This window comes from Leucoraja erinacea, chromosome 28, assembly GCF_028641065.1.
Source record: "Leucoraja erinacea ecotype New England chromosome 28, Leri_hhj_1, whole genome shotgun sequence".
Lineage (NCBI taxonomy): Eukaryota > Metazoa > Chordata > Chondrichthyes > Rajiformes > Rajidae > Leucoraja > Leucoraja erinaceus.
In genome coordinates this window covers 13,935,584-14,079,006 of record NC_073404.1, presented here as the reverse complement: position 1 = coordinate 14,079,006, position 143,423 = coordinate 13,935,584, and the positions used below count along the sequence as shown (strand labels likewise).

At 43.2% G+C, this 143,423-nt stretch overlaps 9 protein-coding genes, 1 long non-coding RNA gene and 2 other non-coding genes across 17 annotated transcripts in view; 3 read left to right on the top strand and 9 right to left on the bottom strand.

Moving 5' to 3' along the window:
* LOC129710652 (palmitoyltransferase ZDHHC8-like) overlaps positions 1 to 622 on the top strand; it is a 28,538-nt gene extending 27,916 nt beyond the window's left edge. For both annotated transcript variants that reach the window (XM_055657804.1, XM_055657807.1), the window contains one exon: positions 558 to 622. The gene's annotated coding sequence lies outside the window, so the exon portion shown is untranslated. The remainder of the gene's footprint in view (positions 1 to 557) is intronic.
* Positions 1 to 32,665, bottom strand: part of LOC129710659 (phosphorylase b kinase gamma catalytic chain, skeletal muscle/heart isoform-like) — a 115,419-nt gene extending 82,754 nt beyond the window's left edge. The window contains 9 exon segments of the mRNA XM_055657813.1: positions 10,842 to 10,932; positions 12,772 to 12,935; positions 15,206 to 15,271; positions 24,323 to 24,377; positions 27,872 to 27,881; positions 27,883 to 28,048; positions 29,847 to 30,001; positions 30,557 to 30,686; positions 32,375 to 32,665. Coding sequence (XP_055513788.1) covers positions 10,842 to 10,932; positions 12,772 to 12,935; positions 15,206 to 15,271; positions 24,323 to 24,377; positions 27,872 to 27,881; positions 27,883 to 28,048; positions 29,847 to 29,929 — 635 coding nt within the window. The 5' untranslated portion in view covers positions 29,930 to 30,001; positions 30,557 to 30,686; positions 32,375 to 32,665.
* On the bottom strand, positions 3,704 to 7,347 carry LOC129710662 (uncharacterized). Its single transcript, XR_008725707.1, has 2 exons — positions 7,295 to 7,347; positions 3,704 to 6,741 (listed from the first exon to the last, which is right to left on the bottom strand). It is a non-coding gene; the product is annotated as an uncharacterized LOC129710662 (long non-coding RNA).
* Positions 32,666 to 42,887: 10,222 nt separating the features above from the next.
* Positions 42,888 to 67,298, bottom strand: cct6a (chaperonin containing TCP1, subunit 6A (zeta 1)). Its single transcript, XM_055657798.1, has 14 exons — positions 67,085 to 67,298; positions 66,768 to 66,831; positions 64,223 to 64,357; positions 61,127 to 61,300; positions 58,979 to 59,082; positions 58,293 to 58,403; positions 57,166 to 57,325; positions 54,726 to 54,808; positions 52,844 to 52,940; positions 50,925 to 51,072; positions 46,876 to 47,009; positions 46,411 to 46,513; positions 46,042 to 46,114; positions 42,888 to 43,267 (listed from the first exon to the last, which is right to left on the bottom strand). Exons 1-14 carry the CDS (start codon positions 67,219 to 67,221, stop codon positions 43,195 to 43,197), a joined length of 1,596 nt encoding a protein of 531 aa, XP_055513773.1. The 5' UTR covers positions 67,222 to 67,298; the 3' UTR covers positions 42,888 to 43,194.
* LOC129710903 (small nucleolar RNA SNORA15) lies at positions 60,653 to 60,780 on the bottom strand. The gene has a single exon (XR_008725757.1). It is a non-coding gene; the product is annotated as a small nucleolar RNA SNORA15 (small nucleolar RNA).
* On the bottom strand, positions 62,223 to 62,351 carry LOC129710902 (small nucleolar RNA SNORA15). Its single transcript, XR_008725756.1, has one exon. It is a non-coding gene; the product is annotated as a small nucleolar RNA SNORA15 (small nucleolar RNA).
* A 3,768-nt stretch (positions 67,299 to 71,066) lies between the features above and the next one.
* Positions 71,067 to 89,388, top strand: LOC129710645 (ATP-dependent RNA helicase DHX33-like). Its single transcript, XM_055657795.1, is given in 13 exon segments — positions 71,067 to 71,195; positions 71,197 to 71,314; positions 71,747 to 71,907; positions 73,430 to 73,657; positions 74,273 to 74,443; positions 77,416 to 77,601; positions 78,526 to 78,637; positions 78,901 to 79,060; positions 79,231 to 79,319; positions 81,048 to 81,175; positions 82,996 to 83,199; positions 84,668 to 84,754; positions 87,109 to 89,388. Coding segments are annotated over 13 exon segments (2,067 nt in total). The 5' UTR covers positions 71,067 to 71,081; the 3' UTR covers positions 87,418 to 89,388.
* nupr1b (nuclear protein 1b) lies at positions 89,112 to 93,845 on the bottom strand. Its single transcript, XM_055657797.1, has 2 exons — positions 93,457 to 93,845; positions 89,112 to 90,534 (listed from the first exon to the last, which is right to left on the bottom strand). Exons 1-2 carry the CDS (start codon positions 93,691 to 93,693, stop codon positions 90,499 to 90,501), a joined length of 273 nt encoding a protein of 90 aa, XP_055513772.1. The 5' UTR covers positions 93,694 to 93,845; the 3' UTR covers positions 89,112 to 90,498.
* A 77-nt stretch (positions 93,846 to 93,922) lies between these two features.
* rcc1l (RCC1 like) lies at positions 93,923 to 107,828 on the bottom strand. The gene is made up of 11 exons (XM_055657796.1): positions 107,329 to 107,828; positions 106,074 to 106,203; positions 105,641 to 105,769; positions 104,842 to 104,908; positions 103,781 to 103,832; positions 100,709 to 100,793; positions 99,429 to 99,610; positions 97,308 to 97,395; positions 96,706 to 96,879; positions 95,985 to 96,070; positions 93,923 to 95,299 (listed from the first exon to the last, which is right to left on the bottom strand). The coding sequence occupies exons 1-11, from the start codon at positions 107,626 to 107,628 to the stop codon at positions 95,222 to 95,224; spliced, it is 1,371 nt and encodes a 456-aa protein (XP_055513771.1). The 5' UTR covers positions 107,629 to 107,828; the 3' UTR covers positions 93,923 to 95,221.
* Positions 107,829 to 113,332: 5,504 nt separating this feature from the next.
* On the bottom strand, positions 113,333 to 131,252 carry derl2 (derlin 2). Of its 2 annotated transcripts, none has more exons than XM_055657787.1 (7): positions 131,129 to 131,252; positions 128,535 to 128,600; positions 127,868 to 127,941; positions 127,546 to 127,642; positions 124,850 to 125,045; positions 116,294 to 116,384; positions 113,333 to 113,934 (listed from the first exon to the last, which is right to left on the bottom strand). In XM_055657787.1, exons 1-7 carry the CDS (start codon positions 131,219 to 131,221, stop codon positions 113,841 to 113,843), a joined length of 711 nt encoding a protein of 236 aa, XP_055513762.1. In that variant the 5' UTR covers positions 131,222 to 131,252; the 3' UTR covers positions 113,333 to 113,840. The 2 variants fall into 2 exon arrangements, with proteins under 2 accessions (XP_055513762.1, XP_055513763.1); XM_055657788.1 differs by having other exon boundaries at positions 127,546 to 127,639.
* mis12 (MIS12 kinetochore complex component) lies at positions 131,208 to 133,145 on the top strand. Of its 3 annotated transcripts, none has more exons than XM_055657794.1 (2): positions 131,208 to 131,324; positions 131,900 to 133,145. In XM_055657794.1, the coding sequence occupies exon 2, from the start codon at positions 131,908 to 131,910 to the stop codon at positions 132,601 to 132,603; it is 696 nt and encodes a 231-aa protein (XP_055513769.1). In that variant the 5' UTR covers positions 131,208 to 131,324; positions 131,900 to 131,907; the 3' UTR covers positions 132,604 to 133,145. The 3 variants fall into 3 exon arrangements, with proteins under 3 accessions (XP_055513769.1, XP_055513766.1, XP_055513767.1); XM_055657791.1 differs by having other exon boundaries at positions 131,261 to 131,393; XM_055657792.1 differs by lacking the exon at positions 131,208 to 131,324 and adding an exon at positions 131,576 to 131,716.
* Positions 133,146 to 134,861: 1,716 nt separating this feature from the next.
* On the bottom strand, positions 134,862 to 141,540 carry ift22 (intraflagellar transport 22 homolog (Chlamydomonas)). 2 transcript variants are annotated; one of them, XM_055657790.1, is made up of 5 exons: positions 141,390 to 141,540; positions 140,729 to 140,811; positions 139,266 to 139,355; positions 137,745 to 137,947; positions 134,862 to 135,672 (listed from the first exon to the last, which is right to left on the bottom strand). In XM_055657790.1, the coding sequence occupies exons 1-5, from the start codon at positions 141,426 to 141,428 to the stop codon at positions 135,524 to 135,526; spliced, it is 564 nt and encodes a 187-aa protein (XP_055513765.1). In that variant the 5' UTR covers positions 141,429 to 141,540; the 3' UTR covers positions 134,862 to 135,523. The 2 variants fall into 2 exon arrangements, with proteins under 2 accessions (XP_055513765.1, XP_055513764.1); XM_055657789.1 differs by lacking the exon at positions 140,729 to 140,811 and having other exon boundaries at positions 141,390 to 141,523.
* Between the last annotated feature and the right edge of the window lie 1,883 nt (positions 141,541 to 143,423).

Below are 143,423 nucleotides of genomic sequence, written 5' to 3'. Positions count from 1 at the left end.
CTGCAGAGTTGAGCTGCGTGAACGTTAGCAGAAATGTTCTTGTTCCTCCAGGTGAGTGGACGGTGTTCCATCACACATTTCTAACTTGTCCTGCAGATGATAGAGTGGCAAAGGGTAATCCAGTGAAGAGTCACTTGTCACAGAATTTCACCTGGAACCTCAACCTGCATTAGATTTTGTAGGTACACAAAAATGCTGGAGAAACTCAGCGGGTGCAGCAGCATCTATGGAGCGAAGGAAATAGGTGACGTTTCGGGTCGAAACCCTTCTTCAGACTGATTCGTATATCCATTGTGGATATGCATTCTCTCTGACTCCAAGGTAAGGGTGCACTGAGTCACAGATGATACTGTCAGTCTCTGCACAGCCTCGAGAGACTCTTACATTAAAATAAGTAGTAGCATGTACTCCTAGTACCACAGCTCTGGTTAGATGGGTAACTATCCTGCACAAATCATTTCAATAAGTTGTAGCTCAGAAAAAGATTACTTCTGTTGACTTAAGTTCTGTCGAACATAAAATGGCAGCAGCAAACTAACTGACATCTTTGTTTATAGAATGGGAAACACCGCAGACTCAGCTTCCGATAACCTGGGATTCCGATGCGCTAAAAGCCTGGCTCCATCTAACCATAAACAAAAAGGAAAGAATAAAACTGAACTCTGAAAGGTGTAATTTTAAAGCAATTGGTGAAATGTCAGCAGGCCAATTTTGGGTGTCACACAGATTGAAATTGAACATGTATCTCTTTCAAGTATATCCTTCAAGTATCTCCTTCATATTTAATAAATAAGTATATCTTTCATATTTGATAAACATTTTGACATATTAAATACATTGAATTTTGTTTGACTACCTGAAGAATCGTCATTGTTTCAGAAACTGTTGTAACAAATTAGTATTCATTCTTGGCTGTAAACTGGATTTCCTTTTCTAGAGACCCAAGAAATGATGCTGTGATTTATCACTTCTGCCAGCTAGTGTAATCCTTCATCTTCTCCACATGCCTTTCTACCTTCCACATGGACTACTCCCTCTGTGGCCCTTTGCTCAGTTCATCCTTACCCACCCATACATTCCTAACTCCTGGCACTTTATCTTGCAATTGGTAGAAATGCAATACTTGTTCTTTCACCCCCTCTCTCACCATCACCCAGAGATCTAAACAGTCCTTTCAGGTGACACCTCTTCCAACCTTGTCTGTTGCATTCAGTGGTCCCGATATGATTAATGTAGATTAGGCGACCAATTTGCTGAGCAACTGCTCTCGGTCTGCAATGACCAATCTGCTCCCAACTGCAAGGCAGTTCATTTACACTTCCCTTTCCCACGTCAACCTGTCTGTCCTCGGCCTTCTCCACTGCCAGGGTGAAGCCCAATGCAAACCAAAGAAACATCATCTCATAATTCCACCTGGGTGGTCTACAACCCAATGGTATGAACATTGAATATTCCAATTTTAATTAACTCCCACCCCAGATGTGCTTTTCCCACTCCTCCTTCCAATCCTCTTCTAGTCTTCCAAGTTTCATCTTCACACCCCCCTGGTTCCATCCATTCTACTTGCATGACTGGGCCAGTTGGTTGATATGGCAGGAGGAGTTTAATTCGGATAAATGTATGGAGTATTTTGGTAGGACAAACTAGAGGAGTACTCACACGGTAAATAGGGCCTTGGTGAATGTTGTAAAACAGAATGTTTTAGAGGCTGATGCATATTTTCATGAAAGTGGAGACTCAGGTAGACAGGATAGTACAGAAGGTGTTTGGCGTGCTTCCCTTATTGAGTGTATTGAGACAGGAATTATAATGTCATGTTATAATTGTACAAGACATTGGTAAGGCCACAATGAGTGTGCTATCTATATGATTGCCCGGCTTTAGGAAGAAAGTCAATAAACTGGAAAATTTGCCAAAAAAATGTACAATTATGTTTCTGTACCTGGACAGTTTGAGTTATAAGGAGAGGTTGGATAGGCTAGGTCTTTTTCTCTGAAGTGGGGGAGGCTGCTGGGTGACCTTATAGAGGTTGATAAAATCATGAGGGGCATTGATAAATTGATTAGCCACAGTCTTTCCCTCATGGTAGGGAAGTCTAAAATTAGTAGGCACGAGTTTAAGATACGAGGGGAAAGATTTAAAATGGACTTGACAGGCAACTTTTTCCACAAAGAAGATAGAAGGAATGAGCTGCCAGAGGGAATGGTAGAAATGTGTACAAATACAGCATTTAAGACACTTGACAATATACATGAGCAGGAAAGGTTAATGGTGATATGGGCCAGGCGCAGGAAAGTGGGAGGAGCTTGGTGAGACAACGTGATTGGGACGGTGCCTGTTTCTGAGTTACAGTGCCCTCCATAATGTTTGAGACAAAGACCCATCATTTATTTCTTTGCCTCTGTACTCCACAATTTGAGATATGTAATAGAAAAAAATCACATGTGGTTAAAGTTAGATTTTAATAAAGGCCATTTTTATACATTTTGGTTTCACCATGTAGAAATTACAGCAGTTTATACTTAGTCCCCCCATTTCAGGGCACCATAATGTTTGCGACGCAGCAATGTAATGTAAATGAAAGTAGTATTTTGTTGCATATCCTTTGCATTCAATGACTGCTTGAAGTCTGCGATTCATGGACATCATCAGTTGCTGACTGTTTTCTCTGGTGATTCTCTGCCAGGCCTGTATTGCAGCCATCTTTAGCTTATGCTCGTTTTGGGGGCTAGTCACCTTCAGTATTCTCTTCAGCATATAAAAGGCATGCTCAATTGGGTTCAGATCCTATGCTTTGGATCTGTCAGACAGGTGTTTGGGGATTTTTCTTTATTAAAGAGAGAATTCATGTGTCATCAGCTGTGGAGATCTTCCTTGGCCTGCCAGTCCCTTTGTGATTAATAAGCTCACCAGTGCTCTCTTTCTTCTTAATGATGTTCCAAACAGTTGATATTGGTAAGTCTAAAGTTTGGTTGATGTCTCCTAACTGTTTTATTTGTGTTTCGGTCACTTAATGGCTCCTTTGACTTTCAATGACACAACTTTGGTCCTCATGTTGATAAACAGCAATAAAAGTTTACAAAGGTGGTGGAAAATGGAGAAAAGACTAGGTACTGAGAGCTCTCTTATTCCTGCATTAAGGTGGCAATTAAACACACCTAGGCAATTACAAACATCTGTGAAGCCATGTGTCCAAAACATTGTTGCCCAGAAATGGGGGGACTATGTATAAACACAGCTGTAATTTCTACACGGTGAAACCAAATTGTATAAAAATGGCCTTTATTAAAATCTGACAATGTGCATTTTAACCACATGTGATTTTTTTTTTCTATTACAAATCTCAAATTGTGGAGTACAGAGGCAAATAAATACAATTATGGGTCCTTGTTCAAACATCATGGAGGGCACTGTACATCATTTATTACATCCTTCAGCATCCTTTGGAGAGTAATCCCAACCGGTACAGTCCATCCTTATAACTCAAACCCTCCAGTCCTTGTAACATCCTTGTGAATCTTATCTGTACCCTCTAGCTACATTTGATCTTTGATTGCAATGTATTATAAATAGAGGGAATTATCCAAAAGGCTGGGATTACCAATTGGGATTCCACACATCAAACTGTTTCAATGAATTTTCTACATACACACACAACTCTCAATCATACAAAGACTTACATGTTATCACACATACAGTCAGCTCATAGTCAAACATATTGCTTTAATGAGTTTAAAAAAAAAGACTTCCACAGCCACAAAAATAATTTAATGTTTTTCTTTTAAGTTAGACTGAACAAGAGCATGCTGCAATTCATACCAAACAGCCAACCACCAGAATCATGCAATGAAAGTGAGAGTCAGTTATTGAAGTGTGAATCGGTCCTTTTAATCCTCTGAAAATCAATGAGTGTTCTTGCTGAATCGTTTTATCCAACTTGAACCTGAGAGATTGAATAGTCTTGGACTGTTTTATCTGGATGCCTGAGATTGAGGGGGAGACCTGATAGAAGTATATAATGTTATGAGAGACATAGATTGAGTAGACAGTCAAAACCTTTTTCTCCCATGGTGAAAATGTCAATGACTAGAGGACATAGCTTAAGGTGAGAGGGGCAAAGTTTAAAGGAGATGTGCGTGGCAAGTTTTTTATATACAGAGTATGGTAGGTGCCTGGAACACACTGCTAAGGCTGCAGGCCAAGGCAGATACGATTGTGGCATTTAAGTGGCTTTTGGATCTTTGCATGAAAATACAGGGAATGGAGAGATATGGATTATGTGCAAGCAGATAAGAGTTTGTCTTCAGCACAAACATTGTGGGGCGTAGGGCCTGTTCCTGTGCTGTACTGTTCTATATCCTATGAACAAGTCATTCAAGCCTATCAATTTTTTTTGTTACAGCACAGAAGGTGGCCGTTTAGTTTAGACCTCATGGAAACAGGCCCTTCGGCCCATCTGCACCGACCAACGATCACCCGTACACTAGTTCTATCCTACACACTAGGGACAATTTACAGAAGCCAATTAACTTACAAACCAGCATGTTGTTGGAATGTGGGAGGAAACCTGGAAAACCCAAAGGGAGAAACGTGCAAACTCCATTCAGACAGCACCCGTAGTCAGAATTTAACCCGGATCTCTGACGGCGTAAGGCAGTCACTCCACCGCTGCACCGTGTCTCTCGGTGTGCAGGGGCCCCATGTAGGAGCACCCAGCTCGTCCCACTCCATTCTCATCCAGCGTCCTGCACCTGCTCCTACATTTGAACCTGTCTCCCCTGCATTCCAGACATAAAACCAACAGCTACATCAAAAAGATCTTGACGTCAATTTCAGTTTTTTTGCCTACCTCCCCTCAACAATGGGAACAGTCTCTCTACATAGTCCATACTTTCAATGATTTCACATTCCCCCCACAACCTCCTCTGTTCAAGATGAACAATCCTAGCTTCACACAACTGAAATTCCTCACTGAATTAGTTTGATAGAAGTTCCTCTTGACTGCCTTGCTCTTGCATTCTGTGCCTCTCTTTATAGAGCCCAGGATTTTGTGTCTTTTTGCGATGGCTCTCTTGACCTACCCGCTCAATGACCTGTGCACATGCAAGCCTCAATCTCTCTCTCCCTGTGCCCCTTAAAATTGTAATTAAACCCCCCCCCCCCTTCTGATTCTTGTGGCTCAGGGTTCTAGAGTAGAATGGCATTGGAGAGCAAGTGCCAATGGATCACACTGTTGATGATACCTTCAGTCACGTTACTGAGAGCAGAATGATTGGGCGATCATTAGTTGGACTGGGTTTGTCCTGTTTTGGTGAAGAGGACATATTGGGCTAGTTTCCCCCAGTGTTAGATAGATGTTGCAACGGTGCTGGAGCAGCTTATCTGCAGACACCATTGTTAGTGGATCACAGGTCTTCATGACAACGATGGGAAAGTTGACTGATCCCGCAGACTTTGCTACATCCAGAGCTCTCAGTTGAATCCCAATCATGTGCAGCGAGTAAAACTGGCAGGAGAATGGGATCCGTGATGGTGAGATCTTAGGGTGACGCCAAGATGGATCACTTATATGGCACTTTTGGCTGAACACGGTGACAAATGCTTCAGTATTTTCTTCAGCACAATGTCTTTGTTCTGCACCAAAGATTCCCACCTCTCCATCGGTATGTGGCCCAGTGCCAAAATGCAGGTAGGGCTGGAGATTGTTGGTTGGGTGCTCAGGGCGAGAGCAGGGATCATGGGCAGTGTGAGGAAAGGGATCCTTGCGATGGAGATTGCGTTATTGGTGGGGTTCCTTGTGATGGTATTCAAGGTGAGAGTGGGGACAGGGACCATGCAATGGGTGTTCAGGGTGAATGTGGGGGTCTGTGGGATGGTGAGGATCTGGATCCGCATGATGGTGGTCAAGGTCAGGGTGGATTTCCTTGTGATGGTGGGGTTTGTGTAATGTGTGTACAGGGTGAGGGTGGGGGTCAGGATCTGGGTCCACATGATGGTGGTCAAGGTGGAGGGCCATGTGACGGGTGCTCAAGATTGGGGTGGGGTCTGAGGGATGGTGCTCATGATGAGACTGGAGGTCCAAGCGATGGTGGTCAGCACGGGGGTTCTTGTGATGGTGTGCATGGTGAAAAAGATCAACAAGGAGGAGGAGAGAGCTGTTGATAGACAAGGTTGACATGTCACAGCCATCAGTGTGAGCCAAGCAGGGGCAGCAGGCAGAGGGAAGGGGGTCGACTATAAACCAGTGTGAAGTTACCAAATCACACCGATGCCAATGTTTCTCAGCACATGCTGCAGAACCGCTTGGGATCTGAACCACCACCCGGCTTCTCTAAGTTTACATTAGCAAGTTGCATTCATAAGGTTACACCCTCATTGCACACCTTAGCAGAAAGACAAATAGAAGCAGCATGCAGGGCAAGGCTCGGTGCCAGACTCGTGCTGCATTTCTACCAACTAACATCATTGACCACAGGGAGGGTGGATTCATGCCAGCTGGGCTGTGGCCTCTCTCAGGGAGAACAGGACGGCTTTTGGAGAATTCTCAAACAAAGCTGCTCGATTCTGTTGCAAACCCTTCTTCACCCAATGTCCGTACACTTTGAAAGCACAGCCATCGATAATTTTACGAACTCCCTTAAAAGCGTAGGGATCGCGGATGAGCACTTGTTTGCTGGGAGGCTTCGCACGTCGGTAATTGTAATAAATGCGAACGGAGGCCAGAACAGTCCAGATGATGGTCTAGAAAATAGAGTAGAGTCTGACAGTGAAACCTCTCCACACTCCATTCATCCTACACACTCCACCCCTCCCTTCATCCTTCCACATTCAAACCTCCTGCGAACTCCCTCTCTCCCTCCATACTTCACACTTAATCCCTCCACATTCTACCTCTTTCCATCCCTCCACACACTTTTCTGTCAAACTGGCCAGGAGTGAAGGGGTTTAATGAATATATGGAACAGGACACCTTGTTGCAACCAAGTGCTGTCTTGCTGCAGAGCATACGTGTTGCGGCTTCACCAGGTTGGCACCTCATCCTTTTTAGAATTGTCTGGCACAGCTCCTGGCATCAACAGTAATGGTGCAGTGAGGGCTCGGCGTGACTGAGCTCAGTGCTGGCTGATTATCCGGTGCCAGTCCATCTGTTTGAAGATGAATTGTACTGGTACATCTATCTGAGCGGCTCACCCGGTAGTTCACAGGACATCTCATAATCAGCCCCATCACCTGAATCTGCCGTCTCCCACCTTCCACACACACACACACACACACACTTTACAGAAGTCCCTACCTTAAACTTCCTGTAGGGGCTGAAGTGACGAACCTCCTCCACCAGGTACTGCTCTGGCAGCTAAACACCGACCCTCAACGCCCTCCGCCAACCGTGCCTGAACCTCCACCGCCACCCCAGTGATCGTCATCTTCCCTCCACCCCTTGGCCCCTTACCGTGCCCTCCCTATCCTTGTCTTTATTTTCTCTTAGTGCCCTGTTGTCTACTCTATTGTTTCGCAGGACATGTCCGTTTTTTGACTCTGACGGTTCCCCAACTGCGCTGCGGCCTCGATCGGTGCGCCGTGTCTCTGGGCGGCTTCTGTTCCTTTTGGCTCCTCTTCTTCCGCGTAAAGCACCTGTGCCCCTCCACCAGGCAGTCGCCCTTTCGGGTTCGCCCAGACGTTTGTTTTGATTTACCCCTCTTTGTGGCATTGGTTCTGCACTGCTATTCTGTGTTTTCCCCCCCCTCGAGTGCTTCTCGTGGTCCCCCGTGTAGGAACGGGGCCTGTGTCAGTAGCTTGTGACCTGGAATCACCGTGATACGTCCTCTCAATCTACGCATCAAACCCAGGCGTCCAGTGACTGAGGTCTAACGGTGGCGTTCGCCGGATATTCTAGATAATCCATACAAGTGTTACAGTGGCGGCTCCGTGTTTGCATCGGGGATTGAAGTGTCTATTCCAATCCTATGATTGGCTTCGCTTGTACGGGCAGCCCGGGTGGGGCCCACTTTCTGTTGTGTTTTTGCTTTGGGAGGGTGAGCACCGGGCTAGGTGACCATGCCTCCCGTCCCCTGCCCCCCGCAACCGTCATCCCAGGGCGAGTCGCCACCCTCTGGTGCCCCTTACCCCTCGCACGCCGTGTGGGACTGGTGCTTTCTGCTCCCTGCGTGTTGGTACTTATTGGCTACGCTGCTTATTGTCCGTGGCTGTGGGCTCCCTCCGCCCAGGTTGCTGTGCATTCCCTTTCGCCTGTCCCCGGTCGGCCGTTGCCTTGTTTTGTCACCCAGCAGGCCTTCCTTCCCCCACACTCTCTTACCCTTGACCGCGTTTCCTTCCGCTCTCCTGGTCTGCGCTCAGGCCGCTCTTTGTGTGTTCCCCTAGCTCGTTGCGGTTCTTTCATTTTTCCTCCACCCCTGTTCTGTTCTCTCACCCCCCCCCGTTTTCACTGGCCACTAAACCACAACCACCTTCGGACCTACCTCTGTTTATCACCCGAACCCTCTCAGTAATTCCTACTCTCCGCAAACACGGTCGAGCGTTCGATGCCAGCTAAACCTGTACCCGATCCGTTTACTCCCCCTCTGCCGCCTTATGGTTCTGGCCCCCGTTTCGCCCACTTTACGCCGGCAGGTGCAGCTTATAGATCGGTTCCTGCGTAGCTCGACACTGAAATTTCTGCTGTGCGACACACCGCCCGTCCCCATACTCCATGGACCTACAGTTGTGTTTCTCACCTCGACCCCGCTTGTCCGCTCTCCCCCAACAACAACCTAGCGAAAATTCCTTCTAACGTTGTCCCAGAGTTATGCGCGTCAGTTTGCTCGGTGGGCTCTGGGCCCAAGTGTTCCGCCCTCGCCTAAGTTTTCCGTTTTTCTTTTCTGGGAGCCTGGCTTTGCTATTCTGGCTGTCCTCTTGACTCGCTACACTCTGCTCTGTTTTCTCGGCTGGTTGGCCCACATGCAGGGTAGCCCCGGCTGGAGCCGCGGGCTGAGGCGTCGAAGGAGGCTCGGTCGCGCTGCCGCCGGGTTGGGCCCGGCTCCCCCGTCGCTGCTGCTCGATACCCTGCGTTTGCTTTGCAGGGGGCCGGGCATTTGTTTTTCGACCGTAGTGCCCTCGCTCTGTTTGTCCCCCTTCTACTCCCTTGGCTCGTCAATCCTTTCCTTCCTAGTGCACATCCCCGCCCGCCCTACCACCGTGTCTTGGGGGGTTCTGTCGGGGTGTGGTGTCACCCGTGTTTGGTTGCCCCTCTCTTGGGCCGGTTTTTTGTGATTCGGCGCTTTTGCTGCAGTGGGTCCGCTTTCTGTGGAGCTTTTCGCGTCCCTGTCCAGTGGCAGCGTGGCGCCCCGTCCGCACTTGAGCCCCTTGCTTTTCCCTCTATGTTCAACCCTCCCGCCAATCTCCGTTGCTTAGCCTTTCCGTTGCAGACTTTATCTTTTAATGCTTTCCGAGTCCACCGCGTGTTGCGTGCCCTCCCTCTCTTCCTTTCTGCAGGCGTCTTTTTCCCGCGCCCCTGGGGGCCCGTCTGTTCTATCTGTAGGACAGTCTTCCAGCATTTTTAGTTGTCACCTAGCCGCTACACGGGTGGTCGACCATCGCCCGTCTCCTGAATGTCTCCCGCCCTTTCTGGTGGGTGCACCAATTCCTCTACTAATCCCTCGGTCTCCCGCTTTCGTCGCTTTGCCTACCGCGGACTCTCTCTTAGCGACTCCCTTTATGTTGTCTGCTCCACTGAGATATCGGCGGGTCGCTCTTCTCTCTTCCCCCTCCTCCTCTCCTTTCCTATTCCCCTTTCCTTCTTCTCCCCTCTCACCTTTTCCTTTTCACCATCTCTTTTTTCCCTTCTCTCTTTAGTTTAAATGGACTGCAACACGGAAATAGGCTGCCATCGTGTAATATGGGCATTGGCCACTAGATGGCGCTTACTCTCCCGATCTCATTTTCTAATTAGTTTAATTAATTAATGTGCAACTTTCGGCAATGACGAGTTATGACTTCCTTCTCAATTATATTTCATCTAAATCTGTGGAAAAGTGCATGTAGTTTGGTGACTTGGGTCACGAAAACTGATTTCTGGACACATTTTTGATGCTCGGCCCACAGCCTATTTGCCTATCTACTGCCCTATGCTAGGCACAAAATGCTGGAGCAACTCAGCGGGTCAGGCAGCATCGCTGGAGAAAAAGGATGGGTGATGTTTTGGGGCGGGACCCTTCTTCACACTGTAAAAGGGACCCGATGCGATACATCACCCATCGTTTTTTTCCAGAGATATTGCTGACCCGCTGAATTACTCCAGCACTTTGTGTCTATCATTGGTATAAACCAGCATCTGCAGTTCTTTGTATCTACTGCCCTACCTTCATCACTTGAATAAAGTGTGCATATACTGAAGTATTGACCTCAGCAAAAGTTTCACCCTAGACCTCTTTGGAAGGGCCAAGTATTTCACATAAATACTTAGATGAAGATTTCTAAATGCACTAGGATCTTTATTGGATCAATTTAATATATATATTCAACATTATATTTGAAATTTCCTGAGCACCAAAAATAGCAAGTGTAATTTTTTTCAGAATGACTTACTGTGCAGTGCTAATGAGTGCCAAGTATACAAATAATGACAGTAACACCCCTGGCCATAAATCTATCCCTCTGACATCCCCCACTGGAATAACCTCCTGAGGGAAAGGGTGGCATTCCCACAGGGTTTCATTTAATGAAGTAAGAAATTAAACGACCTTGACTCTTGAATATGTAACTGGAGCACTTGGCAAAGTAAGCCTGATTGTTAATGAAGGTTACCCTAGTTTTAACAGCTCATTGTACTTTGAATAGTGACTTACAAATCCACTTCTTTGCTATAGCCAGTATGCATTTCATCCATGGAGCACAGGAGGATTTCTGGAGCCAGGTAGCCTGGGGTCCCACACAGTTCTGCATGAAACAAGAACAGAACGTTGCTGGATTAAAGTTTCTGCGGTTAGAGGCAAAGGATGCCACAGTGCAAAGCTTCTCATGTGCTGAATGTGTGCACCTGGACTATTGTTGATCACCACCAACATAAAACATAACAGCAAGGACTATGCCAATGTTATAGGTTATTGTGCCACCCAACTAGTTGCACCATCACTCGAGACTGTGTGATATGGTACATTATTTCTGAGCACATATTCATCTTATGCAACATGAGGTGTTCATGCCACTGCTTATTATTAACCCATACGATACAATCTTTTCCCCTTTACCCTAAATCGATGTCTTCTACTTTTACCTGCTTCCAATAAGATGAAGCTTTCCTGCCGTCTACCCTCAGCTTGAGTAGGATGTGTACTGTTGCTGCACCTCTCTTCCAGATACACACTTGCCTACTCCTGCACCAGTGGCCATCTTCTACAATACACTCTTAAGGGCCTATCCCACTTTCACGCCCTTTTTTACTCGTGGACATTTTTCATCAGGCTAGAATAAACGGCGGGACCTACTTGATGCCACGAGTACCTACGACTAGCATTACGACCTACCTACGACCTCCTACGACCATGCTGCGAGTACGAGTCAAGGGCAAACCCGGCAGAGGTCGTGAATTAGGTTGTGAAAGTGGGACAGGGCCTTTAGCTCCTCCCCGTGCTTTACAGGGTCTCCAGTTGCTCGGAAGAAGCCATTTCAACCGATCACTGCATTTCAATGGATCCTGGAGGAAGAAGTCTCCAGCAGAGCTGTGCAATTGATCATGAGCAGATCCGGGCTTGGGCTTGGTTGGCTAGGCAAACTGATCACTTCGCTCTTCACACCCCCTTCAGCTTTCACACTGGGCTGCCTCGTCATCTCCTGGCCTCTCACTCATATGTTCCTTCACACTCTCCCAACCCTTGCTCTTCTCTCACCCTCACTCACTCCACTTGTCTCTTAATATAGAACAGCACAGCACAGGAACAGTCCTGATAGCCCACAATGTGTGCCACACATGATGGCAAGTTAAACTAATCCCTTCTGCCAGTATGCGATTCATATCTTTCCGTTCTTTGAATGTCCATGTGCCTATCTAAAAGCCATTTAAGTGCTACTATCGTATATGCCTCCACCACTATCTCTGGCAGCATTTTACAGGCATCCACCACTCTGTAAATAAAATTGTCCCACACATCGCCCCTTTCACCTTCAAGCTATTCTCCCGATGACCCTGGAAAAAGATTCTGACTATCTATGCCCCTCATAATTTTAAATACTTCCATCAGGCCTCCCCTTAAAACAATCCAAGTTTGTCCAACCTCTCTTTGTAGCTAATAGCCTCCAATCCAAGCAGCATTTTAGTAAACTTCTCTGTGCCTTTTCCAAAGCCTGCATATCCTTCTTGCAATGAGGTGATCAGAACTGCACGCAATGCTCCAACAAGTTCATACCCCAACAGTCCATGACTCTCTTTTTCTCTGGCTTCCCAAGCCTGACTCTCTGTGTTTCTTCCCTGACAGATGGTAATGGACTGTTTCTTGAAGGTGACTGAAGTAGTTCATCTCTTTTCACCACACAAGTGAGGTCTGATAAGGCCTAAATATCAGGCCAAATCTCTCACTGTGCTGCGTCTCCTCAGTCCGAGACAGAATTCCCTCTCACCTCTGACCCAGACAGGAAGTCCTCTCACCTCTGACCTAGACAGGAAGCCCTCTCACCTCTGACGCAGACAGGAAGCCCCCTCACCTCTGACCCAGACAGGAAGCCCTCTCACCTCCGACCCACACAGTCAGCATTTGCACCTATGTCAGGAAGCCATCTCACCTTGTAACTTTTCTCCAGGGGCCAGTTGTAGGGCAAACCCAAAGTCAGACAGCTTAACCTTCATGTCATCATCGAGAAGTATGTTCTCTGGTTTAAGATCACGGTGCACGATGTTCTTGGAATGGAGGAACTGAACGACCTCCAACAGTGCTCGCATGATGCTTCTGGAAGGAGGAAGAAGCACTGTTTAGTTACATCCGTGCTCCCCACCCCACCATCCCCTCTCCCAAAGCCCCCAGAACTCACTTGCCAGGGAATCTCAGCAGGCCACTCGACAGATTTAGGGAGGATTACCTATCTCTCTACCCTTCCGTTTCATATACAGTGGCTTGCAAAAGTTTTCATACCCCTTGAACTTTTCCACATTTTGTCACGTTACAACCACAAACGTAAATGTATTTTATTGGGATTTTATGTGATAGACCAACACAAAGTGGCGCATAATTGTGAAGTGGAAGGAAAATGATACATGGTTTTCAAATTTTTTACAAATAAAAAACTGAAAAGTGTGGCGTGCAAAAGTATTCAACCCCCTTTACTCTGATACCCCTAAATAAAATCCAGTGCAACCAATTGCCTTCAGAAGTCACCTAATTAGTAAATAGAGGCCACTTGTGTGTAATCTAATCTCAGTATAAATACAGCTTTTCTGTGAAGGCCTCAGAGGTTTGTTAGAGAACATTTGTGAACAGCATCATGAAGCCCAAGGAACACACCAGACAGGTCAGGGATAAAGTTGTGGAGAAGTTTAAAGTAGGGTTAGGTTATAAAAAAATATCCCAAGCTTTGAACATCTCACGGAGCACCGTTCAATCCATCATCCGAAAATGGAAAGAGTATGGCACAACTGCAAACCTACCAAGACATGGCCGTCCACCTAAACTGACAGGCCGGGCAAGGAGAGCATTGATCAGAGAAGCAGCCAATGGTACCTCTGGAGGAGCTGCATAGATCCACAGCTCAGGTGGGAGAATCTGGCCACAGGACAACTATTAGTCGTGCACTCCACAAATCGGGCCTTTATGGAAGAGTGACAAGAAGAAAGCCATTGTTGAAAAAAAGCCATAAAAGTCACGTTTGCAGTTTGCCACAAGCCATGTGGGGGACACAGCAAACATGTGGAGGAAGGTGCTCTGGTCAGATGAGACCAAAATTAAAGTTTTTGGCCTAAATGCAAAACGCTATGTGTGGCGGAAAACTAACACTGCACATCACCCTGAACACACCATCCCCACTGTGAAACATGGTGGTGGCAGCATCATGATGTGGGGATGCTTTTCTTCAGCAGGGACAGGGAAGCTGGTCAGAGTTGATGGGAAGATGGATGGAGCCAAATACAATGCAATCTTGGAAGAAAACATGTTAGAGTCTGCAAAAGACTTGAGACTGGGGCGGAGGTTCACCTTCCAGCAGGACAACGACCCTAAACATACAGCCAGAGCTACAATAGAATGGTTTAGATCAAAGCATATGCATGTGTTAGAATGGCCCAGTCAAAGTCCAGACCTAAATCCAATTGAGAATCTCTGGCAAGACTTGAAAATTGCTGTTCACAGACGCTCTCCATCCAATCTGACTGAGCTTGAGCTATTTTGCAAAGAAGAATGGGCAAAAATGTCAGTCTCTAGATGTGCAAAGCTGGTAGAGACATACCCCAAAAGACTTGCAGCTGTAATTGCAGTGAAAGGTGGTTCTACAAAGTATTGACTCAGGGGGGCTGAATACTTTTGCACGCCAGACTTTTCAGTTTTTTATTTGTAAAAAAATTTGAAAAACATGTATCATTTTCCTTCCACTTCACAATTATGCACCACTTTGTGTTGGTCTATCACATAAAATCCCAATAAAATACATGTAACGTGACAAAATGTGGAAAAGTTCAAGTGGTACGAAAACATTTGCAAGCCACTGTATCTGTCCAAATGTTTTTTGAAAGTTGTAATTGTATCCACTTCTATGGCTTTATCTGGTAAGCTATAGAGTTCCAGATGCAGACTATCCTCTGAGATGCCTCTTCACTGTCCACTCTACCACCAATCTTGTCCCTGTGATCCTCCTTAAATCGCTCATCCCTCACCTTAAATCTAGTTTTAGAATTCTCTACCCTGGGAAAAAGACAGAGCGTTAATTTTATCTATACCCCTCATGATTTTCCATACTTCTATAACGTCACCCCTCAGCCTCTAATGCTCCAAATAAAAAAGTCCCAGCATACCCCCTCCAGGCTACCTACTCACCTCTTCTCCTTTCACTATTTCTCAAACCCACATGCACTGGTGACATCCTAGTGAATCTCTTCTGAATGCTTTTCAACCTATTCACATAATTCCTTTAGACTGTATCATAATGTCCCAACTTTTGTATTCAATACGTTTCCCAATGGGGCAAGCATGCCAAATACTTTCTTTACCACGCTGTCCATAGGTATACATACCTGGTCTCCTTCTCACTCATTGTGACTTTTTCAGTCAGGTAGTCAAAGAGTTCTCCTTTTTTCATCCTGTTTGCACAAGAACATTTTCAAATTGTCAGTTTAGATCTTGGACTTTGCCCTAATATGGTTCCCCCAAATTCGCCCCAATACAGACACTATGCGATTAATTTGCACCGCCCCCTGGAGGTTGCCCTTCTTGTCACACATTGTCGTTGTTCCAACAACATCACTGGGTCAAAGTCCTGGAACCTCTTCCGTCAACACACTGTGAGCATATCCGCACCTCAAGGACTGTCGTGGTTCAGGGATGCATCTCACCACCACTTGCTCAAGGTTAAATTGGGATGGGCAAGTGAATTCTGACTCGGCCTGCAAAGCACACATCCTTGAATGATTAAATAAAAAAGCCTGAAATCATAAAGAACAGGCAAGGAGTTAAGGACGATGATTGAAAAAATGTGGGTCACGGTTAGCTGATGTCCATCGTGGCAGAGCTAGGAATGTTGCCGTGGAGGGTTGGTTAATGGAAGGAGGTAATTTATATGATCTGCAGGTGGTGGTGGACCAGGCTGGTACCACCATATACCAGCTCCAACAGCCTGGCCTCTCCAACAGCCACAGGTGAGACAAAACTGTGGCTGATGAGGAATCAGCTCCACCTTGTTTCCTCTCCCTGAGAAAGAGAGCCACTGGCTGCTGATGCAGGCACCATTCTTGAGGGGGTAAATAAACCCTGCAGTCTTCAGGCACTGAGAAGCTGATTAGAAAGCTTGTGCAGAAATGGTTACATTTTAGAAAACATAGGATTGCTGTTCTAAAGCAATGGCTGAGAACTCGTGGAAATCAAAAGAAAAAACTGGAGACGTTGAAAATCTAACACAAAGACAGAAAGCAATGGAAACACTCAGCAGGGCAGGCAGGCTGCATCTGTGGGAGGAGAAATAGGCAACGCTTTAGGTTGGAGACACTTTGCACTGAGGCAGTTCTGATAAAGGATCCTCAACCTGAAACAAGAACTCTGTTTCCCCTTCCTGAGGACTCGTTGGCCATTCTCAGCAGACGGTACACTCGAGCTGCCTCTTCTGGTCAGTGGCCTGCTGGCAGACAGAACGTAGTCAGCAACAGTGATGGAGAGTCTGAGATGGGCTGAAAGCCATCATTCTGTGGGATGAACTATTTCAACAGCCGCTCTCTCACACTCTGGCCAAGTCCTTGGATGTGATTATTGTGAATGGAATTCTCTCTTGCCTGAACCACGCCATGTTACTCGACCCCAAACACCACCTATTCCTTTTCTCCAGCGATGCTGCCTGACCCACTCAGTTACTCCACCATTTTGTGTCTATCTTCTATTTTACTGATATTTGGTCTTCCCGTTTTATAGTTATGCTTCCATATTATAGTTCAGCACAGTTTGTTCCAGAGGGCAGTTAAAAATTAGCTGTGAGGAAGATTGTCATGTGTACCCTTGAATGGGTAATGTCAAAGCTACCCCATAAAGGATGGTGGGTGTGGCACCTCTGAGTGTTTTGAACCCCGATGTATTTAATCATTGGTATGATTTCTAAAAGTTATGTTTTCACAAGGTTGTTACTATATACTTCCAGAAAGCTTATAAGAAGTATGTAAATATTGCTGTTAAATAAAAGCAATGAAGCATACTAAGCCAGGAACTGGAATGCATCGTGAAATCATTTTCAATTGGACAGGCAGAAAGAAATGTGAAGGATAAAAAAAAAACGTGGAAGGTTTCTGGGAAGTAGGGATAACAAACAGTTCTCTCAATAGCAGCAAAAACATGATCCATGAAGTACAAAAGTTAGCTCATGGTAACGAATGAAAACAACATTCCACTTGGCTGCTACACCCCTCCAAGATGAACGTGTCAGAAAGCCGTCCAATCCATGCAACCCAGCACCGCTCATCATCTAATGATGAGGTTAGTCCCCTTGTCCTGAATTTCCTGACATTTTTTTTTCTCTGTCTAACTGAACACTGACAAACAACCAGATGACCCAGTGTAAATCCTATCCTGAATCCAGGCATCTTCCTGCCCCGTGTCCAATACTGGAGCCTAGAGGGTGGGAGAGTTTCTGTCGTCTCATCACGCACAATCACAAAGCAATGCCTGATCCATCTGCAAATATAAATCCGCCCTGATGAAATTACAGCCCTAATTTGCTTCAGGTTATAAATAGTGCTAGACGTGGGCCTGGCTTTTTATGATTCGTAGTGTTGTTTACCGCCTCAGAAATGACAGGTTTGAGAAATGGAAGGGAAACAAATAGACTGCAAGAGGACACAGTGGCCAATAGCTAGACAAGTGGGAGATGAAACTCAACACGGAAATGGGACATTAGATGTAAGACAGTATGGGGAGAGACAGTATGGTGACCCCAGATATTGGGGGTCGAGTCTCAGCAACGACAATGGCATAGAAATCAGGGGTGTATGGATAGACTCTATTGTTGGAGATGGCCAATGTGATGTTGAGGAGTTGGAGATGTCCTATCACTAGTGTTGATATGGACCACATTACTATTTGTTCCCACCCCCTCCGCAAGTGTCCAGTGACATCCTTGGTCTAGGCACCTGCTGGCAATCACCCACAATTCTGTTGGAGGCCATGGAAACATTTCTATTCCCACCTGCCTGATTATTGGATTCCCCTTAACTACAGATCACATTCTCTCCTCTGTCCCCCCCCTTTCCTCCTCTCCCCTCACAACTACAGAGTCGCCCACTTTTCCAAGGTTGGCTCTGTCTGCACTCCCCTGAGGGTGCTTCACCCACCTATTGCTTTAGGTCTGCCCAGTGCAAACACCTAACCTCCAGATCCTAATTCCGGATCTGGAGCTCTTTCAGTTATTGTCACATCTTGCATATGTTTGCATATTTCATTGCATATGAAATTCAATTAATTAAATCGCTGCTAGTGTCTATTTTGTTTAGTTAGACAGAGTCAGAGCTCTATTTGTTCTTTTTTTAAAATCAAACAGCACCTCCTTCCCTCCTCACTATGATCTGCCACTATCTAGCCTTGCACTGGGTTGACGTACAACCACTCTGTGTATCAGCAACCTCTGCCCAAATACTGACTCAGGCTGTGCTGATCCTCACTACCTCTTGGTGCAGAAACTCATGCTTGAGGAGCATCTAAACTGATGTCTGCCTCGGCAGGTAGTTTACTTTCTGAGTAACACAGCACACCTCAAAAACTGGTCGAGCTGCTGCCTCGCAGCACCAGTGACCCGGGTTCAATCCCGACCTTGGGTGCTGTCTGTGTGGAGTTTACATGTTCTCCCCATGATTACGTGGGTTTAACTCTGGGTGCTCTGGTTTCTTCCTAAATCCCAAAGATGGTTGGTTTGTAGCTTATTTGAGCTCTGTAAATTGTCCCTAGTGTGCAGGGAGTGGATGAGAAAGTGGGATAAAGTAGAACTAGTGTAAACGGGTGATTGATCGTTGGTGTGGATTCATTGGGCTATATCTATAAAAGTAAATTCTAAACTTGTTTTTAGAAAGTGATCAGAACCTCACAAACCATGCTTGCAAAATTAATAAATGTTTGACACGGCTACAACTCTAAATGTTTGAGAAAGATAATGAGCCCCAGCTTCCTATTCAACAGCCTGTTGTAGGTATGTTACAATACTTACCTTCAGCAGCGCTGCAGTTCTGCCACTGGCCGCGTGCGCGTTTGAGGGGGGGGGGGGTTAAAACGTGTTTTTCTCCTACCTTGTCCTGGATTATATTTTGTTGGAGTGCAAGCTTTTGCTGAAGAATTGTTCCGACGGCCGTTCTGTGTCTTTTTAAAAAAAATTCGCCCAACAAGTTCATCGCTGGAGTAATTTTAAAATCAGCTCCTGAAACCGTCAACGCCGACAACGGGGACGGATTTTACGTAGGGGACAGTTAAAAGAAAGTCGTTTATTTTTATGTATAAAAGTGTTTCTTAAGATGCCTTTAATTCACATTTTAAATTGCGAAACGGTGATTTTTCCCCCATACGAACCGGCAGTATTTTTGCTGCCGATACGGGTTTAAATCCACTGCAACTGCAACATTCCAATTGATCGTATTCCAGAAAAACCCACTCGCAAGTTGATTTAAATGGCCATTAATTTACAGGTATTAAACATTAAATTCCTTCCATTTGGCCTATAAACCCATGACAATGAGATTTAAAAATTATGTTATATTGTGAATTCTTGTGTGAATGTTATTTGGACACTTAGGCTATTTAAAAATGTTAATCTATTCTTAAGAAATGGATAGATGTTTAGATCTAGTAATTGAATTTTGTATTTAGCTACAATTAGGTAACTAACTAATGCTTCAATTTCAAGTCATCTAAGTAAGATTGTTTCATATTTGTTTCAGACTGTTTCAATCTATAATAACTGAACATTTCTTTCAGTTCTCTTAATTTTTAAGAAAGTTATGGGCTTTTGACTGTTCTCGATCACAGCTTTGGAAAAGCAATAGGGAACAAGATGCTAATTTCCGAGTATGAAAATGGCCATAACTTTTTTAACACTGAAGATATGAAAGTGAATTAGGTGTCAAATTAAACTTCTTTTTATGCTTTACCTGGTGGGATAAATTACAGACTTGATTTTTAAAATCTCAAAATTTTGTAACATTGCTACCTGCTGTCGTTATCACAGGAACTACACGTTGTGTGCTCAGCCTTTCGACTGCCCTAAGCAGCAGCACTGGCCTGCAGTTATGTTAACGAAACAGAGTGCTGGGTACAGGGTGCAGGGTAAGGTTACGTACGAGTGGTGTGGTTCACTGAATGCCAAGCCTAAGTTCAGCACTATTTATAACCTGAAGCAAAGTGAGGCTGTAATTTCATCGGGACAGACGCACAGTTGCAGATGGATCAGGCAGCACTTTATGATTGTGTGAGATGATCGGGTGAGGGAAACTTTCCAAAAACTCTGGACTCCAGTATAGGGCTTGGGAAGTACACGTATTTGCTGTAGAATTCTGAATCACGTGCCCCCTGTCTCAAAACAACAAAAGGACTGATAGGTCAGGGAGAAAGCTACATTGTGTAATGAAATGATTTCCAAGTACCTCGACTCCATGCTATCCCCCCTGATCCAATCTCTCCCGACCCATGTCCAAGATACCTCACATGCCCTTCATGTCTTTATTGACTTCTGCTTACCGAGCCCCCACTCCCTCACATTTACTGTGGAAGTTCAGTGACTCTACACCTCCATCCCCCACTGTTTCTTCCTCGACATCAGAATCATCTAATTTCCCTCTACTAACACTCTACTCCGCCTAGCGGAGCTGGTCCTCACCCTCAACAACTTCTCCTTTCACTCCTCCAACTTCCTCCAAAACATAGCTATGGGCATCCACATGGGCCCCAGGCTAAGGCTGCATCGTTGTAGGGTACGTTGAACAATCCCTGTCCCAGGCGGACACTGGCCCTATCCCCAAACTTTATCTCCATTACATTGATGACTGCATTGGTGCTACCTCCTGCACCCATGCAGAACTCATGGACTTCATCAACTTCACCACCAATTTTCATCCTGCACTTAAATTTATCCCCTTTCTTGATCTCAGTCTCTGTCACAGGAAACAGACTATTGACTGACGTCTATTACAAACCCACTGACTTCCACAACTATCTCGACTACATTACTTCCCACCCTACTTCCTGCAAAGACTCTATCCCCTCCTCCCAATTCCTCCGTCTACGCTGCATCTGTGGCCAAGATGAGGTGAGAACATCCGAGATGTCTTCATTCTTTAGGGAACAGGGGTTCTCCTCTCCCATCATAGATGAGGCCCTCACGCGTGTCTCCTCGGTACCCCACAGCTCTGCCCTTGCCACCCCTCCCCCTAGTCGCAACAGGGACAGAGTCCCCCTAGTTCTTACCTTCCACCCCATCAGCAGTCGCATAAAACACATAATCCTCCGAAATTTCCTCCACCTCCAACTGGGTCCCGCCACTAGCCACATTTTCCCATCTCCACCCCCTTCAGCCTTCCGCAGAGACTGTTTCCTCCGCAACTATCTGGTTAACTCAACCCTTCTCGCCCAAACCACCCCCTCCCCAGGTACCTTCCCCTGCAACCGCAGTTGATATACCTCCTACCTCGACTCTGTCCAGGGACCCTGGACAGTCCTTTCAAGTTAGGCAGAGGTTCACTTGCACCTCCTGCAACCTCATCTACTATATCCATTGTGCAAGATGTAGACTCTTATACATCGGTGAGACCAAACACAGACTGGGCGATCATTTCGCGGAACACCTTCGCTCAGCCTGCCTGAGCCAACCTGATCTCCCGGTTGCTGGATACTTTAATTCTCTTCCCATTCCTACACAGCCCTTTCTGTCCTTGGTCTCCTCCATTGTCAGTGTAAGGCTAAACACAAATTGGAGGAACAGCATCTCATATTTTGCTTGGGCAGTTTATAGCCCAGTAGTATGAATATTGATTTCACTCACTTCAGGTAGTCCCAGCATTCCGTCTCTCTCTATCCCTCCCCCACCCAAGTTGCACCAGCTTCTCATTATCACCCTACAAACAGCTTACAATGGCCCGTTTCCTTTAACATCGTTACTTTTTTGCATATCTTTCATTCATTGTTCTTTATCTCTCCACATCACCATCTATATCTCTCGTTTCCCTTATCCCTAACCAGTCTGAAGAAGGGTCTTGACCCAAAACATCACCCATTCCTTCTCTCCAGAGATGCTGCCTGTCCCTCTGAGTTATTCCAGCTTTTTGTGTCTATCTTTGGTTTAAACCAGCATCTACAGTTCCTTCTTACACAAGCTAGATTGTGTAGCAGGAATCCAGAGGCTAACTTTTGAAACAGACCGGCTGAGGGGGTTGTTGATAGCACAGGTTGCGACATGTTTGATTGGTGTCGTAATCAAAAGTCATCAGTCTCATTCACTGCCACAAAATTATGCTCGTGTTCGGACCAGTGAAGAGTTCCTCTCAGGAGGCCATCGGAACATCAAAGACCAGGTCAATCTTCCCCATTTACTCTGAAAACTTACAAATATTTATGGTTCGGGTATTCGTTCCTTTTTATTGCAAGTTATTGGGGAATATGATAGACGGGCATCTCGGCGCACCAGATTGGAAAAAACGCACTGGAATAAAGCAGTGAATTGTACTATGGCCCCTTTGCTACTTAATTAACACATTAATAAAGCATTTTTGCATCCACTGTCCATCTTACTTGTGGATAATTGATAGATAGTCATATATTAGGCTATCATTATTTATTGCTGCAATTTATTCTATTATTGTAACTATATACAGCCTATGCTAAAAGGTCTATAACTTCTTATACCTTCCTCAATATTACCTGTACCTTTTGTCCTGAGTGCAGTGATCAAACTTGATCTACGCTGAGCTAGTTTTCCAGGAGTGTCAGCAGCTTCCTATTGTGCTCCATCCAAGATATTTCACTCTACTTCTCATCTCCCTTATGCATAAAGAAAATCCTGTCAGCTTTCAAGCATCAAAAGTTGAACAGCGAGCTATATTGGGATGTGTTGAGAGGGGGGGGGCATATTTTTAATGTTGGCATCATCGGACACAAGACCAGGGATGGCCATGGTCAGTGAGGTCAGCAGTGTCACCAAGGGTTTACCAATATACTGGCATGATGGCCATTCCTCTCTGGGTGGAAACTGGTGAATGTCTGTCAGATTGCATCAGGAGAACAATATTCCCACACTGGAATCGCTGCATATTGTCTGCGGGAGACACACCCACTCCGTCCTCACTCTGCTTTCTGTCCCTTTTGCATTGAAGGAGCAAAAGCCTCAACCACCAAGGCTTCAGTGTTGCTGATGTCTATTTGTGGCCCTTGATCAGCCCTCTCCATTACTTCATCAAATAATCCAATCACTTTAGTCACCCTCATTTTGTCTTTAACCAATCTCATCTTGCTGTATTTGTGGACCTATATTTTAATTTTGGCAAGCTAGAGAATCTTAACATTTTCCGTCTATTGGCCACCCACTGACTAACCTGTAGCAGCCAGGAATTTCCTTCGCTTTGTTTTTGATTGAGTGTAACATTTACAAACGTTCGTTTCCCAGTACCGCTCCCACATCTGAACAGGTCTGGGACATTGGCCAGAATCTGAACAGGACTGGGACATTTCCATTACTAGTTTGCTCAGTAACCCAAACTGTACTGGAGTCAACTTTATGTTGCACAACAACGTTCTTTTCAGTATCTCTTCCCCTTCACTGTATTCATTGCAGCAGCTTCTTTGAATTAGAGTCACACAGCATGGAACCCGTCCTTGCCAACCAAGATGCCCACTCTAAACCAGTCCTATTCGCATGTGTTTTGCCCACATTCCTCTAAACCTTTCCTATCCATGTTTCTGTCCAAATGTCTTTTAAATGCTATTATAGTACCCGCCTCAACTATCTCCTCTGTCAGCTCATCCTTACATCCATCCTCTGAGTGAAAAGGTTACCCCTCAGGTTGCTACTAAATCTTTCCTTTCTCTCTGTTTTTTGATTCCCCTATCATGCGTAAAAGATTCTGTGCATTCGCACTATCTATTTCCCCTCATGATTGCATACACCGCTATAAGATGACCCCTCAGCTTCCTGCACTCCAAGGAGTAAGTTCCTAGACTTTTCCCTATAGCTCAGGCCCTCGAGTCCCGACAACATCCTCATAAATCATCTCTGCAAGCTTTCCAATTTCTTCTGAAGATGGATGGAAAGCCTGACTTTGCACTTCACCCATACCTTCTGCAACTATGCAACAGACCATTTCCTTATGGTTCCCAGCTGTCAAAAGCTAGGACGAGGCCTATTCTTTTACTATATATCTTTGTAAAAGGCTTTTGGGTTCACTTTTATATCAGCTGTCAATCTACTTCTGTATTCCCTGAATCTCTTCTTCTTTATTTTGATGTTATTGGTATTTCTTATATTTAGCTTGGCTTTCTGTTGTCAAACTGTACAATCATCAGAAGCCATTTCCTGACTCATTTTAACCTACCAATCTTAAATGAGCCATTGTATTTCCATTAGTTTCCCTCATTATATCTACCTACTGTCTCCTCACCATTGCCTCTTTGAAAATCCCCATACTTACAGATCAAACACCAAGAAGTAGAAGCTTGAGGATTCATAGCAGTCTTTTAACGAAACTGTAATAAAGAAAACAACAGTAACTAACAGAACAACTCATCGGGAAACAAATCACTATGGAAGCTGGCAGCCTGGAATTTCATGTGCAGATGCTGGTTTAAACCGAAGATAGACACTTTGAGCCAAAATTTCACCCATTCCTTCTCTCTAGAGATGCTGCCTGTCCCACTGAGTTACTCCTGCATTTTGTATCTAGCCCGGAATTTCACATTGCTGTTTGTTAGCAAATTTCCCCCACAACTTCTGTTCTGCTGAGTTTCCAGTACACATTTTACCTTCATTGTTAACTTAGTTATTATCATTAATTTTCCTTTTGATACCTGCCTGGACGATGATCAACCAAAGCTGACAGTCCACAACAAAACCAGGTGCAGTTTTTGTCTCCTCATTACTCTTTCTGAGCTAACAATACAAGGTAAATGGACTGAAACCCACTTCTTGAAGGTAAATGTGTGTCAGAACAGGGAGCCATTAGAAGAGGAGGATGGTGGGATTCAGAGCGAATATTTACCCAATAAGGAAAAGGGTCTGTCTTCTACGTCAGGTTTCATGGAAACAAAGGAACACGCAGACAGTCACCACATAGATTAAAAACAAACATACAGATTGCTCAGTACCTCTGAATGCCATGTGTAAAATTAAACAGGGAAATAGTAAAAAGTGTGCATGACAAAAACAAGCAAAATCAAAACACATGTAGAAACAGGGAACTGCAGATGCTTGTTTACCAAGGAAAGAGACAAAATGCAGGAGTAACTCAGCAAGTCAGGCAGAATTCATGAAGAACATGGGTAGGTAATGTTTTGGTTCGGGCCACTTCTTCTGAAGAAGGGACCCCAACCCGAAATGTCACCCATCCATGTTCTGCAGGGAAGCTGCCTGACCCACTGATTTATTCCAGCATTTTGTGTCTTTCAATTCAAAACACATACTTACCTTTTCCTGTTAATATTGCTAGATTTCCCTTTCTCTAGACCAGCATCTTTCTTTGCTCAGGCAACTGCTGGGAAAAATTATCGGGGCTAGTAACCAGTTGTCTTCTACTGACCCAAAGGGTTAAGGGAGCAGAGAGGATTGAGAGGAAAACGCCATGGGCATTATCAAGCTGACACAGGCCTGCACAGCACATCAGAGCATCTGAATTCTTGCTGTGCCCTTTGCCCCTTTCGTTAAATCAGGGGGGGGGTCGTGGGGGGGGGGGGGGGGGGGGGGGGGGGGGGGTGTCCCATCAGTGGTTGATCCGAGGCTGGACACCTTCCCTATCTGCTCCTCCACTCAACACCAGCCACAGCTACAGTAACCTTATTCATTTGATCGCGGTTGTGGATCTACACTAAGAACTCACATAAATTCACCTTCATCTGTTTGTTTTTTTCCTGTTTTTTTTCCCCCCCACTGCATATTTGTTTTTAATTTGTAGCAGTTTTAAAAATTGCCCCTAATTTAAATAACTCATGGCTCAGTGAGTAGAGAGCTACGCGGTGTTAAATATCAGGTGCCAGGTATCAATATGGGGCCAGAGTGGGGAGTTGTACAGCATGGAAATGGCTCTTCAGCCTATCATGTCCATGCCGACTGCCCAGAGGCTGTGACATCCACAATGATGGATTCTGCTCCTATGAGTTTTGTCTACCTTCCACACTGATGGAAGTGCTTTGAGAGGTTGGTCATGGTGCACATTAACTCCAGCCTCTGATCCTTTGCAGTTTGCCTGATGTCACAACAGTTCCACAGCAGATCTATCTCCCTTGGCCTTATACTCATCTCTGAAAAATCGAGATAACAAGGACACCTATGTTAGGCTCCTATTTATTGACATACCTTCATAACGGAGATGAGGAGGCATTTCTTTAGCCAGAGAGTGGTGAATCTGTGGAATACATTGCCACTGATGGCTATGGAGGCCAAGTCATTGTATATTTTTAAAGTGGAGATAGTCAGATTCTTGATTAGTAAGGGTGACAATGGTTATGGGGAGAAGGTAGGAGAATGAGGTTAAGAGGAAAAGATAGATCAACCATGATTGAATGGCCGAGTAGGCTCGAGGGGCCGAATGGCCTAATTCTGCTCCTATGACTTTTGAAAATAGCAAAAAATAATTCTGTCTGAGACAGCGGCAGCGACAACCTAGGAGCAAGGAGGAGGAACCAGAGTTCAAAGCTCAGAAAAGATTAACCTCTACCAACAGAGTGAATCTGGCTAATTCATTCATATGGAGAGTATCCGAGTCCAAGTCATGAGTCTTGTGATTTAGTTTAAGAAGGGATATGCTGGATTGGTAAAACAAATGATAAGTTATTAGAGGTAATTGGTTTGCTTGCTTGCTTAAGTAACTTGAGTATTAATAAAGATGAAGTTGTTCTAAACCTTGGTTTAAAGTCTTTTGTTTAACACATCAGTCGACACCCTATAGAGATAATAGGGTCAACAATGTAACACTGAATACTTGACCCTGAAGAGCCCTCCACATTACCTCCTCAAAACATTCAACACAAGCCAGATTCCATTAAATCACAACTTGATTAAATTGCCCCTCTCTGCAAGATGATCTATGCCCTGACTCAACATGTTCCAACAATCTGGCCTGTGTTTAATCTATTTTCCATTATTATTAAATGCAAGTACACACCGGTGACCTGCCAATCCTCTGATTCAATTAAATAGAAATCCAGGAGATTACAAAATGCTGGAATCTGGAGCAACAGACAATCTGCTGGAGGAACCCACTGGGTCAGGCAATATCTGTGGATAGAAATGGTTGGTGGAGTCAAGATGAAGGGTCTCGACATGAAACATCAGCAGATACTGCCAGATGCGCAGAGTTCATCCAGCAGATTGTTTATTAAAGTGCTGAAGGATTCTCTCCCAGCTGACACTTTATTTTTGTCTATTCACAAGATGCGTTCCAGGAAGACTGTAAAATTAGTGCCAACTTTAGACGTACTGCAGAAAACAGGGTGAAGAACTTTATGAATTACTGCAGTTATTATGGTAATGCCTGACACAGCAGACACCCACCCCCAGTCCGCCACTGGCCCCAGCCAACCCAAAGTTCAACAACTGGTTCATCACAGAATGCAGCAAGATGTAATGAGCACATTACTCTTCCTCAAGAATGCTCGGACGATACAAGACTTCAAGTGGTCCAGAATCAAAGTTGAGAACCTCCATGGCTAACGTTACCTGATCACGTGCCACTGTGTTGCCACTTGTGTGAGATTTTCTTGACGGGAGTTAGTCAGGGATTAGAAGTATTATGATGCATATGACCCGATAAGTACAATGACCTCAGACTATCAATTCAACAAACAGTTTTACAGTTCCAACTCTGACACGCCCCCAGAACAATTTATCAGTTTTGACAGGTGATCTCATAGATGGCTGTGTCAGCCATTTTCCTGTTGTTACTGAGAAGGCAAATGTTAATCCACGTCCTATGAATTTGTCTGATTTCTTGACCTTTCTTATTTCCAGCCAGGCAAGCTTTACTCACTTATATGTGGGGTGTCCCGAGACTTCTTTGAGGATGCTGATTTCCTGCGTGGTTGACGTACAAATCTCTTCCAGCTCCTCTGGGGTCAGATGCTCCGATGTGATGTCAATAATCTTCACGGCATACTGTATATCTGTCTTCCTCTCTACGCAGCGCCTGACCACGCTACTAACTCCCCTGGAGAACGGGAGAAAAACAATCAGAGAGACACTCCAACAAGTTTTCACAAACTCCACAGATTGGTCTTGGAATAAGTAACTGTCTAAACCTTTAAGTGGAGCCAGTCTAACAGCCGATAATAGGACTCAGTATCTGCGTGAATTATGACAGGCATAGATACGGTAGACAGTCAGAACCTTTTTCCCAGGGTGGAAAAGTCAAAGGTTGGAGGGCATAGTTTTATGGTGAGAGATGCAAAGTTTGAAGGACGTGCAGGGCGTTCTTTTTTTTAAACAGAGGATGGTCGTTGCTTGCAATACACTCCCAAGGGTGGCCATGGAGGCAGATGCAATAAACGTGATCAAGAGGATTTTAGATAGGCACATGGATATTAAGAAAATTCAGGGTTACGGACCATGTGCAGGCAGATATGATTAGTGTATCTTGATATCATGTTCGGCACAGATATTTTGGGCCAACAGCCCGTTCCTATGCTGCACTGTTCTATGTTCTAAATGTTGTAATTGTATCACTTCTACCATTTCCTTTGGTAGCTCCTGTGTGAAAAAGGTGCGCCTCAGGTCCCTTTAAAATATTTTCCCTCTCACCTTAAGCCTGTGCACTCTAATTTTGGACACCCCTCCTCACCCCCACCAAAAAAAATTGCCTACTCATCTTACCCGTACCCTCTCATGATTTCATAAAACGCCATAACGTCACCTCTCAGCCTCCTATGCTCCATGGAGAAAATACTCAGCCTATCCACCCTCATCTTATAACTCAAACCCTACTGTCCCAGTAACATCCTTGTATGTCCTTCAGAGTTTAATGACATCCATCCTATAGCAGGGTGACCAGAACTAAGTTCAGTACTCCAAATGTGGTCAACTGCAAAATTTGTGATTTATATTCAGAACCAAGTCAGCAACAAACATGGAAGGACAGAAGTCCTAATATTACCCAGGAGAAGGTGACAGTTTCAAACAGGAGGGAAGAATACAAATCATGCGCCCATACCTGTTAATTTCTGCCCCTTAGTTTCATTCTATCACCTATAATCCTACAGACTTCAATTTTACAAATATCTTGGAATAAAATGTAGGGTAACATCTTGGAGTCTGACTTGTCATGACATTCATTGTCACTGATATCAAATGCCAGTGTTGGAGAATGAAGCCACCTTACATGGAATGGCTTCACCCAGAGGGAGACGTAACAGAGTAAATAAAACTTTAGACTAGAGATACAGCGCAGGAACAGGCCCTTCGGCCCACTGACTCCATGCCAACCAGCGATCCTACACTAACACTATCCTGCAAACTAGGGACAATTTTACAATTTTTACCAAAGCCAATTAGCCTACAAATCAAGTCAAGCCAAGTCAACCTGCACATCTTTGGAGTGTGGGAGGAAACCGGAGGATCCGGAGAAAACCCACGCGGTCACAGAGAGAATGTACAAACATCACCAGTAATCAAGATCAAAGTCAGGTCTCTGGCGCTGCAAGGCAGCAACTCTACTGCTGCACCAGTGTGAGCCCCTCAAAACGTGACGATTATTCTACATCAAGTGAATCTTAAATTATTCCTCCAGTTATTGACAAAAATATTGATTTTTGACTTCACATCTCCCGCTTTGTGCAGTGTCTGTGAAGCAGTGTACTTTATCACAGCCCACTGGGGTGTGGAAAGGGATACACCATGAAGAACACAAAGAACCACATGATGGTTTACTCTGAGTGCAGTGTGTTTAAAATGTTTCTCCATCATTGCAAGCCAAAAGTTTATTAAACACCTAAATTAAAATAAAGTATTACCGGCCAAGAATATCCTTTGGGTCATATTTGCTGTAAAATTCCTGAGCTCCTTCCCAGTCTGGCATCTCCTCCTCGCGGGTCATGGTGTACTGTGCTTGGGAGCCTTAGGCTCTTGTGATTAGCAGCGGTGATATCCTTATTGTAGCATCGATTGACTATAAAGTATAATTAAAATAGATGGACATTAAACAACATCAAACTGTTTGGGCAAATGTAAATCACAACAACAGTTTAGAAAACCTGACTGAGGGTGCAGAGGGAAGGCAGGTGATCAATGGGCTGGTAGAGGGGTAAGGGGTGGTCGGTATCTGGAACCAGGTTGAAGATGGGGAGTTATGCTCTACCTGCTCATCAATCCTCCCCTCTCCTCTGTATACTGGCTCCCTTCCCTCACTACTTTCAATCCTAGTGCAGGGCCTTCACCCCAAACGTCAATTGCTTACCATCTCCTCACTCCCCCACCTCTATCTGCTGCAGGTAATAGGTGATACAGGTGAGGGGGCTTGTTGACAGGTAGATGGTTGGACAAAGCCAGAGATGAAAGCTACAGCGAAAAGGATTGAAGAGTTATGAATTATGAAGCTAGAATGTAAGTGGAAGGGGAGGTGGAGGGGAAGAATAGGTGAGAGTTCAGGTGGGGACAGGGTATGAGAAGGAGGGGAAGGGGGAATATTGGAGTTATCTAAAATTGGAGAATTCAATGTTCATACCTTTGGGTTGCAAGCTGCCTGGAACATGAGATGCTGCTCCTCCAATTTGCTTCTGCCCTTACTCTGCCAGGCCTGAAAGGTCAGTATGGCAATAAGTGCATTTAGTCTCACTGTAGCAATGGAGGAGGCCCTGCACAGAAAGGTCAATATGAGAATGGGCAGAAGGCCAAACCAAGGCAGGAGGTAATCAGAGATCAGAGGATCTGGGAGGACTGCTGATACATGGAGCAGCCACAGCCCCAAACCCCACAACACCCCAAACCCCACAACACTTGACCCAGTCCACCCAACACAGGCGGTGCCTCTCTGCGTTTCCACCGTGGTTCACTCCACACTGAGCTGACCAGCCATATGAGAGCCCTTGAAATGTTCCAACGACGACCGGAGTCCTCGACCCTCGGTTGAGAAGGTTTACACCATTTATTTACGGCATACTGTACCCTTTCTGCACTGACACCATGTTTCCTCTCTACATAGAACACATCCTGCATACTAAGTGAGGCAATATATATCCCACGTAATACAAATAAACACAGATAGATTATAGTAAAATGAAAATCGCGAAGTCTTGTGATAGTTTTGCTGGAAATGATGAAAGGCAATTCAGGCTAAATAGCACAGTTTCTAAGGAGTGTGCAGGGGGTAAATGTTTTAAAATAACGTAGAGACTGGTGCAAAACATACGGGATTCAAAGAAAGAGGAATGAGGTACAAAGCAGGGAGGGAATGTCGAACTTGTTGTAAACACGGTCAGATACTGGTCAGTGAGCACAGGACAGGCCGCTGCTGGAGCGGGTTGTGTCCTCTAACTTCAGGAAGTTGCAGGTTTCCAGGACAGGCTGCACAAACGATTCCATACAATGTTGTCAGGGATTTCAGTGGCGCGGTGATGGGAGAGACAGCGAATGCCCGCCCGGGAGCTGCAGATCTTGGCTGGTCAGGGCAACGAGCTGCAGAGAGGAGCGGCTGCCCCGGACACCGATTGAAGCGCCAGGAGCACAGAACCAGCACCGTGGACGAAGCTTTCGGGTCGCAAGAGACTTTGGATATCATACACCCACCCCCACGGGCCTGACAGCCCCAAACCCCGGCCCTTTCCTAACCCCAGCGGCCCTATCTCAGTCCAGCCCCCGTCAACCGACCTGTGCCCCCCCCCCCCCCCTCCTCTCCCCCACCTCCCCCCCCCCCCCCCCCCCCCCCCCCCCCCTCCCACCTCCCTCCTCACCTCCCCTCCCCCCCCCCCCTCTCCCCCCCCGACTTCCCCCCCCCCCCCCCCCCGCCACCTCTTCCTCTCCCCCCCCCCCCCTTTCCCTCCCCTTCTCCTTCCTCTGTCCCCCCCGACGCAGACCCGGCAGATCCGTCTCCCCGATCCAGCCACAGGCCAGCCTGGGCCTCCCTTCCCATCGCATGCCGGGCCCTGCCGCCTCCTCCCCTCGGTCCGCGTCGGGGCGGGTTGAGTCCGGCGGGGCCGCAGCTCCCGCAAAGGCCCCAGTGGCCGTGAGGAGTCCCGGTCCTGACCCGGGCCTGCTCCTGCCCCGCACTTACCAGCGGCTAACGGACTGCGACTGAAGACTGCGGGGAGCCGCCGCCGCCAGTGGGTGCCCAGTTTAACTCGCCAGCTCAGCAAACTCGCTCCCGACTCCGCCCGCTCGCCGGCCGGGTATTCCCGCACCCACCCCGGGCTCCAGCCCTGATCAACCGGTCACAAGCCGGCGGTGAGCTCCCGACCACTGCAACACCGAGTGCCTGACACTACCGGGAGCCGAGGGGCTGAATGGCCTGCACTACAATACGGCATCAGTGTATCTTTACACTGACCTGCCATTATTTGTTCATGTTTAAGATTTTGTTCTTCCTGCTTCTGCTTGCGTATGGCGTGAACAGCCTAAAGTTGTAGAACAACTTGTTCTATTTGATTGTGCGCGCCCGGTTGATTGCATTCGTTGAAGGAGGGCGTACCACGTGAAGGTTGCAACCTCCCACCCCTTATTCCTGCTTACTAATTGTCAAAGGAATGTTTATCCTTAGCTGGAAGATGTTGGTCTCAAAATATTGGAAGCTGGAGATGCTGGGAGTGATTGTGGTGAAGTCGATCTGAGTTTCAGCGGGTCGTTTGTGTAGACATCAATGTGTTTTCCAGTTAAGTTTCTAAGGGAGGTGCGAGGGGGGGGGGGGGGGTGAAAGAACCTCGGGATTCACCAGGAGTTACAATTAGATCATTGGGAATCACAGTGGATGTACGGTGGATATATATTGTTGGATATGGCTGAATGATGGGCACAAGCATCACAATATAATTATACAAATGTGGGGAATGCTGAAGGACTTTGAAGAAGAATGAAGTTGGAACTGGAGACGAAGAGTGTGATGACAAAAGATCTAAAGGAGATGGGTACAGGACCTCAGGAGAAAGAACCATAAACACCACCACTTACAGAAGATAGACAGAAAATGCTGGAGTAACTCAGTGGGACAGGCAGCATCTCTGGAGAGAAGGAATGAAAGTTTTGGGTCACAACCGTTCTTTTGGCTGAAAGTCAGGGGAGAGGGAGTCTAGAGATATAGAAGGGTAAGGTGTGAAAACGACAGATCAAAACGGATGCTGATAATGAAATGTAGAATGGTTCATTAATAGCTGAACGGAAGGTGACAACGTGACATCCAAACATAGAAATATTTTTAAAATAGGTGCAGGAGTAGGCTATTTGGCCCTTTGAGCCAGCACCACCATTCAAATGATTATGGCTGATCATCTAAAATCAGTACCCCGTTTCTGCTTTATCCCTATATCCCTTGATTCCTTTAGCCCTAAGAGTTAAATCTAATTCCCTCTTGAAAACATCAGTAATATTTAATCAGGACAATAGAACAAGTCGGAGAACTGGGTTGGGGGAGGGACAGAGTAAGCAAGGGTTACTTGAAGTTAGAGAATTCAATATCCATATTGCTGCATTGTAAGCTGCCCAAGCAAAATATGAGGTGCTGTTCCTCCAATTTACATTGGGCCTCACTCAGACAGTGGAGGAAGCCCAGGACAGAAAGGTCAGTATGAGAATGGAAGGGGGAGTTAAAGTGTTTCGCAACTGGGAGATCACATAGGCCTCGGCGGAGGTGTTCAGCAAATTGATTGCCGAGCTTGGGCTTGGTCTCCCCCATATATAGGAATCTTTAACCTTTTATATCTCTAGACTCCCTCTTCCCTGATCCTCAGTCTGAAAAAGGGGCTCAACCTGAAACGTTATCTATTCTTTCTCTCCAGAGATGCTGGCTGTCCTGCTGAGGTACTCCAGCATTTTGTGTCAATCTTCAGTGTAAACCACCATCTGCAGTTCCTTCCTACCACTTAAAGGAGAGACCAAGTTGAGAAATTGGGTGCCAACATTTTAGTGGGGATATGAAGGGACGTTCAATAGGTCTCATGAAAAATCTGATCTTAGTTATGCAAGAGAAATTATTAAAAAAAAACAATGTTCAGGACTGGGGTAAGGGATTAGGATAGAGATAATTTCAACTGAGGGATGAGGGATGAGGGATGAAGAAGACGCCCAATGTGATTGCCTTCTTGAATCACAGACACATATAGCCTGGAAAAGGCCCTTCAGCCAGAGTCCACACTGACCATTTACACGCAACCTTTCTTCCCCCCACATTGCTAACCGCTGATCGTATTGATTTTGACAGATTAAAGAAATCAGCAGAATATCCAGTAAGTTGTGAAAGCCACATAGATGAGGAAATTGTTGCCCACACCGTGGGAGCATGATGAGAGGGTGGCTTGTCAGGTGAGAACAAATGGTATTAGCTTCTCACCAAGTAAAATATATGACAATTAGAGTAATGGGCTACCTCACCACATCATCTGAAATTAGTCTGGGTCACTGCATGAAGACAGGAGTATCCGTTCATTTTTTGGTATTTAAAAAAAGAAACACACAAACTCCCACTCCAAATATCATGTTTGGACATTTAAAATACTTCATGAGCAATCACACCACAGGACAAAAATTCCTTGAGATAACAGGCAGGAAAATGTTTTTTTCTCCCAGCTGCTTATTATAACTCCTCTTTGCATATCGAACTTGCCACTCAACGATATGAAAATTGAATTCTCCAGTATTAAATAATACATCTCCCTTCACCCTCTTTCCTGTGCACTCCTCATCCATTTCTCAGGCTATCCTACCCTTCCCTGTTCCTTCCACCTAGACCTCCCACCCTCCCTCTCTGGCTTTACATTTCATTCCTGTTCTCTCCTTATCTGATACACATTTGTCTCCTTTTCATCTCTAGCCCTTGTCCACTTATCTGTCAATCAAAACCATCTCACCTGTATCATTGCTGCTTTTATTTTCTCCCTCTGAAACAATCAGACTAAAGAAGGGTCTCGACCAGAAATATCGCTACACAGATGCTGCCCGACCCGTTGAGTTGCTCCAGCACTTTGTTTTAAACAAATTAATCATTAGTAGTACTGGGTCTACTTTGTACTATTCCTTTCCTTCCATTACGAATTCAAACCTTATTAGACAATGATCACCCTCATTGAAGTGTTCCCCAACAGACACTCGGTCACCTGGGACACTCGGTCACTTGGGATCGTGACAGAAGCCTCCTCGTGACGATCCCTGGAAGTGACGATGCGATGCACTCTGTGACGCACCGGGCGACAATTCTGTCAACATGTTGGACGACAACAGAAGCCAACAACGAACTACATCATCTGACACACGAGCGAGTGATCGACAAACCTTGCCCCACTTGATTTTCCAGGACATAATCGAGGCCAGTTCATTGGCTATATTTAAGAGGGAGTTAGATGTGGCCCTTGTGGCTAAGGGGATCAGAGGGTATGGAGAGAAGGCAGGTACGGGATACCGAGTTGGATGATCAGCCATGATCATATTGAATGGCGGTGCAGGCTCGAAGGGCCGAATGGCCTACTCCTGCACCTAATTTCTATGTTTCTATTATCAGATCTAGCAATGCCCTCCTGCTTTGGGGAGAAACATACTGATCGAAAAAAATTCTCATGACTGTTACACATTTCAGAAATGTCTTCTCCCTTCATGCCATATCCCGATCATATATGTCATTAAATAGTCCTAATTTAGGGTTTTAGCTTCATCATTGTAATTTTTAGATTTGTTCCTCTATCTCCTTTTCACTACAGAATCTTCCAGTAGCATTATCATGTCCTTTTTACCCCTCAACGCTGATAAAATGGATTCCTTTCATAATGAATAAAGCATATCTTCATTTTGCAACACTAAATGTCTTCCTTAATTTGCACCTCCAGCCCACCTGCCATTTTTTCTTCATAATCAACTCTGAAAATCTGTAACCTTGATCATGAAATGTCCATTACGCCCGTATTTAAGTCACCTTTCTATTATTTCCAATATTGTACTCTTGTATAACTGTTAGTGCTTGTAGCTCAAACGCCTTACTCACCAAACTTTATACGTATGCTTACATTACAAACCAGGTGTTGTTTCACCTGCTGAATATTTGCAGCATTTTGTTTTTAATTCTAAACCCATCTTTGTTTTCCATGTAAGGTAGACAAAAATGTTGGAGAAACTCAGCGGGTACAGCAGCATCTATGGAGCGAAGGAAATAGGGCCAAAACCTTTCTTCAGACTGATGGGGGGTGGCGGGGAGAAGAAAGGAAAAAGGAGGAGGACCCCGAGGGCTGAAGGATGGGAGGAGACAGCCCGAGGGCTGAGGAAGGGGAGGAGACAGCAAGGGCTAACACAATTGGGAGAATTCAGTGTTCGATTATTACTGTTACCATGGACCTGGAATCAATAATAATAATAATAATAATTTTATTTATAGAGCACTTTAAAAACAAACATAGCTGCAACAAAGTGCTGTACATCACTAATCATTGACAAAAAAGTTAATACACACCAAAAATAACAATCAAAAGAAGTAGTAGGAAAAGACATGTAAAATAAAGAAACATCAAAAACACCACAAACAGAAGCAAAGCCTCAGGCATGGTCAAAAGCCAGGGAGTACAAATGCGTTTTAACACTGGATTTGAAGATGGACAGTGAGGGGGCCTGTCTGATGTGCAGCGGCAGGGTGTTCCAGAGTGCTGGAGCAGCAACAGAGAAGGCTCTATCCCCTCTGAGCCTCCGACTAGACCTCGGTACCTCCAGGAGCAGCTGACCAGCTGACCTGAGGGACCGGGCAGGAGTGTATGGGTGGAGCAGCTCAGAGAGGTAAGGCGGGGCGAGCCCATTCAGAGATTTAAAAACAAATAACAGTAACTTAAAATGAACCCGAAAGTGCACCGGGAGCCAGTGTAGGGAGGCCAGAATTGGCGATATGTGCTCCCTCTTTCGAGTCCCTGTTAAAAGGCGAGCAGCAGCATTCTGAACCAACTGGAGACGAGCCAGTGAAGAACGAAACAACACCAAAATAGAGCGCGTTACAGTAATCCAGCCTAGATGTAATAAAGGCATGGATTACTGTCTCAAAATGCTGCCGCTCGAGAATGGGCTTCACCTTCGCCAGCTTCCTTAGGTGAAAGAAGCTGGACTTAACCACCGCGCATATTTGGCGATCTAATTTAAAGTCACTGTCCATCCTAAAACCCAGGTTCACAACTGTTGGCTTCACGTACCTTGACAATGGACCTAAATCAACAAATGGAGGTTCACGGCAGCCATTGGGATCAAATAAAATCACCTCTGTCTTCTTTTCATTAAATCCAAGAAAGTTTAGGGCCAACCAGGACTTAATGTCATCAAAACAAGACAGAAGCGATTTTACAGAAAAGGCATCTTCCCCCTCAGCGGCAAATAAAGCTGGGTATCATCTGCATAACAGTGGAAGGAGATGCCATGCTTTCTAAGGATGGAACCCAGAGGAAGTATGTACAGCGAGAAAAGCAGGGGCCCCAGAATCGAACCCTGTGGAACCCCATATGACAGGGGAGCGGAAGAGGATTCAAACCCAGCAAGGCTAACACACATGGTTCTGCCCGCCAGATAGGACCTGAACCATCCCAGGGCACTGTCGCAGATGCCCACTAACTGCTGTAGCCGAGATAATAAGATATTATGGTCCACCGTATCAAAGGCGGCAGACAAGTCCAGCAGGACAAGAACCACACAATCCCCAGAATCATTAGCCAGGAGGATATCGTTAAAAACCCTTAGCAATGCTGACTCCGTGCTGTGCATGGTTTTAAATCCAGACTGGAAGATCTCCCGAATATCATGCTCCTCCAGGAATAGTTTTAGCTGAGCATAAACAACTCTCTCCAGTAATTTAGAAATAAAAGGCAATTTCGAGATGGGTCTAAAATTGGCCAGAACAGATTGATCCAGGCCAGGTTTCTTAAGCAGTGGTTGCACTACCGCATGCTTAAAACTCACGGGGACAACCCCAGAACACAAGCTGCTGTTAATAATGGTAAGAACCGACTGCCCTATACTAGAGAAAACCTCCTTAAAAAGATGTGGAGGGACCGCATCACAAGGAGAACCCGATGGCTTAATATGGGAAACCACATCCTTTAAATACGATATAGTCACAGGCTCAAACTTGTTGAATACCACCAGGCAAGGGACCGAAACAGAAGGGTCAGAGGCAGGTGCTGAAATGTTAGCCCTTAAGGAAACAACCTTATCAACAAAAAAGTGCAGGAAGTCATTACACATTTCGGGTGAAGCTTCCAGACAGACAGGCTGCGGGGCATTTAGAACAGAGTCAATGATTTCAAATAGCACACGAGGGTTGTTACACTTTGACACAATAATTTTAGACAGGTACTCTCTCTTGGCCTTTTTAACACTGTTTTGGTAGTGACGCCAACAGTCCCTGAGAATTTGAAGTGAAACCTGTAGCCTGTCCTTCCTCCACTTTCGCTCAGCTCTACGACACTCCCGTCGTGCTGCACGAGTCACTGCACTGAACCAGGGTTCAGGTTTAGCCCTCGGCTTCAACGATCTTAACGGAGCCACAGAGTCCAGTATAGTCCTGCATGAAGAATGAAACCACGAACTAATCTCCTCCGTACCAAGAGGAGTGGATGCAGAGGGGGCGCAGAGCTGATCGAAAGCAGCAGAGAACTTGCCAGCAGTAAAAGGGCTAAAAGACCGACAGCGCCGAGCAGACACCACAGGCAAAATTGCTTCACAGGAGAAATTGACATCAAACAATACAGGCATATGATCTGAAAACACACAATCAGAGATTTCCAAATTCAACACAGACAAGCCATGAGAGAGAACAAGGTCCAGTGTATGTCCATGTTCGTGTGTGGGACCAGACACACACTGCACAAAATCAAAAGAGTCCACAAGGCTGAAAAAGTCCTTCACTAACGGCTTAGCAGGACAGCACACATGGATGTTAAAGTCCCCAACCAAAAGGACACGATCATAGTTGGGCACGATCCCAGCCAGAAAATCAGAGAATTCATTTACAAAGTCCTTATTATACTTGGGCGGTCGGTAGATGACCGCACAAAGCACCGGTTTGGAGCGGCCCACTTCAAATACAGTTGCTTCGAAACTGGAGAAAGAAGATGATAGAGGGCATTGCCTGCACTTAAAGTTATTTTTATAAACAGCCGCTGTTCCTCCTCCACGGCCCGATATCCGCGGTGAGTTGAAATAAGAGCAGCCAGCCGGTAATAGCTCAACAAGAGCGCTGCACTCACCTGGACCCATCCAAGTCTCAGTCACACAGAGGAAATCCAGTCCACGTGAGCAGAAGAAATCCCTCAGTATAAAAGTCTTGTTTGCCAGGGATCTGGCGTTCACTAAACCGATCCTGGAGGGGGATGGACTCACCAGATCAGCTGATCGCTGAGCTCGGTGCAGAGTCCTCAGGTTCCGGGGATTCACCCCGCGGTGGCGGGGCCGAGGAGAGCATGGGAGGCGTGGCCCGTCTCGCCGCAGCTCCTGAGCATAGGAAGGGGTGGGGGCGAAGGGACCCACCCGGAAGAGTTGGTGTACCAGGTGACCTCCTTCGTTCCTCCTACCGAGACGGTGAGCCAAGCCAGTTCTCCGTGCTGCAGCAGGTGGACAGCACTCCCGATCGTTGGGGAGGAGATTGTCCGTTGACAGTTGACAGTTGGTGAGCACCAGGCTGAAGGCTGAAGGCCCCGGAGATGTCCCTGAGCAAAGTGTTCCCGACGCTCAAGGCTTTCGAGGAGATTCCCACCTCCTGGCCCACCCAGTTTAGACTTCACCAGTCGACCGCTACGTTTGCCACGGCGCCACGGCGACGGCGACGCTTCCTCGGGCTTAAAACCCACTCCAGGTGAGTTTGGATTCCCAAGAGGAACGGGGGCAGTGTAGTATGTCCGCGGTAAACAAAGGCACCGACATTACGCTGAATGTCCATTAGAGATGTACGGTCGTAGACCAGCAGAGACTTTAGTTGTATAACACCAATAGAAAACACAAAAAACAGAGAGAGCAACAGACAGGCAGCCATAGACATCGGCGCCATCTTGGAAATCAAGAGCCATATAGCATAGCAACAGGCCCTCCAGCCCATCATATCCTTGCGGACCATCAGGAACATTTGTCTTCATCCCATTTACCTCTATTCCACTGATTACAAAGCCAGGTTAACCAGTCTCTCTTATTACTCCATCACAGTCAACATTCTGATGACAGTGTTGCAAAGTGAAGATAAATAATGGGTGATGAAAGGAACTCTCCTGCACAATCACATTTTCCTGTAGTGTGGGCAGAATACATGCAATATTCTACATGCATCCCAACCAACGTTTAATAAAATTGTATTATAACCACGTTTTCATATTCTGTGCCCCAGTTAATAAGGATTAGCATCCAATCTCCCTCCTTCATGACCTTATGTACCTGTGCTGCCACCTAGAGGTCTTTGGACTTCTACACCTAGTCCCCTACCAATAGTCTTATAGCACATACAGTGCCCTCCATGTTTGGACAAGGACCCATCATTAATTTATTTGCTCTGTACTCCACAATTTGAGATTTGTAATAGAAAAAAAAAAAATCATATGCAGTTAAAGTGCACACTGTCACACTTTATTAAAGGGTATTTTTATACATTTTGGTTTCACCATGTAGAAATTACAGCTGTGTTTATACATAGTCCTCCCACCCTTCCCATTTCAGGGTACCATAATGTTAGGGACACATGGCTTCACAGGTGTTTGTAATTGCTCAGGTGTTTAATTGCCTCCTTCATGCAGGTATAACAGAGCCCTCAGCACCTGGTTTTTCCATCACCGTTGGAAACGTTTATGCTGTTTCTCAAGGTTGAGGACCAAAGTTGTGCCAATGAAAGTCAAAGAAGCCATTATGAGACAGAGAAACAAGAATAAAACTGTTACGAGACATCAACCAAACCTTAGGCTTACCAAAATCAACTGTTTGGAACATCATTAAGAAGAGAGCACTGGTTAGCTTACTAATCGCAAAGGGACTGGCAGGCCAAGGAAGACCTCCACAGCTGATGACGGAAGAATTATCTCTATAATAACGAAAATCCCCAAACACCTGTCCGACAGATCAGAAAACCTCTTCAGGAGTCAGGTGTGGATTTGTTTATGACCAGTGTCCTCAGAAGACTTCATGAACATAAATACAGAGGCCACACTGCAAGATGCAAAACACTGGTTAGCCGCAAAAATAGATGGCGAGGTTATAGTTTGCCAAGAAGTGCTTAAAAGAGCAACCAGTTCTGGAAAATGGTCTGGTGAAGAGATGAGACAAAGGTTAACATATATCAGAGTGATGGCAAGAGCACAGTATGGAGGAGAGAAGGAACTGCCCAAGATCGAAAGCATACCACCTTATCTGTGAAACACAGTGGTGGGGGTGTTATGGCCTGGGCATGTATGGTTGCTGAAGGTACTGGCTCACTTACCTTCATTGAAGAGACAACGGCTGATGATAGTAGCATAATTAATTATGAAGTGTATAGCCACATCCTATATGCTCATATTCAAACAAATGCCTCAAAACTCATTGGCCGGCAGTTCATTCTACATCAAGACAACGATCCCAAACATACTGCTAAATCAACAAAGGAGTTTTTCAAAGCTAAATAATGTTCAATTCTCGAGTGGCCAAGTCAAGCACCCGATCTGAACCCAATTGAACATGCCTTTTATATGCTGAAGAGAAAACTGAAGGGGATAAGCCCCCAAAAGAAGCACAAGCTAAAGATGGATGCAATACAGGACTGGCAGATCTTCCCGAGAAGACACCCAGCAACTGGTGATGTCCATGAATCGCAGACTTCAAGCAGTCATTGCATGCAAAGGATATGCAACAAAATACTAAACATGACTACTTTTATTTACATGACATTGCTGTGTCCCAAGCATTATGGTGCCCTGAAATGGGAGGACTATGTATAAACACTGCTGCAATTTCTACATGGTGAAACCAATATGTGTAAAAATTCTTAAACATTTTGTCTACTCCAATGTGTAAAAATGGCCTGTATTAAAATCTGACAATGTGCACTTTAACCATGTGATTTTTTTTCTATTACAAATCTCAAATTGTGGAGTAGAGGCAAATAAATAAATGATGGGTCTTTAGCCCAAACTTTATGGAGGGCACCTGTAAACAAGCCTTTTGGGCCACAACATCCATCTGTATTAATTTTGGTGTGCACCCATTTCCACCACCATCCCCTCACCCTGCTCCTTTTCCCTTCTCTGTACACACAACTCCCATCTCTTAGTCCCAATTTACCCTTTCCCATCACCTTCCACCCACAACCCTTCCTGTCTTTCCATTTCTCTTTTTCTAACACCCTTTTGTCTTCTTTTCACCTGTAGCATTTGCCAATCAAACTCCCCTCTCCTATATCCACATATCACTTTCCCAGCTTACTATTAACAACTCCAAATTTGACGGGTTTAAAAAAAATTAAAAGATCACCATGATCAATGAAAGCAGGGCAGTCAGTGTATGTATAACCTGCAAGGCCTTTGAGAATGTCACACACAAATAGATTATATGGAACTCTAGGTGAGATAGCAAATTAAATTTAAAATTGACCTGGAAGAAGGAATTAAAGGGTAGCTGAGCTATTGCATTGGTTAATGTGTTGGCACGCTTCATTTGGATGTGTAGCGAGTACAAAGGTTGGAACATCATGATGCAGCTGTACATCTTTGACGAGACCACAATTTAAGTACAATGAGCAGTTCCAGTCACCCAGATATAGTTGGAAAGGTGCAGAAGAGATTTCCTAGGATGTTTCCTAGACTTGCAGCTTGAGGTGCAGGCAGAGGCTGGAGAAGGTGGGCCAAAGGCCCTGTTTCATGCATTTAGCTGGCACAGATAAACACATCTCATTGGCAAAACAACTAAGTTTATTGAAGGCTTCAATACAAAGATTAGGAAACCAAACTGTTTAATTGAATGCAGGATACAAAAATTAATCATAAATAACCATGAAATATGAATGCACGTCTTAATGCTAAATTACCTAAAAGACTTGGTAAATTTGTACCTTGCCTCTGCATCTTTTTTAAACAGCAACAGAATGGAAAGCCTCAACATTAGTTATACTTATTTTTGAGCAACTTCAGTCAGCTGAATGATGGTTGATATGCTGGACTGAGCAATGCCTGCTATCAAAAGGATGTCCTTCTTCATTTAACCTTTCAGTGATGACAATCCAGCTCGCATTATTTCATCAACAAGAAGGATATTGCTGGCAATTACGGTACTGAAAAACAAGTTTAAAAGAAAAAGCTCAGTTCAACTGAACAAAGAAAACCTATTGTATCCATGTTGCAACCTCAAATTAACATGTTTCTTTTTAATCTATCAGTTTAAAATATTCTTCAAATGCTTCAGCTGCAAATCTGCTTACAAACTAGTTGTGATGATGTAAAATAAAAAAAGCCAAGCAAAAATGTTGCAGACTCATTAGGTGGATGAAACAGCCATTTCCCCATCAACCAACACACTCAACGAGGCAAAACTTTACCCAAAATAGACATTTTCTGGTTATTAGTGCAATTTCAACATCACAACCTTGCCACCATAGACAATATTTTAGTTGGGGAGAAAGACATGTGGACAAATTACTCGCTAGACTGAAGTTGATGAATATATCTGCTTGAAGAGTAGCATGTTCTCCTGCAGGATTGGTCACCTTTGGCTTTAAGGGATGTTCTACCAGACAAGTGTCAGGTGAATGGGAAGTGGGAATCTGCCAGTTCAATGCTATCAACAACCCTCAAACATGACTGCTAAGATAGCTTTCTGGGAGTTGGTAAGAAAGGTTATTCCATTGTTCATTAGTTTGTTTCTCAATGACCACCATGAAAGGAAAAACTTCCAAATGTTAAGTCCAATTTAACAGCAATTTATTATCTTTACATAAATGCACCATGGCTTGTCCTTTCATGAAGGCAAATACAAAAGAGAAACAGAACATTGGTATATTAATGGAAGACCGGTAAATAGCATTGATATACAGAGGAATCTTGGGATCCATGCACATAGATCCCAACAGTCGCAACGCAAGTAGATAGAGAGGTAAAGAACGCAGGCGATAATGCTTGCCATCATAGGTTTGGGACATGGAGTATAAAAGTCATGTTGCAGCTTTATAGGACTTTGATTAGGCCGATTTGGAGTATTGTGTGCAGCTCTGGTCAACCCATTACAGGAGGATGGGAGGCTTGCGACGGTGCAAATAAGTTTACAAGAATGTTCAAGAGGACACAGAATGCTGGAGTAACTCAGTTGGCCAGGCAACATCTCTGGAAAACATGGATAGGTGACATTTTAGGTTGAAACCCTTCTTCATACTGCTGCCAGAATACCACCTGGATTAGAGGATATTGGTTTATGGAGAGGTTGGACAAACATGGATTATTTTCTCTGGAGCATCGAAGGCTAACAGAACACCTGATAGAAGTATATAAAATTGAGATGTATAGATAGAGCCTGAAGCATTTTCGACAGGGTGGAAATGTCAAAGACTAGAGGGCATAGTTTGAAGGTATGGGGCAAAATTTAAAGGACATGCATAGGTCCATTTTTTTTTAAATATACAGGGTAGCGAGTAGGTACCTGGACATGTTGCCAGTGGTAGTGGCAGATAAGACAATGACATTGAAATAGGCAAATAGATATGCAGAAAAAGGAGGGATACAGATCACGTGCATGCAGAGGAGATTCGTATTACCCAACACGTTTGACAAAACATTGTGTGTTCAACATATCACTTTCCCAACATGTTTGACAAAGGGTGTGTCCCTGTGCCTGCTGTTCAATGTTTCAGTCAGCAACTGTTGATTTCCAGATTAAAGTAACTATCCCTATGTATTTAGTGTTTATTCCTTAAAAAAGATACTGCCCAAAACAGGTTCAGATAACCCTTTTCTAAATTGCACATTAGTGTAATTTCAATTTCTCATTGGGTATATTCAAAGAGCCCTTATACACCAGGTACCACCCATTGAGTCCTACTGTCAGGGGATCTTATTGGAGCTGCCCCCTATCCAGCTCACACTTAATGTCCAACTCCTGGAAATTATTTAGCCTAACTGAAAGTTTCATGGTGTGATAACAAGAAAGAAAAGTCCCCCATGATCCCTCTGTACATCAATGTTAAGGGTCTTGCCATTAACTGTACATTTTCAACTTACATTTAACCTCTCAAAGTACATCACCTCATACTTGCATGGATTCCACCTTGCAATTCTTCGCCCACTGGTCACAGATTTCCAGACAGAATAAAACCCATCCACCTCTAACCTCTGTCTCCAAATTACCAAGTCACTGAGGATCCTGTGCTTTATCTTCTGACAATGAGGGACTTTATCAAGTGCATTATGAAAATCCATTAAGACAACACCCACTGCCTATCCCTCAATTCTTTTGTCAGCACTTATAAACACTCAGCATTTCAAAGAAAATGGGATAATTAGGGACATGTTCATTATCCCATTCTCTTCCAGGACAACTAAATCTTATGCCAAAGCATCTTCTCTGATTGCTTCCCTAACTGATAAGAGGCTCACAAGTCTATATTTTATTGGATTAAGTCCACTTCCCTTCTCAAAGGAACATTAACTTCTCTTCAGTATCTCACCTATGGCTAGAGAAGACACATAGATCTAGGTCAAGACCCCTGCAATCTTTTCTTTTGCCTCTCTTAATATCCTGGGATAGATCCCATAAGGCTCCAGGGGCTTACATATTTCCTTTTTTGATCAAATTTAGAACTTTCTGGTCATTCAAGGTTGCCTTAACTGGTCACATACATCCCTACTCCCGATTGCAACTTGCTGCCCTGATCTCCTAAGTCCTGCCTAGTGATGTTGTATTCTGCCTTACTCCAATTTAGTACACCACCCAAAAGATTCTGACATCCTTATTAATATCTTAAAACTTATGGAGTTGTGATCACTGTTCCCAAAATACATGGGAATCTGTATTATAAAGGGGAAAAATATCCAGGTCAGGTTTATTTCTATCACTTACCATGAATGAAGCAGCTGTTTTTTGACATTATAATTGTCCCAAACTCCCATTTCTGCAGCTAACATTGGTTCACCTGCAGCATGATGAATCAAAACAGACAATGGTGCATTAAAAAACGCCACTTCTATTAACCTAATTTAACATAAAACCAAAGCCGATTTCAAGAATCAACAAGAAAATAAGAAACAATCAAGTGACTCTTTACATTGCGCACGTCAATTTAAACATATTACTGGCCCTTCACCCACCTATTTACATTAATATAATTTACTTATATTTGATCAAGTACATTCTCCCAAATAGATTCTACCATTCTCTAGGGGCAGTATGCAATGATCAATTAACTGACTGATCCCAGTGCTAACTTACCAGTGTTCACGTCCACTCCAGCAAGTTGACTGCTTTTGGTGTATTCTGTCTGAAGTTTTACAAGTGTCTCTTGAGGGTCATATCCTGAATTACGTGCAAGTACCTGAAACAAACAGTAGTTGATATATTTATACAGCAAATAACCAGTTACCAGTGCCAGATTTAGCTTAGGCCAAAATTAGACATAACACAGGCAAAAGTATTTTGATGTGGAAGAGAGCATAGCAAAGTATGGAGTCTTATTGCACACTTTTGATTACTTTCCACATGTAATAGTTGAAAGTACATTTTCAACGGTCTTTTGCACTTGAAAGTAGGAAATACCAAAATGCATCAAATATGTTGTTATTGTTAACTAATAGTTGTCAGGATGAACAATTTCAATTTAAAGCCAAAAGAATGCAATTAAATTCCACCTCCCACTCAATATATAACGAGACATACTTTGTCGTAAGAAATCCTTACCTTGGGAATAATCAACAGTGCATCTGCAAATGCTTGCACTCCTAACTGCGCTCTGCCCTTTACGCTGGATTTGTGTTTGATCAAAGCATCTGCTACAGCAACTTCAAATGCACCTCCACCTGGCACTACACATCCTATTAAAATAAAAGTTAAAAAATAATTTGGCCACCATCAGGTGAGTTTTAATTCAAACATGGAAGAACTAGCTCACCAAATGCCCACAATGGTTAATTGTGCTTTGTTGTATGTTTTTTAAACATATATCCAAGAAAGGGAATGTGGCACAATGAAGGTGCAGCAATAAACTTATTATAAAAAAAAAATAATATAGAATTGGAAAGCACAAATAGATTCTAGTTCTAGTCCCACAAAGCTCTCAAGCATTAGTCAGGTACAATAATAGAGATCTGCCAGCCCCCATGTCATTTCAGCACAATCTTCAGGAAACAGAAGAAAATCTGTGCAAGCCGTAGAACTCATTCTGATATGTCATTTGCCTAGATTTGCAGTTTATCAAGGAAGGAGATTCAAGGCGTTGGAGCACATAGCTCTTCAACAAGGTGGTGAAGATTCTGCTACCAGCACACTTTCAAGAGTCAAGAGTGTTTTATTGTCTTATGTCCCAGATAGAACAATGAAATTCTTACTTGCTGCAGCACAACAGAATATGGAATCATAATAAATAATACAAAAAACTCAGGAAAAAAACAAATAATAACAGTGCAATAATAATAATAAATAATCTATTGTAGTTCATAGCTTATGAGGTTGTAGTGTTTAATAGCCTGATGGCTATAGGGAAGAAGCTGTTCTGAACTTGGACATTAACAGTTCTCAGGCTCCTGTACGTTCTTCCCGATGGCAGTGGTCAGATGAGTGTGTGGCCAGGATGGTGTGGGTCTTTGACGATATTGGCTGCGTTTGAGGCAGCGTCTTCGATAGATCCCTTTGATGGTGAGGTGGTCAGAGCCGGTGATGACCTGGGCAATGTTTACAACTTTTTGCAGTCTTTTCTGCTCCTGGACGTTCAAGTTGCCGAACCAGGCCACAATGCAACCAGTCAGTATGCTCTCTACTGTGCACCTGCAGAAGTTCAAGAGAATCCTCTTTGACATACTGAATCTCCGTAATCTTCTCCGGAAGTAAGGTGCTGATGTGCTTTCTTTATGATTGCATCAGTGTGCTTGCTGCAATACAACAATGTCCAGGAAAGATCATTGGAAATATGCACGCCCAGGAATTTGATGTTTTCGACTCTCTCTACCATCGTCCCATTGATGTAAACAGGACTGTGGGTCCTTAACCATCCTCTTCCAAAGTCCACAATCACTTCTTTGGTTTTGCTGATATTGAGAGCCAGGTTGTTGTGCTGGCACCATATGGTCAGTTGGTCGATCTCACTTCTATACTCTAACTCATCACCATCTGCAATTCGTCCTACAATGGTGGTGTCGTCAGTGAACTTGAAAATGGAGTTCGCACTATGTCCGGCTACAGTCATAAGTAAAGAGTGAGTAGAGCAAAGGGTGGTGAGCACGCAACCTTTAGGTGCTCCAGTACTGATTATCGCTGAGGATGAAGTGTTTCTGTCAATTCGAACAGACTTGCAGAGGGATGCGCAGAGACCCAGTTCCGTGAGTTTCGAAACCAGCTTGGAGGAGATAATGGCATTGAATGCCGAGCTGTAGTCTATAAACAGTCTGACGTAAGTATTTTTATTGTCCAAGTAGTCCATTGCGGAGTGGAGAGCCAGGGAGATCTATTGTGGACCTATTGTGATAGAAGGCGAACTGTAGTGGGTCAACGTTGTCATTGAAGTCGTAGTTGATATGCCTTATAACCAGTCTCTCAAAGCACTTTATCACCACGGACGTTAGTGCCACTGGTCAATAGTCATTGAGGGACATTACCTTACTCTTCTTGGGTATTATTGATGCCCTCTTAAAGTAGGAGGGAACCTCAGACCTGAACAGATTGAAAATGTCTGCTTAAACCCCAGCCAGTTGGTCTGCACAGATTTTGAGAACTCGACCGGGTATGCCATCAGGTCTTGCGGCTTTCCGAGGGTTCACCCTGCTGAAGGATCTTCTGACGTCGGCCTCTGTGACTTTCACAGTAATACCATCAGGGCTATGGGGGCTCGGAAAGCACATCAGTGTTCTCCCTATCAAAGCGTGCGTATAACGCATTGAGCTCATCAAGGAGTGATGCTTCGCTGTCGCTTGAGCTGCCTCCTGATTTCAGGCAGCAAGTTTAAGACCATCACCGTTCAGGTGAAAGAAAGATGTATACTTCCCTCCTGTGTGTGCACACTGTCTGGATAATTCACTCTAGTGAAATTATCTCTAAACACAGAACTCAAGAGTAGTGGTATAACTGGAGTTCCACAGAAATTTAGTATAACCTGTCTGCACATATTCTACACAAATGAAAGCATCTCATCAGTCTTTTTAACTGCATTCTTTACCATGCTGGTACTTTTAAACAATCAGTGGACAGTTTAAGTTAGGTTAGTTTTCTTTGGAAGGAAATGTGGGGGGGGGGGGGAAACACGACGACGACGACATAATTGTGGTGTATTAAATTGCGTGGTCTGGAAGCGCTCATCAAATTTAAACTTGGCCAAGGACCAAGTGCTGGACAGTTAGATTTGGCTGGGTAACTGTTAACCAGCAGACACGGTGGGCCAAATGGCCCTCTCCTGTTTTGTAAAGTTTCATTCCATTATTTTGAAATATGTGGCTTAGTCAGATACTGTCAGCAAGATTTAGTAAACATATTTTATGTGGAAAAACCTTTAAGAATAAGGAGTAAGCCATTTAGAACGGAGACGAGGAAACACTTTTTCTCACAGAGAATGGCGAGTCTGTGAAATTCTCTGCCTCAGAGGGCAGTGGAGGCAGGTTCTCTGGATGCTTTCAAGAGAGCTAGGTAGGGCTCTTAAAAATAGCGGGGGATATGGGGAGAAAGCAGGAACGGGGTACGGATTGGGGATGATCAGCCATGATCACATTGAATGGCGGTGCTGGCTCGAAGGGCCGAATGGCCTACTGCTGCACCTATTGTCTATTGACAAGACCTCACGGTAGATTAATCAATGAAGCATCCTGAAACAGTTGGATTCAATCTTTTGCTTATGTGGCAATACCCGCATATTAACACTATACTACACACATTAGGGACAATTTACACATACACCAAGCCAACTAACCTACAAACCTGTTCATCTTTGGAGTGTGGGAGGAAACCCAAGATCTCAGAGAAAAGCCACACAGCCACAGGGAGAAAGTACAAACTCCGTACAAACCGCACCCGAGGTCAGGATCAAACCCGGGTCTATGGTGCAGCAAGGCAGCAAATCTACTGCTGTGCCACCATGCCGCCCCTTTAGTTCTTTTTTGGGTTTTTTTTAATATAAAGTTTCCAGTGGGGTTCTGGAAGACTCTTGATAATTGCAATTTATAGTTTAAACTAACAAAGTTTCTAGTAGACAGTAAATGACAAGTGGAATTCACTTAATGTGTTGGACATTACTTAATACAGTTGGAACGGTAATTAAGATAAGGAAAAGCCTATCAAATGTCTAAAGAAAACAAAGAAGACAGGCCAAAAGTGATCACAGCAACAGAATACAGAAGGCAGGTTATGCTAAAAGTGCACGGGCCATTCTTTGGAAAGTGAGCCCAAAATATCACTCACGTTACCAGACGACATCACAAAGTAATACATTAAAAAATTATTGTAAGAGGTTAATCTTATTCATTGCTATACATTGCAGAACTATAATGCATGTCTGCTAAAGATATGAGCATTCTAGCTTTATTTAAATTCAGGGTTTGTAAGATAAAGCTGAGTTATGAAAAAAATGCTTCCGTGTGAGAATAAATTGAATGGAAAATGCAAATAATGTAATTGTACTTGAACTTGTTTAACTGTTCAATGAGAGAATAACATTTCTGCGATTCATCCTTGTTTACCATACCAATAAGGCACATTTACAATGTCACATTTAACTGATTCCTTCAATCACGTAAATGAAAATCACTTGCCATCCTCAATTGCGTTCTTTACTGCACGTAGACCATCACGCAGAGCATCTTTGATTTGTGTTAAAGTGTGCTTATTTGGACCCTTGAGAAGCAGCGTCACTGACCGAGGATTGTTGCATTCCTCAACAAAAGTGAACTTTTCTTCACCCTGCATTAAAAAAGTCAAATTTTATGCAACACAAGATCCAAATCCCAACACAATATTCCCCTTCTCATTCTCTTCTAAGGAAGCAAAGTTTAACACCCCACCTGAAATATGTCTGACAATATATCACTCTTTATATAATAATGCCATGTCGTTTGGACCTGGAACAAAGTTTGAATCTGCAATGCCATTCAGCATTCAAGGCCTGTATTTTATACTTTCAATGGCAGGAACACAACCTTAATTTACAGATGCCTTGATCACTTTTGCCATGTCCTCTCTGTTCTCTGTAGCAAGGGTTTCCTTTATCTTAATTAAGATAAGTTTAAGTTATCAGGTGATCTGCTGGAATTTAGTGGTAACCTATTTAAGACAGATGTGACAAAATATTTTCTTTCTGGCGGGTCCGAGTCTTCGGAAATCTCTTACTCAAAGGGCACGTGAGACAGAGTCTCCGATTAGGTGAAGATTCTGAACAAGCTAAATAGTTGTTACCGTGGATACACAGAAATATGGAATGGAGGTTACAATCAAATCAGCCAATGGCCAAAGTGTCTGACTGTAACAGGAAATTGTATTTTTTTTTTAAAAGAAAGGGTTCATGTCATGAATATTTGCTACACATTCTGCATCAAAAATAAAAGGGCAATCTTCAGTAATCTGTTTTACTTTTGGCTTTTGCAAGCAGGGATGGAGTTTTCATTAGCACGCAAAACAAAAGGACATTCTTGCTATCGAGGGAATGCATCATAGGTTCAGCGGGACTGTCATATGTTGAAAGAAGAGCGACTGGGCTTGTACACACTGGAATTTAGAAGAATGAGAGGGGATCTTATTGAAACATAAGATTATTAAGGGATTGGACACGCTAGAGGCAGGAAACATGTTTCCGATGTTGGGGGAGTCCAGAACCAGGGGACACAGTTTAAGAATAAGGGGTAGGCCATTTAGAACACAGTAGAGGAAAAACTTTTTTTTAAATAGACAATAGGTGCAGGCGTAGGCCCTTCGAGCTAGCACCGCCATTCAATGTGATCATGGCTGATCATCCACAATCAGTATCCCGTTCCTATTTAAACTTGGCCAAGGACCAAGTGCTGGAAAGTTAGATTTGGCTGGGTAACTGTTAACCAGCAGACACGATGGGCCAAATGGCCCTCTCCTGTTTTGTAAAGTTTCATTCCATTATTTTGAAATATGTGGCTTAGTCAGGTACTGTCAGCAAGATTTAGTAAACATGTTTTATGTGGAAAAACCTTTAAGAATAAGGAGTAAGCCATTTAGAACGGAGACGAGGAAACACTTAGTCTGTGGAATTCGCTGCCTCAGAAGGCAGTGGAGGTCAATTCTCTGGATGCTTTCAAGAGAGTTAGATAGTGCTCTTAAAGATAGCAGAGTCAAGGGATATGGAGAGGAGGCAGGAACGGGGTACTGATTGTGGATGATCAGCCATGATCACAGTGAATGGGGGTGCTGGCTCGAAGGGCCAAATGGCCTACTCCTGCACATATTTTCTATTAAACTGTGCGTACCATTAAATTATCCCACAGTGGTTTCCTAAAGTATAATCAGCATGTGGCAAAGAAATCACCTGGCAAATGGGGTTATTCATCTGATTTATGTGGTGTTTACCCATGGATAGCCATAAACATTGGCAATCCATTCATATTAAACCAATAACTACATTTCATTATTCACTCAAAGCAGCACCTAACATCACCATCAGCATCTAACATCACCATCAGCATCAGCATCTAACATCACCACCACCTACCAATGTTTGTTCATACACAAGCCCAGCTTGTCCCAGGCAGTCCAGGGTAAGGTCCTCCAATGAATTCATGGCAATACCTCCACAAGCAAGTGTTAACCTGAAATTAAAGTGGGCATTAGCACAATGGTTTAATTACCATAAGACCTCAGGTTCATATCCTTAAATTTAATTGCATTAGTATTTGCATGCCTTTTCACATGGATAAACACGGCGAGTTTCTTTTTCAAGAGGTATTACATGACAAGTTGGTAGCAATCAAATACCAGGACAGTGTTTTAAATAGTGCTCAACAGAAGAATTAGGGTAGCTATGAAATATTTCAATGTGAAGTCCCAAACTGCCTAACAAGTTTAAAAGACCAGAAGTCATTAAACATTTGAGTATGGGAGATACTTCCTGTATAAGGAATTGAACCTAAAATTTTAAAATATATTTTTGCTGCTGATTCAAAAAGCAGGCAAAGTCCAAAATATCTTCTGTTTACCAACATCAAGTGCAGCTTAAATGATCACTCCAACATCTTCTTGACATCCAGATTCCTGGAAGTAATTTTCAGGCTCTATGATTTTTTTTTGCTCAACTTTTTATTTAATATGGTTATTGACCACTATATAAAAACTGGAAATCTGCAAAACAAAATCTTGCCATATTCAGGAAATCTGATATTGGCTAGAGAGAAACAGAGAGAATCATTCAACTAAGTGATTATTTCTGTACCTGTGATTTTGATTTGTACAAGCATCATTTTGTGGTAATGGTCATACTCAGATTCCCAAACACCATAGGATATACAATAGAGACAAAGAAACTGCAGATGCTAGAACCCTGTACTCAGACTTCTCAGAATACAAATGCTGGAGGAACTCTGTAAGTCAGGCAACTTCTATGGAGAAAAATTCCCAGATGTCATTTTGGTCAGAACCAAAGATTATAGAGGAGCAAGATAAACCACTCGACGAAAAAGCTGTAGTACGGTCATGGGCTCATGGGCAATTTGTTTAGCGCCATTTTGGGAATCATATATACGAGTTGTTTTTTTAAAGAAACTAGAGAAACATACGTGTCATATATTTATATACATATATATCACACATATGTACGCATCATATATACACATCATATAATGCATATATGTGTTCATATATATAAGAAACTAGAGAATTATGTATGTGTGTTATATAATTATACACATCAATATCACATTTATATATCTATCATATATACGTGTTTATAAAATATAAATATAGGCAAACATATTGGCTTATGGCTTATATCTTATAGCAAAATATAAAGGCAAATATAATTGTCTTTATGGCTTATGTACATTATGAGGATGGCTCATGTACATCATGTTGCTTTAAATCAAAGTTGCTTCTGATCTATGAGGAACTTTGAAATATAGTATCTCTATCTTGCCACTCACACACAGAAACACACATATACCGTTCCCCCACAACACTGATTAAACAAAAGATCATAGAATATGGTCCAGAGACTTCATTGAGCATTGTTGCTCATTTTATACGCAGTTTCTCTTTTTACTTTTTTTTAAAAATTAAAGGAGCACCTTATTTATTATATACAAAGATAAAAATAGTCTAACAATGAAGGCTAAGAGAACAAGATAAACTACAAAATCCAATGGACTGCCATGCATTAAACTGCGAGAGGCAGAACGGAGATCGGGATCTTATTCCTAAAATGGCGGAAGTGACGTTCCGTTGCGTTCTACACGTCAATCCATTGGATTTCGCAGGAGTGGTCTATCTTGCTCCTCTAGTATCTTTGGTCAGAACCCCCTCAGTCTGAAGGTCCCCGACACAAAACGACTTCTGTCCATTCGCTCCGCAGATACTGCCTTGGATGTGAAAGTTTGACTAACCTCTCCATGTTTCTCCGCTTCGCTCTTCTCAATGCCACAATGCCTTCTTTAGCAAATGCATCCAATGATAATGGATCAATGCCCTGCCATGTTAAAAATAAAAACTGTTCATTCCAACTGATCACTTAGAACACAGAAACAGACGCTTTGGGCCAATATTAAGCGCAGATTTACATTAATCCTGTTTTATTCTCACAAAATGTCAATCAATTCCCACCTGATCTACCAATCAGCCACACAAGAGGAAATTAATCTGACAAACCAGACATCCTCGTCATGCAAGACGAACCTGAAGCACCAAGGTCACAGGGGAAAAGTGCAAACTGCTTCGAGTGCTCAGGATTGAACCCAGCTGCTGGAAGCTACGTGGTAGTAACGCCATTAGTTATGCCACTTTCTCAGAAAACCTACAAAAGGTACATATGCAGGGGAAATTTTTGAAAAACCACGGTGAAAATTTTATTTATACTTGGGTCTGCTCCCCCAATATTGCACCACTCACCTGTTCCCACAATGCAACCAGATTCCGCAATGCATTATTCCACCACTTTCGCTCTCCTCCCTCTGATCCTCGGCACAACGAATCACCCCGTTGGGGGTCACGGTGCCAGTCAGTGACTCTGGGTGGGCGGAGGAACCAGACAGTCCCCAACTCTGCTGCAGCTGACGCGGACCTAACCAGGTTTTGTGTCCCGCCGTGTGTCCGGACAACGCTGACCCCGGGGAGAAAGTTGGGGCTGTCCCAAGGAATTCGTTCCTTCTGCCGCTTACAGTGGGTGTCTGAATGTCCCTTGGTGCTCGGGTCCAGCGCGTTCAGTCACCCTCCAGCCCCGGGCGGTCATGGGCCGGGATTGTCCCTCAATCCGCTGGCACCTTTATCTTTTGCAAGTCAGTCACGAAAAACATTTGTATCTTCTCTCTGTCCATGAGCAGCATTGATGTTGGCGATTTTTACCAGGTAAGAACATACAAGTTGCGTGTGTGGTGCTGCAGAAGGCTTGAGCGACTCCGTGCGTCACCTGCCTTACGAGTGCATTGTGATGTCATTCGGATTTTTTTCCTTCCAACATTTGTGAGTTTTCGGGCTTTTTTTTTTTATTTCAACGATTAATAACCAGAAATATAGGTTGAAATGCGACGGGAAGATGTTTAACGCCACCACGGGATAAATGTCAGTAGGATGTGTGAAAATGGGAAGGCTGTAGCCTAGCGTTTGGAAGCAGATAGGAATTAACCATTGACACAGAGATACATCATGGGCACAAACGGAACACTTATTTATATAGATTCACGGTATAATAACCATGTGGTTATATGGCAACAGCCTCACCACCAAGTGCATTGGGATAATCACCTGAAAGTAGAAGTAAGGCTGCTAAACTTTCATGTACGAAGACCACATTCCCACCCAAAATAGAAATACGATTGTTACTAAAACAAATAATACAGGAAGTTTGAGTTTTAAGGGCTATATTGTATATGTATTCAAATGTCAAAAGTTACTCAAGTTGAGGCAAATGCTCTTTGGCAATGGAGATTCCACATTAGCAATTCCATCAAGAACGTTGGCTTCTGTACCAACTGGACTGGTAGGGAATTGAAGAATACAGGTGAACAGAGGGATCTGGGAATAACTGCACAGTTCCCTGAAAGTGGAATCTCATGTAGATAGGGTGGTAAAGAAAGCTTTTGGTGTGCTGGCCTTTATAAATCAGAGCATTGAGTATAGAAGTTGGGATGCAATGTTAAAATTGTACAAGGCATTGGTGAGGCCAATTTTGGAGTATGGGGTACAATTGTGGTCACCTAATTATAGGAAGGATGTCAACAAAATAGAGAGAGTACAGAGGAGATTTACTAGAATGTTGCCTGGGTTTCAGCAACTAAGTTACAGAGAAAGGTTGAATAAGTTAGGGCTTTATTCTTTGGAGCGCAGAAGGTTAAGGGGGGGGGGGGGACTTGATAGAGGTCTTTAAAATGATGAGAGGGATAGACAGAGTTGACGTGGATAAGCTTTTCCCACTGAGAGGAGGGAAGATGCAAACAAGGGGACATGACTTGAGAATTAAGGGACAGAAGTTTAGGGGTAACATGAGGGGGAACTTCTTCACTCAGAGAGTGGTGGCTGTGTGGAATGAGCTTCCAGTGAAGATGGTGGAGGCAGGTTCGTTTTTATCATTTAAAAATAAATTGGATAGTTATATGGACGAGAAAGGAATGGAGGGTTATGGTCTGAGCGCAGGTATATGGGACTAGGGGAGATTATGTGTTCGGCACGGACTAGAAGGGTCAATATGGCCTGTTTCCGTGCTGTAATTGTTATATGGACTAAAATGAGAAATAGGCAATGCCAATTGTTCTTCAGCCAGGATCCAAACAGCACACCTGCCCTGTAACACACGAAAGCTTCAGAAACAAAACTATGTAATAAAGCATTTACCTTTTGGTTAATGACTACAAATCCTTTTTTGGAATCTCCACAAACTTTTCTCTTCAGTGCTATAATTTTATTAACTCTGTCTTCAATGAACTTTCTCTCTGCTTGCACAAATTTGTCCCTCTCATCGGCACTTTTGTAGAAGAATCCAGAATTTACTTCTCTGAGTACAAATTAAAAAAATAGCTGGTTATTACAGAGCATTTTACAGATTAAATTCTATTGAGCCATAACCAAATCAATAAAATTGACAACAGCATTTGTTTAATTTTGTTTTTGCAATATTCACTAGGCACCATTTTAGTTTTTTTCCAACCAAAACATATTTGCCTCAGGCCAACAGTTTCAGAGCACCACTGGCAATGAGCTCGACTCTCACATCCATACCCGAGTACTGAAATGTAACAGACAAGCTGAAGGTCAGACGTCCGAATAAACGTACTTGGCGGAAGGCTGCTCGGTCATGACTGATGTTACTGGATAAGTGACGATTGCTGTTCAATTATTTTCTACGTGTCTATTTCCAAAATGTTATTATTTTTATTTTTTAATTCAAACTCATTTAAATCTAATGCAAGCTTTGTTAAACATCTCCATGATGTATTTCCCTGCCTTGTTTGACCTCTAAAATTAGTAAGATACAATCTACCTCAGATGAATGATGTCCTTGATTGAAATCTTTCTTAGTTATGTTTTTATAGATAATTTTCTCAGCTTCAACATTCAGTAGGCAGGCCATTAATTATATGGTCTAGATTGCTAGATAAGCCACCCTCGACATTTCTCTGTTGATAAACTCAAAGTGTCCCTAATAGAACAATATTCCAGCTGAGCACGAATCTGTATTTTTGGGATATTTAGCAGAACTTCCTAACTTGTGTCTCCTATTCGTCATGAGAACCTCCCATAAGCCTTTGTCAAACTGACTTGCATAATTTCAACCGGACATGTACATTCCCAAATCTCCATTCCACTATTCCCATCCAACTCCTTAAAACACATTTCCCAATACTCAATGATCGTAAATCAGAGTTCCAACCCTGGTTGCAGTCAGGAAAACAACATCCTTACAATTATTATGTTTATAAATCATGATAGCTTGGAGAATTTCAAAAGCAGACTCCACATACGTCTTTTCATACTCCAGTGAAACACTGCAAGTGAGAATATAAGCATTTTCCACTCTTTTCTTCATATCCGGATGACGAGCACCATGATCCAATACTATTCCTTTCACAAGGCTGGAAAATAAATATCAAATTATCCATCAATTCAACCCTTCCCACCAGCCCACACCCATCACCCCCACAACCCCTCCTTGCCCCCACAACCTCCACCCACACACCCTGCCCCCCTCCCACACACCCCTCTCACCCAAAGCGCTCGCTGCCCCTCCTGGCCCCACAAACCCCCCCACCCCCACATCCTCCCTCCCCCCACACCATTATATAAAATGGATTGATGATGGTTGGCAAATAATAAAATAAAATAAATAATAAATAGGTTGGACGCTTCTCTCAAGCAAAGGAAGCTGGGAGTCAACTAGACGTCTTAAATTGATTGAGTAGACGCAGAAAGAAAGAATATCTCTTCTTTAATTACTTATGCTGAAAGTGTTATTGTAACCTTCACAATTAACAATCCTATTCCAAAAATGGCAAAACATTTGTTCTAATTTTCTATATTTTGTTCCGAATCACAATAAGATTTATGGCCAGCCCTCTCTTCACATTAGTAGTTTGATACAAATGAGAAAATTGACACACAACACCACCGTTTTCAATGCAACAATCAACTTTCAGTTGGTAATACCTACTTTGTGTCACTCTCAGTTTTGTGTTTCATCTCCATAATTTCAACCATGAAGAGATCAATGGGTTCATTTGGTTTCTTCACTGTTAGAACAGCATCAACCACAGCCTACAAGTGATCAGAACGCTGTACAGTTAGACAGTCTAATACAACCACAAAAATAATTCAAAGATTCTAACATTGCAACAATATATTGCAGGATTTAAATCACAAATAATTTCCAAGCAAGAGATTAGATATTAATCCATTAACATTTGGTTAAACATCATTAGACACTTGGACTAAGGTTTATGCTGCTGATGAGGTCCTAATGCATAAAGATGCAGTTCCATGATCCGCATCCGTAATAGGACCATGCCAAGGAAATGTCATATCATTCAACTCCACAGAAAATTAAACGACTCATCCCAGTATTCAGCCCTGGACCAATAACATTTGCAGCACAAGTGCCAAAGCCCATTTCCAACAATGATCAGAATCTAAACTTGATGTTCAACATTGCGGGAATGGCAGCTTTTAATTAGTCTCATTTGTAATAAAAAACACTACATTAAAATACACATTAAAACTGAAAGTCCTTAACACTGATTCATCCAGATAAACAACAACCTGCCTCAGTTCACCATATTGAAAAACATTTGAAAAATCACTACCAGTAGCAAGGATATCTAATATACTGGACCTTCAATATTCATGTGTGTCTTGATAGCACATTATTGACTAAGCACTGAAAGATAAAGCTGCCACACAATGTGCAGGAGCCTAGTGAGGGATAAATTGACCATTGCACAGAACTTGCAGCAATAAAGCCCCATCTTTCCACGGATAAAACATTTGCTCATAGGATTCTGCTCCAATGGAATGGTGAATAAAACATGTGTCGTTTGGGGAAGCAGCAGAATTGTATGCCACATTTTATCGTCCATTGCCCAGACACTACCATCGTCTAGGGCACCAACATTTATTCAGTAAGTGGAATAAAAGTGCATCCAGTGCAAACAAGATACCAACTGCCACAACTGCTACATAGTATTCCGTGAAACAGCGAAGTAGCAGGTAAGACTGCTGACTCACAGCTCCAGCAAGCTTGGATGAATCATGATCTGCAGTGTTTTGTACAGTTGGAGGAATTCAGCAGGTCAGGAAGCATCTGCGGAGGGAATGGACGAATGACGTTTTGGGTCTGGACCCTTCATCAGTCTGAAAGTCAGGACATGAAATATCTGTCCATTCCCCTCACAGATGCTGCCTGATCCACAAAGTTTCTCTATCCCTTTTTTGTTGCTTAAGATTCCAGCTACTGCAGTTTTTTGCACCTTCAAAAATCAAACTATATCTTGCCAACCGTCATGTCGGCAAGGGCGACACAGGAGACCCGGGTTCAATCCCGACTACAGGTGTTGTCTGCGCAAAGTTAGTACTTTCTCCAAAGACATACAAATTTGTAGGTTAATTGGCTTGGTATAAGCATAAATTGTCCTTAGGGTGTGTAGGAGAGTGTTAATGTGCAGGGATTGCTGGTCGGTGCGGACTCGTGGGCCGAAGGGCATGTTTCTGCGCTATATCTCTAAACTAAATATCACTGATATCTCAAGTTTTGTACTGTGCGGGCAATAATTAAAACTTTGACTTTTATTGCAAACATAACATTTTTAAAAATAACGTGCATGCTGTAAAACCTTGTGCGCACCTTTTTAAATGCGGCTCTGACAGTACAAAGCACCAATTTAAATCAAGGTGAAGATAATTTAGCATGATGTCTGACTGCTTTAACTATATAAGAGCTAATGCAGAATTCAGTCATGCACAATTAGCCAATACCTGGCTGTTTAGCTACCCAGTGTCATATTTAAATTGAATATAACTTTATGGCAAACCCCTTTTCAAAAGCAATAACAACTCAAATACGCAATACTACTATAAAATAGAAAGTTGCATCAAGAATCCAGGATTTCCACAACATGTGGTGCAAACACATTTTATCAACTGGAATTAAAGTGTCTGCTGGTACTACCTGGAATAAATTGTTTTGTTTTTTTTGTTTTTTTTGAATTGAATGGTCGTAGCATTCAACTGCTCAGAAAATCAATAGCCAAATACAAGATTGAAAACAGGACGAGAATAGAAAGCATTTTTTCAGGTGTGTAAATACCTCTGTCAAGATATCCGCCAATTCTCTATGGACCTTTGTGCGCAATGATGTCCTGGCAACATTAATAAGAGTCTCTCTGTCCATCTCTTTGGATATTTTCACCTGCTCCAACACCTCCAGGGACTTCTCTTTTGCTGCTTCAAACCCTTCAGTCACAATTCTGGGATGCAAACCCTGAATAGAAAATCCATCATATGAACATTTATTTTCCAAGTACGTTTTGCTAAACTCGATCACATTTGGGATATTAGTCATGGTGCAATTTATAAATTGTATTTTTTGGTTTTCAAACCTTTTCTTGGCCTTGCTCTTCATGTGAAATCTTCAATCCTACAAATCTCCAGTTGGGCATCTTGGACTTTCACAAGTCAAACTCTTGAATTTAATCCCAATTCTCTCCACACCCATTTCCTCCAAAGCCTCTGTCTATTCTAACATCTTACACAGTTAAACATTTACAGCCCTGTCATCTTATTCATCACTTAATGGTTGGTATTGCTGTCTTCAAGTACCCATGCATATTCACTCTCAGATTGCTTTGTTCTAAATGACTTGATTTTCATTTTTTATGCCCTTATTTTCTATGTTTCTATGCAAGGCAGTAAGGGGCATTTTGTTTTAGTCATGCAAGTTCCTCTTTGTAACCCTAACCCTAACCCTAACCCATCCTGCGTTTGGACTGTTCGACCTGCTGCCCTCTGGAAGGCGCTATAGGTGCATCAAATCCAGGACAAACAGACTCAGGAATAGTTGCTTTCCGAGAATTATATCTACTATAAATTCAAATTCACACATGCACTGACTACACCGCCCAACACGGACTTCCATCTGTATATATGTATATATGTATGTAGCGCCGCAGAATGTGTGCACCTATTCCACCCCCCATCTCCCTTCTGTTTTTTGTTTTTTCTGTTTCTTGTTTTTTGTGCTAAATTGTATGTATGCACTGAGTACAAGCAGCTTTCAGTTTCACTGTACATGTATAGTGACAATAAATGGCATATCTATATCTATCTAATGTGCAGGCAATAATTAAAACTTTGACTTTTATTAAAAACATAACATTTTTTTAAATAACGTGCATGCTGTAAAACCTTGTGCTCACCTTTTTAAATGCAGCTCTGACAGTACAAAGCACCAATTTAAAATCAAGATGAAGATAATTTAGCATGATGTCTGACTGCTTTAACTATAGAAGAGCTAACGCAGAATTCAGTCATGCACAATTAGCCAATACCTGGCTGTTTATCTACCCAGTGTCATATTTGAATTGAATATAACTTTACGGCAAACCCCTTTTCAAAAGCAATAACAAACACCATAATGTTTAATGGCACCATAACCATTTCATGGCTTCACAGGTGTTTGTAATTGCTCAGGTGTGTTTAATTGCCTCCTTCATGCAGGTATAAGAGAGCTCTCAGCACCTAGTCTTTCCTCCACCTTTGGAAACTTATATTGTTGTTTATTAACACGAGGACCAAAATTGTGCCAATTAAAATAAACCATTATGAGACTGAGAAACAAGAATAAAAATGTTAGAGACATCAGCCAAACTTTAGGCTTACCAAAATCAACTGTTTGGAACATTATTAAGAAGAAAGAGAGCACTGGGGAGCTTACTAATCGTAAAGGGACTGGCAGGCCAAGGAAGACCTCCACAGCTGATGATAGAAGAATTCTCTCTATAATGAAGAAAAATCCCCAAGCACCTGTCCGGCAGATCAGAAACACTCTTCAGGAGTCAGGTGTGGATTTGTCAATGGCAACTGTCCGCAGAAGAATTCATGAATGGAAATACAGATGCTACACTGCAATATGCAAACCACAGGTTAGCTGCAAAAATAGGATGACCAGGTTACAGTTTGCCAAGAAGTACTTAAAAGAGCAATCACAGTTCTGGAAAAAGGTCTTCTGGACAGACGAGACAAAGATTAACATATCAGAGTGATGGTAAGAGCAAAGTGTGGAGGAGAGAAGGAACTGCCCAAGATCCAAAGCATACCACCTCATCTGTGAAACACACTGGTGGGGGTGCTATGGCCTGGGCATGTATGGCTGCTGAAGGTACTGGCTCACTTATCTTCATTAATGATACAACTGCTGATCGTAGTAGCATAATGAATTCTGAAGTGTATAGACACATCCTATCTACTCAAGTTCAAACAAATGTTCAAAACTCATTGGCCGGAGGTTCATTCTATTCTTGGGTGTCCAAGTCAATCACCCGAACTGAACCCAATTCAACTACTTTCATTTACATGACATTGCTGTGTCCCAAACATTATGGTGCCCTGAAATAGGGGGGGGGGGCTATGTATAAACACTGTTGTAATTTCTACTTGGTGAAATCAAAACGTATACAAATGGCCTTTATTAACATCTGACAATGTGCATTTTTAACCACAGGTGACTTTTGTTTCTATTACAAAACTTAAATTGTGGAGTACAGAGGCAAATAAATAAATGACGGGTCTTTGTCCCAAACATTATGGAGGATACTGCGATTAAAGAAAACCGGTCAGTTGAGTTTCAAAATCCACACTAAACTTTCTACATGGCAAGGGATGCTATTTTTGAAGAAGGGTCTCAACCCGAAACATACCCATTCTTTCTCTCCAGAGATGCTGCCTGACCTACTGAGTTACTCCAGCATTTTGTGTCTACCTTTGGTTTAAACCAGCATCTGCAGTTCTTTCTTACACAAGGGATGCCATTAGTATTTATTCTTCTGGAATGAACAAATCAGATCCAATGCTCAGGTTTATGTATGTTGAGGATCCAACATTTATATAACTGGATATATAACGAGATATCCACATTTATAGCCAGAAAGGAAGTGTAAAATATAAATGAAGGATTACAGGTACACACAATGTCACTTATTTATCCTGACTATACATTATATACACTACCCAACCAAGGATCATCATCATTGATAGGAATCTGATATTTTCCTCAGGCAACCTGCTACTGCTACAATCAATCTCGACATAAGAAAGTCATCTAATGCTTTCAGATTCAGATTATCTGAGAGACAAATTGCAAGCCATTGAACAAAATCTGCCTATTAGTTTACAAACTTTTAAATACCTCTGAAATGTAGAGATCAGCTTGCTTCAGCAGTTCACCAATAATCAGCACATTGGAGGTGGTGCCATCTCCTGTCATGTCATCCTGAGCTGTAGCCACTTTAGCTATTAAAGAGGCTGTAGGATGTTGTATTTGCTGTAAAAAAATTGGAATATCAAAGCATTACTTTATAGTTATGACCCCATCCAACATGTGGTGACTCAAACAATGCTAATATTTTGCAATTACCTAAACTTAGTAAAGGTTCCAAATGTAAATAATGCAATGCAGTTCCAAGACAATTGGGGGAAATGGATGGCACCTTATCATCACCAGGCTCCACTGCAGGCCTCCATGTGGAGATCCAACAGTGCAGCCCAGACATATTTAACTCTCCTTGTATTGTTATGCCAATGCCACTCAGTACACTAAACCAGGTCAGTGTGTTATCTGGGGTGCCAGTATCAATTGGGATGGAAAATTACAATCACGGACAACAAAGGTCCATTCCGATATTAAACCTGTCAAAACTTGTTAGGGGTGCTCTTAGGGCAAGGTATTTGTATTACACTGCCCATCGGCTAGTTATGATCGTGACTGACCTCACCATTGAATCAACAGGTCAGAAGAGTAATGAGATCAGGCTCGCATACACAGCTTTGGTTAGAAGAGGCATGCAGGTATCAGGAATACCAACAGGCCTGGTTAAGCAGGATAAACTCAGCTAACCCATAAAGCAGATTATGTAATTTTCCACTGGATTTTGCAGCGTGTAAACAGTTAAATTCCACACTGTGCATGTTAGATATCCAACAGCCTTTACAAAGTGTACTAAACACATGCAAATGGACAGGAATATGAATGGGAAGGGTTTGAGGGAATTTAGCTAAATGTAGATAGTGTCCTCCATAATGTTTGGGACATAGACTTAATTGCCTCCTTAATGCAATTAATAAAGCTATAAGAGCTCTCAGCAGCTCGTCTTTCCATCACATTTAGAGGCTTTTATTGCTGTTTATCAAGATGAGGACCAAAGTTGTGCCAATGAAAGCCTAAGAATGACACATTATGATAATGACAAAACAAAAATAAATCTGTTAAGAGACATCAACCAAACCTTAGGCTTACCAAATTCAACTGTTTGGAATATCATTCAGAAGAGGGCACTCGTGAGCTTACTAATCGCAAAGGGACTGGCAGGACAAGGAAGACCTCCACAGCCTATGACAGAATAATTCTCTCTATAATAAAGAAAAATCCTCAAACACCTGTCCAACAGATCAGAAACACTCTTCAGGAGTCAGGTGTGGATTTGTCAATGACCACTCTCCACAGAAGTCTTCATGAACAGAAATACAGATGCTACACTGCAAAATGCAAACCACTGGTTAGCCACATAAATAGGATGGCTGGGTTACAGTTTGCCAAGAAGTACTTAAAAGAGTAACCACAGTTCTGGAAAAAAGGTTTTCTGGACAGACGAGATGAAGATTAACTTGTATCAGAGTGATGACAAGAGCAAAGTATGGAGAAGAAAAGGAACTGCCCAAGATCCAAAGCATACCACCTCATCTGTGAAACACAGTGGTGAGGTGTAATGGCCTGGGGATGTATGGCTGCTGAAGGCACTGGCTCATGTATCTTCATTGATGATACAACTGCTGATGGTAGTAGCATAATGAATTCTGAAGTGCATAGACACATCCTATCTGCACAAGTTCAAACAAATGACTCAAAACTCATTGGCAGGTAGTTCATTCTAGAGCAAGCCAATGATCACAAACATATTGCTAAAGCATTTCTCAAAGCTAAAACGTGGTCAATTCTTGAGTGGCCAAGACAATCACCCGATCTGAACCCAATTGAGCATGCCTTTTGTGCTGAAAAGAAAACAGGTGACTAGCCCCCAAAACACGTACAAGCTAAAATTGGCTGCAATACAGGCCTGGCAGAGTATCACCAGAGAAGACGCCCTACAACTGGTGATGTCCATGAAACGCAGGCATCAAGCAGTCATTGCATGCAAAAGATATACAACAAAACACTAAACATGACATTGCTGTGTCCCAAACATTATGATGCCCTGAAATGGGGGAACTATGTATAAACATTGCTGTAATTTCGACATGGTGAAACCAAATGTATTTAATTATTACAATTTACTAAAATCTGACAATGTGTACTACATGTTATTTGTTCTATCACAAATCTCAAATTGTGGAGTACAAAGGCAAATAAATAAATGATAGGTCTTTATCCCAAACATTATGGAGAGCACTGTAAATGGGACTAGCCCAGAATGCCAAATTGGTCAGTTCTATGATTAAGTGTAAACGCGCTAATTCACTTCGAACAGACACAGGAACTGCAGATGCTGGTTTACAAAAAAAACCCACAATTGCTGGAGTAACTCCGCGGATCGGACAATATCGCTTAAATTAACTTAGAAGGAACACGCTAATATATATTTGTTACTGTTGAAATAATGAATATAATAAATGTTCCATTTTAGATGTAGTAATTTGCAACCACTATTCCGTTTCTCGCCGGTCTTGGTAACACTTACCATTTCACGCAGCAGAACATTGCCATCTTTGGTGAGCTTGATGTCACCAGCGCCAGAAACCAGCCTGTGAGAAGAAATGAATAGGAATAAAGCTTCACATGAGATTACAGACGGCGGTCCTTGTGCCGAAGCACCAGCAAGTACAAGAAAGAAAACTGGATCAGCGGAGGTAGCGACGCAGCGGTTCAGAATTAAAGGCGATTTGAATTCGCTCGATCGGGTGAATGAATCAGGCCCGATCTGGCTCGGCCGCCATGACTCTGCACGAGCCACTCCCACCCACCCCCCCGGCCTAGACGCTTCCTCCCCCCACTCACATCTTCATTGTACCCTTCGGTCCCAGGTTGGTCCTCAGCACATCCTGCAGCCCCCTCGCGGCACTAATGTTGACGGCTAAGGCCGCCTGGGCCCTGGCCACCTCGGCTTTGGGGTTTAACGCCTTGATCGCAGACATGCTGACTACCACGAGGAAGCACACACCCGCTCTGTACAGCCGCAGCAGCACAACTGACGCCACAGACCGCCGCAACCCCCCCCACCATTGGCTGAGCGGCCCGAACGCTGCCCTCTGTATGGTCATCCGGCGCGTCAATCACAAGCGCAGGGGGGCGGGTTCACGCAGCCAGAAAACGGAATGAACTGCAGGACGTTCCGCCTCCGCTGCGGTGATTGCCTGGTGCGTCATCGCTCTGCGTTTAAATGGTGAGCCGCCCTGTCAATCAACCTGCCGGCATTGTGACGCTCGCCGATTGGCCGACAACACCTCAGCGATTGATTCGACGAATATTCTGGAAGGTGCTGGAAGCTTCCTGCGCAGCAAATCTAGCGACGCCAAGGGGCGCAGCGGAGCAACATCCATCGCCCAGTTCCCGCCACCCGGAGGAAATTACCGCCGCAGACGCTGCTCGACCCGCTGAGCACTTCCACTTCATCCTGTGCTCAAATCAGATTTCCAACTGCAGTTGTGTATGAATTTGCTCCCTTGCATCTCCCTTCCACCATGTTTTCATCATCTCTGCCATGTTCTCATCAGCCCTTACCGCTCCCCCCCATTCTCAATATAGCAATGTTACAAAATTTTGAGATTAAAAAAAAATCAAGTCTGCAATTTATCCCATCAGATAAAGCATAACAATAAGTTTAATTTGACACCAAATTCACTTTCATATCTCAAGTATTAAAAAAGTTATGACCATTTTCATACTCGGAAATTAGCATCTTGTTCCCTATTGATTTTCAATGGACATTACAAAAAAGCTGTGATCTTGGATAGTCAAACGCCCATTTCTTAAGGAAATATTAACATTTTTAAATAGTGTCCAAAGATTATTCACAAATAATTCACAATATAACATGATTTTTATATCTAATTTACATTAATTTATAGGCCAAATGGAAGGAATTTAGTGTTCAATTGCTGTAAATAAATGCCCATTTAAATCGGCTTTCTAGTGGGTTCATGTGGAACGCGCTGGTTTAGAATGTTGACATAGCGCTGGATTAGTGCCCTCAAATGCCGAGAAAAATACTGCGGGATATAAAAAGCCCAAAATGAACCACTCGCTATAGATAACTTGATATATAGGGTTATATATATGCCCCATTTAATGTAAAAATAAGGTACATACCTTTAATTGTTTGCTTTATAAAACCCTGGGGCTGCGAGAGGTTGCGAAATGAGACAGTAATTTTAAAATTATTATAACTATATTATCGAGGCCTATAAAACTAATAATACCTTTTGCGACCGGGTCTTGCAGCGATTTTTCGTTAATGATTTACTAGGCTGAACATGTGCGATTAGTACAGCCTAGTAAAAATCGCGTTTTAAACCCGCCCCCTCCAAACAGCGCCAAAATCGCCGACATGGCTGAGGGCAGATTCCTAATGACGATTCAGGTAGGTTTTGTAACATACCTACTCAATAGCCGTCACCATCTCATCAGCCCATCTTCCATTCTTCTCATCAGCCCTTACCTCATTCCCTCTCATAAGCTCTCATGTTCCTCTCCCTATCATCTGATCAGCCCTCCCTCACCACCTTCAAATCAGACCACCAATCACTCTGCCGCATTCTCATCATTTTCAACAACTAATCGCAGTAAATTTAATCAGGAGAACAGTTGGAGAATTTGGTTAGGGGAGGGACGAAGAGAGAGGGAAAGCAAGGGTTACTTGAACTTTGAGAAATCAATATTGAGAAGAAGGGTTATTTTGAGGAAGGACATTCTTGCTATTGAGGGAGTGCAGCGTAGGTTCACAAGGTTAATTCCTGGGATGGCGGGACTGTCATGTTGAAAGAATGGAGTGACTGGGCTTGTATACACTGGAATTTAGAAGGATAAGAGGGGATCTTATTGAAACATAAGATTATTAAGGGATTGGACACGCTAGAGGCAGGAAACACGTTCCCGATGTTGGGGGAAGTCCAGAACCAGGGGCCACAGTTTAAGAATAAGGGGTAGGCCAATTAGAACGGAGATGTGGAAACACTTTTTCACCCAGAGAATGTGAATCTGGAATTCTCTGCCTCAGAACGCTGTGGATGCCAATTCGCTGGATGCTTTCAAGAGAGAGTTAGATAGAGCTCTTAAAGATAGCAGAGTCAATGGATATGGGGAGAAGGCAGGAACGGGGTAATGATCGTGGATGATCAGCCATGATCACAGTGAATGGTGGTGCTGGGTCGAAGTGCAGAATGGCCTACTCCTGCACCTATTGAAGAAGGGTCTTGACCCAAAACGTCGCCAATTCCTTCTCTTCATAGATGCTGCTTCACCCGCTGAGTTTCTCCAGCATTTTGTGTCTACTTTTGATTTTACCAGCATCTGCAGTTCTTTCTTAAATCTATTTTCTATAATCTATCTTCCGGAGAGATGCAGAGGGCCCAAAGACTTTTTGGTGAGAAATGGAGGTGTTTTCTGATTTTGCTACCTTTCCATTTGCAAGGTTCATTCTATAAACCTAAGCCTTGTATAAACTGTTTTTTGTTTTCCGTCGGTCTTGTAACATGCTTCTCTTGAACATATTACAATAATTCAACACCATATATACACTCTCTCACTGCCCAGATTAATATGTCAAGTCAAGTCACATTTATTTCTATAGCAAATTTAAAAAACAACTCTCGTTGGCCAAAGTGCTTTACATTGTTGGAGGTGTTAACGTTATACAACACTGGTTCATAGATTGAGTACATATATAAATACATCCATATAGCCCTCCCTCAGGGGACGTCAAGAAAGGCTTGAGACTAAAGATGAGTTTTAAGTCTGACTTAAAAGAGTTGATGGAAGGGGCAGTTCTGATGGGAAGAGAGATGCTGTTCCACAGTCTAGGAGCTGCAACTGCAAAGGTGGGCAAAATATGGCTGCCCAGCCTGCAGCTGTCCGTTTTCTCACCTCTTTTTTTTATTTTTAGTGAGTTAAAGTGTTTTGTTTTTGGAGGTTGTCTTTTTTATGAGGGGGGTTTGGGGAGGGGGAAACTGATTTTCAGGGTCCCTACCAGGTCGGAGAGGCGGCTTTCCTCCGAGCAGCACCTTCGACCCGTCCTCGCGGCCTACCAGCGGGGCCTGGAGTGGTGTTTCCTGAAGGGACCAGCCAGAACCTCGGCTTCGGCGGCGGCACAGCACTGGAGCGCTATCGCAGAGAGGAGGATTCTCCCGACGCCGAAGTACCATCATCCAGCGAGAAGGGCCTGGAACATCAGGCCTCCGTAAAGGCAACTGCGGAGGTCTCAATAGGCCCGACAATGGGTGGACATGGTAATGGGGACTGGACTTTGCGCCTTCCCTCATAATGGGAACCATTGTAGGGGATGTTTTTATCTTTAAATTTCTTTATTATTGTTATGTTGTATTATTTTTAATGTGCTGCAATGGCAATCCGCATTTCACTACACCAATTGGTGTATGTGACAAATAAAGAACCTTTTAACCTTTGAATATCCTACAATTACTACCTGATTAATTTTGCACCTGAGATATCTGTGATTATCCTTTGGTTCTTGAGTTGCACCTACAGAAGAGTGAGCTGGAGGTGGCAGCAATGCAACATTGTGGATGCCGGCTGCCGTAAAACTCCAAAGAAGAAGAAGAAGAAGAAGAGTGAGCTGGAGCTGCAGACGAAGAATGAAAGATGCAGTCGCTGCCAAAGATCCTATAGCTCTGCTGTAAGATCTTTGGTCGCTGTTGGGCAAAGATTATAGACGAACTAAATCTTTGCTGCTGGGCTGAGCATCTGCTATAGGATCTTTGCTGGGCTGCATGTGTATCGTCCGGGAGCAGACTGATGACGTCCCCTCGGCCCGGTGCAGATGGGGGGCGCAGGTTGTGCGCGTCAGCGGCAGCTCCGGCGGGCCCTCGCTGGCCGAATGGAGGCGCGGCCCCCACCCGCTAAGAGGTTGAAGACGGCGGCGTGGCGCAGTCAGGGGAGGTAACTATGCTACCGGCCGGAACATGGAGCAGCAGCGGAGGGAGCTCCCCATCTACCGGGCTCGGGCCAAGCTGATCGGCCAGCTCCGTCACCTGGACACCGCCATCATCATAGGTAGATCCGCGCGGATACCGACCATACCCCATACCGGACCCCATTCCTATAGTCTGAGTCTATAGGAATCCTCAGTCTGAATAAGGGTTTCGGCCCGAAACGTTGCCTATTTCCTTCGCTCCATAGATGCTGCTGCACCCGCTGAGTTTCTCCAGCTTTTCTGTGTAACCTCCCATTCCTATAGTCTTGGATGATGTCAGTAATAATGATTTGATGTGTTGGTACCGGGCTGATGCTGGAACACAACCCTTTTTGGGGATGATAAATTTCTGCTAATTGGTTGGAAAATACTGCTGGGGTCTAGACTCGTATCCAGGAAATCCCAATATGAGATTTGTCCCTTGTTTCAGAGCATTATTCGCAAAATAATTTAAATGAAGATAGAAATGCTATCGGAGACGATCCTTTGAATGTTTTGTACTGTGATACTAGGTGAAACAGGCTCTGGGAAGACAACACAGATTCCTCAGTATCTTTATGAAGCTTGCATCGGAGGGCACGGTGTCATCGCAATTACACAGCCGAGGCGAGTGGCAGCGATATCACTTGCAGCAAGAGTCTCGGAAGAGAAGAAAACGGAACTAGGCACATTGGTAAGGTTTATTTATTCACGTTGAATATGGATGTCGGTAACCAGACTTGCATGGACTAGCCTTTCCTACCTGCTCTTGATTAGGTAATGCTCTGATACGGATTGTTGCAGGCACTGAGAATTTGGTCTTTGGTTACAATTCCCATCAGACAACTGAACCATCCGACCAACAACTAGAGAGCAGTCCTGAGGTACGATCTACCCAATTGGAGATCCTTGGGCTATCTTTGATCGTATTTTATTGGACTTTATCTTGCACTAGACATTATTCACGTTATTTCCCTTTATCATGTATCTGTGCATTCTGGGTGGATCAATTGTTAACGTGTATTGGCTTTCTGCTGACTGGCTAGCATGCAACAAAAGCTTTTCACTGTACCTCAGTATACATGACAATAAACTAAATATAACTCAAACAGATGAGGGTGCAGAAGAGATTTACCAGAATGCCGCCTGTATTAAGGGCCCATCCCACTTGGACGTCATTTACACTACATCATTTATGCGTCACGACGCATACGTCGTGGCACGTGCATGGCGCGTGATGAGGCGTGGTGGCGTATGCAGTAGCATGTGGTGCCCCAGGATTTTGGGATTCTCAAAATCCTCGCGCGCCACCTGCATGATGCCCAAGTGGGACAGGCCCTTGAGACAGTGTGGGCTATAAGATGAGGTTGTCAAAACTCAAATTGTTTTCGTGGGAGCATCAAAGGTTGAGGGGAGACCAGGAAGAATTATGTAAAATTTTGAGACGCATAGAGTAGAGATAACCTTTTTCCCAGATTGCAAATGTCATAGACTAGAAGGCATAGCTTTAATGTCAGAGAGACAAAAGTTTAAAGGAGATGGGTGGGGCAAGATTTTTTACAGGGCGAATGCGCAACCAGAGGGGGTGGTGGAAGCAGATATGATAGTGATATTTAAGAGGCTTTTAGGTAGATACGTGAAAAAGCAAGGAATAGACAAATATACATCATGTGCAGACAGAGAAAATTAATTTAACGTTGCATTGTGTTTGGCACAGACATGGCCGCAGAGCCTGTTCGTGGGTGTTCAATGTAGGCAGGTGTGAGGAGGGAGGGGGAAATAATTATTAAGCATGAGGAAAAAAAACATTATAGGGGAAGGTAATTAATGGGGTGGCTCTATGGGTCAGCACTGAGTCAATGGTAAGGGAATATGAGCAAAAAACAACATAATATAACAAATAATACAACATAATATAAAGACAAATCTAATACAAGAGGATGATAACAAGGGGATATAAAACTTCCTGGATTTGCACTTGAAGCACCTAAATCTCCAAGGCTGTGCAGTGAGTCGGGACATGGGATCAGCTTAGATGTTCCAGTTTGTCAACATGTTCATGTGGCTGAATGGCCTCATCATCCGTCGTGAATTTCTATAATTCTAAAGTAATCTCTCAATACTGTTGGTGGTATTTTGCTGATTATCGACCTTTGTATTCCCATTGTCCCTCCTTTTTGATATCCATATTTTATTTCTTGTAAATTACCTGACAGATTGGATACACTGTGCGTTTTGAAGATCTCACGTCACACAAGAGTAAAATTAAGTTTTTAACGGATGGGATGCTGCTCCGAGAGGCCATGGTAGATTCCCTGCTCTGCCGTTACAGTGTTGTGATTTTGGACGAGGCCCACGAGAGGACTGTACAAACAGATGTTCTCTTTGGCATCGTGAAAAGTGCCCAGAGAAAACGGAAGGAACTCAATAAAACGCCATTGAAGGTAAAAAGGTTTGTGGTCCAATCACACAAAACCACTAGGAAAACTCAAGGGTATCCTTGTTGTTCATTGCCCTGCCCATCTTCATCCATATTTCACGTTAAGGTATCAGAAATGCTGAACGGTACAGTAAATAGTAGGACTATTTTCAATCAACTTTGCCAGTTCTTCAGAGAGAATGGACAGGACAAAGCATGGGAGGTAATAGGTGAATACAGAAGAGGGGGTTTATCATGGGCGGATTGTTGGACAAAGGCAAGAGATCAGAAAAACAGGTGTCAGTTAAAAGGGTAAAGAGTTGCAGATAGTGAAGCTGGAGGATAGAATAGTTGTGAATTGTAAAGCTGGAGGAAGGAGTGTAGGTGGAGGTGATAAATTGGTGCAAGGTTAGCCAGAGGTTGGGAATGGGGTGGGGGAGGAGGAGGAGGGGGGGGGGGGGGGAATGGGGGGGGGGGGTGTCTGTAGAAGTTACCTGAAATATTTCCTAGTTAAGTTGAGCTTATTAATGATTAGCACACAACTTGTCCAAACAGGATCTAGTTTTTGTTTCTACTGACTATTTAAAAGGAGAATGGACTCATTGCAACTATAACAGTTTCTCGGTGACTTTATTACTAGGTAATTATCATGTCTGCCACAATGGATGTAGATCTCTTCTCACAGTACTTCAACCGAGCACCAGTTTTGTATCTGGAGGGGAGACAGCATTCCATTCAGATCTTTTACACGAAGGAGCCTCAGAATGACTACCTCCATGCCTCGCTGGTGTCAATTTTTCAGATCCATCAGGTGAGTGGATGTGCCAAATGTTTTTTTTAATTGTTGTGAACATTCAACAGGTTTTAAAGCACAAATGGTTCTGCTGGGCATCCATTTTTGCATGTAAGTTTACTGTTAGTTTGAATTATTGGCAGTGACAACTAGAACAGTGAATGAGCGTAGCCTATTTAATGTCGTGTGCCTGGATCGTAGGCCCACATGGATCAGGAAAATAAAAGTCACTGGAATCCAAGGAAGTAGAAGGTTGAATCCAAAGTTCTCTCTGCTGGGAATACTGGAAACTGGAGTCCTTGATGTATGTATCAAACATGATGTCAAGTTCCACTCCTCTACCTCCATATCCCTCCATTCCCATCTATCTATCTATATAATATTAAAACTGTGTGCCTGCTGGCTTTCTGCCTGACTTGTGGTTGCCAGCCTGTGGGTGCCAGCCTTTGATTCGTTGCTACGCCAACGTCAGACCCAGAGACACCGAGTTTTTTTCCATTTTGGCAGAGATTTCACTTTTCATTCCAAGTATCCACTCATTAAATTTTGTCGTGTTTATCTACACATTTTTAATAAAATCCTTCTTCCCCCCCCCCCCCCCCCCACACGCACTCATTTAGTCGCCTCCTGCTGGCCAGCGACCAAAACGGCTGCTGGCGCTCGCATCTCCCCTCAAAGACGCTATTTAAAAACAGCCGCACTGCTGATTCCTGAGCCACTTGGTCTAGTAATTTCTAAAAGGCTCCTAAACGCCACTGTTGTATCCATATCCACCACCACCACCCCTGGTAGCATGTTCCAGGCACCCACAACCCATTGTGTAAACAAAAACTAGCCTCACAGATCTCCTTTAAACCTTTCCCCTCTCACCTTCAAGCTATGCCCTCTAACCTTTGGTATTTCGTGATGCGTAGCCAATCACAGTGCAAACTCCATCATCAAGTTCGCTGACGACACCACTGTTGTGGGGCGTATCACTGATGGGGATGATTCAGAGTATAGAAGAGAGATCGAGCAACTGTCCATATGGTGCCAGCCAGCGCAATAACCTGGCCCTCAACACCAGCAAAACCAAGGAACTGATTGTGGACTTTGGAAGGAGTAGGAGGGGGACCCACAGCCCCATTTATATCAACGGTTGAAAGGGTCAAGAGCTTCAAATTCCTGGGCGTGCACATCTCTGAAGATCTTTCCTGGACCGAGAACACTAATGCAATTATCAAGAAAGCTCATCAGCGCCTCTACTCCCTGAGAAGATTACGGAGAGTCGGTTTGTCAAGTAAGACTCTCTCTAACTTCTACAGGTGCACAGTAGGGAGCATGCTGACCGGTTGCATCATGGCTTGGTTCGGCAATTTGAGCGCCCTGGAGAGGAAAAGACTACAAAAAGTAGTAAACACTGCCCGGTCCATCATCGGCTCTGACCTTCCTTCCATCGAGGGGATTTATCGCAGTCGCTGCCTCAAATAGGCTGGCAGTATCATCAAAGACCCACACCATCCTGGCCACACACTCAGCTCCCTGCTACCTTCAGGTAGAAGGTACAGGAGCCTGACGACTGCAACAACCAGGTTCAGGAATAGCTGCTTCCCCACAGCCATCAGGCTATTAAACCTGGCTCGGACAAAACTCTGATTATTAATAACCATTTTCTGTTATTTGCACTTTATCAATTTATTTATTCATGTGTGTATATATTTATATCATGGTATATGGACACACTTATCTGTTTTGTAGTAAATGCCTACTATGTTCTGTGTGCTGAAGCAAAGCAAGAATTTCATTGTCCTATACAGGGACACATGACAATAAACTCACTTGAACTTGATTTCCACCCTGGGGGAAATGTTCTGACTGTCTTCCCTATCTAAGCTTCTCATAATTACAAATACAGTTATCAGGTGTCCCTTCAATCTTCAACGCTGCTTAGAAGACAATCCAAATTTGTCCAATCTCTCTTTATAGCTACTCCTCACTAATCCAGGCAGCATTCTGCTAAACCTCTTCTGTACTCTCTCCAATGTATTCACATCCTTCCTGTAATGGAAAGGGCTAAAGTGTACACTATAATCCGCATGCAATCTTGCCAGAGTTTCATAAAGCTGCAACAATACTTACTGGCTTCTATACTCAATGCCCTGATTGATAAGCATACCATACATCTTTTTTTACCACTATCTTCTTGTGTTACTACTTTCAGGGAGCTAAAGACCTAAATTCCTTCTGTACATTAATACTGCTAAGGATCTGGCAATTAAATGCATTCTTTCCCTTTGTATTTGACCTCCCAAATGCAACACCTTGCTTTTGCTTGGATTAAATTCCATTTCTCTGCCCAAATCTGTCAGTGATTATATCCTGCTGTGTCCTTTGATCCTTTGACAGCCTTCTTCACTGCCTGCAACTCCACCAATTTGGTATTGCCCCCAAACTTGCTTATCAACCCATCTACATTTATGTCTAAGTCATTTTTATATATCTCAAATAACAACAGAATAGCACTCTTCCACCACCACCTTCTATCTTTTATGGAAAGCCAGATATGAAGACACTGCCAGGCCCTCATCAGTCAGCTTCATCAGCTCAAAAAAAAAACTCAATCAAGTTAGTAAGGTGTGACTTGCCGCAGACAAAGCCATGATGAATGTAATTAACCCAATATTTAATAATATTTTTTATAGTTTCTATTTATATTGCCTTAAGCTTTCCATGCCTACAATGATATCCAGGTTTGTATAAAAAAAAATTGGAAATTACACAATCCATTCATCCAAGTAATTGTTGTACATTTTTAACAGCTAACAATTCCTGTGAGAAGAACATTTCATCTGCACCTCTTACATTTTTGCACTGACATCAAAATATCCAAATGGATTGTGCTTTCCCAAAGAAAACTGAGTGGAAGGTGGTAAAGGGATGAAGGAATGGAATCTATAGTGAGGGCATCTGAGTTGCCTGTGAGTAAATGGTGATTGTTATTTTTGCAACAGGAAGCTCCACCCTCGCACAGCATTCTAGTCTTTTTGACGGGTCAGGAGGAAATTGAGGCCATGAGCAGGACATGCAAGCAAATTTCAAAGAACCTTCCACAAGGCTCCTGCCAGATGTCAGTGCTTCCTCTCTATGCATCGCTCCCTCCCTTGCAGCAACTTCGTGTTTTTCAACAAGGACCGAAGGTACTTTCAAAAACTTTTAATCCAGTATTAAAAATTAGTGTTCTTTCTCTATTTAGCTATTTGACAGTTGAATCGTTTATTGCTGGGTATATTGGGCTGTGTCTATTGGCATTTAACACATAGACTGATATGATTTACTGTTTCCATACTTGGACATTTGAATGTAGAGTTGATTTTGAAATCAGTTCCTTTTCAGACATTTCATTCACGAGGAATACAAATTTAAAGGAAGGTTACTAATTAGTGGACTTCAAACACAAAGTCCTTGTACCAGGAAACATTTGTCATTTTCCTATTGTTGTACGAGGAGAGATTGAGTAGACTGGGCCCAAGCTGTCTTAGTTTGAGAATAATGAGAAGTGATCTCATTGAAGTACACAAAATTCTTACATGGCTTGACTAGGGAGATACAGAGCAAATATTTTCCCCCAACTGGGTAGCTCGAACCAAGGGTCAGTATCTCAAAGGCATGGGTAGGGATAATGAAAAAATGAAGTTATTTACCCAAAGGCTTGTAAATCATTAAAATTATCTGCCTAAGGGCAAGCGAAAGCTTAGTCATTGAAAATATTCAAGGAATCGGTAGATACATTTTTGGATATGAAGGGATATACGGTTAGTGCAGGAAAGTGACGCCACACGTTATTGAATGGTGGAGCAGGCACAAGAGGCCCAATGGCCCTTTCCTGATTCTACTCCCTGGATTCTTCACATAACCTTGGATTGCTGCATCTGCTCGTTATGTAGAGAGCGTTACTAAGAATATTCATTTAGATTGTGGTTGAGTGCAGTTCCAATATCCAGAATTAAATGGCTTCATGTAAACTGGACATTAATGCTTGACAATTAATTGTGCATTTCCACAATTGAGCAAGAAACCTATGTAAAAAAGTTGCTTATTATGGTTTGTGTTTTATTCTTTAGGACCGTCGCAAAGTGATCCTTTCAACAAATATAGCAGAAACATCTGTCACAATTCCAGGCATCAAATATGTTGTGGACACAGGAATGGTTAAAGCTAAACGTTACACCCCTGGTAGGTAATATATAAAAATGTCCCCCTTTCCTCTTCCTCCTCATGCTTTCTTTCACATTTCCTCTTCCGTTTTCCCTTCTCCTTCACCTTTCTCCCATTGTTCCAGCATTTGGTCAATGGGGGAAGTACCATCAACCCTTAAGCCAGTTGACAGACTTTAACTTCTGTTGGGAACAACAGAAGTATTTATAATGAAACAAGTCTTTCACCTAATGGAAGCAAATAAATGGAACTGGAGCAATCGAGTGAATGTTGTTTTCCAGAGAGTGGACTAGAGGTTCTTGCTGTGCAGCAAGTGTCGAAAGCCCAGGCGTGGCAACGAGCCGGGCGTGCAGGAAGGCAGCACTCGGGAATCTGCTACCGTCTCTACACAGAGGACGACTTTGAAAAATTCCTCAACATGACCGTCCCAGAGATACAAAGGTGATCTCTTGTGCTGCAACTGTCTCTGACAGTTTGTTGCTTTATTGTTGCTGGTTACTGGGGCCCAGTTTGCTTTTGGTGGCAAATTGTAAGATATTTATTTAATTCTGACATTGTCCAGTGCTGCCTGTGACCCAGTCTTGCCATTCCTCTTGTGTTCCTGTGCACAGGTGTAACCTGGCAAGTGTGGTGCTGCAGCTCCTGGCACTTAGGATTCCCAACATTCTCACGTTTGATTTTATATCCAAACCATCTCCAGGTAAGAGGATCAAACATCAGTTTACTTGTCTGAAAAAATAATTAACATAAAGACAAAGTTTTAAAACTAATGCATCAGAATTGTAAACAAAAAATGCTGGAGAGTTAGCTCATCAAATGTCTGTGGAGAAGAAACAAGGTGATGACCTTTTACAGAGTGGAAAAAATAGAGAGTATCTTTTTCTGGTAAGTAGATGAATAGGGAAAGGTGTAAAGGGTGTTATAGAATAGAATTCAATACAATCCACTGCTGCAAAATAAAAAAAATCATTGATTCAAAGCTGTGGGCCTTGTTAACTTCGGGCTCTAGGTGCTGAAAATATCTTCCAGTACTAACCAAGTTGTCAGAGAATGTCTAGAAATGCTAGCATCCTGACAGTGAACAAAAGGAAGGAATATTTTCATCCAGCCCATCATTCTACACTCTGTCATCACTAAATGACATTATAGGGACATGATGTCACACAGCACAGACATGGACCTCCTGCCCACCAAGTCCACACCAACCATCAAGCACCCGTTCACATTGATTCTGCACTAATCCTATTTTATTCTCCCAACCTTGCCATCAACCACTCCCCACCCAGATTCAACCAGTCACCTATTCAGTGGAATAATTTGCAACACCTGCCAACCTGCATGTTTTAGAGCTGTAGAGGAAAACGGGAACACCCCACAGTCACAGAGAGAACATGCAAACTCCACAGGGACAGAATCAGAGATCCAGATTGAACCTAGGTTGCTGGCTCGTTAACTGTAGCTCACCTTTGTTTCATTGAGTCCACCAGGACCATGTGGCTCAGGGGAACTGAACTGTGAAGGCATGCATTATTGGATTCACAACTGCACTGCGAATGCCGTTGTTGGGCATGGACTGGCATGAAATTTATACTGACAAGTATGAAGTGAAACCTGTGGAAACAGTAGATGCCCAGTTGCAAAGGGAATGTTGGAACCAAGGGAGCAGGGTGTACAGATATATTCAGGTGGCACTGCTGAGAATGAATAAAACACATGAGGTCCTGCACTTCATAAATGGAGGTACAGAGTATAAAATCAGGAAGGTCATGATGAATCGTTATGAAATACTGGTAGGCCACAACTGGGTTATTACATCCAATTCTGGTTCCTGCACTTTCGGATGTGAAGATCTCAGGTGAAAAAGGATGCAAAGGAGATTTTCCCACCCCTCAGCCAACAGGAGGTCACCCTATCAGACCTGCAACCGGTTTCAGACCTACCAGCGTAGTTGACTCAACAGCTCTATGAAGTCACTAAGAGCAAACAGAAAAGATCCTGCATTGAGTAATTTCAGCATTTTCAATTTGTGGACGTTTGTACAGCTGGGATAGAGTGGCACCACTGTCTTCCATGCCTGATCTCATCATGTTGATGTCAGGCAGAAGTGATGCTTGGACCTGGGAACTTCCCGTTGCCCAGAGAACCAATGAATATTCTGTTTTAGTATAAAATCAAGGGAAGCACGCCCAAGGTTTGCACTCACACACTTCGAAATCACAGTTAATTTTAGCAGAATTGTAATCTTTGGAATATGGAGGTAGCTATTATCCATAAATTGGAGGTTTTTGAATAATAGAATAAAACTAATAACACTTAGAGGCCTTTATAATTTTGCATATAGTTTTTGCATTCATTCTGTCTTGTTGCAGGTTTAGTCTGCCAATTCTGTGAATACTGTGCATTTTAACCAAATGCTGTGTATCTGCAGATGCTGTCCGAGCAGCTGTTGACCAACTTGAACAACTGGGAGCTGTGGAGCGCAAAAACAACCAGATCATCCTGACACCCTTGGGGATCAAAATGGCAGCATTTCCTTTGGAACCCAGATTTTCCAAGGTAGCAAACACAACTGGTGTACACAACAGCTTTTCAAAGTCATGCAACCTAGCTCTGGTGTTAGTAATGTACCCACAGCTAGCGGAGATGTCCAGACCCTCAGCTGTCCTTTTTATTCAGAAGGCTTCTAGTTGGCAGGGGTGTGTAAGTGGGAAGAGAGTGGTGAAAGATTTGTTATTTAGTGAGAGAAAGCAGAGGTTGTGGGGACAGGGAAGCTGAATATTGGAGGCACCAGCTGGAGTTGTGGGTGGAATGAGCCACAGGTGGTAGGGGCCGAGGGAATCAAGTTTTGGTCGGCAATGGCGAACCTTCGGATAAATGGTCAATGAACTGTATTTCAGAGCAATTGGGCAAGAGAAATGAAGTGTTGGCAATACAAGGAAAGAAAAAAATATATAATAATGAAAATTAAGCTTCCATCTTTTTTCTATTAATTGTTAGTAAAAATATTAGATTGGATTAGATTCCTTTATTGTCATTTAGACCTTTCGGTCTAAACAAAATTATGTTATCAAAAATAATATCAAGATTCTAGTTATTTAATTTCTTAAGGAGCTCAAGCATAATCATATGCCAATCATTCAGCCGTTGATGCTTCAGGGTTTGTTTATTCCACAAAGTTTTTAATGACCTCGCATGTCTTTTTATTACCTGTCTCCTAAGAGGCACAACCTGTTTCTCTTCATCGTTTTGATATTGTCTATAATGTGTGCTGCATAGAATTGAGCCCATATTTCATTTGTGAGATTTAGTTATAAATGTACTTGCTACTGTTCTGTTTACACATGCTACCTTCTGTAATATGTGTATCTGCATTCCCCTTACTTGTATGTTTTCACTTTATATCATTTGGTTTATATTGCCTCTGCTCAGTCTTCAACAAATGCATAATTTCATAATTCTCTGCACTGAACTTCACTTGGCATGTACCTATTAGAACACCGTTGTTATCCTCCTTATTGTTTACTATCTTTCCAATCATGTCCGATTTTAAAATTATGTCCCATAACCTGGTTATTATTGAAAGAAAGGCAGTTTTGGTCCTAACACTGATCTTCATTCGGTGTAAAAAAAAAAGTCACTCGCCATTCCCCTCAGCTTTTGGTCTTGGATCTAACTTTGTAGCCACATTTCATCCTACTCCAACTGATTACCATTTTGCTAAAAAATATTAATTATGAGCTACTGTTCCAAATATCTTCTGAAAATACTTTTACAGGTAGTTTGCTATAATGCAATAGTCCTGCAAACTCCATAGAGACTGCACCTATGGTCAGGATCAAACATGAATTTCTGGCACTGTGAGAAGACAGTCATGAACAAAGGAAGCATTACAATAATGTTGACATCTAGTTCAAGTTCACATTTAATGTCACATGCACCAATTTTGAGTTTGATATAAGAACTGGTTCAGACAGAACAGACAAGAGGGGCATTTCACTCTGGAATAGATTGAGGAGCGATCTGATTAATAAGAAGGTTGCTATGTGAAGGTATATGAAGGGACTCCGGGGTGAGATGACTGGACCAGGACTGTACATTCAAACTAGTCCACAGTTATTTGATTAAGGCATTTAGATGGAAATTTATTTGCTGAGATGGGGATAAGGAACCATTGGGAGTGGTAGAAACAAAGACCAAACATGCACTGAAGGGAAAAAAGGAAGAGAAGGACACATGGATGGGGCCAGCTGAGGGATAGGGATGTTGCTTGTAAAGAACATAAACACCAGGTTAAAGCCAATTGTTCATGATCCTGTTCTATTATTCACCAAAGTAACATGGTAAGGCATTATACTTATCATTTTTCTCTTTGACAGACTCTCCTGGTGTCCCCAGAATTTCACTGCACTGAAGAAATCTTGACTATTGTTTCCTTGCTGTCGGTGGACAGTGTCCTGTACAATCCTCGGGCGCAGCAGGATGAAGTACTTTCTGCCAGGAGGAAATTCATCTCCAGTGAGGGAGATCATATGACCCTATTAAATGTATATTACGCCTTTAAAAACACAGCAGGACAAAGGGTAAGGAGAATTATTTTTCCTTAAGACTCTTAGAAGCACAAGTGCTCGATGAAATAAGATTAAGGTCTACCTAATTTATCTTCTATCATTTGAGCGAAACAGCAATAGGTATATTAAAACAATATCGATCAGTCTACATCAAATCCCAGTGGTGTATGGAAAACGACCAGCTGTGAAGAACCTGCTTTACCTGTATCTAAAGTCACCTGTTCCCACCAAAAGCACCAAACACTCCACATGACATCTCAGACTACTTGTCCACAGTACCCAAAGGTTTTTTTCTTTCAGAAAAGTATATAATTACATTTGCATGAAATGTTGTCTTCCTAGGAAACCTGTTTCATAGATTGACTGCTCCCGAAGTTTTATTTCCAGGGCTTGGATTTGCCTTCCTGCAAGTTCTCTGTTTGCACTGTTGAGGCAAGGTGAAATAACACGTTAAGGCTGACCTTGGCCAGACCCTTCAGAATGAAAATTATTTAGATTACCTGTCTTGTTTTACCCAATGTAATTATTCCTCCTGATCCTGGAGCCCACAAACCCGTGAGCGGGTGGTCTAGGCATTTCCTCACGTGCGGGGGGTTGCTCCTTCCCATGTCCCATTCACCTTTGAATGCAGAGCAAATGTCCTCCAGGTGGGCCGCTGTCTAATGGAGGATATGATACCATTGAGGCTAATGTGATCAATTTCCTACAAGTAGATGGTGTAGACGTAGGAGCAGGAACAGGCCGTTCAGCCTCTCGAGTCTGCTGTGCCATTCAAAATTCATGGCTGATCAGCTAGTCAATGTTATTTTCCTGCACTACCCCAGATTCCTTGATTACTCCAATACCAGAAATGTATCTTCCACAGGTCTCCGGGGTAGAGACTGCCAATGACTCGCCACTCACTGGGTGAAGACATTTCTCCTTGTTAAAGTGCTAAAATATTTTGAGAATGTGAACCTCAACTCTTGACTCCTCAGCCCCTGTGGTTGCAGTAGAGATTATCTGGGAAAGGGACATACTGGTTTGTAAGGGATGAGTGAACCAAGGAATTGTAGAGAAGATGGTCTCCCCCAGGAAGTGGAAAGAGTGCAGACGTGAAAATCTGACAGGTTGAAGGTGGTGGAAATGTCAGAGTGATGATTAATTTAAGTCTTAATAAAACCATTTTGTTGCATTTTTAGATTTACTCATTGTTGAAATCTAAAGCAAAACAAGTCATTGAGCACTTGCATATAACAATATTGTTGCAGTGAGTTCACTTTCTGCTTAATATTGATAGTCTAATCTGTGACTATTGGAAGAACTGTCGGGGATCAGTGTGACAACAGTGGAAATAGAACCTTCGGTCCACACTTGTGGAGAACGAGAGGGGAAGAATTAAAGTAACCTATATAAAGTAACCTCCTTCTCAAATTACTGAAAGTCTACGATGCATTTCTGTAATGTTCCATTTTTGTTTTGTCCAATGTCTGGTTTTTAGGAATGGTGCAGAGAAAACTATGTGAATAGCCGAAACATGACCATGGTGATGGAAGTTAGACGTCAGCTGCGGGACATTTGTGTGAAGGTAAAGCATGTTTCTCGCTCAGTCCTGGTAATTGAGTTGGGGCCACTGCTTGAGGAAGCGAAAAATGGCTGTCCAAAAGAATTCATGCCTGAGGAGCAGAAAGTCCCTGGTTCTTTGGAATGTTGGTCAGGTTGAGGCTTTAACCAACTTGGGTATTAAATAGCAAATTAAATTCAAAATTGTGTGGGATGGCACGTTTTGGGGGTTTGAAATCAGCAAGGACAAAGTAGCCCACCTGAATAACAGCCAGTCCGCTATAAAAATATTCTCTTCTCATCCCCCTCCCTCCCTCAGCACACAATGGCTGCATTTGGTAGCAACCTGTTGAATGTTGGTTGATAGCCCCTCTGCAACTCACCCAGAGGACTAAGGCAGGCAAGTGCATAATGTTCTCTCATCTTTTGGTAGGGGTGTGAGCATCACTGGATTTTGCTCTGGTCCTGCATCCTGTTCAAATTTATCAAGTTAACATTTCATAATTTGTACTTTAACTTCATTTGCCTCATGCCTGCCCACTTCAGTCTGTGACCGAAGTCTGTAATTATTCTTTTACATATTTTGTAAATTTTCCATTTTTTGTCATGGCTGCATAAGCTGAGTTTCTGAGTCGTTTATTGATATCAGATTGAACTTTGAGGGACATTACTAGATGTCCATGCCTTCTGTATTCATATACCATCCATTGAAAATTAACAAAAATACTACAGGTGCTGGAAATCTGAAGTAACAAAGAAAATACTGTAATACTCAACAGTTCAGGCAGCTTCTGTGGGAAGAAAAGAAACAAATAACACTGAATCAATGTTTTTTCTTCAGAAGCACAAATGTGAGAAAACAAGATAGTTTTAAGTTGTAGAGAAGGTGGGTCAATTATGGATATCTCTATAATGGAATATCTCTGATAGAATAAGGTCTCTTGGGGGAGAAAAAATAATGGAACAAAAGCCATGTGATGAGTGCAGTTGGGGAGTGTGAGAATAAAGAAAGGAATGTGAAAGGTGGGAAGTGAAGAACTGTGGGACTTGGTCAGCAGGTCACAATGTGCTAATGTTACTAGTCACAGAAGTGGCCAGTTTTACTACAGTGACGGTGAGTTACCTGAAGCTGCAGAATTTGATCACAAGTCCAGTAGGCTACATACAGAAGATAGGGTGTTGTTCCTCAACTTGTCGATATGCTGGTTAGACTGTGCTATTGTGTGTGGCTCTGCACAGGTGTGTGTGACTGCACTATTGTGTGTGACCAAACTGCAGCAAAGATGTGATGGCAATGGAGAGAGTGCTAAGCAGACACTTTAATGGACAAGGCTTATAAGTAAACAGTCTTAATGCATATAAATGGGATTAGTATTAGTTTATTCTTGTCATGTGTAACAAGATACAGTGAGAAACCTTGTTTTGTGTACTATCTAAGTAAGTTATACCTTACATGAACAAGCCAGGGTAGTGCAAAAGAGAAAAAAGACAGAGGACAGATACGGGATTATGGCTTCATTGAGAGTGTAGATTTTTAAAAAGTACAATGGCCACTACAAGGTAGATTGGGAAATTCTACTGATATGTGAGAGTTCTATTCAGATAAAGCAGGGATGAAGCTGTTCCTTAATTTGGTGGTCCATGCTTTCAAGCTTTGGCATTGTTTGCACGACAGAAGAGGAGCAAAGAAAGAATGACTGAGATATAAGTGTTCCTTGATTATGTTGACAGCTTTCCTGAGGTAGTGTGAAGTGTAAATGCTGTCGATGGTGGGGGAGGTTGGTTTGTGTGATGGACTGCATTTACAACTCTGTGCAATTTCTTGCTGTCTTGGGCAGAGTGGTTACCAAAACAAACTTTGATGACACCCAAAAAGATAGTGTTTCTGTAGAAATTGTTAAGAGTTGTTGGAGATATAACAAATTTCCCTAATCCTCTGAGGGGGAAAAAAGGCACTGGTGTGCTTTATTGACCATAGCATCAATGGTCGCATAAACTCAGTAAGTGCAAATGTTAATCGGTTATTACATAATAAAATAATTCAATGAAATAGGCCAATCTTTAGCAAACCTGTGTTGATGTTCATTTATTTGTTCACATATTGGGAGTTGTGTCAGGCACTCATTCTTTACATGAGAGGCTCAGTCGAGAATGGATGGCTGTTCAGTAGTGAGCATTGCCTCTGGCTTGTGCTTGATGTCTCTGTGGGTCGACATTCTAGGGCTGCTGGCTGGTAGAGGTTGACGTCTGGTTCTCCCAGCGGGTGTTTCCTGCTCCGTCAGCTGAGTGAAAGAATTGCACAATGGGGATATTTAATTGTTTCAGAAGACAAATTGAAAGTACTTTTGTTATGATCTAATGTGTTTGTTTCTCTTTCAGTTCGGAGTTCACTTGGAGTCGTCCCGTGCGGACACGAGCAATGTCCGGCGATGCCTGGCCCACAGTCTGTTTCTGAATGCCGTGGAGCTTCAACTGGACGGAACTTACCTCACCCTGGATTCCCGGCAGCCAGTGGTGATCCACCCCTCCTCCGTCCTCTTCCACTCTAGGCCTCCTTACATGTTGTACAACGAGCTGCTGCACACCTCCAAGTGCTACATGCGAGATTTGTGCGTGGTGGATCCTGAGTGGCTTTATGAGGCAGCCCCAGAATACTTTAGGAGAAAGTTGAAAGGAGCAAAGACCTAGTGGATCTAGTTGGTGCAGTGTCCGACTTCATATCTGTTGTAATGATCAGCGTTATTGAACTTCTGCTGGTTTAGGCTGGACAACCTGCCTGTTTTTTAACCAATTTTATACGTTTTCCAAATGGAATTGTTATATACTGCATTGAGCTTTTCTAATGCAGCTTTCCAGCATTTGATAACAACAGCGAGGCATAACTGAAACTTTAACGGGAGAATGCGTTCTGCCTCATGCTTGTGGCACTCAATGTCCCTGCACTTTGCTCAATGGTGAAGTCGTACATAGAGCCTTGGCACCAGAACCTCCTTAACTGCAGATGAAAAGGATGTGAACAGCTGTAGCTTTTCATTGTCTGACTGTTGAATTGTATGGTCTCAGGGAAGTATGTGTGTGTGTGCGCATGGTTGAGTCTGTGCATGCATATTCATTCCCGTGTGTCCGAGACTCTCCCCAGTGTCCTAGGGAGGAAAAACTAACTGATCACGGGCTGGACTTGTTCGTTCTTTAATTCTTTATCCAGACATTTTGTTTTCAGCTTCATGCTTTGTTTAATTCTGAGGATCATGTATATATATTTAGCAGAATTATGTCAGACTGGGCAAGCTGGAGTAGTTATACTGTCCATGCATTAGGAGAGAGGAGCTTGGAGTCCTATGGAGGATTGTGAGTCCGTAGCCTGAGTGAGGCTGTATGCAGAGTGTGCTTAAAGGCAGGCTTTCCATGTGGGGGTATCTCATGTGTGTAAAATGCTGAGTGTTCACTTAAGAGTAGAGAGCAAAGGGAGTGTGCTTCAACCTATACTCGCCAAGTTTCTAGTTTTAATAATTTGGGACAGATACCTTTTGGGGAATCTTGCATTTTTAGAAATAAAAATATTGACATTCTAAGTGGACCATTCAAACCAAAACATTTTAGGCCCACTGCAATCAGTTGCAATCAGTTTTTAATAGAATCTGTAGTATAATTTAATTACCATAATTCACTGGTGCATTCTCCTTGCTTACAGTCATCTGTTTTGCAGAAGTATTTTACCCTGAGGCTCCTCATGTTAACAGTATGAAGGATTGAAGTCAGACTTTATCCTGCGAGGTGGTATCCGTGTATTCAGTCAACACAGGTCAGCAAGATTGTGTTGAAGGATAAATTGGATTTCCTGTGGGAGAGGTGGGCAAGCACAACCTGAGCTCTTTTCTAAACCAGAGTGCTGCAAAATGCAATGGTTCACCTTCAGCAGTGGATTTTCAACCGGTGAGAACTGGAACTGTCTAGGGGACTCCAGCTTCAACCTGTGATGAAAGCATTTCTTCAAACAACACGTTGAAATTCTGTCTTCTGAGTTTGATCTTTTTCACATTTAAACTCCAATGCAGAACTATGGGGATGCTGTACTATCGGAGAAGCTGATTTAGAAAGTGACATAAAATCTCTCTACATCCATTTTCTTGGCTAACACAGAAAATTCTTGGGTTTCAGAGAGTAGCAGGGGAGGTGTGCGTGTCCAGCCCAGATCATTTCATCGCTGCTTCTCCAAGCTTGTTTCCTGCATTAGTAATGTCATTTACTGTAAAACGCTAGGCCAATCTGAATTCAAAAATGATGTCTTATAAATGTGCCTTCTTTTAGTGCAGGGTTTCAGAGCTGTGATGATTTGTATGCAAACGGCTTTTCTTTATAGGATCACATTTTTGCGATGATGGCTTCTGACAGTTGACCTTGGGTTTTTGAGTGTTTAAACCTATTTAGAGCATCTACAGTCATGGCCAGAGTTTGGGCTGTAACTCGTGTGAAATTTGTGTGGAGATGAATCCTTGCAGTCGTGCCATCAAACTGTAACAGTCATTAAGCATTTGTTGCCATATGTCCCACCGCCGAACCAAGTGATTATATAAAAGGTTGTGCCTTAATGTGCCTTTAACATGCAAGACTTCTGGTACAAGTTTAACGTTACCTAAATATTAAATATTTGGATACAAATGCTTGATCTTTGTTTTTTCTTTTGTTCAGCCTTTTGCTTTTCTGACAGGATCTCGGCCCTGAAACACTGACTATTACTCTAAACTGCTGCCGCTAGATTACCTGAGTGATTCCAGCAGGTATGGAGAAGAAACATTAAATGACACGGTTCAAAGAGCTTTCATCAACATGAGGAAACGATAGAAATTAACCATATTTAATGGTTCAGAGAAGAGGGAGCTGGGGAGCAGTACGTGGGAGATGCCTGGCAGCCTCCATACCACCAGAGGCTGCACTGGCAGCTGCTGCCAGCAGAGGGCGGGGAAGGATGGCTGGAATTGAGCTGTGGCGCTGTGTAAATAGAGTGAAGGAGGGGAACAGAATTGTGGTCATTTGAGGCCGTGTGTAATGATCAGCAATGGAGAATGGCTGATCTTACAGCAGGAGCTCTTGCAACCTGAATTGGGTCCATTTTAAATTACCCGAGGAAACATTGGATTTGGTGTTCATAAAGTCATAAGGAATAGGAGTAGAATTAGACCATTCGGCCCATCAAGTCTACTCCACCTTCAATCATGGCAGATCCATCTCTCCCTCCAAACCCCATTCTCCTGCCTTCTCCCCATAACATCTGACATCTTTTATCGTGTTTAACTGGGCTTAATTGTTACACCATTACATTAAATAGAGCTGTCTTTACAAATAAGATTACATTACTGGACACTAAATTGTGTACTCCTGATCTCATCGCCTCTACTTGATGTTTTCCCTCGAGATTATTCATCGCACTGTCCAACTACAACAAAACATTTAATTTAATCTGCAGGTATTAAATAAATCATTAATAAAACGTCCAGCAGATTAGGCAGCAGCTATTGAGAAACTGAACGTTTCAGTTCAGGGGCCCTTTGTCAGAACTTGACTGAAATTAATCGCTAAACCCAGACCCCACAACAAGCAGCACTCTAAGTACATCGTGTGGCTTCCCTGTGTTCTATCGGTAATAAACAGCTCCAGCACTCAGTAACCCGACAGAGTGTGCTTTAATTCCTCAGCTCAGATTTTCCACAATTGGAATGTCGCCGTCCCCGTCTCATCGGGTTTGAAAAGCACGCAATGCCACCGGAACATTCAGGAAACAAGAGGCAACGCTCTGGACCGACGACGCTGTGAAGGCAAAGCAGAGACACGTTCTATTTAGTCCTGCCGTGGGCTGGGATCACATTCAAACAATGTGCAGACTTCAGTTGTGGGCAACCTCCCTCATTCAGACTAGAGCCACGTACTCGCCCAGAGTGTGAGGAATGAATCGGAAGCGACCTGAATTGGAAAGGTTCGCCGGAGACCTGATGTTAACAAAATTCAAAATGAGAATAGACACATGGAGGCTGCACAGCAGAGTTGGGGTGGATAAACAAAGAACTGCAGAAGGTAGACAAAAATGCTGGAGAAACTCAGCGAGTGAGGCAGCATCTATGGAGTGAAGGAAATATGCAAAGTTTCGGGTCGAAACCCTTCTTCAGACTGATGTGAGGGGGGGGGGGGGGGGGGGGGGAAAAAGAAAGGAAGAGGTGGAGCCAGTGGGCTGAGGGAGAGCTGAGAAGGTGAGAAAGTAACGACTACCTGAACTTAGAGAAGTCAATGTTCATACCGTTGGGGTGCAAACTGCCCAAGCGAAATATGAGATGCTGCTCCTCCAATTTACAGTGGTCCTCACTCTGGCCGTGGAGGAGACCCAGGACAGAAAGGTCCGATTCCGGATGGGAGAGGGAATTGAAGTGCTGAGCCACCAGGAGATCAGGTTGGTTATTGCGAACCGAGCGGTAGTCGGCAGACAACGGGGCTAAAAGTGTGCCCAACGTCGCCCTCATCCTGATGGCCACCTTTGTGTGTGGCTGCATCAGGCGGAGTGTAGAGCCAAGGCACGTGGGCACTAAGTGTCACTACCTGCTGAGGTTCTACCTGTCCCCGGTGTTGCGAAGGATGGGCCTGGCGCAGATGCCACGCAATGTGCCAGTCAGCTGGACATTGCCGCCCCATCTGTCGTCTGTGGAAAGCTTCTTCCGGACCAACACCTTTGACCACAAGTCCATCGGGCAGTGGTCAGCACGGAATGTCCTGCAGGCACTGCAGGGAAAGGACTCGATGGATCCGGTGGCGTGGTTCCCAGAGCAGACTGCCCAGCTTGTCTGGCAAAATGCCTCATCGCCAGAACTGACCAACAAGCACCAAGACCTGGCTTGGCTGGCGGTGAGGGGAGCCCTCTCAGTTAGATCCTTCCTGCACCGTCGGAACCTCACTACCAGCTCACGCTGCCCCCGGGACGGTTGCGGTGGACAGGAGACGGTTGCCCACCTCTTTGCAGGGTGTGGGTCGCAAAAAGAGTCTGGAGAGGTATGCAAGGGTCCCTGGAACGATTTATCCCGAACAGCTCCATCACAGAGGACTCTGTGATTTACGGACTGTTCCCAGGGACACATTCAGAGACCGACATCGAGTGCTGCTTAAGGGTCATCAACTCGGTCAAAGACGCTCTTTGGTCTGCCCGAGCGTTGCTCACCACCCAGCAGAGCGAGATGTCCGTCAGGGAATGTTGCCGACTGGCCCACTGCAGACTGCAGGAGTACGTGCTAAGGGACTCGCTGAAGCTTGGTGCAGCCAACGCCAAGGCTCGGTGGGGGAGGGCCACAGTCTATGGTCCTTCCGCTGCTGGGCATAGGGGGCACGGTATGGTGGAGACGCCCCTCAAATTAAATTAAGGGAAGGTATCCCACGCCAGGGGGGCACATGAGTGGCACGGGTGGAGGACATTATTTGTGGAAATTAAAATGTCAGGTGGAATTTTCGCACTGTAAACACTGTATATATTTATTACTTGGACAGGGGCCACAGAGTGGCACGGGTAGGGGACTGTTTGGTGAAATTTGACAAATGTAAACAAATTGTACTGAAAAAAACTTGTATAGTCTCCGAAAATGTCGGATGAATTTTGTTTGTTTGAATGGTTCAGGAATTGTATATATTTATCAATTGAATAAAGTCTATTTTGAAAAAAAAAAAAAAAAAAAATTGCGAACCGAGCAGAGGTGCTTGGCTAAGCGATCGCCAATCCTATGCTTGGTCTCACCGATGTAGAGCAGCTGACATCTAGAGCAGCGGATGCAATAGATGAGGTTGGAGGAGGTGCAGGTGAACCTCTGCCACCTGGAAAGACTGCTTGGGTCCATGAATGGAGTCAAGGGGGGAGGTAAAGCGACAAGTGTATCATTTCCTGCGGTTGCAAGGGAAGGTGCCCGGAGAGGGCGTGGTTCGGGTGGGAAGGGACGAATTGACCAGGGAGTTACGGAGGGAACGGTCTCTGCGGAAAGCAGACGGGAGGAGAAGGGATGGTGTGGCTAGTGGTGGGATCACATTGGAGGTGGCGAAAATGTCGGAGGATTATTTGTTGTATGTGACGGCTGGTAGGGTGGAAGGTGAGGACAAGGGAGACTCTGCCCTTGTTACGAGTGGGGGAATAGGGAATGAGAGCAGTCACGGGGTATAGAAGAGATCCTGGTGAGAGTCTCGTCTATAGTTGAAGAGGGGAACCCCCGTTCCCTGAAGAATGAGGACATCGCAGATGCCCTGGTGTGGAACACCTCATCCTGGGTGCATATGTGGCGTAGACGGAGGAATTGGGAGTAGGGGATGGAGTCCTTACTGGAAGCAGGGTGGGAAGAAGTGTAGTCCAGATAGCCATGAAGATGCTGGTCAATACTCAAGTGTCGGAGTAACTCGGCGGGTCAGGCAGCATCTCTGGGGAATTGATAGGTGACCTATCGAGTCTGAAGAAGGGTCTCCCCCTCCCCAGACGTTACCTATCCATGTTCCCCAGAGATGCTCCTGACCCGGTGACTTATTCATGCACTCTGCGTCCTTTTGGGTTGGTGAGGAGATTGCATGAGAGGTGAGGAGACTGCATGAGAGGAGAGACGACTTGTGAGAGAACAGAGGTTGCACAGCTATGTGTGAAGGAGCCGTGGTGGTGCACATCTGGGCGCGAAGGGGTGCACAGCTGCGGACAGACCGCACCTGGGCCGGGCTGTGTACCTGGCGGGGTTTCCCGGGACAGGGTGGAGCTTTGCCCCGTGGCTTGACCGAGCTCCGGAGCCGCTTCTTCTTCATCTCGCTGTTGTACAGTTTCTCCGCCACCTTCCTCCCGTTGCCGGCCGCCCAGTGCTGCCTCCTCCCCTTCCCGCCGCCGTGAGCCTGGTAATCCGCCAGGTTGTAGTACTCGTACTCGTCGTAGTGCGCTTCCTCGAAGGTCTCCAGGCTCTCGCTGGACATGTTCCCGGAGGTGGTAGCGGGCGAGGCCCGAACTGGAGCTGGGTCAAGCGGGGCCGGGCGTGGGCGGGGATCACTCAGTCTGTGCGTCCTCACTCATTCACTGTGATGTCAGGGCGCGGCTTCAGACACCGCTCTTGCAGCGACGGTCAGATGTATTATGTTGTCAGAGAAACAGTTTGTTAGGTTTGCTTGTTAATTTCTTGGTCACCAACTCAGAAACAGATGACAATTGTTCTTTATCTGGCGTCCTCTCTATTTTTTTTTATTTTTTGGTTGATAATTACAGGAGGATACAAAAATAATATAAGTTGCAGTAGTCCGTTCGGCCCCTCGCTCTGCTGCGCTATTCGACCAGCACTGTGACTGTGATATCCATCACCGTCCAATATTCAGACATTGGGTGAAAAAAATCTCTCCTCTTCAGCCCTGTTCCTGAAACTGCTTGCCCTGGTTATGGTTACCCCAGCAACGACGCGCCATTAATGCAGCTGCCCTGTCTAGCCCCGTAAAAATCTTGGACAATCCAATGAGATCAGCCCTCATTCATCTCAACTCAGGGGAGCATAGACTCGGCCTGACAGCCCTCTCCACAGAGAACACAGGAGAATAGAAGCACCAGCTGCCCCACCTTTCAATATGTTCATGGATCCATGGATATAACACATGCATCAACTCCTCCTCTGTGTCAGGTCTAGGCAGTCCTCAATCTCCCACGGTATCAAAAAAACATCTACTTCCTCTTTAACTATTTCCAAGCATTCAGCCTGGAAAACACCTCAAGGAAGGAATTAAAGATTCGCCAGACTCTGCCAAAGGAAATTCTTATGTACCAAAGGATCTGATCTGAAAATGATCTCCCTCACCTTGCAACATTTCCTCATTCAAGATTCTCCTACTGGTGCAAACACCTTTATATTTACCTTGTCACACCCTTCTTGATCTTACCCATTTCACTAACATCTCCCCTCAATCTTCTAAACCAAAAAACAGGTTGATTTTTTTTTGCCTGCTCAGGATAGAACCCTCTCGTTCACATGAATTGGCCAAGTGTAGCTTTTCTGGATGCCTCTTATGTTGGGATGCTATTTCTTAAACAAGAGTCTAAAACTGCATCCGTATCGCCAAGTGTGACCTCACCAACTCACCCTTCCCAAAGAAGCCAGTTTGCCACTGTGATTGGTTACGATAAAAATCCCAGTGTGATCAGGGATAACACTGACTGGTCAACATTGTTACTAACGCTGCAGCATTAAGCTCACAGCACACTCATTAAGTTGAATATTCCTCCCAGCAAAGGAAACAATTTGAGCCTCTGCCAAAAGGTAACATGGGCAGATTGAGGGACAGACACAGAGAGCCAGTCACATCTTTCAATCTGAACGCGCAACAGACACATTAAGGCCCATTGTGAAGAGTTACAACAGAAGCCCACATCTTGTCCAATAACTTGTTGAAGTCAAGCCTACATAGTGAAATTCAAGGCGAATACTTGAATCAGTTTCTGCAGAGAACCAGGGATGTTGTGCGGTCAGATTAATGATTTTGTTATTGCCACCATGTGGTCGACACCACAAGCCACGTCCACAACCTCACCGGGCACGGTCACCTGAAACACACAGACACGTACAATCAGCCAGACACCGTCACTTGAAACACTCGGACACGTACAATCAGCCGGGTACAGCGATATGAAATACATGGACAATCAGGCAGCCGCTGACACATGAAATACCAAGGCACAATCATCCATCCTCTCTCAGCACTGGTTCCCGACCACCCCCCAACTCTCGAGCTCCACGAGGCAGGTGAAAGCTGTGTTTGGAGAGAGGGATGTGAAACTCCCAGAGGAGCTCAGCTGCACACATGGTCCAAGTGACAATAAACTGGATTTCTGTGTTGAAATTTGAAGTGACTTCAGACAACAACCATGTATGAAATGAAAATGGTTCCGAGAGTATCAGGAGATTTATCAAGGCTTCAAACTGAACACAGTACTCATGGTTGACAATGAGCGTTAGTTAATCTCTGCTGGCATCACTGTTCCCCTTCAAAACATAAACATTCTTTGGGCACCGTATGTTGAAACATTAACGTTTACAATCTATAGATGAGAGGAGATCAATTAATTTATCAGCCCTCTGTGGCTGTCCTTGGAGATTCATTGGGAGGACTGTGATGTTTCTTCAAGGGAATGTGTTTTGATTTCACTTTGCTAGCCAGGCTGGATTCCGTGATCGTGCCACAGAAGTGATCAGAATTAATACCACAGTTTGTGTTCCCGGTGAACCTACCCTCCAGGGGAAGTATTGATCGTCTGTCCTCCCAATGCCAAGGCAACCTCGCAGGTTCTTGCCCCATACAAACAGCTCACCACGATCTGCAACACAAAGGCAGCATCACCAGTGGATTATTAAACAAATGGTACAATCTGTGCTGTTATCAACTACTTGGGGAACCCAGTGGGCAATGACGATCAAACACGGTGCAACCTATTTATTTATTTATTATTTACTGTCGCTCTCTGGCCACAAACCTTAGGAATTGCTTTCTTTACATTTCAAGAAAGATTGTGTCTAGTATCATTGTGGCTTTCAACCTAGGAGACTGGAAAACACGACACAGAGCAGATGACGGACTGAAAGATGAATTGAAAACCAGCTGAAAAACAGGAAAAGGTGTTTGTGGAAATGGAGGTGAAAGTGTGATTAGGAGCTGGGGAATCAATGCACACTGATTTTATCAGCAATGCAAGGGTGGGTAGCTGAATGATGTTTACTAGAGGGGTGATAGGCCTCGACTTTGGGATTAGTTCATAGACAATGGCGCTTTGCCCACTCATGAATATTCCTACAATTCAAGGAACCACTGGCTGAGGTTGTTGGCTTCAGAGATACAGACAGAGACGTGTGCAAGTGTGAGATGATGGGAACTTGTAACGTGATCAGATGCCAAAGCGAAAAACAAAATGTAGCAACATTGTTCCAGCACCTCGAGTGCTTACTCGATACTCACTGGTGATGGCAGCAAAATGATGGAGCCCACAGCCGATGCTGTCAACTCGCACTTGGGGCGTGAATTCAGTGCAGCCAAACAGTGTTGGTGGAATCATCTCCGGCAGTCTGGACTCGGAGAGGTTACATCCTTTCCCCAGAATCCCGTAACCCCACACAAAGACATTGCCGTCACCTGCAAACAGCAAAGGAACATTCTTGGCAAGACAGAGGGATGTTCAGAGAGCATGGATACTCTTACAAACACTTGTAGATATTTAGCAACTGAAGGGACCCAGTGGACCAGAGGAGAGAAAAGGATCATTGCTGGTGGTGAGTATATTAAGACTGCAGTCCTACATTTGAGACCCCAACAAAACCCTGGCAGTACCATTTTTGGATTAGTTATGATGGGTTTGCAATTTTGACAAGTTCTGAGCTAATATGGCAAATTAATAGGTGGCTCTGAATCAGAATGGACTCTGAACCACAGGGACACTTATCACACCTAATTTCGCTCCTATGGGTACGTTGAACCCATCCCTAACGCACAAACCCATTATATGGAATGAAGCAGGATGTGGAAGTGGACAGAACACACTGTTACACAAGATGACAACTTACTATTGAGGACGGCAGCATGAGTTCCACCACACGCCGCGGACTTTACCCTCCCAAGTCCTTTAAACGGGAGCTGTTTTGGCACATTCACCTGCAAAAACAAGTTAAACTTAGAGGGCGGAAGTCATGCTTTAAATACATCCAAATGACCACAGCCGAGGCTTCAGCTCTACCCCACACTCTTGTCACCATGTCCCAGAAACCAGGAACGCCCTCCAGACCTTTCAACACCGCTTTCCCATTGACTAACCTGCCTGTGTGCCTGGGATCAGTCTCAAATACTGTGATTGCACTCAAAACACTGGGAGCATTCCAGGGGTTATGTGGATGTGGATTTTACTCAGACAAAGAAACAATTGAACAAAAACAATTAAAAAAAATCATTTTGCAATTCATAGTTATACTATAAGAGAAGTTGTAAAGAAGAAAAAAATCACATCTTTGACTGGAAATAAAGGCAATAAATGTTAGCCATCAAAACAATAATGTACAAGTCGCAAGTTCCTCAATTACATTATTTTTAAGCACTGCAAAATTAAAAAAAAAAAACAGCTTATACCATCAAAGGACTCAACCCCTCACCCAAAACAAATCAGACCATTTGTCCATGAGGTACTCGATGGTTGGCAAGGATGTGGAGGCTGAAGGGCCTGATGCAAGAACCTCTTACTCTAATAGGTGGTTGGTAAATTTCTGGAGAAGATTCTTCAAAATAAAATGTACTCGCGTTTAGAAAAGCATAGACCTATTAGACATAGTCAGCATGGCTTTGGGTGTGGGAGGTCCTGGCTCAAATCTGATTCGAGTTTTTGAGGAAGTGACCAAGATGATTGATGAGGGCAGTGGATGCTGTCTACATGAACTCCAGTAAAGCATTTGACAAGGTCCCTCAAAGTATGTTGGTCAAGAATAATAAGTCATGGGATTTAGTGAATTGGTAAGTTGGACACAAAATTGGTTTGGTCACAGAAGACGGGATTGTAGTGGAGGGGTGTTTCTTTAACCGGAGATCTGTGACCTGTTGAGCTGGGGGCTCCGATTTATGACTATATACATTAATGATCCACGTGAAAATGTAGGTGGGCTGATTAGTAAGTCTGCAGATGGCATGAAAATTGGTGTTGTGATAACAAGGAAGGTTGTCAATGCATAGAGCAGGATATGGATCAGGTGGAAATGAGGGCAAATAAATGGCAGATGGAAATTATTCCAGACACTTGAGAGGTGTTGTACAATGGAAGGTCAAATACAAAAGGAAAGAATGAAAATGGCAAGACCCTTCAGAGCTGAGGGATATTGGGTGCAATTCTAAAGCTCCATAGAAGTGGCAACACAATTAGATAGGGTGGTAATTGATTGGGGCATTGATCGGGGCATTGAGCATAAAAGTTAGGAAGTCATGTTAGGAAGACATTAGTTAGGCCACATTTGGATTATTGTATGCGTTTCCAGTTGCCACAATGGACTTTGGGGCTTTGGAGAGGGTGCAGAAGAAATTCACTGGTTATTGAGCAAAATAAAAAAAAACTGCTGGAGGAACACAATGGGTTGGGCAGCATCTGGGGAGAGTCCGTGTTTCTATGTGAGACTAGTCCGAATAGTTCCTCCTGCAGTTTTTTTCCGCAAATGGAGTCACTTGTGTCCCAGTTTCATCTGGGTATTGCCTGGATCAGAGGGTATTAGCTGGAAAGAGAGGTTGGACAAACTTGCACTGTATTCTCTGGAGCATCAGAGGCTGATGGGTTGACCTATAAAAATATATAAAATTATAAGAGGCATCAAAATGGCAATCAGAATCTTTTTCCCCAGGGTGGAAATGTCAAGTACTAAAGGGCATAGATTTAAAGTAAGAGGGGGAAAGTTTAAAGGAGATTACATGACCAGTTTTTTTTCTTCATACACCGAGTGGTATGTATCTGGAACATGCTGGCAGGGTTGGTGGCACAGAAGCAGATACAATAGATACATTTAAGATGCATTTAGACAAGCACATGAACAGGCAGGTAGACCACTTGCAAACAGTGGGATTACTTAGATTGGCATAGTGGTCAGCACATTCATGATGGGCTGAAGAGCCCGTTCCTGTGCAGTACTCTTTTATGTTGCATATTAACCCATGCCTACCTGCGTGGCCTCAGTAACTGTAGAAAGCTGCAGATACTCAGAGTTACCCCAGCCAAACACGCCCCCATCTTTGGATAAAGCCAAACAGAAGTCTCCGTATGTTGCTACTTGCACAATATTCTCTCCAGCAATATCTCCCATCAGCCTGGTTGGCTTAGAGACTGCACTATTGTGACCAAGACCTAAGGAAAGAATAATATGGGAATGCTTACCGAGCTTACAAAGAAAAGAGTAAATACCAATAAACAAAGCTAATGAAAACCTTTTCACAAAATATATATGCCATTAGGATAGGAAGAACAGTTGTACAGAGGGAAATGGAGAGAAAGGAGAAAACTGCTGGAGCGAAAAAGCACATTTGTTCAGACAATGAAGACGTGGAATCAGTCTGGGTGGAGGTAGGAATCATCGGGTGGTGGTTAACACTGGTGGGAGTTGTCTGCTGGGTTCCAAACAATTGTGTCATATAGGAAATGGCATCAAACAGGAGATTAAGGATGCAGAGAGTAAGGGTCGGACAGTAATCAATATCGTGACTTTAACCAATATATTGATTGGTGCAAGCAGATCAGCAATAATAATGTGAAGGAAGACTTCCTGGATTGTATCCATGATGGCTTGTTATATCAGTATGTCGAACACCTAAATGGGGGACAGATACTGGGCAATGAGAAAAAGTTGGTTTGGGATCTTGAGATGTGTGGTTTAAGAGAGACTATATAACATGAGCTAGGAATCTCATCCTGGGATTCCAGTGCACAGGATCGGCCAGGCTGCCCAGCTGTGCCAGGCACTGGTGATCCCGAGCTGGGCAGTTCCCAACCGATGTGCCCGGATGGACGGGGTCAATGATGTGAGACTATTTCCCCCATTCCCCCCTCAGGCCCGCTCTGACAAACTTCACATCGCTTTCTCAAATTTAACCGTAGCAGCGCCATTATGTTGCTCTGGTTTCTTCAATTTTGAATAACTACTAGATCACCTGAATTACTGTTAGATTTCCCCAGGACGCCACGGTTTCTTCCCATATCTTAAAGACAGTGGGTTAGAAGGCTAATTGGTCGATGTAAATTGGTAGAATGCAAGAATGAGTTGATGGGAAAATGTAGAATATGTTATTGATAAATTTAGTTGGGCAATGGAATTGTCTTGTTGAGTTGGCATGGACTTGATGGGCCAAATAACTTGCTTCTACTTGTATGGAAACATGGAGATATTACAAATTGTTCAACCGGATCTTGCAAGGATCAGGTCAAACTCTGGGTAATTAAAATCCCCACCCGTTTGTCCGTCAACGCCCCATCCACAGGAATACACTTCGCCTTTGTCCGTTCTGAAGAGGCTGTGATCCTGCCCACAAGCAACCTGTAAATCAGACAGCACGTTGATTAATAGTTTGCAAACTAGAGGCATGCGGCACCAGAACTCTGGCATCGCCTCAGCTCAAAGAATCAAAGTTAGTCACCGTATCAGAAGGACTGATCTTTATTTTATCCTGTACGTCTGTGCCACAATTTCAGATTTTTTCTGCCTATTGACTCTGGATATTTCAGCTGTTACTAGACTTTGTGGTCAGGTGGGCAACGAGAGAACGTGAGCTCTTGCTCCTCCGCACATTGATGTTGAACCACTGAAAGAGCCATTTTCAGAACTACCAGTAATGGCAACCACCTTTCTCCACTCCTGAAAAAGCTTTGTTCCCGATGCCACAACTTTAGAACATTGTTTTTAAAAGTCATAGAGTTGTACAGAACAGAAACAGACTCCTTGGCCCACCACTTCCATACCAACCTCACTGTTGATTTACATTGATCCCATTTGCCAAGATTAGAACTATATCCTCTTTTTCCTTGATTAAACGTATCCTCAACGGTGATTATATCTGATTCCACCTCCCTCTCTGGAAGCAACATCCAGAAATCAACCAATCTGTGTAAGAAACTTTCCTCTTAGATTCACTTTCAAATTATTTCCTCTCACCTTAAACCTATGCCACCTTGTTTTTGATACCCCTATCATGGGAAAAGGATAGGGTCTATTTACCCAATGTCTCTCATAATCTTTTACTCTTCTATCAGCTGATCTCTCAACCTCCTCCTCTCCAGGGAGGTAATGTAGCTGGCACATGACGATCCTCTGAGATGTCTCAAAACCACTGCTGGAACATATAAAGAAATGATTTCAGACAAACATCCAAGGGTCAACCTTCCGAAACCCTTGTGACAGAATCATTGCGTCAGAACCACCTCAGTCCCAGAGCATGTCCTGTCCTCAACAAGATACACGCAGAGAGAAGCTGGTGCATCTTTCACTGAAAATCGGGCATCTGCTGGGTGCTGAAGAAAACGTGTTGCAGTGGAATTTATTTCTACATATCTTGTAATCTGCCAACATCTCTTGTCGACCAACTCCAGTTCATGACAGGTACACAAAAATGCTGGAGAAACTCAGCGGGTGCAGCAGCATCTATGGAGCAAAGGAAATAGGCAACGTTTCGGGCCGTTTGGGCCCGAAACGTTGCCTATTTCCTTTGCTCCATAGATGCTGCTGCACCCGCTGAGTTTCTCCAGCATTTTTGTGTACCTTCGATTTTCCAGCATCTGCAGTTCCTTCTTAAAAACTCCAGTTCATGACAGTCGGTTGGAACCTGGCAAAGCAGTGCACTGACCCCACATCCAATGGTTCAAAGATCTGCCGTTCCTTGAATGGTGTCAGCTACTAAACAGCTAGCAAAAGAAAGAGGCTTCCAGAAAATCCCATGTTGTGGGGCACAGGGCACGAGTACAAAAGGCAAGATTCAAGCATTCTCAACAGCCAATGCTGCGCAGCAAAGCCGATATAATAATAATAATCGTGCTCCAGAACAAGCTGCAACTGCAACCAAGCTATCCCGGTATTGACAAAACACCTGCACGCACATGATAAAGTGGAATGTTATCCAGATATGCCCTGTTCAAATGAAGCATCATAAATCAAATCCACAAATTACTGCCTGTGTAGTTTGATCGTCAGCGAACTGGTGGGAGCTGCTGTCAGCAGCGCTATCTAGAATTAGGATCAGATGGGAGTGTGCAGTATAGTCTTTTGCAGGACATGTGGAGGATTGATGAATGCATGGCTTGATGAATGAGTAAATGGTCTGATAAGTTTGAACAGGCCACAAATGCAGACAGGAGGCAGGCGGGCAGATGGATTGCTGTATCTCATGGAGCGGGGCATGAGTTGTGCCAGACATGGATAAATTGTCAAAGCGCCCAGGACAAATTAAAGAACCTCGACAAGTTCAGAGAAAAATGACCTGTGCTCAAAGATGTGAACATCTGCACTGAAAAAACACATTTTTGAAAAGTTCCAGTATTTGAGCTTAGCTTCTTCATAAATCATTCACACAAGAGCCAAAATCCTGAACTTAGGCCTCCATTGCATGGAAATAAGATTCTCACTAGAACAGTCTTATCATTCCTAACGAGTGGTACATGGTTCAAAGGAACCATTACCAAGTCAGAACCAGAAGCAGCACTTTAGTAAACAACTAGACTAAGTGGGACCCGTTGGGTCCCAGCATCACACGGGAGGGCTGGTCACCAATGCAATATTCCACCTCTCCACTAATTCCAATACTGCTCACCAGTGGGGGGGGGGGGGGGGGGGGGGGAGCTGTCTGTTGCTCTAGTATGGTATGGATGTTGCGGACCGAAGGTATTGGTTTCCAGAGGGCTAGTATAGATATTGTGGGCCGTATGGATGCTTGGGCAGGCATCCAAATGTTGCAACGATTTTAAAAGCCAAGCCAAGGCAAACAATTGGGCTGCAGCCACCCGATAACCAAAATTCATTTTGTGAACACAAACTTGTTAAAAAAAGGTGGGTAGACGTGCGTTTTTTCACCGTGGAGTAGACGTGCGTTCCGTGTTATTCGCAGCTCCGTCTCTGCCTGACCCTCTCGCTTCCTGGGTCTGGCAGAGACTGAGTGAGGCACGACACTTCCTGGTTTTATAGTCCCTCCCCCTGCCGCCAGTGGGGGCAGCAGAGAGAATGAAGAATTTTGTAAAAACATTAATATCTCTCTCATTTTTCATCGACAGAAAAAATCCACCGCACTCATACGGCAGAGGGGGACACTAAGTGAGGTGGCCAAAAATGACGGCCGTAGGTGGCGGCGTTCTCTCAGACATCGCAGCACAGTCGGCCAAAAGCGGTCAAGATCAGAGATTTAGTAATATAGATTAACAATTACATAAGTTAGAAACGATGGCAATTCTTTGTTCAATGTTTCAAGATATTTTTCTTCCACAATTTCAGAATCACACACGTTTCATAACATTAAAAGGACCAAAGATATTAAACATCACCTCAACAACTTTGCTGTCCAAACCTTCAATATGGTGAATGATGTGGCTGCCACTGAAAAGAAAATGAAATATTAAATTAATCAGAGGCACTGTGCGAGAACAGTAAAGATTGTTCACTACATTGGAAAAGACTGAGGACTCTGGAGTTGAAACCCAGAATGGCAGAAATCAGAACTGTATAAAGCAGGCCAGGCAGCCTCTTTGTACTTTGATCACTAAATATTGCACTCAAACAAATATTCTGCATTTCACAGGTACATGGATAGGAAAGGTTTAGTGCCAAATGTGGACAGGTGAGATGAGTGTAGGTAGATGGGGCAACTTGGTCGGCATGGGCAAGGTGGGGCACAGGGCCTGTTTCCGTGCTGTATGACTCTATAGTAAGTACAGTTTAGCGTCAGGAAGTAGATTATTTCGAGGAAGAAAAGGAGGGGAGAAGTTCACTCTTATTCACTACCAACAGTTGGGTGATAACTGAGATCACAGAAATAGACCACTACTGGGGATTATTCAGGGGACCATGAGCCTGGTGACATTTAAGAGGTATCCAAAAATATCAATGAAATGGTGCCAAAGACCAGATAACTGTGAGGACCATTTGCACAGCAAATTGCTGGTGGGAGAATTCCAAAGGAGGAAACAAATGACAAAGTCAAGAAATGCCACAGCTTGGCAGTTCACAAAACCAAAATTCCAAACCCCGCAGCACTGTCAGGTGGATAATTCTGGTTTGCTCACAAATTATCAAAGAGGTTAACACTTTGGTTGAAAAAAAAAGGTATAGTATTTCTGAAAGTATGAAAGAGTGGGGGATATTTGTTGATTTACAAAGTAATCGGGTCCTTGTATACCTGTCACTGTTGGCCTTCATACTGTGCACAGGAGGAAAGATGTTATAGGAAGAAACAACTAGGCAGTGGGGTTAACTCAAATAGCTCAATATCTTAAGCCAATGAACACGACGGTCAGAATGACCGCTTTTGCGTCATAGGTGCCTACGATTCTACAATAGCCAGATTGAGTTGTTAGAAATTTCTGATCCGATTCAAAAGGCATCTTACCTATAAATCTCACTGTCCACAATGTTCCTTCCACACTGTCCATACGCATTGTTCCCCAAACTGAATACTGAAAAAAAGTTTCACTTTATTAGTTCTAAAAGCAGTTTGCAAAACTTCATCAGAAGAATATCAAGGTGTGACAAAGTTAACACATGTTAGGATAAGACAAGGTAGCTCTGCACTAGCACACGACACCCCCAAATTCAATAAATAATAGTGCCTATCTGTGAAGCACTCAAAACTAATCAACACCTCACCTAAAAACTTTCAGCCTGACAACTTTCCTCTCACCCACCACTGTCCTCCCCGATTCCTGCTGGACCCAGAACCCTCTGCCCACTGATTTAGACAGACAGCAATGCTAGTATTTCTCTTGCAATACGAGGTGTCCATAGTCAGCCGTCCTTGTCAGTGAAGCATCCAGGCAATGAGACTCACTGCTGCTCAGGAGACTGTGACCATCAGCAGTTGTTCAAGGTTATTCAAGTTATTAAGTTATTTAAGGTTGCCAATAGACGGCAATCCTTATCAATAGACGGCAATCCTTGACAAGGCAGCTGAAATGGCTGCGGGTGGAACTGAAGGTGGCACTTCCTTCCTAATGTGGTCAAGTAATTCTGTCCCCTTCAACTATTACATTGATGATAACAATTAATTCTTCCATCAAATAACCCCAAATGAAAAAAATGAAACACAGCCAAAGTTTTAAAGGGAACATATATTGGATTAGTTATTAACTTTTTGGATTATGTAAAGAGAACAGAGGCAAATGTGCTTAGGTGAAAAGAACAGTCCAAACCTCCTTCATTATCCGTCATCACCAGAGAGTGTGCTCTCCCACACGACACCTGCAGCACTCGTGTTTCCTGAGGCTTTTCCAGTGGCAATGGGACTGGGGAGGGTTCCAGGATGTATTCATAACCCTTAGCTGAAACAAATAATAAAATCATTACAAAAATCAGAAAATGCTCACACAAAGTGGTGGAGTAATTCAGCAGGCCATCGCTGGAGGATATGGACAGACTTCAGACTGAAGAAGGGTCCCGACCTGAAGCATCGCCTGTCCATCTTCTCCAGAAGTACTGTCTGGCCCGCTGATTTACTCTAGCACTGTGAATGATTTTTCTTGCAAATCAGAATCTGCAGTTCCTCGTGTCTCCAATCGAAAAACGCTGGAAGCTCTCGTCAAAATTGGGGGAGCCGCCCCATAGACTAGTCAAGAAGATACTCACTCCTGTCCTGCCGGCTCCTATGAAATCCAATCTGAGAATCGCTGTTCAGGCCCATTCCCCAGACCTTGGTAATGTCAGTGGTTTGTGAAGCCAGCAAAGTGAATCCATAGCCACAGGCAGCAGAGGCGATCTGTTACATGGAAAAAAAAAACATTGTTTGTGTGATGAATACTTATATCATGCACGTACCAAGTTCAACAATTTGTCCTGGTTCAAACACACTGTTGCTACGGCCAAGAAAGCACACCCACCATTTTTTCTCAGAAGAATTCGGAAATTCGGCATGTCTCGAATGACTCTTATCAATTTCTGCGGATGTTCCACCAAAAGAGCAACCTATTAGGATGCACACAGCTTAGTTTAGCAACTGCTCTGCACAAGGACTTATCAAGGACCACTCACACGCTGGTCATTATCTCTTTCACCCTCCCTCTCCCATTAGGTAGAAGATACAAAAGCTTGAAAGCACATGCCACCATATTCAGGAACAACTTCTTCCCCTGCTGTTATCAGACTACTGAACAAACCTCTCATAATCTAAGAGTGTAGTTCTGATCTCTCTACCTACCTTATTGTGGCCCTGGCCAAATCCTGAGGGAGACCGCTGTCAAACTTTACCTGCAACAAAGTGAACTAATAAACCAGGTAAACCTAACTGACGTCATCATCACCTGTTGAATAACACCTGCACAGTTCTTGTGGAGACAAAATCCATCTTCACAGAAAGGACAGACACAAAAAGCTGGAGTAACTCAGCGGGACAGGCAGTATCTCTGGGGAGACGGAATGGGTGAATCTTCAGGCTGGTTAGAGATAAGGGAAACGAGAGATTTAATCAGGATGTCTATCAACATGTTGTGAGACCATTGCTGTGCCAAATGGGATAGTCATATGACAGATCACTTAGCTTAAAACTGCCGATCCATTATGCACTGTGGACCATAGGCAGCAACATACACTATCACAATCTAACCTTATGGCCTGATATATCAGCCCTAGTTCAATGAAGAATGTAGAAGGACATGGCCAGAGCAGCACACTAACAATGAGGCCCCATACCCTCACCCCAGGGCCAGACCAGCCTCTAACCCCATCCCCAGACCAGATCCATTGACCCTCTCGCCCCCAGACCAGAACTACTCCTTATCCCAGGATCACACCCCTTCCCCTAACCCCGCCTCACGTGGGTCAGACCCACCGTCTGCCTCAGGCCCGGCCTTTCCCCTCCACCTCACCGACACCTTCGGCCTCTCACCCGCGGCTCCGGCTCCGGCTCCAGGCGGTGCGGCCTCAGTTGCATACTCGCCGCTCTCAGGCGTGCTGCGTCGGGGAGGCCCAGGGCCCCGGTGTGGGCGAATCCCCACACGAACACGCGGCTCTTCCTACGGCCCTTCCCCATGTAGCGGACAGTCGGGCCTTCGTCCCGTTCCAGTACCGCTCGACCCGGAGAGACCGCCTCTCGCAGCCCCCGACGCGGGGAAGCCGCCTCCCGCAGCCCCCAGCAGCGGAGGCCGAGCAGGCGCCAACCCGCCGGTCCACTCCAGCATGAAGCCATGCGGCCCCGGCAACCTCCGGCCCAGAGCCCCGGTCGCCCCGCGGCCTCCTTAGCCCAGGCCGGGGTCACAGCAACGACAGGGCCTCGGTTAATGAGCCGGCGGACAGCCTGAGCCCAGCGCCCTGGTCACTGGGATAACCAGTGCTAGGGCTGGTTGGAGACTGATCTGGAGGGAAGAGCTCTCCTATAATCTTTGGAGGCGACTGTGCACCTGTCGCAGACAGAGGGGGCGGAGGGAGGGAGGGAGGAGCCGAGCATCCTGTGAAGCAAATACGAAGGGAAAGAGCAACATCTGTGGCTTTGTTCATAAACTGCTGGGTCCAATGGTTTAAGTGGACTAAAGGGAATGTAAATGTTTCAATCTTCACCAAAATACCATGTGCTGGGTCAGATCCTTCTGAATTTGTAGTCGGCAAAGCAGTACTCTGCATATCGCCAACTTGGATGTGTTGTGCACACTAACATGCTGTCAGTTCCCCCTTAAAACTGTCTAGTGAAGGTGATTTGACTATGTTGTCTAGTTTATTCCATTCCCTTAAGATTCTTACAAAGAATTAGTTTTTATAAATATCTGTCCTGGCGAATGGGGTTTCTATTTGCATATAATTTATCTTTCTTGTTCTCCTTTCTGTTGAGTATGTTATGTATCTATCTGCAGTTATGCCCACTATCCACTTTTGAATCTTGTACGACATGGCTAGTCTGTTCCTTACCCTTCTTGTTTCCAGCGTTTCTGACTCCAGGTCGGACAGCATTGCTACCGGGTAACACTGCTACCTCTATTGTAGTTCCCGATGCAAAAACGTGCTGCTTTCCTCTGTACCCCTTTTAGTTTGTTGATATGACCAGTTTTGTATGGGTCCCAGGTGCATGAAGCGTATTCCAGTAAGTTGTATATGCTGTGGTTTTCACTTCCTTTGGGCAGAACCAGAGGTTTCGTCTAAGGAATCCTAGTGTCCGGTTAGCTTTAGTGACCATTTTGTCCACGTGTTCCACCACGAAAGTTTGCTATCAAGATGAACAAGGTATGGTTGTGAAATTGTACAATTAAGTACTTGTCCACAGAGGACGTAGTCTCGAGTAGGTGGTTTCTTCTTGTTTGAAATTACCATAATTGAGCATTCGGTTGGGTTGGGTTCCATGTGTTTTGCCATAATTCCAAAGACTGCCAACATAATTCCAAAAAGGCTGCAAACATCATCAAGGACCCACACCATCCTGGCCACGCACTCATCTCTCCGTTACCATCGGATAGAAGGTAAAGAAGCCTGAAATCTGGTACATCCATGTTCAGGAACAGCTATTTCCCCACAGCCATCAGGCTATTAAACTCGCTAACAGACTCTGAACTGTAACAGCCCATTGCACTTTATCTGTTTATTTATGTGGATATGTGTGGTCTATGCTATATAGACACACTGAACTGTTCTGTATTTATGCTTATAGAATACAATATACAATATTCTGTTGTGCTGCAGCAAGCAAGAATTTCATTGTCCTATCTGGGCCACATGACAATAAACTCTCTTGACTTGACTTGAACAGACAGGAAGATGGTTTCAAAGGCAAGTTGACATATCTCTCTCTCTCTCTCTCTCTCTGAACAGGGCCTTGAGTACATGTAACTATTGCCAATGCTTCACAGTGGAATCAGGCCATATTCCCCATCTTTATAGAGTGGCCAGAGAGTGAAATATACTCAGAAGAATGAGCACTGCCCTAGCACTGAATTGAAAAGTGATATTTACTTTATCATCCCTATACCTACATGATAGAAACAGTAGACGATGACTTGCTAATAGCAGCTTTCACAATATTAGTCAGTGTGCAAACAGGCCCTTTTGCCCACACAGACTAACATGTCCAATCTACACTCGTCCCACCTGTCTGTGTTTGGCCCATATCTCTCAGGCAAGTGGGGGGATAGCATCTTCCACAATCTTAGGAGTCCTCAAAAGTCTTATAGCTAATACCCTATTTTGAATTAGTGTTACTGTCATCATGCAACAAATTTTGGAAGTGCGAGGCCCGATATACCAGATTTATTCTAAATGTTACGGCACCTTAAGATCCAGGCTTTCTGGCATGCCTGAACTATGCTAGGAGTCTCTATATCCCTTGAACCACAGTGAAGTATCATCAAGAATATCTGGTCATTATGTTTTTCTCTCTTATATCTCCTGGGAGAAAATACAAAAACCTGAAAACCTGATGTCCAGATTTAAAAGGAGTTTCTTCCCCACTGCAAACCAGGCCTCAGTTTTACTTTTTAATTCAATTACAGTATCTCCAATAGTGTCAGTCTAGAATTTCTGTTTGAACTTCTGGAGCGGGACATGAAACTTTGACATATTGACTCAAAAGATGGGGTGTTGTTTGTAATTTGACTATCAATCTTCTCCTTCGGGGAAATTTCTACATATTGACAGAGGTCTGTTTTCCAAATAAAAACAGAAAATGCTGGAAATACACCGTAGGTTTTGCAGCATCTGTGGAGAGAGAAATAGGGTTACTTTTTCAGGTCAATGGAATTTCAGAGTTGGGAAATGTTGTTACAAAGATATACTAACCAGTCTGAAGAAGGGTCTCGCCCCAAAACGTCACCTATTCCTTCGCTCCATAGATGCTGCCTCACCCGCTGAGTTTCTCCAGCATTTTTGTCTACCTAGCTAACATTAACATGCCATTGTCATCCTCTTGCAGTTAATACCATTCCCCATCATCCACTTTCCCATGGTGTCTATCTATCATTGACATTCCTTTAACTTTCCCCTCCTCTTTGAAACCTAAAACAATCTGTTTTGTAAAGTTCCCAATTCTAATTTGCTGAACTTTTCCAGTATTTTCAGTTGTTATTCAAGGTTTACAGTATCTGGAGATTTTTGCTATTTCTCCCTCAGAAAGATTTCTGTGAACTTACTGATTTGTTTCATTTCTCTCCCCCCCCCCCCACCCCCCCACAGATGCTGTCTTCAATCTCTACGCCTCAGGGAGATGATATGCAAGCCAGGCAAGGCTGGGAAAGGATATTTACAGAAGAATTGAAGAGAAAGATGAACAAAAATTATTTAATTTCTATCACAAGGTTTTCCATAAATTGATGAGCATCAGAATAAAAAATATGAAACTGTTGTTAAACATCACAAAAAGGTTGAATGCGAAATGTTACAGAGTGTAGGTTTCTATAAATAATCAGTCAACATGGTGCAAATGGAAGCAGAATTACACCTGATGGCTTCACAATACAATTGTTGTGGGAAATCACATTTTATGATCAAAAATATCTGAATACTTTTGCCAGATATAGATTTTGTAAAATGGTAAATTGGTTAAAAGGATTCAATCTTTTATACTGATCTATGGGTCAGGCCCATTGGTGCCGGGCAACAGGTCTGAAGAATGGTTCCAGATCCACAGTGATACCCACACCTTGCCAATTACCTCCAAAGGTACCCAAGCACATGGTGATGAGGTTTGGTGGCACGGGCTGCCAGGATGAGTCTCAGGGACACAGACAGTACCCTCCCTTCAGCTTCATGAGGTAGCCAGGAACAAAACAAAGAGGTACGAAGGCATTGGTTATGGGGCACTGTGCAATATCATGGAGGCCATTAATCATGCAGCTGATTGGTTCTGACAAGCTAAGCCTGGTCTAGTTCCATCAGATGCATCAAACCATGGCTCAGACAGGGCTGGGTGCTGAAATCAGACAGCAAAGCAGTGGCAGGGGGTCTAACCTGTGCCCCCCTGCTCAATGAATGGTGAAACTGAAACCCAAGAGCCATGAAGGGTTTTACAATTATAAAGTTTGTGTAGTGGGGAGAGAGAAACTCTGGATAAGACTATCTGATTAGATGTTAACTCACTGGGTACATCAAATTAGGATTACAATCCAAATCTATCAGGCATAACTGAAGTCCACGAGTGACTGGCAACCTGTACCCCTGCCAGCTGGGATTGCTGAGCTCTCCCCGAGTCAGACTGAATGCTGCCTCAGGTTTACCAAGTTCACCTGATAATGAATTAATTGACTTTTCATTGGGAATTTAGGAAATTAACCAGTACCCATGACAATAAATACTGGTAACACAAAAGTAACACATGGTTCAGCCTCCTCAGTGGCTGTGGGGGCTGCATTGCATAACTTCAGAACTGAATTTACTCATCTAGTCAGAGAGTAGAGGGTTAGACATATAAAAGAGCTTGCATTATATAAAGTGTCCTTCCACAGCCTCAGAACCTGCCAGCAGCCAAGAATCAAGTAGAAAATGTGGCAGTCAGTCTGTGCACAGGCTTACACAAGCTCTTGATGTTTCCAAAGCTACAAATATTGACTAGATACTGGGAACATTTTCACTCATCTTTCAAATAGTGACATAGGACTTGTGTCCAGCTAAGAGAGCAAACAGGATGAGCAACCTTGATAGCCTGCAGACCCCAGTTACTGCATCACAGGCAGCCCATGCTGTGATTTCAAATTTCTGAAGCAGAACCTCAGACTCGGACATGAGTGCAACCTCTAAGCCTCGGCTCTCAGTGAAATATTGGTGGAAAGTTTTTTTCCCCCAACCTCCAGCTCTCTTTCCCAGTATCCGGCATGATTTCACCTGTGCTCTACTACCAGAGGTTGGTCTATCTGCTGTCCAGCAGCAAACTAACACTCAGAATACCTAGTCCCCGCTCTACCAGTCTCTCTGTGCTATTTCAAGATTCCAGTCATATAACAGTTCCTCTGCCATCACCATCCTGCAGCTTATGCCATTTCCTTTTCTGTTTGCCAGGATCTGGAAAACTCCCACCTCTTAAACAAGGAGGTTGGGTACCTCAAATATGGAATTTGTCAGCTGTGACGGAAATTGTGAACGCAGAGCTATGACCTGAATGGGGGTTAACTGAAGCAGCGTATTTGTAAAGGTTGTTGAGATGTACCTTTACATCTGTATGTTGCAAAATAATGTAGAATAAATTAATGGAAGATGTTTAAAAATACATATTGCCTTCCAATTTACACACTTCACACTAACCAGCACAGTTCATATACAGTGTGAATCCATCCACCTTATCTGACATATAACAAGGAAATATATTCTATCTTGATCCAACCATGGGTAAGTTAACAAAAATAGGGCACTGAAAGCATTTTATGCGGAAACTAGAACACAAGAATGTCTCACGAACAGCAGGGTGATAAATGATCAGAAAATCCACTTAGTGAAGCCCATTAGGGAATAACTTACTTCCAGGAAAAGCCTCTGCACCTCTTTGAAATATTACCTTGTCATCTTACATATTGACTTGAAAGAACAAACAGTTTAATGTCTCAATTGAGAAATGGCAGTTTCCACTGCATGATTCTCTCTTAATATTGCTTTGAAGATCATTTGATCTCTGGTGTGGGGTTTGAACCCACATCAATCTCTCTCAGACAGAAGATCTGCCAACTGAGCGAAAACTGACAAAATAACTACACATGATAAACTCAGACCACCACTGGGTAATCATCTAAAACAGCTCTAAGTATACTTAGTTAAGTTAAAAGTCATCTGATGCCAGTAATGGATTAGTCTGTTTAACATTGCTAATAATCTCATTTCATCTGAATCATAAATGCAGGATTATGCTGCAGGTAGTTCAGTTTGACAAAATACACCGATTGAAAGATTGCTGATGTGGATTGTACTTGTTCTATGGAAAACCAATGTAGTACTGTGTTAATACAGACCAAATGCTCCATCAGTTGGCTTTTTATTCAGTAATTTAATGTCAAGAATCAGTGAGTTTGATGGTTGAATTCCGATTTCATTGCCAAAGAATACTTACAGTAGCCAAGTCTGACACCAGTCAGAGGCTGTTGATAAAAAAATTATATAAAAATTATGGCCACACATTTGACTGTAACCTCAGATATTTGATCTTCTGCAGAACAATTCATGAGAATCGCAGATGTCCAGTTCCATGGCGCAGACCTCATTGAAAGTATCAGCTATTCCAGTATAATAGGCATAGGCACTGATGGCCAATTGTAATACACCTTTGAAAAAGGCAGGTATCCATCACACAGGAGGTGCTGATAGATGGTCATTGGCAATCTGCAAAGTTGTATATTTGGAAATGAACCATGGCAAGCAGTCAGAGGCAAAAGAGAACAGGTATGTCCTCCGAGGTTGTAAAGAGAGTGTGCGGCTGGCAGTTGTTCATGGCTAGCCTCCAAGTCAGTGCCCCTCGCCCCAGTTGAAGCCCCCAGGCCGGTCCTCAGGCAGTGGGTTGTAGTTGGGATCCTCTTCAGGAATATCAAAAATAGCTTTCCTGCCGATGAGAAACAAAAGCATGTTGCTGGGGTAACTGATAGTTTTTTTGCATGATTGCCAGCATACAATTCCATGAATCAGCAGCAGCAGTAGGCTTCTCAGCCATTTGAGCCTGTTCCACCATCTAGTCACTGATCTCACTGCAACCTCACTTCCACATTCTCATTAACCTGTGGCAAGCTTCCATCCCCTCACGTATTAAGCACCCTGCTTCCTCATGCTGCCCATGTGATGTTTGGGATGGAATAGCAAAGAAAGCTAGAGGAGGACTACAAGAACAACCAAGACTGAGAGCACGCTGCAATTACATACAATTTAATTGCTATCCTGGCTTAAGGTGGACACGAGGAACTGAAGTTGCTGGTTTACTTTACAAAGTGCTAGAGTAACTCAGCAGGTCAGACAACAGCTCAAGAGAACATGGAAAGGTACAGTTTCGGGCAACTCAAAATTCACCTATCCATGTTCTGCAGAGATACTGTCTGACCCGCTGAGTTACTCCAACATTTTGCAGGGTTTTTTTGGTTTAAGTTAAGGTCACCTTAATTTTAACTGAAGATAGTAAAAATATCAGAAGGGAAGATTAGAGATGGTTTGAAACGGGGAAGGATGAAGTGGATTTTTTTTCCGGCCAACATATGAAGTATTTTCATAAGCCAACAAACTCTATGCAGAGATCTATACTGTCAGAGCAGTTGATTGTGGAGTCATCAGGAACAAAGGAACCTCCATTAAATCATAAAATTAAAATAAAATAAAATCCACAGATTCAGAAAATACTCAGTAGACAGCAGTAACTATTGAAAGAGAAACAGAGTTTGGGAAGAATGCTATCAGAGGGGAGCAACAGGTGGGGACGGAAGAAGAGTTTGAAATTCCTTCATCAGAACTGGAAAAGATAGAAAAGTTACGGTAAGTTTTAAATTGGATATGTGGGAAAGGGTAGACAGAATAGAGGACTAGGTTTGCCATGCGGAGAGGTTTATAAATCATCCCCCAATAGGTTAATCTGGGCAATTAGAGTGAGCAAACAAACAAAGGAGCATTTAAAAAAAAAAGCAAAATGCAGGACTGTAGGTCCAGCCCACAGATCAGGCGATGCCAATGGAGAGAAAAAAAAGTCAATATCACAGATGCATGACTTACAGCAAAAAGGACCGGTGTTGCTACTGGCAAGTTACTTGAAGTTGCAGAATTCAACACTGAGTCCCCAAGGCAGTAAAATGCCCAGACAAAATTGAGGTGTTGTTACTCAAATCTTGCTCTAATAGTGCAGGAGGCTGCTCTGTTCTTCTCCTGGACAGAGCTAGGATTGGGTTCCTCTAGTTTCCACCTCCCAATCCACCAGACTCTGCATCTATCCTTTTCCACCACTGCAATAAGATTCCAGAGCCAGGCGCATTTCCCCTCCTAACCACTATTTTTGCATTTTGAAGGGATCTTTCCTCTTCTCACTTCACTTATGTGTTCTTCCGTTCCCACCTATTTCACCCCTCTGATAGCATTCTTCCCATACAAGATACAATACCTACTGTTTCATCTTTCCCTTCCAACCATCCAGGGGCCCAAACAGTCTTTCCAAGCAAAGCAGCAATTAAATTGCACTTTTCCACTCTAGTGTGCAACACTGTGATCTCTACACTGGAGAAATCAGTTTGTGGAGCACCTGTGGTCAGATTGTAGGGTTTTCTATTTCAATGCACTATCCTATTCCCACTCAGACCTATCTGTTCCAACACAAGATGGGGGAACAACACTTCACTGTCAGCTGGGCAGGTGGTTGCCTTCAGAATTCAATTTTCTGAATTCTACAACTTCAGATAACTGTCTTTCTCTCTCTGTATTATGATGGGCCTGGCCATTATTCATGAGATTGGCTCAACTTTTCTCTCATTAACACAGCACGACCTGCTGGACATGTCTCATTTTCTAACTTTTTATAATCCCTTGTTTTGTTTTCTCACTCTCTATTTGTGCATTAAATGGGTAACCCTGCATAACTTATCCCCACTGCAACCCTGGCCTCACCTTCAGATATATTCCCTTTGTCCTATCCATGATCTCAGCAACTTAAAATTAACTTGTTTTCTCTCTTTTCCAATTCAGACAAAATGTCTCAGACTGGTTTACTCTGGTTCTTTTCATAGATAATGCCTAACTTGGATTGGGTCGAGAAAAAGAGGAAAGCAATATTGTTTCCTGCATTTTGTTTGTATATCATCACATGTCAAGAGGAAAGGCTGATTCAATTAAGTGATTGACTTTTTCTACCAAATACCACTGCTCGGGTACGAGTATATAACAGACACACTCAGTAACTGCTCTGATGCCTATATTGAAACTTTAGTCAAACTTACAAAATGCTTGGAGTCCTGAGCAGCCGTCCTCCTCCAGGTTGATTTGGAAATACATCTTCCAAAAAATAATATATGTGGCCCACAGCAATTCCTAAAGTGAACAATAAACAGGCAAACTCAGTGCAGACGGCAGCAGACCTCAAGTTTCCAAAATAAATATCATCTCCTTAGTATGATCATCAATTTGCTATATATACCGTACCAGCTCATTGAAATCAAAATTTAGTCCTTTGTGGTCATGGTGATCAAGATACCTCTTTACTCTCTCCTTGTAATCCGAGTTTTTGCCTATTCAACTTTTATCCAATAATCTATGCGTTCTGAAAGTTACTAATAAATTTGTTTTTATATTCCACATAGTTAGTGCATTTCAAATTATGAAACCGTAATATAAACAAGCGTCTTACCTTCCATGTGGACATATTTCATTAATTATATCCATCTCATTTGGTAAATGACAATGGAAAGTTGTTTTTGACTTACATGATCAAAACCTTCCTTTGTCATTTTTCCACAGTGACCTGGAAGCTTTAATTACGAGTGTGTTATGCCAGGTCAGATTACTGGAAGCAATAAAGTCAGAGAGAACCGGAAAGGAGACAAGATATAGAAGTATGTGGCAAGGAGTTAGGGTTTAACTGTACTTTGTGGAAGGATGCAGGATTTATGAGCAATCAGAGACGGGTAGCTGGGAACTCGGCACAAGACAGTATAATGCTCCAAGATCATAATTGGATATAAGAATCTTTAAAGGTTCTAGGATCAGCATGCAGCATTGACCAGGAAAGGAATCTAAATGTGAATGACAACTCTGCTTCTGGGATCAGGGGCCAAAAGACATATAATAGCAGCCGTGGAGAAGGCTGGAAGACCTTGGTCCTTTCCAGACCATCACACACTATTTCTCAACTGGATGTTATCCAGCCTGTGAGCCTCTCTTTGCACCTAACGTTTATCCTGATCACACCGTCCCACCAGGTTTCCATCATTCTAATATAAAATTATATTTTGGACAGTGACTTGTAGTTCAGAAAATATCTTTAGGTTTTCAACTAACACATTAATTTACAAGTCATTTATTTTTCTATCTTACAAAAAATCCAAAATTGCTGCTACACAGAGAACTATTTAGAAAATAAATTACATTAATGCAGTGCCCTTCATGTCCTCAGGACGTCCAAAGCACTTCATAACCAATGAGTGCCTCTGAGGTAAAGTCTCTGGTGCAATGTAGGAAAATGCAGCAGTGAAACAGTAAATTAGTTAATTTACAAAACAAGAGAGAACGTGCAAACTCCACACAGACAACACCCGAGGTCAGGATTGCACCCTGGGTCTCTGGCACTATGACGTAGCTGCTCCAACAGCTGCGCCACCCATACAGGGAATAAAACAACAGCTGAATGTAATTAGTCAGAGCCACAGAATAAAGTAAACAGTTGGAAGCACATGAAAATTAAAAAAAATAGTTGGCCAATTGACCCATCAAATCTGCCCCAATTCCCAAATCGTCTTCTGTGCCACTTCCCCAAAGCCATCAATTCCCCAAACTTTCCTCCATAAATATCCACCATAATCTAACTCCCACAACCCCAGGGATACAGATTTCCAGAGATTTACCTCCCTTTACAAGCAGAAACATGGTGGAACTGTGAAAAAAAAAGACAAATGGGATATGTAAAGAATGCAACAGGGAGAAGGGAAATTATTTGTGGCAAATGGGTCTGGATGGGCCAAGGCAACGACTTGAATTGGTGACCACGCCATGATTCGGTACCATGTGAAACTGAAAAGGAGGGGATCAGCCAAAATTGAAAAAATTAAATGAAACTAAATCCAATTCTAATGAGGGAAAGAAGGGAAGGGACAAATAAACTTGTCTAAGGACATAACCATAAAAACAAATAAACAAGTGAGTGGTATTTTGGTGAGCCACATTCAATGGATAATGAAAATTATATTTATACTCCATAAACTATCTCTCTTACCAATTCAACAGCTCCATATCTAACTGATATTGTTATTGATTTATTATTATGTGTCCTGAGAAATAGTGAAAAATTTAGTTTTGTGTGTTAGTTCACCTTTCCAAAATTCAAACCATACCCATTTAATTGCCTTCATAAAAATTCTGTTGTAGGTCCACGTAAAAATATCCATGACTACAATCAAAACCATGCACAGAAACACAGGGAGTGCAAAGAGAAAGGAAACAGAATGCAGAACAGCGTGTTACAGATACAGAGAAAAAGTGCAAGGGCTGCAATGAGGTAGATTGGTGCGATGAAAGATTGAAGGAGGGCTGAATGAGATGGGGGGGGGGGGGTGAGAGAAAGGATATATTATTTGAATTTGAAAGGATATATTATTATTATTATTATTATTATTATTATTATTATATAGTAGCCCATTTAAGAGTGTGATAACAGCAGGGAAGAAGCTATCCTGGAGTCCGGTGGTAAACGCTTTCAAACTTTCATACCTTCTACCCGACAGAAGAGGGCAGAACTGAGGCAACAGTGAAAGCACAACAGAGCTGCAATAGGCAGTCCAACAACACGGCAAAGGTTACATGACAGGTTGGTAAAATTTGAATGCGCGATCAAATGCACAAATGCAGCATTTGTGGCAAATGGGTCTGGATGGGCCAAGGCAACGACTTGAATTGGTGACCACGCCATGATTGGGTACCATGTGAAACTGAAAAGGAGGGGATCAGCCAAAATTGAAAAAATTAAATGAAACTAAATCCAATTCTAATGAGGGAAAGAAGGGAAGGGACAAATAAACTTGTCTAAGGACATAACCATAAAAGCAAATAAACAAGTGAGTGGTATTTTGGTGAGCCACATTCAATGGATAATGAAAATTATATTTATACTCCATAAACTATCTCTCTTACCAATTCAACAGCTCCATATCTAACTGATATTGTTATTGATTTATTATTATGTGTCCTGAGAAATAGTGAAAAATTTAGTTTTGTGTGTTAGTTCACCTTTCCAAAATTCAAACCATACCCATTTAATTGCCTTCATAAAAATTCTGTTGTAGGTCCACGTAAAAATATCCAAATATGCGCGATCAAATGCACAAATGCAGCATTAAAATAAAAATAAATGTTTTAAGGCATATGTTTAAAATTTTAAATAACAAGACGGGTTTCGCTACCTCGGCGACTTTATCACAACACCCTTATCTGATATGTTCCGCACAAACTTTCTGCCTCTGGTTGAGAAAGCTGAAAGAGATTTTGACCGCTGGTCAGTTTTACCGCTATCCCCCGTGGGCCGGATAAATCTGGTCAAGATGGTCGTCCTACCCAAATTCCTGTATCTTTTCCAGCACGTCCCTATACTTATCACTAAATCTTTTTTTGATAAATTAGAAAGGACAATATCTAAATTTTTATGGGGTAGCAAACCGGCTAGAATCCGAAAGGCGATACTGCAGTCTCCTAAGAGTGAATGGCGGTTTGGCACTACCTGACTTTAGGCGATACTATTGGGCAGCTAACTTGCAAAAACTCCTGTATTGGATGAATGATGATTGCGACCACCTACTGACCTGGGTACACATGGAAAAGGCGAGTTCACATCTCCCGTTGCGGTCTGTCCTATGCTCCCAACTCCCCCTTCCTATAACATCTGCGTGTGCAGGCCCAATTGCGTCCCTCTCGCTCAAGATATGGAGTCAATTCAGGAAAAACTTCGGTTTACAAGACCCTTCCATCTTGACCCCACTGCTTAAAAACCACATCTTTAAACCTTCAAGTACAGACCACGTATTCAAAACCTGGCATAGCAACGGTATCAGTAGTATCAAAAACCTATACAAGGATGGCATCTTTTCGTCTTTTGCGGAGCTCTCGTCCAACTATAGCCTCCCAAACCCCCACCTTTTTCGTTTTTTCCAGATTAGGGATTTTGTGAAGAAGACATTCCCCCATTTCCCAAATTGCCCCCCTGAAACCCTGACCGATACCATCTCAGCTCTAGATCCCAACTGGAAGAAATGCATCTCTGTTTTGTATAACTTGTTAGGGTCGGTTATATTGAAACCTCATTAAAAGCTGCGTGGGAGGGTGAGCTGAATACGAAACTAAAAGACCAGCAATGGGAGTCTGCCTTGGATTTGATCCATTCTTCCTCCATATGTGCCCGTCATGGCCTAATCCAATGCAAAGTCCTTCACAAAGTCCACTACACAAATGCAAGATTATCTAGAATTTACCCCGCTGTAGGGACACCTGCAACAGATGTAATCAATCTCCTGCCAACCATAGCCATATGTTTTGGTCTTGCCCTAAGCTAGCAGCCTTTTGGAGGAGTGTTTTTGACTTGATAAGCAGAGCCTACGGCCAGACTACTCCTCCAAACCCACTGTCGGCCATTTTCGGTACCCCTCCCAACACCAACCTCTCTGTAGTGGTGAAACGGGTTCTAGCTTTTACAACCTTGTTAGCCCGGAGACTGATCTTGCTTAACTGGAGGCTCACCTGTCCCCCGACACACCCGCTGGATTAAGGAGGTGCTTTACAATTTAAAGCTTGAAAAACTTAGGTTCTCTCTCAAAGGCTCTACCAAGACATTCCTAGATACATGGAACCCTTTCTTGGAACTTGTTAACTCTCTCAACTTGTCCCCGGACTCGGAAGAGGACTGAGTGCTCTCCACTGTTCTGCTCTACTGCAGCTGCTCTCCCCTTAACCACCCCCCCCCCTCCCCATACTTATTTATTTAATTACTTACTTATTTACTGTTATTAGTGACCCCCGCGTTTTTTAATTTTTTATTTTTTTTAGTACTTTTTGTTTCGTTTATCTTACCATATTTGTGTGGATGTGTATGTATGTGAGTGTTGTTTGTCCCCGTTTGGTTCCGACCTGATTCGGGTGGGTTGAAGGTGGGCAAGGGTAAGGGCTTTGAGGGTCGCTTACATACTGTTGCACAATTATGCCTTGACTGTCACTGTCTGTTATCATTGTATGTATGCAAATTGGTGCGAAATTCAAATAAAAAGATTTAAATCAAAATTTTAAATAACACCAGAAACTGCTTGAAATACTCAGATGATCAACTCTGAATTGGTGATGGGCCTGCAGCCTAAAATATTAACTCAATTTCTCTTCCCACAGATGTGGCCTGAACTGCTGAACATTTCCAGCATTTTCTGTCTGTTGTCTGTTGAAAATCCTGGTGATTAATTCAAACAAAGACTTTGATCCGCATATGCTGCAGCAGTCATTTCAAACCATAAACATTTCTAGGGTTGATATTTTCCATTCAGGCAAAACAGTATTAGCTTAGCTTGACCTCGGCTTTTATGTGGTATAAATCTACTTGCTTGATCGATCAAGTGTCATGTTAACACCCCTCGAGTCATCTCAGCCTCTGTATCCTAGGCATCAAAACTGACTGCGGCTTAGATAGACACCAAATGCTGGAGTAATTCAATGGGCTGCATCTGGAGAGAAGGAATGGGTAATGTTTCGGGTCGTGACCTTACAGCTTGGGGCTGATTTGAGACTACTAACAGACTCAATCCAATCTAATAATTCCCTTCTGCATCTTGTTTTATTCTCCTTTCTCTTATTTGCAATAATCTTAATTTTATGTTCTTTAGATCTGTAGGAACTTTTATTTTTACATGCAGACAATGGTAGGTACCTGGAATGTCTGGCTGGGAAGGTGGTGGAAACAGAAGCAATCGCAATGTTTAAGAGGTATTTAGATAGACCATGTGCAGGCAGATGTACATTTAAATTGGCATAATGCTGGTCTACAAGGCCTGTTCCTATGCTATATTGTTCTACCTTCAATCCGAGAACAATAGAAATCTTGAAGCCAAACAATGGGAGAAGTAACTAAAAGGTATGCAGAGAATTAGCTGACACAATCAGTTGGCACAGAAAGAATGCAGTTAGCAAGAGACAGGCAAGAGGTGATTATTATTATGCATGTGCTGGTTCACAGAAGTGAGTAACAACCCAATCTAAAATGCTCCCTAAAGATAAAGATGAATGGGCACAGACAAATTAATAACAGATGGGGAGCCATGATCAAGTTATTATTAGTTAAATTAGTTGAGAGATGAAAGCTATCCACACCATGTGAAATAGTAGAAGCAGTCTATTTGACTCCTTGAGTCTGTTCTGCCATTCAGTAAAATCATGACTGATCCCAATTTCTCCCTGCAATTTCCCGTCCTCTTCCCATAACTTTGACTCACTGGTTAAAAATCCATTAATCTCAGCTTTGAATGCATTCAAGGAATCAACATCCACAGCTTTCTGGAGTAAAGAATCCTAAAGGATCACAATTTTGAGAAAATAAAATGTTCCTCATCTCAGACTTAAATACCTGCCCACTTATCCCAATCTTGGAAGAAACATACTGACAGCATTTACCCTATCTAGCCCATGAGGAATTAAGATTTTCCCAATTTTTTTGAACTCCATTGAGTACAGCTGAACTTGTTCAAGCTGTCATATAAAGCAATCCTGCCATAATAAGGATCATCTAGTAAAATTCAGCAGAAAATCTGATGGTGTAGCAGGAACAATATAATAAGTAAAATTCATATGGTTAATGACAAATGTACACATTAATGAAGCCTAACCCTGCTAACCCCACAGGACTTTCATTGATATTTGATTTAATCTAATGGATAACATTAAGTTCATAAGACATAGGAGTAGAATTAACAACTTCTCCTTTGACTCTTCCCACTTCCTCCAAGTCCAAGGCGTAGCTATGGGCACCCGCATGGGCCCCAGCCATGCCTGCCTCTTTGTAGGGTACGTTGAACAATCCCTGTACCAGGCGTACACTGGCCCTATCCCTGAACTATATCTCCGTTACATTGACAACTGCATTGGTGCTACCTTCTGCACCCATGCAGAACTCATGGACTTCATCAACTTCACCATCAATTTCCATTCTGCACTCAAATTTACTTGGACCATCTCCGACACCTCCCTCCCCTTTCTTGATCTCAGTCTCCATCCGAGGAAATAGACTATCGACTGACGTCTATTACAAACCCACTGATTCCCACAACTATTTCGACTACAGTTCTTCCCACACTGCTTTCTGAAAAGACTCCATCCCCTACTTCCAATTCCTCCGTTTACACCGCAACTGCGCCCAAGATGAGGTGTTCCATACCAGGAGATGTTCTCATTCTTTAGGGAAAGGAGGTTCCCCTCTCCAATCAAAGATGAACTCTCACTCATGCCTCCTCTGTACCCCGCAGCTCTGCCCTTGCTCCCCCTAGTCGCAACAGAGACAGATTCCCCCTAGTCCTTACCTTTCACCCCATCAGCCATCGCATACACTACATAATCCGCCAACATTTTCGCCATCGCCAACGGGATCCCAACACCACTCACATCTACCCATCTCCACTCTTTTCCGCCTTCTGCAGAGACCATTCCCTCTCTGGTTAACTCATCCCTTCCCACCCAAACCACCCCCTCCCCAGGTACCTTCCCTTGCAACCGCAGAAGATGCAACACCTGTCGCTAAACCTCCTCCCACGACTCTTTCTAGGAACTCTGACAGTCCTTTCAGGGTAGGCAAAGGTTCACTTGCATCTCCTCCAGCCTAATCTACTGCATCCGTTGTTCAAGATCTGGACTCTTATACATCGGCGAGACCAAAAGTAGACTGGGTGATCGTTTCACTGAACACCTTCGCTCAGTCCGCCTGAACCTACCTGATCTCCCGGTTATTAAACACTTTCATTCTCCTTCCCATTCCCACACAGACCTTTCTGTCCTAGATCTCATCCATTGTCAGAGTGAGGACTAAATGCAAATTGGATGAACAGCATCTCATATTTTGCATGGGCAGCTTACAGCCCAGTGGGATGAATGTTGATTTCTCTAACTTCAGGTAGCATCGGCATTCCCCCTCTCTCTATCCCTCCCCCACCCAAGTCACACTAGCTTCTCGTTTTCACCCAACAATGGCCTGTTTCCTTTATCATCGTTACTTTTTTGCATATCTTTCATTCATTATACTTTATCTCTCTACATCATTGTCTATATCACTCGTTTCCCTTATCCCATACCAGTCTGAAGAAGGGTCTCGACCCGAAACTTCACCCATTCCTTCTCTCCAGAGATGCTGCCTTTCCCGCTTTTTGTGTCTATCTTCAGTAGAATTAGGCCATTTGGCCCACAGAGTCTGCTCCACCATTAAAACCATGGCTGGTTTATTTTTCCCTCTCAACCCCATTCTCCTGCCTTCTCTCCGTACCATTTGACACTCTTATGTTTGCAGTGTTGCAAACTGTAGTCTGAACACTCATGAGTAATAACTTACAAAAAAGGTGTCAGGCCAGATCATTCATTCACAAATAAAATCTTACATTCTGCATATGCCACTTATTTGAATTAAGAAAAGCACCTGGTCTAAATATGACACAAGATTTCTCTCCAGTAGCCTCCCCAAATGACATACATAAATTATGAGATATAACAAGCATGGACAGGCACTAAAATTCAAAGCTCAAATACCAGTAAACATTGTTGTTTAAGTGGTTCCTTACCTAGCAAATCCACTATGATTGAATTTCCAAGTAATAATGAGAAGCCCATTAGTACCCAGGGCAGAAAAGGAGCCTGAAAATTAAGGAGCCCAAAAAAGTTCAACCTCACATAAGGATTCCTCCTGCTCCAAATATACACTAACATAATGGTGAAGGCTTGGCCCAGGAACACCAGATTGACAAACAGGCCAAAAACCTGGCACAAAATTAAGGAGAGTAACTGGTTTTAACAGCAGTATCAGAATCCAGCAAGGAAAATTGGGAGAGAAGGGTAAACAAAAGAGAAACCAATCGGCATCAGACTACAAATCATGTGCTTTATAAATTAGAATGGTGATAGAACCCATGTATTATCAAGACGGAGACACAAGAGACTACCAATGTTAGAATCTGGAGTCAAAACTGTTGGGGGAATTCAGAGTCAGACATTAACTTAGGCTGTGGGCCGAGCATCAAAAATGTGTCTAGAAATAGGATTTTGTGACCCAAGTCACCAAACTACATGAAATTTTCACGTATTGTGTAACAATATTTATATAAATCACCCCTGAAACTCGATATGAAGAAGACTTGCACATTTTTATTAAATTAGAGAAAAACCGGAAAAATGTCGGGAATTTTTTAGTCCAATCAAAGCACGTTTAACATTGAGTCGTCTGCCAGTTGGCCAATCACGCGCTTTGTTTCAGGCTAGCACACAAAATGGCTGAGGGGGCTTCACAGATGCCTGTTTTACTGGAGATTCCGATTTGTTGTTCTGTGGAATAAATGTCGTGGAAACTTGCAGCAGTTGTATTATTGTATTTAGTGGGAAAAGCATTAAAAAGGCTGAAAAAAGTGCTGCGAAGTGGATTAAAGTGCAAGAAAGCCTTCAAAGTCCCTGCTGATGTGTTGGAACACAAAGAAGGCCCCCATGAATCAACTAACTGAAAGGTAAGACTAAAGTCGGAATTTATGAAAATCTATCTGTATGGACTTTAATTAATTTAATATAATGTGAATAAATTCATTCATTCATTCATTCATTCACTCACTCACTCATACATTCATGAAATTGAGGGCCTAAACTACAACACAGTAAATTAAACATTGTCACTAATGCCAGCCTGTTGTAGAGTAATAAGTCTTTAACAACTAATCTCGGAGCTGCCTGCGAAAACTTATCGGGAAAAAGTGCTCCGATCGCGGGGCCTAGGTACTCGCGGTAAAGTGAAGCCGCGGTCTCAATTAATAAGCGGCCGATTCGCGAACGCGGAGCCGCGGATCATCTCCGCGGGGGGGAGGAGGCTGTACATAGTGCCGTCTGTAACGGTCGTTGTCAGACCCCGATAACGGGAGAAAAACGGAGGGATATCGATCGCTCCTTACCGCGAGTACCTAGGACCCGCGATCGGAGCACTTTTTCCCGGTATGTTTTCGCAGGCAGCTCCGAGATTAGTTGTTAAAGACTTATTACTCTACAACAGGCTTGCATTAGTGACAATGTTTAATTGACTGTTATAGTTTAGGCCCTCAATTTCATGAATTAATGAATGAGTGAGTGAGTGAATGGATGAATAAGGAATGAATGAATGAATGAATTTATTCACATTATATTAAATTAATTAAAGTCCATACAGATAGGTTTTCATAAATTCAGACTTTAGTCTTACCTTTCAGTTAGAGTTGATTAATGGGGGCCTTCTTTGTGTTCCAGCACATCAGCAGGGACTTTGAAGGCTTTCTTGCACTTTAATCCACTTTGCAGCACTTTCTTCATCCTTTATAATGCTTTTCCCACTAAATACAATTACCTGCTGCAAGTTTCCACAACATTTATTCCATAGAACAACAAATCGGAATCTCCAGTAAAATAGGCATCTGTGAGCCCCCTCAGCCATTTTGTGTGCTAGCCTGAAACAAAGCGCGTGATTGGCCAACTGGCAGACAACTCAACTGTTATAGTTTAGGCCCTCAATTTCATGAATTAATGAGTGAGTGAATGGATGAATTAATGAATTAATGAATTTATTCACATTATATTAAATTAATTAAAGTCCATACAGGTAGATTTCTTCTTCATATCGAGTTTCAGGGGTGATTTATATAAATATTTTTACACAATATGTGAACATTTCATGTGGTTTGGTGACTTGGGTCACGAAACTGCAGAATAAAGCTCCTTGGCCCACAGCCTAACTGTGGAGGCAAAAGGATGATTGATGTTTCATGTTGGAACCTTCCATTAGAACTGAAAATATAGAGAGAAGATAACCTGTATGGAGAGAGAGGGATGAGGCAGGGGCTTGAAGATGATATGCGAAACCAGATGAGGGGAGAAAATGATGGAGAGTTAGAGCCGTATGGGAGTGTAGAGACAGAGGCTGGAAATATGGAACGTTAAGGAAGAGATGATGGGGATTCACACCAGGAACTTCCAACTTCAGCTCCATCATCTTACCATCAACCCCTTATCTGGTTCCACCCATCACCTGCCAGCCCTTGTCTTACAACCTTCCTCTCTTTATTATGGCCATTTTCCCACTACACACTCAGTACGAATACAAGGTCTCACTCTGAAACATCTCACATTAATGACCTTAGAGTTGTGTATTCAGTTAGTTACTTAACTGATCCTTAAAGCAATTTGTTATTTTGTAATAAATATTATATATATATATATATCTATAGGCCATTAAACAAAGGCTGAAGGATACAGTCATCAAAAATCCATCGAAAAGGAACATAAAGACAAAATCTGCAGTGCGACCCCTGAACGATCCTTCTTCCAGCATTCGACAATACCGGTACCTTCAGTTGCAATAGTTAAGGCAATGTATATCACAATAAAAACACGGCAAACAAAGAATGCTTTTTTGATGGATGAACCAGCTCCAAACCAAATTGCTTTTGACTGTTGAAATGGACACATGTAGAATCGCTGATTAAAGAGAACATAGACTTCTGTGCCACAAAGTAGTTTGTTTTTCAAATGTCTAATCCCAACAAATGTCTATCCCAACAACATTAAAAGGATACAAAAAGATCATATTAAACAAAAAATTAAATCCCACTGTACCAAAAAACAGGAAATTTGTAATTAATCGCCAAACCTACAAGAAAGAAAATACAAGTTAACATAAGAATAAATCATAATACAATCGAACAAGTTTTATAAAGGGAAAATGACAAATCAGCTCCATTTCTTCAAGTATGTACATATTGGGTAGATATGGGAACCATCAAATATAGTGTGATTAAATTTCATACGTAAATATGAAACATAGTGGATGTGTTCATAGGGGATAAACTTTCAGTATCAGGAGTTGTCTATTTTAGACAGAGACATGCAGGATTTTCTTTCTCAGGGATCCTGAACTCTTAGAATTCTCTATTCTTATTTTCAGACTGGATGGACACTTGGCAAAGATAAATGTGCCTCCTCCGTAATAAGCCAGTCAGAGGCAATTATTGATAGACATAGGTTGTGACAGGTGGTGATTTACTGTGTGGGGGTAACCATAAAAGGTTATGATGAAAGTTGGGCACTGGAGTTTTTTTTAAAGAGCAGAAGAGAACACTTAATCAGGAGCAGGGTATTATTCTTGCAGTATTACTTGTGCGGCCTCTAGATTCGTGCACACAATACAAAAATTTGTGCATGCATTGTTTCTTAATACATTAGAGAGAGAAACACAACACTTACTTGATAGTGCTTAAATATTAACTCGGGATTGAAGTACAACTGGAATGGTGTGATTATTTCTAATTGCTGAAAGGAATGAAAGACACAATTGTCATCAACAAAAAAATGTTGGTATTTTCTAATCAAGCATAAATCAACCTAAAGTACTCAAAACAATGGATCACTTTAGAATTGCAGCCACAGTCCCAATGCATACCCACTCAGCAAATAATTCAGACCATAATACCCATAAGTATTTGGAACAGAATTAAGCCATTCGTCCCTTTGAGTCTGCTCCACCATTCAATCATGGCTGATCTATTTTTCCCCTCTCAACCACATTCTCCTGCATTCTACCAGTACCCTTTGATGCTCTTACTAATCAAGAACCTATCAATCTCTGTTTTAAAAATACCCAATGAGTTTGTGTCCACTGCTGTCTGTGGCAATGAATTCCACAGATTCACCACTTCTGGCAAAATAAATTCCTCCTCATCTCTATTCCAGAGGTACATTCATTTTGCCAGAGGCCATGCCAGCCAATTCTAGAATATTCCACTACTGGAAATATCTTCTCCACATCTACTCTATCTAGGCCTTTCATTAATTGGTAGGTTTCAATGAGATCCCCGTTCATCCTTCTAAACTCCAGCGAGTAAAGACCCAGAGCTTTCAGACACTTCTCATACTTTAACCCAATCATCCTGGGATCATTCACATAAACCTCTTCTGCACCCTCCCCAAAGTTTCCACATTCTTCCTGTAATGAAGTGACCAGAACTGAACACAATACTCTATAATATAGCCGAACAAAAGTTTTATAAAGTTACATCATGATTTCTTCACTCTTGTATTCAACTGATGAAGGCAAACATATCATATACCTTCTATCATCTTGTGTTGCTACTTTTACAGAGCTATGGACTTGGACTCCAAGATTCTTCTGCACAATTTTAATCAGACTAGATTAGTAAATTTGTAGTCAACACATAAATTGGGAGGGTTATGGATAGTGAGGGAAAATGGCAGATACAGCAGGATATAGATCAGTTTGAAATATGGCAATGAATTGGCAGAGTTTAATTCAGACAATTGTGAGATGTTGGAAAATTGAAAGGTATACAGTGAATGGCATGATCCTAGGAGAATTGATGTACAGAAGGACTTCAGGTGCAAGTCCATAGCTCCCTAAAAATGATAACACAAGTGGATCGGGTGATAAAGAAGGTGATGACACGCTTAGCTTTATCAGATACAAATGTTAGGAAATCACATATAAACTGTATAAAGCTTTCTTTAGGACATATTTGGAGTAATGTGTGCAGTTCCAGTCACAACACTGGAGAAGGATGTGGAAGCTTTGGAGGGGGTGCATAAAAGGTTCACTGAGATGTTTTCTGGATTGGTGTATATTAGCTACAAGGAGAGTTTGGACAAACTTGGGATTGTATTCTCTGGAGCATTAGATGCTGAGGGGAAAGATTATAAAATTATGAGAGGCACTTATGATAAGGCAGATAGTCAGCATATTTTCTGAAGGTGGACTGTCAAATACTAGAGGGTTTGCTTTAAGATAAGAGGGGAAAAGTTTAAAGAAGATGAGTGTGGCAAGTTCTGTTTTACACAGTGGTTGATATGCTGCCAGGAGAGGATGTATAAGCAGATACAATGGTTAACAGGCATTTAGAAGAACCCAAAGAGGTGGGAAATGGAAGGATCTGGACCACATGCAGGCAGATAGAAATAGTTTATATTGTCATTATGTTCAGTGTAAATATGGTGGTGTATATCTTGTGCTGTTATGTTCTATAACGTGACCATTAAATCAAAGTCAAGTTTATTTGACGATTTGCTTCCCGATTGATTTTTGCCTTTGTATTGTAGTATACCGTAATGAATTCCAATAACTGCCAACCACTAAGTTCAAATTAATAGCCATATAAATCCTTTCAGCCGTTCATTCTTTTCAAAACAATGGGAAAATCCAGATTGAAAGATGATGGCCAGACTCTGCAATTTGCATCACAATACATGGAAACAAAAACATAGTAGATGTTGGAAATCTGAAACGAGGACAGAAGATACTGCACACGGTAGTATCTGGCGAAAAAGAAAGTATTAATGATTCTGGTCCTCCATAGTGCTGTCCATTGCGAAACTTGAGCTGCTCCAACCGATGACACGTCCTGCACAACCTGGACACGGAACGGTGTTCGAGTTCCCACGCGGGATAAGATGTACATTCCCACGCGTGTCTGAGGAAACCAAAACAACGCCACTTCCAAATCCTCTCTCCCACCAACACACGCCACACTCCCGAGTTTCGAGCCGCGTTGGCGAGAGTCACATCCTGGAGCCCGGCGCGACTGACAAACACGTAAGCTCTCCGCCCCAGCCGGATGCCAGTGCACCAAGCCACCCACATCTGTCGCCAAGGCTCCGGACCTGCCCAGCCTTGCAACGCCGGAGCCCTCTCGGATACCTGCTCCCACTACCCCTCCTTCCTGCTCGGGCCACCGGATCGTCCCCGAGCTCACGCCGGCGTTGTCTCCCCGCCCCATGAAAGCAGAGCGGGCGCCCAAAGCCACTGCGTGCTGCGCCCTTGCAGACCCTACCACGGCGGCGGTGGTGAGCACGCAGGCGGTGGTGTAAGCCCGGGTGACAAGCGGGATCTGCAGGTACTCCTGCTGAAGGCTCTGGTACGCCATCTTCGTGCTTCCGGCCAGTGCCAATGGCGTCACAGGGGGGAGCCCTCGGTACTTCCGGGCACCGAACCCTTTGCGCATGTGCGGCGGTGGTTGGTTTCGGCGGGTGAGTGGATTCAGGATCGGAGGCGCTGAGAAGAATATCTACTAGAGTATCATTGCTGTGAAGTGAGGGGTAAGGAAGGAAGAAGAAGGACGTGGGCGCGGAGAGAAGAGTAAGAGGGAGAAGAAAGGCGGATGGAGAGAGAAGAAAGGCGGATGGAGAAAGGGGTAGGGGCCGGAGGAGAAGGATATGGGCGTGGAGAGAGGAGTGAAGGCAGAGAGAGAAGAAATTTGGCATGGTGGATAGGGAAGGATTAGGGCAGAAGGAGAAGTCGGCGCGGAGATTGGAGAGGTTCGCGGCAGGGGGACGGAAAAGTTGGCATGGAGGATGGAGAGGGGTAAAGGCAGAGGTAGAAGTAAGTCAGCATCAAGAATGAAGAGGGTTTCAAGGATAAGGTGAGGATGGGTCGTTTGTGCCAGAGACCATAGCAACGTAGCATTTGCATGTTGGCAGCTCTTTTGTTTTATTGTCATTTTGGGTGTTTTTCTGATTTATGGAAAGTATAATGTTGAGTACAATCTTTACATTGTTATTCACTGTTTTTGATTTACTTTTCTTTACTATTATTTATTTCCCAGAGTTTGAAATGGCAGACGGGTTGATGATGTACGAAACCCAGTTCTTTGGGTTTTCTCCACAGACCTGCGTTCTTCGAGTTCACAGTGGAATTCAGGATTCTCTGCTTGACGTGATGCTTGTTGTTGAACGAGTAATCCATAAGAAACTGAAGGAGCTACCAGACAACAGGGTCACACCATCTCAGCTCCGTGCCTGTACAGAGAGCTTTCTCCAGTTGATGAAAGAACGTTTGGACTTGATCTTCGAAAGGGTTGAACAAGGAATTCTGCAGCATATATTTTATATTCCTGAAAATATTCTGCTTCCTGAAGACAGCGTTCAGGAACAGCACGTGTACACAGAGAAACAGTACCAGGAGATGCAGATGGAAATTGCTCAGCTTCAACAGAGCTACAAATGTGAAATGATGGCTAAGCATGCCCTTCTGAATGAGTTAGAAGAGCAAAAAATGACTGAGATTAAATTAGAACAGAGGGTTCACTGGTTGAACAGTTTAGACAATACATGGAAGAATAATGCAGTTAGCAGCATTCCTGAGAGCCTGACCTTTGTTACAGAGTTGGCCCAAGAAATTCCAGCTGTGCTTGCAAAAATTGAAGAAAAATACAAGGATGAAATAGAGCAGAAGCAAGCTCTGGGTGCACGAACAAAAGGTGAAGAAAGCAATTGGAAGCAGCACAAAATGAAATTAGGTCATGAGTAGGAAGTGCAGTGGAATTTTTTTTTCCTCTTTGGATCATGTTACACTCTAGAATGGAGGGCTGTGAATGTCCTAACTGCAAAATGCACAGCAATTCTTGCTCTTATCCTCGGTGCAGAACACAAAACTTGCTTTAGACTTCGACATTTTATTTGCTGTTATTCAAAGGGCATGAGGATGACTAGTGTATGAGATTCTCAATGCTGAGCGGTAGTTTGAGTTCTTCAGGAAATTAAATGTTAATCGGTCTATATAGTCAAAACTCATTAACACTTGTTGTATGTGGTTAAAGTCATTTTAAAGTGGAGTTTGCCGCGGTCATAGCCTTAATTCCATTTTAAATATATCTCAAATAAAGCCAAATTCAGGACATGTTCTCAGGAATATGCATTCGTATTGGCTATAAAGAGAATGGCAACTTTATGTTCATAGTTATAAACAATTTCAGGATCTAGATGATTAAGAAAGGGAAGTGGGTACTACTGTTGGTTAAAGAAACAATCACAGTTGTGAGAAGAAATAAAATGTGAGAAGACAAAAAATGAGCATTGGTCCTGTTGTATTATTGATCTCCATGCAGTTTGAATACAGAATTTGCATGGCATTTTTAATGTGTAAAACCATGTGCAAGTAATATAATAGTGAACATTTATTTTGACTGGGATAAAAGTCAGCACAGGAGGCGGAAAGAGTAAGAATTCATAAGTTGTATTCAGGGATAGTTTTTTATTTCAAACAATATGTGGTTAGCCCAAAAAGAATGAATGGTAGGAAGCAAATCAGGATTTTATTTCTGAGAATGGTGTAAACGGTATGAGTAGAAGGGTATTTTGTAGTAGAAATTCCCAATGGATGGAGTAATGCTTTGCAAAAAGGAAGACTGCCATAACCTTGGAGAGGTACTATAGTTCCTTGGACCAATATGCTGGTTGTTCAATGTCCTTTCCTAATGTCTAATTGCACTTGTAACACCTCAGATGGAAAGTGATGCAGGCAGTGCCTATATGTAGTATGATCTGGGCAACATTTGGGCATGTGTTGGAAGGTACAAATTATTGCACCACTAAAGTACAATGGCTACAGTATATCAGCTACAAAATGCACTGCCATTGCTTGCCTAGGCTATTCGGATAAAGTAAGTGATTATAGGCGAAGATAGAACTTCAAAGGGATTTTTAAACTTAATAGTTTATAATGTATCTTACATGACCTGCATTTACTGCCCATCCCTAATCTCCCTTGAGAAAGTATACCACTACAACCCTGATAGAGGTACTCTCAAAGTGCTATTAGAGACAGCGTTTGTTTCCAAATTAGGATAGCTAGTTTTCATACCTTTGCCAGTATTGAACAATTGTAACCATGTGGGAAGATTACGTAAATTAGAAATGTATTTTGTAAAATGGATGCTTGAGTGAAGACTATCAAGGTATAACAAATTATGAAAGCTCTAGGTGAGTCTTATTTATTTTCCATCTGCAGGGGTCAGCAACCATGAGCATAGATTTGGGTAGTTGACAGCTGAGACATTTTTGAAAACCCGGTGGCTGATGGAGGACACATTGGATGACAGTGAGAAATTTTCATCACATTTTAAAAGTACCTGGATATTTTCTTGGACCACAGACCAGGTGCTTTTCAATCAGCAGGGGGACAGGATGGACCAAAGCTATAAATTCTCCCTGAGCTTGAACTACATTATTCCTGTCCATGAGAAAAAATAATCAGCAAAACGTTATGGTTAAGTTAAAGTATGAATGAAGATCTCAATCTAGGCATGATTATGTCTGGCAACTTCACAGAATAAAAAAATAAGGTGGCACAGCAGTGGAGTTGCTGCTTTACAGCATCAGAGAACCATGTTCAATCCTGTATCTAAACTTAGAAGTAGGCAGTGTTGGTGTTGGCCTTATAGGCGGTTGTGCAGCTGGTAGACCAAACTGATACCATGTTGGTAAAACTTTACATGCAATTTTAAAATATTTAGTTGGAGGGAACTCTGCCTATCCATTTCTGATGTTTAGACAGATAAGGCAAGAAAGGATGAAAGAAATGGCGATATTGATGGACAAAATGGAACTGAGCTGTATTTTGGAAGGCACGAAGAACAGTTCGTTTGAGAAGAGGGATTAAGGTTAACACAGCCCCACTTAAAAGAAATTCATCTTGGTCTTTAAAACGCATAGAACTAGAAATAGAAGTTTTAGACATTATTACTGCTTCAAGCAAGCTTTTAGTTGCAACAAAGTGGAATAGGGATAATATTTACAAAGTGTATTTTAATAGACATTTCAGACTGATACACATGGACTTTTGATTATTCATTCCACTCTGTCACAGACAAGTTAAGAGTTTGTATTGGTAGTCCAATGGTTTGGCTGGTTTCTGCCAATTATAAGAGATCTTCAAAGAATAATACTAATTCAAAAAAATTGACACTTTTTTTGAAAAACTTGGAAAAGTGATTATATTGTAATAAATGAGCATCTTGCCTCAATCACAGAAGTTTGGGCAATCACATGTAACATGAATCTGTTCACTATCTCCTCACTTTGAACCTTGGCCTTGAAGTTAACTAACACATAAACAGAATAAGTATATATTAAAAAAACATTGTTTCTCTTATTTGATATCCAGGTGAATGAAAATATTTGGGACCCAATTTTCTTTGACTTTCAGAACAGCTGCAGCCAACAGGATCAGAGTGCATGCAGATTGGCCTGAAATCTGATAATCAAGTGATCCAAGAGACTGCAGATGCTGGAATCCTAATTTAAAAAAAACGAAGGAATGCATTACATTCCCCCATCAGATCATTCACATATATTATGCAAAAGCAGTGATGAAGCAAAATTGTGAAGAGTTGGATATATGCCAATGGGTGACATTTTGGATCTTGATTGAAAATCCCTCAGCAGATTTCTCAAGTGATGATTGACATCTCCTCTTTGTCTCTGCTTTCAGACAAAGTACTGACAACTGTCCCCAAATACTGACGGAAAGCTGTGCGGACTTGTTCTGGATCCTCTTCCAGGTTTGAATGGATCAAACTCAGCTTGTTTAATTGCTGCGCTAATGTAGAAAAAAAGTAAAACTTGTTAAGAGCAGAAACCAAATCCCTTTTACAAATAAATGGAGTATTCAGCAAGCCCCACTCACCTAGGCATTTTCCTGACCATTAATAACACTAATGCTTAATCATTCATTCTTTAAAGAAATTGTGTGGCAATGTGGTTCTAATGCTTTTACATGGCCTCCTTGCTTACTTACTTACCGCCTATTATGCCTCCTGGCATGTAGGGCAGCAACAAAGGTCCTCCACTCCTTGTTGATTCCTTCAGTTGCTGTTTCTGTAACATATTTGTTTTACGAGATAGGGTTGTGCTCAACCTCCAACCTGGAGGACCAGTGGATCGCTCTTCATCTCGCCTCTCTACCCTTTGACCTGTCCAGCATGGGAGACCCTAACAGGAGACTAATCTCCCGCTGGCATAGCTCTAGGGACACACAAGCTCCCCGACCACGACAAGGTTGCAATCCAACAGGGAGAATCATGACCTCCTTGGTTACTGCAAAAAACTCAACCTGATTCATATGGCATAATCTTCCACAAACAAAGCCATGCTGACTATCCATATTCAACGTTTGCCTTTTGAAATGCAAGTACATTTTATCGCTCAGAAATCCCTCCAGAAATTGATTTATCACAGATGTGAGGATTAGTGGTGTATAGGTTCTGGGTTTTTCTTTGTTGCCCTTCTTAAATAAAAGTACATTAGCCACACTCCAGTCTCCTGAGACCTCGCCCTTGGCTAATGATGATGCACATATATAATTTCTTATCGAGCTTCCCAGAGTCTTCTTGGATTTACCCGATTAGGCACTGCAGATTTATCTATCTTCAAACATTTTAAGAATTAAAGCACCTCCTCTACTCCAATGTGCACCATCCCCAAGCTTTCCCCAGGTTCACATTCTCCTACTAAATTGCCTACAGAATGTGATAACCCATGTTTTGGCGTGCAACGGAAATTCCTTGTCTGAGGAAATGGCTGGTTAGTCTGCTTGGGTGTATGATGCAAGAACAGAGAATAAATTGCCAGAAAATGAATGCATCAGAACTGCTGATTCGAAACCTTGCGGTAGCATATCAATGAAATGTAGCTCACGCTGTTGATGAATACTTCCAAGTCGTCTGAAAGTGTCACAATTGCTCACTTTTTTCAATGATGATGTGCCAAATCCTAGGGATCCATTAATTCTGGCAGCCATTCATCACTAGCATCCACATCACTATTTACCCTCCACCAACAAATAGTTATCAGTTACTGCAAAACAGAATTGCTATGATTGGACCAATCGTAGAAGTAATCAAAATGTACATAATGTGCTCAGGACAGAACAGGCTGGTGTGCTTTGACCAAAAGTGTCTGTATCGACTTTGAAACCAGCAGACGGGACCGTGTCGCCGGACCCAGAGAGCGCAGGAAGGCCGTGACATCAGTAACTGCAGCAACGTCTCTCTTGTATCCCCACTTTTCCCAAGTGCACACCTCCAGGGCTCGTTTTGCCAGCCACCCTCAGGCTCACCAACAAATATTGCATATTTGGCAACAGTGTTTGCATATGCAAGGTACAGATCTTGGCCCAATTAGTAATCAGAGATTGCTATCTGCCCGAAGGTCCCAATTGAATGCCCATGGCATTCCTTTTCTTCCAAAATTGTGATTATAATCACTTTTGGGAGGAACAATCATCCTTTTAATCATGCCAAGAAAGTGATTGTTGTAATTAATCCAAAAGTCTACATCATGTGACTTACAATGTAGTTAGCAATCTAACAAAAGTACCACAGAGGAATAATAGACAGCTAAAACAATTCTCATGTTTGTTGCTGAAGCCAAAGTGCTTCACAGTGGTACATCAGTTTGTACTCCTGCCACACAGCTATATAAACCTGGATTCTATCTTGCCCTCGGTTTCATCCTGGATACCATTTGTGTGGAGTTCCATGATAGGTATTTACCGATTTATACTGTTAAATATAATTTATTAGGTGGGAAAATATTTGACTCCTAGATAATGGATTGGACTGCACCAGGAGCCATCCTCTGTAGCTGGAGCCACACAATTCCCTCACTTACCCAGGCCTGGCCGACCTCTCCCAGTTGCTGAACTTGGTTTGTGGTGAGCAATTAGAAGACATTGAGAGTCATGTAACCGTTGCTGCTGAACAAAGTAGGAATAGAATGTCTCAATCTCTTTCAGGTGGCTGGGTACTTCCACGTTAAACACAATGATAACTCCATTGGAATCTTTCATTAAGGCAGGCCAGCAAGTCTCAAACCTTCAAATATGAAAAGAACAAAACGTGAAACTTAATACTTACAAGAACTAAAAAAAAAGACCAAATACATACAGATGACCACTTAATATTCAATAATATCCATAACAGGCCTCGAGTTGAATGTTTCAGAATATCATGGTTAACTAAATATCTTGTTTACAGAAGAAATGAAGAACAGTTTCCATGCCATTAAAGTTTTAAACAGAACATTGTCCAAACAGATCTGTTGATGCAATCATGCAGAATCCATTTGCAGACACCCTGCAGCAGTTGCACAAAGTAGCGATAGAATGAACTGACTGCATCGTGCTAGACGAGGCCAATTGCTTTTTTCACGATCCAGTGCCACCAAAACATTTTTTTTAACCAAAAATTATTTAAATCAATTATTTACAATAATATTTAGTATGAAATTAATCAAAACAAAACCCACCACCATAATACAAGACAAACAAATATACTAAATAAATTACTGTACAACTATATTACAATCCTTATTGAGGATGACTTCCACCCCATGCGGAACCCAACGGTCCTGGAAACCCCCAGGGCGCCCGTGCACAGTGCGTATTCCCTCACAAGTACCACCCGGGTGTGAATGTAACTCCGGAAAAGGGACAGGCAACTGGCTCGGGTAAAGCCCTCTTCCACCTGGCGCCGTGACTCACGGATGGCCAGCTTGGTGAGGCTCAGGAGCAACCTATCCAGGACATCTTCTGCCCTACCCTCTCCCTTATGCACAGGGTGTCCAAAGATGACGATGATAGGTGTGAAGTTCAGCCAGAAGGCAAGGAGCAGCCCCTTCAGGTATTGGAAGAGTGGCTGCGACATCACACACTCCATATACACATGTAACACAGACTATACATAATTGTAAGGTGCTGCATTTTGAGAGATCAAATGAAAGAGGGACATATTCAGTAAATGACAAGGCCCTGGGGCGCAACGATGTACAAAAAGATTTTGGGGTTCAGGTTTATAGCTCTCTGAAAGCGGCAACAAATGTACAACGGTAAAGAAGGGGTATGGCACACTTACCTTCATTGGTCAGTGTGTTAAGTATGAAGGTAAGATCATGTTCCAGCCATATTAATCTTTTGTTATGCCACACTTGGGGTATTGTGTGGAGTTTTAGTTGTTCCATTACATGAACAATATGGAGGCTTTGAAGAGGGTGCAAATAAGGTTCACTAGGATATTAACTAGATTAGAAAGTATTCGCTATAAGCAGTTGTTGGACAAACTCGGATTGTTTTCAGAGGAATGTCGGAGGCTAAAGGGGTGATATGATAGATGATTAATTTTACTGTTTTCTTACTTCTGATCACCAGAGCAATCCCAGAGTTCCACTTCGCATCCAACATTTTTACCACCAGCATTCACATTTGGACATTCGAATTCCAGTATTCTAGTATACAAAATGATTATTTCATTAGCATTAATATACATAACTTATACATAATTTATTTAAACCTAAAATCCAAATCACTGACATAAATCTGAGTCCTAGTAATCGCAAGTAGGATCTATTGAAGACATGTGAAAATATAGGCAAAGACTGGTTGGATGGGCTGATGTGAAATTTAATACTGAGAAATGAGAAGTGTGACATGTGGGGAATAAGCAATAAAATTGGAGGGCGTAATTCCAAAAGAAGTGGAAGGCAGAGGGATCTAGGACTATGGTTTACTGAAAGTGCTTGGGTTGGTTGAGAAAGTGATTAAAATGCACAAAGGACCCTGTGCCATAGAGAGCATAGAGCAGGGAAGTCGCAAATAACCAATAAAACAAAACATAGGTTCATTTCTGCACATTACCATGAGATCAAAGTTATTAATAGAACAATTACTAAATAGTTAGGCAGTCGGAGACAGAAAAGCTAAATGGAAACAAATTGAAACAGAGGTACAGCTACAAATGTGGAGTGAGAGAGAGAAAGAATAAAAGGATATTACCTGAAAAACAGAATACTCAGTGATTGTTAACTGGACCAAATACTACATTAACTTAACAGCATGTTATTTGCACACTTTGAAGAAATTCTCCTCCTCTTTTCCAGCTTTCCCCCACCCACCGCAATCAGGCTGAAGAAGGGTCTAGACCCAAAATGGCATGCATCTGTATCATGCTACCTCACCTGCTCAGTTACCCCAGCACTTTGTGTAGGAAAGAACAGCAGATGCTGGTTTAAATCGAAGGTAGACTCAAAATGCTGGAGTAACTCGGTTGGACAGGCAGCATCTCTGGAGAGAAGGGATGGGTGACGTTTCCGGTCAAGACCCTTCTTCAGTCTTCAGCGTGATTTCTTTACCAATAGAACTGCACCAATCTGATATATTTGTTCTGTTGGCAGCTGTTTCTAATTTACCATACAAATTGTATTATCAGACATTAACATATTTTGAGAAATAATTTCACCCCATGACAGTAAATAGATTTAATGCACGGACAATAGGAGATTGTAGTGTGGCGATTCAGGATGGTATCATAGTGAGATCTGCATTATACAGCAGCTATCTGAACACATCCAGATACAACAACTGGACGGCAACCAGGAATGGGAAAGGTATTTAGTGAACTTTCTTCTGCTTATCCTGCAGCCACTATGTGCTATGATTAGCAAATGCTAGAAACCACACGGCACACAAGGTTCGGTGATTCATGAATAAGAATATAAGATAAATGTATAATGTTTTCTCTCTGTCATCATCATTTTATGTATTACAAAGTACGTTTTGAGGCAAGTTTGGTTTTAAATAAACTGCTAGATGCTCCATGTACCTGACTCCCTGAGTAGGGCTGTAGTCGCCACCAATTGCTTCTGTTGCATCAGAAAGAAAATTTGCCAGAACCGTTTTTCCGCTCTAAAAAGATAAATCCAGGAACATATACTGTACAATATACTTTATAATCATGATGGATCAGCACATCTCAACATTTATACGTTGATCATATATTTTAAAAATCGGCATGCCTTCCTTACAAATTACCAGGATAATATTGCTAGTTTCAACTTAATGGGATGCGAGATGGCCCCATTCTATTAAGAGTTAATGTTTCAGGCAACAGTGTGTCCCTCAGCAATCCATAATCACCTGCCATTCCCAGGTGATTGGATTTCGTTGAGATGTTTCCTAGCACGGTAGCACCAAGCCTCTTGGATCTATAGCAGTAACTTCTCAGTCCCCAGCTGTTGCAGCTGTAATAATCATCCGCCACGACGTTTATTCTTCTCATCCTACCACCCATCCCGGCGTTTGACCCTTCCTTCTACGCACCTCCAACCGCTTATTTAACAGACTTTATACACCCTTGTGCATCAACACGCTACCATACATTTGATTTACCCGACATCTATCTTCGCTCGCCTGCTCACTACACCCGATGTCTAGTCACCATCAACCTCGGAGCTCCACCGGACCTGCGTTTATCGCCAACTGACCTCGCTCGGCCCCACCAGGAGCAGCTTCGCATTAAACATGGCTGGCTTGACCGCCGACTCCCGTCACCATGGAGACGACCCGGGCCGCAGGTCCCTGCTCCAGGGGAAGGGGGCGGGACTTCGGGCTGCCGCTCGTCACGTCGCGCGCTGACAGCGGGCGAGCTCGCACCGCCTGCGGTTGGTCGACACAACGTAGACACGCCCCCCGACCGCGCACGCGCGATCGCACTCGCCCCCGTGGGCAAAGATTTGGATACAAGAGATTTACCTAACACCATTTTCTGAATAATGTGGATTCCCTTCAGTTCCTCCCTACCACTAGATCCTCGGTCCCCTAGTATTTTCGGGAGATTATTTTATGTCTTCCTTAGTGAATACAGAACCAAAGTACTTGTTTAACTGTTCTTCCATTTCTTTGTTTCCCAATATAAATTCACCTTTGTCTGACTGTAAGGGACCTACATTCGTCATCACTAATCTTTTCATTTTTACATACCTAATGAAACTTTTACAGTCAGTTTTTATATTCCCTGCAAGCTTTCCTTCATGCTCTCCCCCCCCCCCCCAACCTCTTAATTAACCCCATTGTCCTCCTCTGTTGAGTTCTAAATTTCTCCCAGTCCTCTGGTTTGCTGCTTCTTCTGGCCAATTTATATGCCTCTTCCTTGGATTTAACGCTGTCCTTGACTTCACTCATCAGCCAAGGTTGAGCCACCTTCAATTTTATTTTTTCGCCAGACAAGTATGAACAATTTCTGGAGTTCATCCATGTGGTCTTTAAATCTTTGCCATTGCATCTCCACTGTCAACCCTTTAAGTATCATTTGCTTTATTCAAGTTCAGGACCTTAGTCTCTGAATTAACCTTGTCACTCTTCATCTTAATGCAGAATTCCACCATATGGTCACTGTTGCCCAAGGGGCCTTGCACAACAAGATCACTAACTAATCCTTCCTCATTAAACAATACCCAGTCTAGGATGGCCTGCCCTCTGCTCGGTTCCTCTACATATTGGTTTAAAAACCCATCCCGTATATATTCCAGGCACTATTACCAATTTGATTGGCCCAATCTGTATGTAGATTAAAATCACCCATGATAAACGCTTTCTCCTTTGCTACACACATCCCTAATTTCCTGCTTGATGCTATCACCAACATCCCTACTGCTGTTTGATGGTCTGTGTACAACTCCAACAAGCGGTTTCTGCCCTTGGCTATTTCACAGTTCTACCCATACCGATTCTACAGCATCCAAGCTAATGTCTCTCCTTGCTATTGCATTGATCTCCTCTTTAATCAGCAATGCCACCGCACCCCCTCTTCCTTTCTGTCTATCCTTCCTGAATATAGAATACCCCTGCATGTTTAGCTTGCAGCCTTGGTCACTCTGAAACCTTGTCTCCGTAATTCCAACTATATCATATCCCTTAACTACTAATTTGCGCATTCAATTCATCCACCTTATTTTGAGTGCTCCTCGCATTAAGGCACAAAGCTTTCAGGTTAGTTTTTCCTTTCCCCCTTCTACCTTTTGCTTTTGTCCTCCTTTTATGGCCCCCTGTCTCCTTGCATTGGGTCCCACCCCCCTGCCCTGTTAGTTTAAACACGACCTTTCCTGCATTCTTTTCCGTTTGAAATCAGTGGTTGGAATCATAGCTTGAACACAAGAAGATGGTTGTGGTTGCTGAGGTCAATCATCCCAACACTTAAACTAAAACAATGATGATGTGCACACACTCACACCCAATAACAAGGTTGTTGCACACTCACACACTTATCCCAGTACAAGGGGGAATGCACACTTTTGCTTTAGCTAAGAATGCTGATGATGCCGATTTAAATGTTCACCCCAGAACATTCGGTGCACACTCACAGATAGACCAATAACATTGGTGATTCACACTCACACCTCAAATCAGTCGTGTTACACATTCTTCCATAAAAGAACATTGGTGATGCACACTCACAAATACACACAGAAAGTTGGTGATGGAGACTCACCTAGAAAAACGGTGAAGCACACTCATAACAC

Bases quoted from the DNA above. Each gene is read 5' to 3' on its own strand.
- cct6a (XM_055657798.1), bottom strand. From the start codon at position 67,221: ATGTCTGCGATCAAGGCGTTAAACCCCAAAGCCGAGGTGGCCAGGGCC. The intron at 57,326-58,292 runs GTATGTGGAGTC...ATTTGTACTCAG, and splicing joins TCACTGGAGTATGAAAAGAC to AGAAGTAAATTCTGGATTCT. The intron at 43,268-46,041 runs GTAAGTGATAGA...CTTGTTTTTCAG, and splicing joins AAACAGCTGCTTCATTCATG to TACCGTAATTGCCAGCAATA.
- mis12 (XM_055657794.1), top strand. From the start codon at position 131,908: ATGGCAGACGGGTTGATGATGTACGAAACCCAGTTCTTTGGGTTTTCT.
- nupr1b (XM_055657797.1), bottom strand. From the start codon at position 93,693: ATGTCCAGCGAGAGCCTGGAGACCTTCGAGGAAGCGCACTACGACGAG. The intron at 90,535-93,456 runs GTACACAGCCCG...TTGCCTTCACAG, and splicing joins GTCCCGGGAAACCCCGCCAG to CGTCGTCGGTCCAGAGCGTT.
- rcc1l (XM_055657796.1), bottom strand. From the start codon at position 107,628: ATGGCTTCATGCTGGAGTGGACCGGCGGGTTGGCGCCTGCTCGGCCTC. The intron at 104,909-105,640 runs GTTTGGACTGTT...ACTTTTTTTCAG, and splicing joins GATGACGGATAATGAAGGAG to TATTCAGTTTGGGGAACAAT. The intron at 100,794-103,780 runs GTGATGTTTAAT...TCTGATTTACAG, and splicing joins TGGACAGCAAAGTTGTTGAG to GTTGCTTGTGGGCAGGATCA.
- derl2 (XM_055657787.1), bottom strand. From the start codon at position 131,221: ATGGCGTACCAGAGCCTTCAGCAGGAGTACCTGCAGATCCCGCTTGTC. The intron at 127,643-127,867 runs GTATCCTTTTAA...CTATTGCAACTG, and splicing joins TTGTTTAATATGATCTTTTT to AAGGTACCGGTATTGTCGAA. The intron at 116,385-124,849 runs GTAAGGAACCAC...TGTTCACTTTAG, and splicing joins AATCATAGTGGATTTGCTAG to GAATTGCTGTGGGCCACATA.
- ift22 (XM_055657790.1), bottom strand. From the start codon at position 141,428: ATGTTTAATGCGAAGCTGCTCCTGGTGGGGCCGAGCGAG. The intron at 140,812-141,389 runs GTCAGTTGGCGA...TTATCTTTTTAG, and splicing joins TCCTGGTGGGGCCGAGCGAG to AGCGGAAAAACGGTTCTGGC. The intron at 137,948-139,265 runs GTAAGAAAACAG...TCATATTTGAAG, and splicing joins GATTGCTCTGGTGATCAGAA to GTTTGAGACTTGCTGGCCTG.